Source organism: Mustelus asterias, chromosome 20 (assembly GCF_964213995.1).
Source record: "Mustelus asterias chromosome 20, sMusAst1.hap1.1, whole genome shotgun sequence".
NCBI classification, from domain to species: Eukaryota; Metazoa; Chordata; class Chondrichthyes; order Carcharhiniformes; family Triakidae; genus Mustelus; species Mustelus asterias.
In genome coordinates, this window is record NC_135820.1 from 41,421,296 (window position 1) to 41,565,474 (window position 144,179).

Below are 144,179 nucleotides of genomic sequence, written 5' to 3' on the forward strand. Positions count from 1 at the left end.
AAACTTTGAAGAAAATCAGGAACATATCTTGTGCAAGTGACTTGATATTGTTCTAACATTAGAAATATTTTGAACGGTTTGGTAAACGCAGTTGAATAAAAAATATATATATTAATTTAGTGCATTTTATTATTGTTTAATAGCAAAGACTTTTACAGGTCAAAAAATAAAAATCTCTTCAGCTGTACAGAATTGACCAATACATTGCAAAGACCCTGAGTTTTTAACTGTTAAGTTTTCTGTTAGCAAAACAAACTCCATTGAAGTGTGCATTGTTATTTTTGTCTCGGGCAGGTGGTTCAATAATTGACAGTTCTTCAATAACTAGAAAGATTAAAGCATAATTCTAAACCTTGATTTGTTGCATGAATGTAATTCAAAGAGAAATAATATTCTAAACTGTACCATTTTTCTATAGCAAAGTTTTTGCTGTAGATATATTGTTTAGTGCAACAGAAACAGTCGGGTGGAGATTTATTCTGGACAGTGTTGCATGGGGTACCTATTGTATGCCCCACCACATGTTCAGTTCTATTGGGTGGTATTTGATGGTCCTGGGAGGCAAGCTGGAAAGCAGAGAACCGTACAGCAAGCGATGAGAGTGGTGACTGTTGCCTTCCTGACTCCTCTTGATTAAGTCCGGAGTGGGAAGGGTTGAGGATGGGCTTCCCAGCCAGAAGCTAATTGAGGTGGTCACCCAAGACCCAGTAAAGGGTCTTAATCTAATGTTGCTGGTTGTAGAATCTAGCAGCAGGCAGGATACATGTCATGTGGGACAACTGCGAGGTAAACCTGCTTGGGCCTATGGGCACATAGGAGATACCTCTTTCGTGGGCATCCTGATCCCAACAGAGGGACCTGCCAGTGGATGGAGGGACTCTTGGGAAGCCTGCCCCTGATAGCGACCCCTCCAGGGCATCCTAAGTGCCCAGTGATCACGCTCCACCCACCGTGGCTCAGAGGCTCCAACAATGGTCCTTCTAGGAGGCCCCTCTGCAGTACTAGAAGTGGCCACTGCTCCCGATGGCACTGCCAGTAATGGAGAGTCACACTCTTGGGATCGGGACATCCATCTCACACCAGGGAAATTATCCGTGGTGCTGTCCTGAACCTCAGCAGCATCCAATGGATAATTTAAGCCAAATGGGGCTTCCAAAATGGGTTTCTCCCAGCTCCACCAGCTCCCCCCTCCCCCCCTATGCCCCCCCCCCCCCCCCCCCCCCCCAGCCATTGTATGGGCCCACTTCCAGGACTATTAAATTCTGCCTTTTGACTGCAATGAGACTGAATATTGGGCAGAGCGTACAACAGGCAGCCGATGTGATACGTTCCATTTTACACTACCAAGACAAATTTCAACACAAATTATATTTTACCGTGAATCTCTCCCCATTAATCTGGGAGGGAGAAAAAATCCCAGGAGTTTTTTCTGTGTTCAGAATCCCAAATTCCCCAGATAACTTTCTTCAAAGTTGGCTAGATTATCTGCCTCCATAGGGAGAAGTCCAAGCAGCATTAGCAGCCCTCGCTTAGTTTCTGGCCATAACAGAGCGCTTCTGAAGTTCCATATGGGAGAACACTAGAACAACCAAGCATTTCCAGAGCATTAGAGTTCCTTCTGGTTTTTTGTAACATCTATTGGGAAAGTGGCACTGGAGCCAATCATAATTTAAATCCTGACTTTAAAGTATATTAAGCATCAAGTGCTGCATGTTCTTATAGTTTTTCATTCACAGGCAGGGGCCATTGCCCAGTGAATAGGTCTGACAGAATAACTTGCCGCATTACTCAATTTCTTATCAGACGAGCCTTACGGCTGAAAAAGCTGTAATCCTTTGTGGCTCAGTGAATGTGTTGTAATCTTTCCATTCCCACAACATTCTTTTGGCCTTGCAGTGCCTTTTTGACTGATTGTAAAACGCTGACGTTAGCAAAGATGTAGACTGGGCTGTGCTCTCGAAGAATCAGTGTGCTCCTGAAAAGAAAAAGTATGTGATCTGATGCAACAGCTATATCAATAACAGATAAATAGACCGACATGATACTAGTTTTCTACATTGAAATATTTAGTGCTTTCTATCTGTGCTCTTTTGTAGAACTAAGACACAATGGGTTGGATTTTATTTAGCCCACTGGGCCGGTTTCAAGCAGGAGGGGCCAGTAAAATAGGTGAGGATCCACCTGCACACCCCCACCCTCCAGCTCACCCCCACAATATGGTGTTGGGCAGGTGCTGAAATTGGCAGCCTGCCCACTATATTCAAATAGGTAATCAAGGAAGGAATTAAGCTTGTTATCAAGCCAACTGACCCTGGTAATACACTGTCCATGCCATAAAGGTTTTGGCAAGAAGCAACTGCAAGTCCGATCTTTAAAAATTGTACACTTCAAAGGAACAGATGTGATGGGGGTTCAGTCTTTGAAGGCTGTTCTTTGTCAATCTGGGACTGCCCTCCTCAAGATTGGACCCTACTTTTTTGCTCACCGTACTCACATCCCACAGCCTTAAACCCAACCCTACCTCCTTGACCTGCCCAAAATCCCACATTTACTGGTTCCATGGATCCCTGGATTTTCTTTCATTTCTTCTTGCAGTCCCAGCAGTGGCCACCATCGCTCTCTTGGCACTGCCAGAATTGACGCTGTTGACCAACCAGTTCACCGGCAGGCTTCAAAGGCCAAGACGGCCTCCCCAGTGAGGGGTGTAAGCCCCACATTGCTCATTAAGTCAGCCCGCAGCAAGTTACGGCTGTGGGACAGTCCGGCGTGGAGTGGGACGGTCCGTCCTGGAGTGGGACAGTCCGACATGGAGCAGGTAGGCTGTACAATACCTTTACCTCCAAGATCAGAGAGGGATGTGGGGGAAGGGGGTGAACCATTTGCCAACCCACGCTCCCTTATAATATCCCCCCCCCCAATGCACTTTTTACAGTCCATTTGCCTTTTGTCCATTCCACTTGTCACAGCAAGTTCTACACCCTACATAGCAAAACCTGCACTATCAATGCTGCTCTGTGAAAACTGCTTCTAATTTTAGATAATAAATAAGTTTACACAACCTCTGGAATCCACCACTGTTTTTTTATAAGTACGCAGGATGACTCAAAAAAGTTATTTAACAAAAACCCTTTAGAGCTTTTAATAAAAACTACTACATTTGTTATGGGGAGAGCCACATTTTGAATTTATTTGGGAGCACAATGGACCTTGTTTCTTGGAATGGCGGCATGTTAAGTTCCCCTCTGCCATTCCTCACATTGTGGGAAGTCAATTTCAATTTTACTGCTACTTGGGCAGTAACCTGGCACAGCAGGTCACCTGTCCATTGTGAAACACACAAAAGTGGGTCAGGGTTTTCCTAGCCTTGGAGTGGATGTCTCCCAGATGGAGTTTCCCAACAGCAGGACCTGACTCAGATCCACTGAACAGAGGAAAGCAGACAATTTCAATCATTGAAGGTCAGATTAAGAGTGCTTTTCCTGGGCTGTCGGTGTTTTGACAGCAGTGGGGTAGCATTTCCCTCAGGTATGCGATGCCTCCAGCTTCATAGACATGGCCTTCTTGTGATCATCTTCGGGGGGTGAGGGAAGGATGGTGAGGGGGGGGATGGTGGAAAGCGGGACAGGCTTTCCACCATCCCCCCCCCGGGGGTGGCATTGGAACTGGAACTCCATCCCACAAAGTGGGGGATGCAGACAGGGAAAGCTCTGGAGGAGCTGAACTTCTGATGTTAAATTTTTCACTTATCTCTCTCAGGGCAGCTCAATATTGAGGTGTTCTCTCGATCCAGAACCGCCTGGCAGAACCCACCCCTCTCAGTGGGGCTGCTATGACTCCAGAGATCCCAATCCTCTGATTGAGCCAGGGGCATCTACATCCTGCCCACTGTTCTTAAAGGGATGAGAAGCTCGGAGGCAGTGAATGAGGGGTCACTTGCAGGGAATTTGTTGCACCAATGTCATTGCTGGCAAACATGCACTAAGGACACCCAATTGCACCTGATGTTGAGGTCCCAAAGCCCATACTCCTTAGGAATCGGAGTAAATAATTCAACATCATTGGCCTGTTCCTCTATTTAATGGGATCATGACTGCTCACAAATGAGACAAGGATTGGGAAGGTCGCACAACAACTTGTATTCAGCTTGCACCTTGGATGAAGAAAAAGCATCCTGAGGTGGTTCACAATAGTGTTATCAAACACAATTTGACACAGAGGCATATAAAAGGATATTATAATCGGTAACAAAAAGCTTAATCAAGAAACAATGTTTTGAGGAGAAACCTAAAGGCAGAAAGGAGTATGAGTGGGCAATTTGATTTGCCACAGATGATGAAATTAAAAATTACCTCCAGCGATTGTGTGATAAAATTTGACAGAACAGGGCAGAGAAGGAAAGAAAAATATTCAGAATAAATCAATCAATACCGTCCTTGTATAATCCAGCTGTCTGTTTAGGTGCAGCATCAGGTATTCAAAGTTCCAAAGATGTGTGGGTTAGGTGCATTGGCCATGCTAAATTGCCCCCGAGTGTCCTGGGATGCGTAGGTTAGAGGAATTAGCGGGGTAAATATGGGATTACGGGGCGGGTGGGATTGTTGTCGGTGCAGACTCGGTGGGCGAATGGCCTCCTTCTGCACTGTAGGGTCTCTATGATTTCTATGGATACACAGTACGTAAGAAGAGGCAAAGGAGAAAACTGAAGGAAAAGGGTAACTTATACATTACACGACTATTTTGGAACAATGATTTGATAACAATTGTAGACATACCTTAACGTATCTGGAAGGCAACTGGGATTTCACGATTAGGCACCAATATCCCAGAATGCAATGTTTCCACTGGATCTACATCAGTAGCCACTATTTTGTACCTTTGAACCAACTGCAGTAAAAGAAAAACCCTCCTGAGTTAGAAATAGCTGTGACTCTGGTTAATAGTTGCACTTGTACTTTGTTGGCACCAGCAATGATGATGCCCAGCGCACATGACTTACCCAGCAGAGGGCCAACTGCAACTGTAGCTCAGCCAGCCGCCGACCTATACACATCCTTTTCCCAACACCAAATGGCACGTATGCAAAGGGATTGATCGTATTCTTATCCTGCAGCCAGCGTTCAGGTTTAAATTGCATTCCCTCATCAAAATATTCTTCATTCCACCCCAATGCATGACTGTTTATCATTAAAATAGTCTATAGGGAAAAAAACAAGCAATTTCCCCTTATATTTGGTGTAAAAGTATAATTCTGAAAACATTTTTTAAACTCTGACTTAAGGTTCACATTTCCATGACATAAGTAATGAAATACTTTCACATTTTTATAAATAGTTAGCTCTTCCCCAGTAATATTGTTCGTGGACATATAGAAAGAAAGTTTGATGGTCTCTTTCTCTACTGATTGCCTGCCTCTTCACTTCTCACTATCTAATTCTTTCAGTTTATGTCTATCTGTCTGCTTTAGATACAGTTAGATAATAAACATGATTTTGGCTTTGAAAATATTATAAATAGAGACATGTGGCGAGTTCCCCCCTCCCTCTCATGGCATGTTTTCCGGCAGTGGACGTGGCTCACCATTGCAGCCAGCAGAACCTTCTGGTCCTGCCAATATCTACAGTGTTTTGTATCGCTCTCCCATCCCGCTATCGGGGAACCCGCCAGGTGGGCACAGGGATGGGGTGGGGGGGAGTTGGCCTTCAATGGGACCAGAAGATCCTGCTGGCAGGAAGGGTCTTAAATCCTGCCCATGATGCTAGTTTGATGATTTAACAGAAGCTACTGCTCAGTCACATGCTTCATCTCTCAAAACTTAACATAAATTATGGTCAAGTGACAACTTGGCTTACGTGGCACCACTCTTGGCTCAGAAATCATTGTGGCAAGTTTACTTGAACATATAATCTAGCGTGATCACTGAAATAAGAGCTATTCAGCCTGAGATGCCTGTACATTGGATGAGATAATAAAATTAGCATTCCTTTAGCTTGTTCCAGTTCAGGTGACTGTTAAAGGTCCTATATTGCTGTTCACAGAAGAGCAACAAGATCTTTGATGTCCTGACCAATATATGTACCTTAACCAGTGACACCAAAAACAAGTCAACTGGTAATTAGTTTTACTGTTGTTTGTGCAACACTGTATATCTGCTCTGTTATGCCTACATAACAATTGCAGGGTTTCCAGCTTAATTCATTGCCTGGTTGTTTTTGAGATGTAATAACATTCTGTCTTTTGTCATTTACAATAATATGGAAACTCCTCAAAACTGTGGGATTATGAACGAGTTAAAATGTCAGTGAGTTAACAGCAAAACAAGGCTATGTTTTGGTTTGTATCTGGGATGTTGCTTAATACTTACTCCCTTAGGTAGCAAATAGTCACCGAGAACAGTTTCTTCATCCAGGGTGCGACTTGTGAAAGGCACAGAAGGAGTAATCCTAAACAGGTAATTGACATTAGTTGTCATTTTACGTGAGGCATTTAGTTACAGTCGTATATTTAACAAGATTGTGATATTCTCAATAAAAAATCCTTGTTATTTGTAAAAACATGCACTAGATTAACTGGAATCAAGTAAGATTGCATAAGATAAAAAGACGTGTTAAGTCAAAGTATGATAAAGATATTACATACTTAATAGTTCTGAGAAAAAATGAATCTAAATGATCACAGCAGAACAAACAATAATGTCATAAAACATGTTGTACATTCTGCACTCTCTCCTTTTCTTCTCTATGTATGGTATGCTTTGTCTGTATAACGCGCAAGAAACAATACTTTTCACTGTATACTAATAGATGTGACAATAATAAATCAAATCAGTTATTTCAGTTCTGGTTTGGTAAAATAATGCTCTACAGAATAGAATCTGCCTACGCTTTACCAGATAAGATTACCAATTCATGTTTCATTCTTAAAATGATACCAAAGCTATAAGCTGAAAGTTGACCAATTTGACTGTAATTCAGTGGTGTAATTTATTGTTCTTGCTATAGCATGATAGGGTGCATTATAGAGTGTTTGCTTTCAGGATTCTGAACAAGTTCCCAAACTTGACCAAACTGCGTAAGAAAAGTATTGAATGCCTGCAAATCAAGGAAAGTGGCTGTGGTGTACACATCCTTCTAGTTGTGAACAGCTGCCTTCTTTTAACTGGTATTAGGTATATAGAAATATAGAAAATAGGAGCAGGAGTAGGTCACTTGGCTCATTGAGCCTGCTCTGCCATTCAATGTGATCATGGCTGATCCTTTATCTCAACACTATACTCCTGCTCTCTCCCACTAAGCCTTGACGCCTTTAGTGTCTAGAAATCTATTTCTTTCTTAAATACACTCAGCCTGCACAACGTTATGTGGTAGAGCATTCCACAGGTTCACCACCCTCTGAGTGGAAAAGATTTTCCTCATCTCAGTTCTAAATGATCTCCCCCATATCCTGAGACATGGCCCCTTGTTCTTGATGCCCCCACCCCTCCCCTTCCTCATACTCAGTCTGTCTCACCCTGTCAGAATTTTATGTGTTTCGATGAGATTCCCTTTCCTCCTTCTAAACACCAGTGAACACAGGCCTAGTCAACCCAATCTTTCCTCATACGACAATCAAATCTGATGTAAATAGATCAAACAAATAATGTGGGATTGGAAATTTCAACATGAAGAACAGAAATATAAATATAAATATAAAAATGCTGGAAAGGAAATTAACAGCAATCTGGTCAAACAAACCTCATAGATTCCTTCAGGCAAGCCTTCAGGTAGGGCATTTTCTTAATATCGTCTGCAGTTGGGGCCTGGTCTTTGGACAGCACATGATGTATTTCTTCATTCAGTTTGTCTTGTGCCTTGGGATTGCGTGAGAGATTAAAGATAGCCCAAAGCATACTGTTGGCAGTCTGTAATATAAAATAGCATAAAATGTTAAGAGATCTTTTGAAAAGCTTTCATTTGATGGCCTTTACTTAGTTAACAGTTACTCTCGACAGCATTAATAAGAACTTGCTTCTTCATCTCGAAAGCATGACTCATTTTATGTAACATATGTGTAATGACTAACAGAAGAAAAAGCTCCATGAACATCCCATCCCATAGGAGAGTCCAGCATGTGAATGCAAAAGACACAACTCATGCATCTCAATTTTCAGGGTCAATACAGTAGTTCCAAGTGGAAATTTTAAACAGAATGCCACTTATGTCAAAGACCTACCCAGTGCAATTTTTAAAAGAGCTTCGACTTAGGTGGTCAGCGGGATAAAACCTCATTAAAATAAGAGTTCTGAAATGTGTCTGTGTTTGTCTTTTTGTGGCGTGCGCTCTGTATCTCAACCTAGTGGAACTGAGCAATCAGAGACCGAATCAGAGACCGAACCAGAGACCGATTGTTAGAAGCTGCTCTGGAAACATTGAAGATAGGTCTTAAAGGGCTCCCTACGGGAAATGAATGTTCCTTCTCAAAAATCAACCTACCCACTGCTTCTCCCTCCATGCACCCTGCCCTTCCACAGATTTCCCATTTTGCTCCCTCCGAACCCCCACCCCAAACACAAGGTTCTGTCAGTTCAGCTGTTGGATTTCTCACCTCACAACCCTCCACCTTCCAAGTAGCAAATTATGGGGTGGCACGGTAGCACAGTGGTTAGCGTTGCTGCCTCACAGCGCCAGGGACCCAGGTTTGATTCCCGGCTTGGGTCACTGTCTGTGTGGAGTTTGCACATTCTCCCCGTGTCTGTGTGGGTTTCCTCCAGGTGCTCCGGCTTCCTCCCAAAGTCTAACAATGTGCGGGTTAGGTTGATTGGCCATGCTAAATTGCTCCTTAGTGTTGTCAGAGGGAGTAGTAGGGTAAATATGTGGGGTTACGGGGATCGGGCTTTGGTGAGATTGTTGTCGGTGCAGGCTCGATGGGCCGATTGGCCTCCTTCTGCATTGTAGATATTCTATTCCATCTATCAATGCTTATTTAGCACTGCCAGCTCAGTGATTTTAATTTCATGAGATCTGACGATGAAAATAGATCAGGCCTCCTGCCAGTGACATTGGGCAGGTGATTTCATGGACGCACCCACTGTTAGCCAAATTTCCACTTGGAACAATTGCCCCATCACCTTTGTCTATGCAGCCTTACCTTAGCATCAAACTACCAGCCTAGATCATGTATTCAAATCTCAGTGAAGAGCATGAAATCATTCTGACTCCAAGGTGAGAATGCTATCAGTGTGTCAAGTTGATTTTTAGTAGCTAAGTTTGTCACCAAGTGACTTCTCTATATTTAGCTCTGAGCTTTCTGATATTCTCCACAGCAGCAAGTAGATTTCAGTCAGGATATTACCGTTTCTACTCCTCCAATCTGAAGCTCAGTGATCGTAGCGTACAGCTCTTTTCTTGATAGTTCACTGCCATTGTAGATTTCAGAGAGAAAGTCATTGGCCGGACAGGCTGAGTGTCTATTTAATCTCCCATCAATGTGGCATTTTGCTAAAACAATGTACACAAGCAAAACTTAGATTATAATCAAGAATCCAGAATAGCTAAATACACAAATTCAGATCACTGTACCAAACTTCAGACGTTATAGTTGTTTCCAGTTAAAAGTTACTAGGAATAAATATTTATTGAGAGTCTCTCTTTCTCTTCAGGTACAATGCCCTAAGAGGGCATTGGTGACCATGGATTTTGATGCTAATCTTGTTTTAGAGACATGGCTCAACATTGTTGATATGTTGATCCAATTTGGAGGCTCTTTTAAAAAGTTTGTTCTTCGTGTACCTCAATCTCTTTTATCATTGAGCTTTCACATCAGCACCAGACTTTCTATATCATAAGTTCTCATAACGTGTCCAAGATGTCTCTTTCCCGAGACCTGTCCCAGGTTGTCCTTTGACACGCTGTTTACTCCACATCATACCTTTGTTCTGCCATTAACACATTCTGATCCCTCAATGTGCCACTAATGGCACCTTTCTTAGCCATGATCACCACTATTTACATTCCCTTTATCTTTTTGTCTATGACGTATTTATCGATCTCTCCCTTGCCTCCATCTATCGCTAGCACTCTATTCAGCCTCCACAGCTCCAGCCATCCCCTCCCCCCAGCCGCAACACTATAAATCTCATCCTATTTCCAGCTGTGTTCAGCTCTGATGAAGAGTCATCCAGACTCAAACATTAGCTCTGTTCTCCCTCCACAGATGCTGTCAGACCTGCTGAGATTTTTCAGCATTTTCTGTTTTATTTCTGATTCCAGCACCCACAGTAATTTGCTTTTATCTCTTTCTTGATCTTGGTCAGGAGAGTTCTTTCAATCTTACATTTTGCTGGTGCGTTGAGACCATCAAATGCTTTATATATTTATCATTAGGAAAATCTAAACTCTTTCCTTTTCAGTTCAGATATTTCCTTGGTAAGATCAATTTTTAAAATGGGCTTATTCTAGGGATTCTATGATTTATCTGCGATTGAATATCACTTCACAGAGATAAAAGATGATGCTGTAGTTTGATCATTTTCATGAGTTATGTTAAATACACAATTGCACACAATGTCATTGGTTAGTTTTCTCGGGAAAGCAGATTGACTATTTTGTTAAGCGTATTATTATTTTATAAGATAGATTTCAAGAATTCAAAATGTTGAGGAATCTTGGATTCAGACAATCTGAGCAGAATTTTACCATCCTGCCCATCAGGAATTGTAGCAGGACGTGGACCATGCAAAGGTCCATTGGCCTCGGGGCTTTGGGGACGAGCGCGGCCCGAAAATCCCACCCTCTGTGTGTGACCTACAACTATATATTTTCTATTCTTGTTTATTGCTTTTTTGCCTTCCTGATCTTGCTAACTGTTTAACATCTACTGGAGCTGAAAAACAAGACATACTTTGAACTGTTTCACTCAAGCAATTTTGTTCAATAAACAATTATCTTAACAAGTAATAAATGCTCTGAAAAAAGCAATTGTTTGATACAGCTGTGGGAGAGTCCAAAACTAGGGACCGTAAATTTAAGGTAGTCACCAATCAATCTAATAAGGAATTCAGGAAAAGCTTTTTTTAGGAGTGTGGTTAGAAGGTCAAATCTGATAAATTGTTGAATAGCTGTGGTGAATAAAATAGTTGCCTTTAAGGGGAAGCTTGATAACAAAAGGAGGGGTAAAAGGAAGCAAAGGATATATTAATGAACGGTTGGGTGAATTCAGAAGGCTCAGGTGGAACATTGGGGAGGCAGTGGTGTAGTGGTATTGTTGCTGGACTAGTAATCCAGAGACCCAGGCTAATACTCTGGGAACCTGGGTTCAAATCCCACCATGACAGATGTTGAAGTTTGAATTCAATAAAAATCTGGAATTAAAAGTCCAATGATGAACATTAAACTAATGTTGATTGTTGTCAAAACCCATTTGGTTCACTAATGTTCTTTAGGGAAGGAAATCTGTTGTCCTTACTGGGTCTGACCTACATGTGACTGCAGATCCACAACAATGCGGTTGACTCTTAAGTACCCTCAGGGATGTTCAATAAATGCTGGCCAGCCAGAGACACCCACATCCAGTGAATGAACTTTTTAAAAAGCCATATAGACTGATGGGTCAATCAGCCTATTTGTGTTCTGTAACTTCTATACAATTGTGTGTAGCTATGGTGATTGGATATTTTGGATATGTGGATTTCTTGATTTTAGTTGCCCCGTGGGGATAAAAGTTCTCCATGAACAAAGGTTAACACTATCCCCACAGATGAATTATATTCAACATCCCACTGCTGTGCCAACCTGGGCTGTTCACATTCACTACCTATTGACTGTATCATAACTAGGAGGCACAAAACAGAATGTATTTTCTACATTGTTTTCAAATTGTTCCTTTTGGAGCAGCCTTGAGGCAGAGTCTCCTGATGAAGGAGCAGTGCTCCGAAAGCTCGTGATTCCAAATAAACCTGTTGGACTTTAACCTGGTGTTGTGAGACTTCTTACTGTGCTCACCCCAGTCCAATGCCAGCATCTCCACATCATGTGAACCATAGGCCAGGTTATTATGGTGCTGCTGAAGTAAATGGTAATTTAGATGGCCCACCCACCTCCATCTGGCGGGTGGAGGCACGCCGTGGCATGGCAGTAAAATTCTGACCATAATGGAGGCTTCAGATTAGCCACAATTCACCAACTTCAATATCATAAGTTAAAAAATTCCAGGAACCGTGTGTCTGGATTCTCTCCTCAAGTAATGCATCATCAAGTCTGTGCCTTCTACATTTTGATTTCCCCATGAGGCTTTCACTTGTTAATAGCCCAGATCCTCTTCGTTCCTCAGAGGGTCATACCTTGTAGGTACTCCAGAAGATGTGCTGGGGAACCCTTTGGGAAGACCCCTACACAAGAACTACACGGGAATTACCCGAGAAGTTTCAGCTAGAACCATCTGAAATTCTGATTTAAAGTCGGAGATTTTGAATGGTTATGACTTATCAGAATAGTTACCCAAGAAAGGTTGGGAGGATTAAAACCAGTTCTAACTGGTACTGTGGTACTGATCAGCTGTCCAATCCAAATTGATCCCCCCCCCCCCCTCCGCTAACATACCCCTCCCCCCCACACAGACCCCCAATCCTCTTGGCCACAGCCTCTGACCACCTGACTACAACCCCATCACCCACAACTAACTCGCGGATAACTTCTGGTCATCTGACAAACTCCACCACACCTTGACTTCTCCCCCTCCCCTCACTGGATCCTCCCAAACCCGACAATGCTTCCCTATCCTCCGACTACTCTCCCTACCCTGACCACCTAACTACCCGCCCCAAACCCCAATCCCCGAACACAGCACAAACCCCTCTGACCACCCCACTCCAGTTTTTGCAGCTTTTTCTGTTTTTACTTCAGATTACCAGCATCTGTGGTATTTTGCTTTTATTTATACAAGGGATGTTGTGTATTCCAGTGCTTTGGTTGCAAAGACCACGCAATTACTAGTTTTCGCATTCGATAGATGTGAAGTTCGAGCCATTCTCGAGGGATTAGCTTTTTGGGTGCTATGTTAGCTTTCTTGAAGCTGTTGTCAGAATTTGTTAAGTTTTTTTAGTTTGACATGAGTGCTACTGGCTCTTAGCAGATTGGTTTCAGAAATTAAGGTTAAAAATAAGCTCACCCTATCATTTTTACAGAATTCGAGTAAAAGGAATATGGGCAAGGAAGATGAGAAGGCAAAACAAATGCTCTCTGATGGGTTAATCACTGTCACTATGCCCACAAGTCATGTTGAAAGTGCTTTATCTTTGCTAATCTACTTCAGCTATTTTCACTACTGAAATGGGAAAGTGGGTGTGTCAGTCAATAGTGCCTCGAATGAATAAGCTGTGTGCGCAACAGAGCTGCATTATCCCTGTCAGTTCAGTGACCTCAGCCAATGTCTCATGTTAACCTCAGACCGTTATAAACACTTGGCTCTAATGCCAATTCCAGGTCATTCAGTTTACGAGTACGAATCTGATCCTAATGCGTGCCATTCCAGTGAAATGCAACAGGTTCAGCATTCAATCACATGATCTAAAAAGTCACTTTAAATCCCTCTTTTTTTTAGACTGAATAAAACGAATACTTATTTCTCAAAATATGGTGAGGTAAAATAGTTATTAAATTGGACACTAATTGCTACTCTGATTCTTTAACAACATATCAATTCAAATGATATTGATTTTCAAAAGATCTTTGTAGCAGAGATCATGGCATAGAAAATTAAGAGGACTCCAGTCAGGGAAATAGTGAAGAGGGGCAGAAATTAAGTTGTGGATGTAAAATGACATTCCTGGTACTGGAAAATGTGACAAGGGGTGTTGCACAGAAATCTGTATTGGGCCATGTCTGTTTAGTACATATATATAAATATTCCGAACTTCGGAAATAGAGAAAGAAGATTGGAATTTACTGCATGCATCAAATTTGGGGTATAGAAAACTGTGACAATGACTATGAAATGTTGTAGTGGAGACAAAAAAGTCATCAAGAATACAAATAGGTGAGTTTGAATGTAGAGAAATGTAAGTAAAACATTTTGAAAGTAATAATTGGGAAAGGATGTACCATTTTAAAAGTTAAAATTTTAAATGATGTAGAGGAACAGGTGATCTTGGTTTGCATTGGTCATGGTCATTCGGATGAATAGCAGAAGTGGAAAAGGTCATTAAACAAAATGGCAACTGCAATCCATGTTTTGTATCCAGAGGTTTAACCTGGTGTTGTTAAACTTCTTACTGTGTTTACCCCAGTCCAACGCCGGCATCTCCACATCTTGTATCCAGAGGCACAGGGCTGGATTCGGAGCAGTATTAGACTTCCATCTATGCCGTGTTATAGGCAGATGACCATGTATTGTGGTCATATGGTCATTCCTTCACTGTTGCTGAGTTAAAATCCTGGAGTGCCTTTCTAACAGCACTCTGGGTATACCCACACCACATGCACCGCAGCGATTCAAGAAGGCGATTCACTAACACCTTCTCATGGGCAATTAGGAATGGACAACAAATCATGGCCTAGCCAGCAATGCCCACATCCCACAAACGTTGTGTTAGAAAATTCTCTGTTTTTTTTTTGTTTAAGCTTCTATGTTCTTTAGGAAGTACTCATATGTTAAATTACATACTATTGTTCAACTTTTGAAAACTGGGTTATATCCAAGCCTGTTTGATTAAATAGAGATGTCTCCCTGGTTGACGATAAGATCCTACATGTGAACTTGGCTTGGGTAATCTGAATTTCTCAGCAACTCCATTTCTATGGGTGTTTCCATTTCTGGTATCAACCAGTCTAACGGCTTTTCAGAGTGAGGTTGTTAGATAATGCCAGTTGTACTGAGTTTGGTATAGTCAGTTGCTACCGATTATCTTCATCAAGAACTGGACTGAAAATCTGAGAAGGTCCTTTTCGTTTTGGACCTTACATCGGTATAGGCGTTTGTATAGAGAACTGGGAACAACTGCTACAGAATAGTGATGTTATGGACTAATGAACCTCCAAAACAATGCAATCCTGTCCTTTGCATAACCAACTAAATCATGGCATGCAAGTGTGCAGCTTATGTTGGGTGGAGCTTTGAACAGTCCAATGAGAATGGAATAATGGATAAATAAAAAGTGGAACCTAGAACTGCTGCTCTCAAATAAGACTTCAACACTACAATGACTTCAGTTATTCATAGTGCAACAGATATTAAACCAACAGTCCTTCACATTCTAACAAATACTAAACCTCCAGTTCACAGAAAAATACTGCTTGGTAACCGGTTTGTTAAATGAGAGTCAGTGAGGAAACAAGGACTACTTTCTGTTCAAAATTTTTTTTGCAAGTATGCAAAACATGAACCCTTTCCTACCATGCTTAATAAAATCACCAACAATGCATTAGAGTTGACAGTGTCTCAAAATTCCAAATGTTGCCTGCAAGATGGTGCCCATGAGAAAGCAGAGTGATCCTCATCCAATCAATCTGTATTAAAACTTGAACAGAAATTCCAGAGGTGAAGGGTCATTATAATCCCCTCTTTTTAAAAGTACTGACATTTCAAATTCAATTAACCCAAAGAGTCAGGAATTCCTCCAAAAATGTACTGGAGTTGAAATTTTAGGCATTCATAGCTGTTCAACGATTTCACAATTGAAGAATAACATTTACTCCATGATCTCTAGGACTAAAACATTCATCTTCCAGAACCCTTTTGTGAATGTTATTTCTGTAATAGTTGTCATTACTAATAAACTCTTTAATCGGGCATGTACCTGTTTTGAATATATTGTCCCAAGCTTCTGTGTGGTCCTTCCATGTCTTTGTATTAAAGCTTTTATGGAGCCCAACTGGTGTCACCATCATCTTACCAAATGTATTCATCATCTGAGATATTCAGGAAGTAAAAAGAATGTCTGGTCATGTGCAGATTGTACACAGGGAAATAAATGCATCCTTTAAAAATGAAATTAGCTCCTCTTCATTGTGTTGTATTCAGTTCTTTCTGTTTTAAATCAGTTTTTCCTGCTTTTAAAATTAATTATTTATTTGAATCAAAAAATCGACAAGATATTTCCTCCGGTAAGAAAGGTGTGGGTGAAGAATTTATTCTGTCAGATGTATCAGGCCAACAGAGATTTGGTCTTTCAGTCAACAATCATTTTTTTTACATTCCACTTTTTCGTGGGATGCTCATTAATCTCTATTCCTGCACAGGGGGCTAGTTAGCTGGACGGCTGGTTTGTGATGCGGAGCAACATCAACAGCACGGGTTCAATTCCCGTACGGGCTGATATTGTTCATGAAGGCTCCGCTTTCTCAACCTTGCCCCTTGCCTGAGGTGGGGTGATGCTCAGGTTAAATCACCACCAGTCAGCTCTCTGCCTCAAAAGGGGGGAGGGCAGCATTATCTCTTATAATTCAGAATGAAACAGAGAACACTAGAAAATCAGCATCTATAAAGAGAAAAAAAGGAATAAATGTGGGCCTTTCGCTAGAATCTGTGTTTATTTAGATTTTCATCATTTTTATTTTTTTCCTTTTTTTAATCATTGTAATTGATAGCTAGCTATTACCCAAAAATAATTATACAGACTCCTGCAGAAAATTCCACTTGTTACTCGGCAAGGTATGAATTCAGTAATATGAATACTATATTGCACTGTGTAATTAGCGATCATTGGGCTAACATATGATCTGCACTAAATTCATTAGTCGCTGTTTACTTACAATTTTAATTGCCTGGATGAAGTTCAGAGATTCTTCAACTACATTTTGTTCCAGAAGGCCAAATCTTTTATCATACAACACCAAGCATATTGCTATAATTAGAAAGTTATTGATAAGTGCATAATCAATTGCCAAACATACATAACATATGAAATTGTATCTATGCGCTTTAATAAAGAACTAAAAGTAATTATTTGCAAATAAATATAAAATTAAATATATACAACTTATTACAGAACAATTAAGAATGTGGTATCAGATGATTGGAGGAAATTTTTTTAATGCTATATGCGTACTTGTTTTTTAAAATGCTTTTCCTTAGGTCTTTGGGGTGGAATTTTCTAATTCTATTTTCTAAATGGGGAAATGCTTAGGAAATCAGAAACACAAAGGGACTTGGGAGTCCTTGTTCAAGATTCTCTTAAGATTAACGAGCAGTTTCAGTCGGCAGTTAGGAAGGCAAATGCAATGTTAGCATTCACGTCGAGAGGGCTGGAATACAAGAGCAGGGATGTACCTCTGAGGTATATAAGGCTCTGGGTCAGACCCCATTTGGAGTATTGTGACCATTTTTGCACCCCGTATCTAAGGAAGGATGTGCTGGCCTTGGAAAGGGTCCAGAGGAGGTTCACAAGAATGATCCCTAGAATGTAAAGCTTGTCGTATGAGGAACAGTTGAGGACTCTGGGTCTGTACTCATTCCAGTTTAAAAGGATGAGGAGGGATCTAATTGAAACTTTCAGGATATTGCGAGGCCTGGTTAAAGTGGACCTGGCGAGGATGTTTCCACTAGTAGGAAAAGCTAGAACCAGAGAGCACAACCTCAGGCTAAAGGGACAATCCTTTGAAACAGAGATGAGGAGGAATTTCTTCAGCCAGAGAGTGGTCAATCTGTGGAACTCTGCCACAGAAGGCTGTGGAGGCCAGGTGTCTTTAAGACAGAGATAGATAGGTTTTTGATTAATAAAGGGATCAGGGGTTATGGGGAAAAGGCTGGAAGATGGGGATGAGAAAAATATCAGCCATGAATGGCAGAGCAGGCTCAATGGGCTGAGTGGCCTAATTCTGCTCCTATGTCTTATGGAATAAAAAGTAGAGGTTAAAATCTTCCCAGAGAATTTGGCAACGAGAGGGAGGGAAAGTTGGAAGGTGAGTCAATGATCTTTTTCTTATATTTGACTATTCATCTCTGGCAATTTTTATTAGCTTGTTCCAGAGTGGCATAGGTTGGGAAATCCTTTCTACTGGGGAATGAAATGGGGAACCTAAAGCTTGGTGGCGGGGAGGGAATTATTAACAAATAGAGGGGGGATATCCATATCAAACATTTCCTTCTTTGTAACACATCTTTATAAATATAGTCAATTCTTCACAAATGTGATATGTGTCCTTATGCAACTTTTCTTTATTATTTGGTCCTTATTGAATGGTTCGAATTGAAGAGTGCAAGTCATCAAATTTACTTTAACTCCTAGAAAAAAAACTTGAATTAGGCAACAGTTTAACCCCTTGCTGACATTTTTGAGATTGCATTCTGTGGGTTAATGATAGTCACATCAACATTAACATTTTGTATGCACTTCAATGGGAACGTCCTTGATGTTTTCATGTAATCTACTGGAAGACATCTTTCCAAAAAAGAGTTAGAATACTTAAATAATCTTGACCCAATGAATTTACTCCAATTTTTAAACTGGATTTTATTCTAAAACTGGTGAACCAAACTGCTAATGAGAATTTACAACACTAAACATTTATCTTCAATAGCCCCAAGTTTTGGCGTAAACGCTTTCACAAGAACCTACTTTCAAAGGACCATTTATTCAGTTCCTGGTATAAATCATTAATCTTTCCTGTCTCGTCACGGAGTTTCTCCATTCTGCTGATGAAATCTTCCAGAACCTGAGGAACATTTAGAACAACAGAGTAAGCACACATCCTCGATTGCACCGACTCCAATGGGGAGTACCAGGAATCTGGCAATCTGACATTTGCATTTCTGATTTTGTTTTCTGCACTTGTCTAATCGCGGCACCATATATCTCTCGCTGTTGCACGAACATAAGATAATCAGAACAGCTTTATTTACCTGTGGAGAACCAATACCGCCTTAATGCAGGCTCGGAGAACGAGTCTCTCCCTCCCCCGGGTGTATCAATATTTGTAAGGGATCTTCCGTGTAACCCATTTTTAAAACCCACTGTCTAAAAAGCTGCTGAACAGATTCACTTCACCCGCCTCCGCCCATCGGTTTGAGTTATTTCCTTCCCTGGTTGAAAGCTAATTTCTTCGCAATATTTAACCACCACTGCTGCGCCGCTATTTCGTTGGCAAAGTCCAGCTATGTTTGCGAAGCTTATCATGGGTGCTTTCCAACCTCGGCGAAGCACAGATCAGAGGCGTTGGGTTCGGCTGCACCGAAAGCAACCGCCCTTCTGTAAACAGTGTTCTGAGGAATGTCACGGATTGCACCGAGACCTGTTTACATTGGTTGAAAGGCTCGGCTTCGATTGCACGCTATATGGTACATTAATATTTCCTGTTCCAATATTTCAATCTGTGAAAAAATAAAATCGTGCTTTATTTTCAGCGTGCGTGCTTTCTGCACAGTCTTGCAGAACCCTGTGAGATGGACAGCTCTCTGATTCCTATATTACAAGGATTTGCATCGAAGCTCGCTAAAGTAAGCGCCGTAACAGGGAAAATTACAAATGTAACCCCTGCCACTATTATGACAAAGGTTTTCGTGGCACCTTTGCGCTGTTCCTTTCCCCAGAATGTCCCTTCCCCAGAATGTCCTTACCCCGTTGATTTTTCCATCCAGTTTCACCACTTCTGTCGAAATCATCAACTTTTTTTGAAATATGCTCCGTACCCTTTGCCAGTCTTTTCCTTCCCTGGTGTCAAGACAACGAAAAAAAGAAGAAACACTCAACTTTGATGCCATTGATTTGACCGCCCGCCACTGGGATTGATGGACACCGCTGTGTTAAACCTGGCAGACACTTTACTCATCGTTTTGGTCCGAAAACCTTTAACTCCCATAGAACTCTCTCTAATAGCGGCGAGTTATTTACACTGTTGGTGCTTGTGATCGCAGCCTGATGTTCAACATCTGTGAATATAGCAACTGACATTACTAAGGTTTTTTTAAAAATTAACTTCCCCTATGTGCTTACTGGGCATTATTGTTACTATCACGTTCTGCTCCCACAAGATGTGGCCAATGTTCTTGCAAGACAACCGCTGTCTTTATAACTGTCTGATAGAAGCTGGTATTCTAGCCCTAATCCTATACACATCCTGGGCAGAATTTTCCCATCCCGTCTGCCACAAGAATCCTGGGATTTTCTGGTCTTGGGGCTAGCGTGGCTGGTAACATTTGAAACAATTCCAAAGTCCTGCCATGTGTAATTTCTCAATGAAATGCACTCCATGGGAGGAATCGGACTATCATTCGGATGTGAATACTTCCACTGGTTATTGCTAACGGCACAGCTGACATGGGCTTTGCCTCTGGTACTCACAGTATGAGCAGTCCATACGCCTCGTCTCTGTAGTCCCGGTAAGCTTTCCACGGTTTAATCTCCAGACGCTGCGGGTAATTGCTCTCTTTGCGGTAAAGAGCTTCGAGCAGGCACGGAGCCCCGATGTGTACGGATTCAAATGTCCCCAATTTCATCTTAAAAATCTTCCCAAATTTCTTGTGAAATTCGACCTGTGAAAAAAGAACATACGCTTAAAAATAACGATTGGGTGGGTGGGGACACATCTGGATGACCACTTGGTGCCCAGAGTTTGGGTCCCCGTCATGCCTGTAGTTATATATAAAAAGAAAAATAGCTTCGGACAATTGAGCTAGGGATTTTGCTGCATTATTTTCTGAAATGGCAAATGACATAAATTTTTATTGCAAATCGAGCCATGGATGAAGCTAGACTTGTTTTGGTCCCAGCCCTGGATTTACCAGTGTTTTGTGCTGTTTTTGGAGCCCTCCTCTCCGGATGATCTCCAGCAGGCTGCCTAGCACGGGCCAGCTGGTGGGACCTGGGATGGAGCTGTGGCCACACGGAGCCATGGCTTTGGCTGCCACACTGCCAGCTGTCGAAAGCGGAATGCGGTGTCGCAACTTTCCCCCTTGTCTTAGAAACTGCAGGAGCCGGCTGCCGTTCTTGCTCTGCACCCGCATTTTATTTTTTGGGAAAAAATCTCAAGTGTGAACAACAGGAACAAATTCTCAGCCCCCTCGCTGTGTGTGTGTGTGTGGTGCTGGTTTCTTACCGAATATATATAGGATACAGAGGCTTGTGTTGATCCCAGCTCCTGGCCAATCAGAAAAGGTACCTGGTTGGTGTGGCTGACAAGCCCATGGTTTCGTTTATTCTGTCGCAAACACGTGGAGAGCTAGAGCAGATTCTGGGAATCAAGTACTTGACGAGCCGCTGCGATTTGGCCCGCACCCCAATCACAACACAACAACACTGCACATTGCAGCCTCAATTCATCCTGGGCCAATCCCGAATCGTTAGAGCAAGACTGAGAGCTGGAGTGAAAACCTGATTGAGGAACAACACATCTGCAAACAAAATTAGGATGAAAGAACAGACTTTTACAAATTGCTGCATTTTCTTTTTTTAAAATCTGGAGCCAATTTGAACATTTGGGGTACTGACAGATCTCACATCCAATCACTGATTTCTTTTCCACGAACCCTAAAATTTACACCCAAATGGTCCGCTCATATTGAGTAACATTCCTGAAAGGGACATTTCCCTCCATTTCTTTCCGCGCTCCCATTCGTTCTCAGGCTTCCTCCCCGCAGTTCCTCTGGCTGTGTCTTAATGAATCGTTTGCGCGGATGTCAGCATTCTGGAAATATTCAGGAGGGCGATCTGTAATCAGCCAGGGTGTAAATCCAGTTCAAACGCGTGCGTTTATTTTTCAATCGGATATCAAAATAGGATAATGTCGTCGTCCCCCCCCCCCCCCCCCCGGCACATCTCCGCCCTGTAGCCTCAGATGTGAAGCAGACATTGTGGGATGAACTCTGTAGCAGGACTTGACCAGGATCTAGGCTGGCATTGATGATAAATGAAAGAAAAGCCTCATCCAGCTGTTGAGCCGGACATAAAAGATCCCAGGACACATTTTCTAGAGGAGTGGTGATGTTGTGCCGGAGTTTGGGTTATTTTTCCTTTCAGCAGCACCTCCAGAACAGACGAACTGGTCACTTGCTGGTCCTGCTGTTGCCAGGAGGCTTGCTACTTGTTATTATTTGACTTTGGGGCGTATGATGTGTTTTGTGAACGAATTAACTTTCCTCATCAAAATGAGTCAGGTTTACACTTCCACGTTTGATTATCTTGTTCCTTTCCTTTCTCCTTGCTATTGTTTCGTCTGCTACTCCCCCACCCCCGCCCCACTCAATTCTTGGTCTTTCTCTCTTCATATTCGATTCTAATGTTGCGTTTAGCTTATCGTAACAACGAAAATGCAAGCATCCTTCCCTCCAAAAGCCATAATGTTGACCTGTCCAGCCAATGAGACTAAGTGAATCTTTCCCTTGGTGTGTGTGTATGGGCGGGGGAGGATGTAATATCTCAAGAAGCCCTACTGGAAAGGAATGGTATTCATTGTTAAACACAAAATAAAACCAGTACTCCGTGGCGAACATACACAAGTCCCAACTTTCTTTTAATTTAAACAATTCATCCAAATACATTACAATTTATCTAGATGCATTATAAATTACATTATAATTTCACAATGATGCAATATTAAAACAACAATGATATAATTACAATGTCAACACAACTATGCCTTCCTTGTATAGCAGGAAACAACCTCCCTTCCAATGAAAATGGAATCCATTGTAAGTTGTTATCTGTCATCTTTTGGGGTTACGCCTTCTAGGGTTTCATCTTCCGGGGTTACGCCTTCAGGGGTTACGTCATCTGGGGTTTCGCCTTCTAGGATACTTGAGTCCCAACTGGAACAACAGTTCTCACACAAGTCCCAACCGGGACAATAGTTCTGCAGACCTTTCCCGGTGGCTGCTGAGTTCCACCTGGGCAGGCCATTGCCTATTAGCAAGGGAACCCTTATTCAACAAGCTCCACAGGGAGATCAATTAAAGATCCCCCATGGAACTCATTGGGGTTATCACATGGGGGAAGACAGTAAAGGTTATCAAAAGTCCGTTTTTATTCTATTAGAATCAGATAACTAAGGGCCTCATTTTAATCTCACCATACATTTATCAATTGACATGCTCTGTAAGCGTGAGCACCATTTACCACGTAGACAAGACTTTCATCGCCAGCATATAGCAACTGCTGATACGATAGCTTCTTCTCATGCCTGTCTGATACTTTATTTTGTTTCTCAAAATAGTTTTATATATTTTAGTTTGGCATGGTCACACTTAGCCAGCAACTGTAAGAATGCTTGGACGATTGGAAATTAAGGTGCAGTACATTTTGTAAATTGTTGTAAATATATCCACACATTGAAAAGCTTTGCCTATAGCATGTAGCATCATGCATTGATTTTTAATATAGCTGATTAAATGTAGTCTTCCCTCAGAAGGTTGCACATTCAAACCCGACTCTCGGATTTGAGGACAAAAATCAAGGCTGACATTCCAGAGCAGTGCTGAAGAGGTGCTGCACTGTTGGGGGTGCCGTCTTTCAGATGAGACTTTAAACTGAGATCCCCCTCTGCCCTTTTAGATAAAAGATTCCCCAGCACTACTTTGAAGAAGCATTGGAGTTACCCTGGTATCGTGGCCAATATTTATCTCTCAATAACACTTCCTCACAAGAATTAGGAAACTTTGCTGATTTTATTCCCCCTCTCTAGTCCTATTGAGACCAACAATAGCCTTCCTGCAACTCAGTTAACTAAGCACAAACTGGAACAAATCTGGGACTTAGAACAAATAGTTCTGTGTCATAGTGGATAATATATATGGCCATATATCACCTTGAGAGCTCTTTTAGAGTATAAAACTAATGAGGAAGGTTATATTTCAGGATAAGTATGACAACATTGAGAGCTAAATTTGGATGTGAAGTGCTCATTTTTAAGTATTTGGGTGACAAGCAGGAGCACAAGGGGAAGAGAAGGATTAAGAAGGGGAGGAACAGGAAGTACAATAGGAAGTGGGGGAACAGGAAGAGGAGAAGAAGCTATAACAAAGACAGTTGCTTTCTATCCATGTTTTACATGATCATGTCATTCATGAACAATGCTGGTAACTCAGTCACGTCTCCCCATTTAGTAACAGTTCCACAACAACACAAAACTAAGCACAATCAGAAAACACACATTGCAATCCAATTTTGTAGATTCAATCATTACATAATGCATACAAAATTAAACTTATCACCCTGGCACATTCCCTCTTCTATGGCCTTTGCCTTTCTTAGTTCGCCTATGAGGCACTTATTCAGCGATTGCACGATGGCTGATGGAAGGCTGTTGAAGAATGACATTGAGCAGATCTGTGCCTAGAAGGCTGGATTCTAATGACATGATCTTGTCCTGGGCTGCAGCAGTCTTGGCTGGCTAACTGACAGGCATTAGCAAGGCCATTGATGGAGCTGGTAGGATGGGAGTGGAAATGCTGTCATTTTGAGAGAGGAAAGCAGGCTTGTGTTCCATGGAGTCACAGCCAATCTCCTGAGGTGGCGGCTAAGCAATCCTACTGACCAATTGGAGAAGAGGTTGATGGACTACTGTGTCATCCTGGATGCTGTCCTTTAGAACAATGGTATTCTGAGCCACAATTGCAAAGGTCTGAACTTCTGCTGCAGCACTCAGACTTTCGATGGGAATTTTATGTATGCAATGGAAGCTGTGACACTGGCCGTCAGACGGTGCACCACAATGGGTTCACAGCTGTGCTGATGGAAATGATCTCCAATTCCATTTGGAAAGAATGGGCACCAAACTAGGTATTAAGTTGGTGCTGGACCTCTCCATGCTCCTTGACATTGTACCAAGTCTTTCTGGCAGGCTTTCCAGTCTACCAAACACTTGTTTACATACACCCATCAGTCATTTTCTATAATCTGACTAACCAAAGCTGTCACTGCAGAGCAGAACAAGTGTATGACCTTGCCCTCTGATGAGCTGGCTCCTGTGCTATCCTTTCCCCCAGATCTGGCACCAATACACTGCTGCTGGTGTCTCACCACCTACAGATTCCTCCTCTGTCTAGGCCTCTAAAATACATGCAGTGTCAATCTCTGAGCTGGTGGCTCTGAGGGTAAGATCAAGTGATATTGTCCCTTCATCTTCATCATCTTCTCCCTCTTTCCCCTCTGGTAAAGGTTCCAGTTCTTAGATATCAGACATTAAAAGGGACAAAGTTTGGGTGGTTGTGAGAGGTGAGTAGAAAGTAAGAATGCATGCTTACACAATTTGTAGCTTGTGATGTGAAGATACTGAGGGATCAGGGAGAAGTGGAAGAAATGAGGATGATTCAGCATGTGGTTCACTCCATTGTTGATTCCTTCAGCTCCATCAGTGGCCACAGACTTATTAATGCCTCTTCCCATGATGACCAACACTGTCTCTCATAGAAATCATAGAAACCCTACAGTGCAAAAAGAGGCCATTCGGCCCATCGAGTCTGCACCGACCACAATCCCACCCAGGCCCTATCCCCATATCCCCACATATTTACCCGCAGAGGTTCATCCCAAACAAAAGAAAGGTTATCAGAGGGGGGATTAGGCAGCCATGGCTGACAAAGGAAGTCAGGGAATGCATCAAGGCAAAAGAGAGAGCCTATAATGTGGCAAAGAGTAGTGGGAAGTCAGAAGATTGGGAAGGCTATAAAAACAAACAGAGGATAACAAAGAGAGAAATAAGGAAGGAGAGGATCAAATATGAAGGTAGGCGAGCCAGTAACATTAGGAATGATAGTAAAAGTTTCTTTAAATACATTAAAAACAAACGGGAGGCAAAAGTAGACATTGGGCCGCTCCAAAATGACGCTGGTAATCTAGTGATGGGAGACAAGGAAATAGCTGAGGAACTTAATAAGTACTTTGCGTCAGTCTTCACAGTAGAAGACACAAGTAATATCCCAACAATTCAGGAAAGTCAGGGGGCAGAGTTGAATATGGTTGCCATCACAAAGGAGAAAGTGCTAGAGAAACTAAAAGGTCTGAAAATTGATAAATCTCCGGGCCCAGATGGGCTACATCCTAGAGTTCTAAAGGAGATAGCTGAAGAAATAGAGGAGGCGTTAGTTATGATCTTTCAAAAGTCACTGGAGTCAGGGAAAGTCCCAGAGGATTGGAAAATCGCTGTTGTAACCCCACTGTTCAAGAAGGGAACAAGAAAAAAGATGGAAAATTATAGGCCAATTAGCCTAACCTCAGTTGTTGGCAAAATTCTAGAATCCATCGTTAAGGATGAGATTTCTAAATTCTTGGAAGTGCAGGGTCGGATTAGGACAAGTCAGCATGGATTTAGTAAGGGGAGGTCGTGCCTGACAAACCTGTTAGAGTTCTTTGAAGAGATAACAAATAGGTTAGACCAAGGAGAGCCAATGGATGTTATCTATCTTGACTTCCAAAAGGCCTTTGACAAGGTGCCTCACGGGAGACTGCTGAGTAAAATAAGGGCCCATGGTATTCGAGGCAAGGTACTAACATGGATTGACGATTGGCTGTCAGACAGAAGGCAGAGAGTTGGGATAAAAGGTTCTTTCTCAGAATGGGAACCGGTGACAAGTGGTGTCCCGCAGGGTTCAGTGTTGGGGCCACAGCTGTTCTCTTTATATATTAACGATCTAGATGATGGGACTGGGGGCATTCTGGCCAAGTTTGCCGATGATACAAAGATAGGTGGAGGGGCAGGTAGTATTGAGGAGGTGGGGAGGCTGCAGAAAGATTTAGACAGTTTAGGAGAGTGGTCCAAGAAGTGGCTGATGAAATTCAACGTGGGCAAGTGCGAGGCCTTGCACTTTGGAAAAAAGAATAGAGGCATGGACTATTTTCTAAACGGTGACAAAATTCATAATGCTAAAGTGCAAAGGGACTTGGGAGTCCTAGTCCAGGATTCTCTAAAGGTAAACTTGCAGGTTGAGTCCGTAATTAAGAAAGCAAATGTAATGTTGTCATTTATCTCAAGAGGCTTGGAATACAAAAGCAGGGATGTACTTCTGAGGCTTTATAAAGCACTGGTTAGGCCCCATTTGGAGCACTGTGAGCAATTTTGGGCCCCACACCTCAGGAAGGACATACTGGCACTGGAGCGGGTCCAGCGGAGATTCACACGGATGATCCCGGGAATGGTAGGCCTGACATACGATGAACGTCTGAGGATCGTGGGATTGTATTCATTGGAGTTTAGGAGGTTGAGGGGAGATCTAATAGAAACTTACAAGATAATGAACGGCTTAGATAGGATGGACGTAGGGAAGTTGTTTCCATTAGCAGGGGAGACTAGGACGCGGGGGCACAGCCTTAGAATAAAAGGGAGTCACTTTAGAACAGAGATGAGGAGAAATTTCTTCAGCCAGAGAGTGGTAGGTCTGTGGAATTCATTGCCACAGAGGGCTGTGGAGGCCGAGACGTTAAGCGTCTTCAAGACAGAAATTGATAAATTCTTGATTTCTCGAGGAATTAAGGGCTATGGGGAGAGAGCGGGTAAATGGAGTTGAAATCAACCATGATTGAATGGTGGAGTGGACTCGATGGGCCGAATGGCCTTACTTCCGCTCCTATGTCTTATGGTCTTATGGTCTAATCCCTCTAACCTACGCATCCCGGGACACTAAGGTGCAATTTTAGCATGGCCAATTAACCTAACCCGCACATCTTTGGACTGTGGGAGGAAACCGGAACACCCGGAGGAAACCCACTCAGACACAGGAAGAATGTGCAAACTCCACACAGACAGTGACCCAAGCTGGGAATCGAACCCAGGTCCCTGGAGCTGTGAAGCAGCAGTGCTAACCACTGTGCTACCGTGCCGCCCCTCTCTCTGAGGGTTGAAACATGTCCTCCCTCTTCTTTCCTGCTGATTTCTGTTACACACCATTGTCTCCTGCAAGAAAGAAAGATCTATGTCAGTGAATGTCCTGAAACGTGGCTGGATAATGTAGCTGTCATTGTTGAATAACTGCCAGTGTATGCAGGCTGTGTCTTGTGGGTGTGAAGCAATAGCCCTAATTGTGCCAGATGAGGTATTGCATGGTGTGGAGTTGAAGGGTTGAATTTTGATTGTTCGGGATTGCCGGTAGATAACTGATGGGAGTATGATGAATTGGATTGATGTAGTAACTCCATTGGTAGCTTATGTCAATTGCCGAATGAACTCTATCATCTTGGCAGCTCATGCCAGATTGTTAAGCTTCTTCCTGTACTGTGTCCATGTTCTTGAAGCTACACTCTAGGCATTGAACTCCACCATTTTTCCCATTGCCTTCTGGCCCTATTTCTGGAGCTCGTACTCACCTGCAGAAACAGCATTTCTCTCCTCCCTATGTCTTTCAACAAAACCTCTAGTGCATTGTCAGAAATCGTGAGTGCACAGTATTTTGCATTTTCAGTCATTTTTCATAGTCTTGGTTCACTTATCGAAAGACCCGCAGCCCTTCTTGCAGCTACACTGCACCTGCCATTTAAGAGGTTCAGGCTGATTTTAAGTTGCACTAAACACTCACAAAATCAGGCCATCTGCTGATACATGCAGGCAATGAACAGTATGTAGAGCATTGACTGCACATTTAAAACAGCAGGTGATATAAGTTTAACATGCTGCACAATGAATAAACTGGGATTAATTGCCATTTGTAATCCTCACAATCATTTTTGGACATTATTCAATTTAACCCTCATTACATTTTATTTCCACTTAAACATGAAAATGTCTTGAGAAGGTGCTGATTTGTAAGGTCATTAATCGGGTGTATATGTTAGTTACTAAATGACAACAAAAATCCATATGACAGTTGTGTGCTTTGACCCTTTCCCTCTGGCAAGACAAAGTGGATTAACAGGTTTAGGAGACGTTCAGTCAGGTCAAAAATAGAGTCACTGAGTTCCTTCCAGTAAATTCTACTATCAGAAAATCTCTTTGCCAAGAGAGGTTTGTGAAATTCATGCCAGCGTCATTACCAAAGTCGTAATGAACCAGATTGCCCTCCGCAGCCTAGACTTACTTTATTTACTCACCAAATTCAATTATAAGAATCGGGATCTTTAGATTTGACCCACTAGCTGCCAGTGAATTATAAATTTCTGATACATAAAAAAATGTTTCTGGTGCATTGAGGATTATACCTAGTGGATTTGATTTTTACTTTATTTCCCTTTTCAGTGCTGTGTCAGAAGTATGAAAAACAATTAGGTTGAATTTTCAATTGCCCGTTGGGTGCGTTCGTATGCGGGCGGGATTGGAAAATTGAGCACTTGGGGTGGCATGATTTGTTTACTGACACCTCACTATTACAGCTAGACTTCAAAGGCAGAGTGGGAATGGGGAGCCGGCAACACACACCTCCAAATAATTGCTCATTGAGCATGTTGTGAGTATGGGGAGATGGTGATATAGTGGTAAAGGTCAAGGGGCTGGTCAAGCTGAGGGTCAAATCCTATCATGGCAACTGTTGGAATTTGAACTCAAATAAGAAATCTGGAATGTAAAGCTAATCTCAGTAATTGGTTACCATGAAATTATCATCAATTGTCATAAAAACCCATTTGGTTCACTACTCCCTTTAGGGGAGGAAATCTGTCCCCTTACCTGGTCTGGCCTACATGTGACTACAGATGTCTAGTAAGGGGAACACGGAGGATCTGACTCTGAGGTATCTTGGGCTTAGCTGTCAGGAACATAGAAGGAAGCCAGCAGTGCCGAGACTGCAGTGAAAAGTTGTATACAAGGGGAAAGTAAAATTCAGGTGCTCATGCAGTCTTGCAAAGTTATCATCGCTTGAGCTGAAAGGCTTGACTTTGTGAGGAGAGAATGTTTGGACTCTTGAAAAGAACATGAGACTGCTGCCATCCAAGCTCATCTCTAGCTATGCCTGCTTGGTTTGGCTCACCGGAGCTCTTCTTCTAGATAGAGGAAAGAGTACAACTCTCCTCTCTGCCACAGCCTCATTGAAGACCTCAAGAGGGGGATCAGAAAAATGTGGGCCTGCCCAGGGGCTGCCACTTGAACCACTGCAGGTCCTCTGCCCATTCTGCTCACTCATTTCCAAATCATCCATCCATTTATGGTTCCCACCTCCTGGCCAACCCCCCAAATTGGGCATCAAATTGGCCCAGGGCCAGTTAATGCATGGCTCTTGTAATAAGTCTTCGGAAGCAGAAGTCCCTTCACTAAAATCCATTTATTTACAACTCTAACAGCAGTACACAGAGTGCTAGTAGTTAGCAGTCTATCTCCGGGGGTGTCAGAGGAACTGATTGGTAAGGACTCCCTGATTGGCCCATCAATTGGATCTTTAATCAGGGAGTTCATCTTCCAATGGGCCAACCTCATTACAGCACTCAAAATTTGTGATGCTGATGCTGAGGCAATCCGGGGTCGTAACCCAGAAATCTTCCTGGTTTTGGGTTCCTGGGGGCATGGCACAGGAGTTAGCACTGCTGTCTCACAGTGCCAGGGACCTGGGTTCAATTCCTGGCTTGGGTCACTATCGGTGTGGAGTATGCACGTTCTCCTCGTGTGTGCGTATGTTTCCACCGGGTGCTCTGGGTTCCTTCCACAGTCCGAAAGACATGCTGGTTAGGTGCATTGGCTATGCTAAATTATCCTTCAGTGTACCAGAACAGGCGCCGGAGTGTGGCGACTGGGGGATTTTCACAGTAACTTCATTGCAGTGTTAATGTAACCCTACTTGTGACTAATAAATAAACTTTAACTTTAGCTGACCATGGAATGAAAATTCAGCTCTTGGGATTTGGCAACTGTTATGAGTCGTCCCTGGGTGAGTTTCCCCAGATTTGTAACCTGGTTGAGGTCTCTCAATTTGTTCCTGTCCAGATGGGATATCCCCAGATTGTTATGCCCCGAGGTGAGGAGGGATGAACTGGCTTCCTTTCTTTATTCAACTCCCTCTGCCTGTCGCTGAAAAGAGGATTCCACCCTTTGCTGATCTCTGTTCCCAGTCCCAATATTTATGTTGTAAAGGGAAGAAATTTAATGAAGCTTTCTTGAGTTAAAGATAGTGACTTTATTAACCATCAAAAACAAGAAAATGGTAAAACACATGTATATACATTTATACAGGTTAGAAGTGTGAATTGAGCTCAAAATTAAGTTAGTAAAGAAAAGCTATATGAAATTGTCCTTGACTTGTGAGGAGTAGATGATTGCACATTGCAGTGTTGTGATTCAAGATTCCAGGCACACTAACTTCAGCGCGTGAATAGTCAGTTTTGAGATTCCAGTGTTCTGCAGTTTGATGGAGAATCTTCCGTATTCTTTTCAGCTGTGATCTTTGCTGATTGAGCTTACTTCAGCAATCAGAGAGATAGAAATATACCTGCAACGAGCTTTTGCAGGGGTGCTGCAGCTGCTGGCTTTCTTTTTCAATGTTCTGACCCCCCAGCACTGACACACACACTCACACACACACACACGCACAAACTTAGGACAGCCTTTCAGCTGGCTTTTATCCCTGCCTTTACAGAATTCACAATCCACCTGCGACATTACACACAAGATATGTCTTGTTGAGGTGATATTCATTTCCCATTATCCCCCATTGTTTCCACCAGAGATGGCAATTAGTTTCTGGATGCTTTAGAAGTAATTTGTCTGGAAACAAGGTGCGGATCCATTGTCTCTCAGAGTACCACCCACCAACAAATCAGTTAGTAACTGACTTTATATCCTCAGCCGTCTTTGGTTTGTATGTCCATTATAAAAATCTGACAGATTGGGCGACACCGTAGCACAGTGGTTAGCACTGCTGCTTCACAGCTCCAAGGACCTGGGTTTGATTCCCGGCTTGAGTCACTGTCTGTGTGGAGTTTGCACATTTTCCTCGTGTCTGCGTGGGTTTCCTCCAGGTGCTCCGGTTTCAAAGAACAAAGAACAAAGAACAAAGAACAATACAGCACAGGAACAGGCCCTTCGGCCCTCCAAGCCCGCGCCGCTCCCCAGTCCAGGATTGAATCCTGAATCCAGGATCCCCACCCAATTTTCCAGCCTATCTACATACCAATATCCTATCCACCGAGCTGTCCCTCACAGCTACGATGCTTTGTTCATTACAACCTATTAACTTACCCCCACCCCCCCATTCCAGACCATGTGATCTCCAGGGAGAGGCGAAAACCCAGAGTGAAAAACCCCAGGGCCAATATGGGGAAAAAAAAATCTGGGAAATTCCTCTCCGACCCCCTGAGGCGATCGAAACGAGTCCAGGAGATCACAATGGCCCCGATCGGAAAATGCTTCCCAACCCTAGTCATTTCCACTTCCACGAACACCATATGAATCCCCTGCCCCCGAGACAGGTTCCCAACTATCCGCAGTATCACTCTGTACTGGCACCAGCAAGATGATCGTAGAATGAAGCCTTGAAACGAGAAACCAGGAACAATTAGCCCGCGCCGCTCCCTGGTCCAAACTAGATCACTCTTTTGTATCCCTCCATTCCCACTCCGTTCATATAGCTGTCTAGATAAGTCTTAAACGTTCCCAGTGTGTCCGCCTCCACCACCTTGCCCGGCAACACATTCCAGGCCCCCACGACCCTCTGTGTGAAATATGTCCTTCTGATATCTGTGTTAAACCTCCCCCCCTTCACCTTGAACCTATGACCCCTCGTGAACGTCACCACCGACCCGGGGAAAAGCTTCCCACCGTTCACCCTATCTATGCCTTTCATAATTTTATACACCTCTATTAAGTCTCCCCTCATCCTCCGTCTTTCCAAGGAGAACAACCCCAGTTTCCCCAATCTCTCCTCATAACCAAGCCCCTCCATACCAGGCAACATCCTGGTAAACCTCCTCTGTACTCTCTCCAAAGCCTCCACGTCCTTCTGGTAGTGTGGCGACCAGAACTGGACGCAGTATTCCAAATGCGGCCGAACCAACGTTCTATACATCTGCAACATCAGACCCCAACTTTTATACTCTATGCCCCGTCCTATAAAGGCAAGCATGCCATATGCCTTCTTCACCACCTTCTCCACCTGTGACGTCACCTTCAAAGATCTGTGGACTTGCACACCCAGGTCCCTCTGCGTCTCTACACCCTTTATGGTTCTTCCATTTATCGTGTAGCTCCTCCCTACATTATTCCCACAGTCCAAAGATGTGCAGGTTAGGTTGATTGGCCATGCTAAAATTGCCCCTTAGTGTCCTGGGATGCGTAGATTAGAGGGATTAGTGGGTAAAATATGTAGGGATATGGGGGTAGGGCCTGGGTGGGATTGTGGTCGGTGCAGACTCGATGGGTCGAATGGCCTCTTTCTGTACTGTAGGGTTTCTATGATTTCTATGATGATGATTTTATTTAAAGTTCAATATTTCCAGGCCTAATTCAAAGTTTTTCCTTCATTATTATGGCACAATGCATAAGATATATCTGATAAGAAAGATGATTCAATGGTGTCATTCAGTTTATGCAAGTAATCCCAGAAGGGAGTGCCCACAATAACATAAGAGTTACCAGGAAACTACAAGACACATATAACAAACACATAATTAGCCACAAAACTTTCCTTAGAGCAACTTATATTTAAATAATCCATTTTCATAATGGAATATTCGAAGGCACTTCATGGGAGAGGGTGTGGATACCAAGCAAGTGGATACCAAACAAATTAGAAGCTAAGAGAGCTGCTTATAAAAATGTGAATATGCAAAAATATATATTTTGTGCGGGGGTTTAAAAGTTAAGAGAGAGGTTGCAGAGGATCAGGACAATGTGAGAGTACTGGTATCCTTCACTGATGGTGAAATGAAGGAAGAGGGAGGATGTGAGCCTGTTTGAAAGAGTAGAGGAAGTACGCTAAGGTGGAGGGCTGGAGAATATTGCAGTATTAGACTAGAATGAGACCACAAAGGGATTTAAGAACCAGAAGAATGATCTTAAAGTTGATATAATACAACACATAAATTCAGTGGAGGCTAGTGGGAATGATGGTGTGGTGCAGACATTTGTGGTGGATAGGATGTACTCTTGAGATACTCAATGTCATACTGTTTAAACATGAAATTGTAGATGATGTGAGACCACCCTTGATCATTACATGCTATTGTCATCCATCAAACATTTCTTTCCTCTCCAAGTTCCTTAAATACTCTGTCACAATCCAGCTATTTTTCTTCATTCATTCATTGGATGTAGAGATTACTAGAAAGGTTTGTATTTATTAAATGTCCCTCATTTCCCATGAGCAGGTGGTGGGGAGCCATCTTTTTGTACCACTGCGGGCCAGTACTGTTAGCGAGGGAGTTCCAAAAATCTGTTTGAAAAACAATAAAGACTGGTGTGTGATTTGGATGGAAACTTGCAGGTTTTGGTGTTCCCATGTGGACTTGGTATATGTTTTTAAAGAAGCCTCATGAAGTTTCAATACTACAATCTGCCTTGTATATGTTACACACTGCAGCCATGCTGCACTGGCTGTAAAGGCAGTAAATGGTTAAGGTTTGGCAATGCGTAACATACAAGCATTAAGAAAAATGATTCATTGGCCTCATTCGGTTTATGAAAATAATTCCATGAATGCAAGGGTTACTAGGAAACTACAAGACTCATATAACAAACATATAATTACCCACAAAACTTACCCTACAGCAAGTTACACTTATATAATGCATTTTCATAATGGGATATCACAGGATCACAGAATTGTTACAGTGCAGAAGGAGGCCATTTGGCCCATTTTGTCTGCACTGGCTCTCCAAACGAATACCATAATTTAGTGTCATCCCCCTCCCTTTTCCCTGTACCCTACGCATTGCTTCTATTCAAGTAATCATCTTTAATGCCCTCTTGAATGCCTTGATGGAACCTATCTCCACCACATGCCCAGGCAGTGGATTTCAGACCCGCACCACTCGTGTGAAAATAAAGTTTTCACGTTACATTTGCTTCTTTTGCAAATCACTTTAAATCTGTACCCTTTCATTCTTGATCCTTTTATGAGTGGGAACAGTTTCACCCTGTCTACTCTGCCCAGCCCCCTCAGGATTTTGAACATCTCTATCGTATCTCCTTTCAGCCTTCTCTCCAAGGAGAACAGTCCCAATCTCTCCAATCGTTTCTCATAAGTGAAGTTTTTCATCCCTGGAACCATTCTTGTAAACCTCTTCTGCACTGTCTCCAATGAATTCACATCCTGCCTGTAGTGTGATGCCCAGAACTGTACACAATACTCCAGCTGAAATCTAACTAGCGTCTTGCATAAGTTCAGCATAACCACCATGCTCTTGCACTCTATGCCCCTATTTATAAAGACCTGAATATTATAATCTTTATTAACTGTTTTCTCCACCTGTCCTGCCACCTTCAATGATCTATGCACATAAACACCCAGGTCCCTTAAAGAACTTTACCCCTCATTTTATATTTTCTCTCCATGTTTTTCCAACCAAAGTGCATCATCTCACAATTCTCTGAATTGAACTTCATCTGCCACCTACCTGCCCACTCCACCAACTTGCCTATGTCCTTTTGAAATTCTACACTGCCTTTTTCATGGTGTACACTACTTCCAAGTTCTGTGACATCTGCAAACTTTGAAATTATTCAGGAACTGCAAGAGTCCCAATACCAATTATTGGGGAACACCAGTACAAACCTTTCTCCAGCTCAAAAATTATCCATTGACTGTTACTCTCTGCTTCGTATTTTTCAGCCAATTTTGTATCCGTGTTGCTACTGTCCCTTTTATTCCATGAGTTTTAACTTTTCTCACTAGTCTGTTGTGTGGTACTGTATTGAATGCCTTTTGAAAGTCCATGTACACCACATGAACAGCATTATACCTGCTCAAAAACCTCCAATAAGTTAGTTAAACATGATTTCCCCTTCTATAAGCAAACCACATTTTTCCACGTGATTACTAATTCGATCCTGAATAATTGTTTCTAGAAGCTTGTCCGCCACTGATGTTAAACTAACTGGTCTGTAATTACTGGGGCAATCCTTACAAAGTTTTTTGAACAAGGGTGTAATTTTTACAATTCTGCAGTCCTCTGGCATCTCCCCTGAGACTAGAGAAGACAGGAAGATTATGGCCAGCGCCCCTGCAATTTCCATTCTAACTTTATTCAATATGCTTGAATGCATCTCATTCAGTTCTGGTGCCTTGTCAACTTTCAGAACCGACAGTCTATTCAACGCTTTCTCCTTATCAATTTTGAACCCTTCTAGTGATAGAATTTCCTCACCTGTCACTATGGCCTGGTTAGCACCTATCTCCTTGGCAAAGTTGGATGCAAAGTATTCATTTAATATCTCAGCCGCGCTCCCTGCCTCAATGTGTAAATTCCTTTTTAGGTCCCTAATTGGCCTTACTCCTCCTTTTACCACCCTTTTACTATTTATGTGCTGATAGAAAACTATGGGATTCCCCTTTATGTTGTCTGCTTGTTTTTTCTCATAATCCCTCTTCACTTCTCTAATATGCTCTTTCACCTCCCATCTGAACTTTCTGTATTCTTCTTGGTTCTCAGTTGTATTTTTTACCTGACATCTGTCATAAGCACACTTTTTCTTTATCTTAATTTCTATCTCTTTCTTCATCCAGGAAACTCTGGATTTGTTTGCCCTGCCTTTCCATACCTTAACTGTGTCCGGACCATTTCATTTTTGAAGGTAGCCCAGTGTTCAGCTATAGTTTTACCCGCCAACCTTTCATGCTAGTCTAACTGGCCCAGTTCTATTCTTGCCCCATTGAAGTCAGCTCTCCCCCAGTTATTTGTTTTTTACTCTGAATTATCTATATTCCTTTTCTATCATCATCCTAAATCTCATGATATGATCACTGTCTCCTAAATGTTCCCCACTGATACTTCATCAAGTTGGCCCAACTCATTTCCAATAATCAGGTACCTTCTTGTTGGACTGGACACATACTTCTGTCAAAAACTTTCCTGAATACAAGCTAGGACTCTTTACACTACCACTGTCCCAGTCTACATTCAGGCAATTAAAGTCTCCCATTATAACTACTCTATAATTGCTCTGCAGATTTGTTCTTCTACATCTTTCTCAGTAGTTGGTGGTGTATAGACTAGTAAGAGTTTTAACAACACCAGGTTAAAGTCCAACAGGTTTATTTGGTAGCAAATACCATTAGCTTTCGGAGCGCTGCTCCTTCGTCAGATGGAGTGTGTATAGACGACACAGAGCAATGTAATTGCACCCTTTTTGTTCCTTGGCACTAGCTAAATTGATTCTGTCCTTGAACTCTCTGGGACATCCTCTTTCTCCAGCTCTGTAATACTGTCATTAAGCAATACCATTACCCTCCTCCTTTCCTTCCTTTCCTATCTATTCTGAACACTTTCTACCCTGGAATATTTAACACCCAGTCCTGCCCTTCCGTGAGTTAGGTCTCTGTTATCAGCAAAATATCATTTTTTCACAATGCAATCTGCGCCTGTAACTCCCCAATCTTATTTACTATTCTCGGTGCATTCACATACATACACAGTAACCCTTATTTAGACGTCATTACTTTTTCCCTTACTCTGACTTCACTTATTAACTTACGAGTGTTTTATGACACTCCCAGTATTTTATGCATCCTGGTATTCCTCTGTAATATTTGCTCTTGGTTCCGAAAATCCTGTTGAGTTTGTTCAAAGCCCTCTTTTTGGCACTAGCAAAATGCCTCATGAGGAACTTAGTCCCAGCTCTGTTTAGGTGGAAACTGTCCAGCCCATAGAGGTGCCAACCATTCCCCACCGAGCGATTCCCAGTGACCTAGGAATCTAAAGCCCTCCTTCCTACACCATCATTCTAGCAACACACTCATCTGCCTTATCCACCTATTCCTGTATTCACTTGCATGTGGCACTGGGAGTAATCCAGAGATTACTACATTTGAGGTCCTGCTTGCTATTTTCTACCTCGCTCCCTAAATTCTGATTGCAGGACTCCAGCCTCCTTCCTACCTGAATCATTGGTACCAGTGCAGACCATGACCTCTGGCTGTTCACCCTCCTGCAAAAGAATGTCCTGCAGCCACTCTGTAACATCCTTGTCCCTGGGCACCAGGGAGGCAACATGCCATCTTGGAGTCACATTTATGGCCACAGAAATGCCTGTCTGTTCCCCAAACTAATGGATCCCCCATTACTATAACTCTTCCCTTCTTCTTCCTTCCCTCCTGTACAGCCAAGTTGCTTGCAGTGCCACAAACTGAGCTCTGACTGCACTCCTTTGAGGAACCAGCTTCCGAAAATGAAAATTGATTTCTGAGCAGGATTCCAGGGGATTTCTGCACTAGGTACCTAGTTCTTTTGGACTCTCTGGTGGTCACCCATTCCCTCTCTGCTTCCAGGTCCTTAAGCTGCAGTGTGACCAACTCTCTGAATGTGTTATTAATCATAGAGTCATAGAGGTTTACAGCATGGAAACAGGCCCTTCGGCCCAACTTGTCCATGCCGCCCTTTTTTTCAACCACTAAGCTAGTCCCAATTGCCCACATTTGTCCCATATCCCTTTATGCCCATCCTATCCATGTAACTGTTTAAATGCTTTTTAAAAGACAAAATTGTACCCACCTCTATTACTACCTCTGGCAGCTTGTTCTAGACACTCACCGCCCTCTGTATGAAAAAATTGCCCCTCTGGACCCTTTTGTATCTCTCCGCTCTCACCTTAAACCTATGCCCTCTAGTTTTAGACTCCCTACCTTTGGGAAAAGATGTTGACTATCTAGCTGATCTATGCCCCTCATTATTTTATAGACCTCTATAAGATAACCCCTAAGCCTCCTATGCTTCAGGGAAAAGACTCCCAGTCAATCCAGCCTCTCCTTATAACTCAAACCATCAAGTCCCGGTAGTATCCTAGTAAATCTTTTCTGTACTCTTTCTAGTTTAATAATATCCTTTCTATAATAGGGTGACCAGAACTGTGCACAGTATACCAAATGTGGCTTTACCAATGTCTTGTACAACTTCAACAAGACGTCTCAACTCCTGTATTTAATGTTCTGACCAATAAAACCAAGCATGCCGAATGCCTTCTTCACCACTCTGTCCACCTGTGACTCCACTTTCGAGGAGCTATGAACCTTGAAGAGTATAGAGGGTGTCAGAGTAGAGTTAAAAGAGAAATCAGGAAGGCAAAAAGGGGACATAAGATTGCTTTGGCAGATAAGGCAAAGGAGAATCCAAAAAATTCTACAAATAGTGCAGACCATGACCTCTGGCTGTTCACCCTCCTGCAAATGCTGGACTAGATTCTTTTGAGAAATCTCTACCTGCAATAGGGTATCCCTGGATAATCACAGTTGCTAAATGTGACACGAAGATTACCAGGTGGATTAGAGGGATGCCATTTAGATCTCCTTAAGCTGCTTGTCCTCAGTTCTGCTGAGTAAAGACCTGCTTAAAATCAGAGTTGGCTTGTCATGTGACTTTCCTTCTCCAACTGACAGAAGGATCTAAAAGAAGACCTTGTCTGCGTATTCTAAAGGTGACTTGATCAGCTAAGGTCCAGAAGCAAACTCAGCCATTGCCCAAGTCTAAAAGCCCAACACCAGTAGGTGAACTTCTCAGGCGATTGCCACAGACGCCTTGATGGTGAGACAGGAAACATGAGTCCTTCACACACCCTGAAGTCACTGTCTTTGATGAGTTTTGCAGACAGCCTGATTCCACTCCATTGAATTGTAATTTGGACTATATTGTAATACAATTGGGGTTAGCTATCTTGGGCTGTGAATTCAAGCCTCTTCAGTTTATGTGTTTTTAAAAAGTCTGTTTTTCGAAGTTAAATTCAGGTTTTCAACAAGTGAATTAAAAATCATTATTTGACATAAAGCACATCTTCGTGACAAGGTATTTTCTGTAGTGCTATTATTAGGGAGTTTCAGCAATTGGCTCAGCTATCATGAAATAATTGTGATATATTTCTAAATCAGGACGCTGTATGACTTGGAGAACTTGCAAATGTTGCTCTTCCAATGAATCTGTTGTCCTAATGATGTGATGTGGACAACTCTGTTGTCCTAGCCAGGAGAGACTGCGGCTCTGGGAGGTGATGTCAATGAGGCCTTGGTGAGTTCTTGTATTGCATCTGATAGATAGTACAGCTTACAGTCACAGTGCGTGGGTGGTGGAGGAAATGATTGTTTAAGGTGGTGGATTGTGTGCCAATCAAACAGGATGCTTTGTCCTGCATCTTGTCATCTTTTTGAGGGTTATTGGAGTTGTACTTATCCAAGCAAGAGTAAAGTATTCCATCATTTTCCTGATTTGTGTCTGTAGATGTTGAAAAGCCTTTGGGAAATTAGAAGATCAGTAACTTGCCACAGAATGCTCAGCTCCTGACTTGCCGTTGCAGTCATGGCATTTACATGGCTGGTCCGGTTCAGATTCCGGTCAATAGTTATGGCATTGTTGGCAGCTTCAGTGATGGTAATGCCATTGAATGTCAAGGGGAGGCAGTTGTATTCTCTCTTGTTGGAAACGGTCATTGCTTGCCACTTGTATGCTATGTGTGTTACTTGTCAGCCAAAGTCTGAATATCATCTGGGTTTCGCTGCATGTGGGCATGGACTGCTTCATTTTCTGAGGAGTTACGAATGGAAGAGAACACTGTGCAATCAGCATTAAACGTATCAACCTCTGACCTTATATTGGGAGGAAGATCATTGATGAACCAGCTAAAGTTGGTTGTACATAGAGGACTGCCTCGAGGAGCTCCTACAGCAATGTCCTGGGGCTGAGATAATTGGCCTCCAACAACCACAACCATGTTCCTTTATGCTAGGTATGATTTTAGCTAGTGCAGGATTTTTCCCCTGATTATTATTGACTTTAATTTTGAAAGGGTTCCTTGATGTCATACTTGGTCAGATGTGGCCTTGATGTCAAGCACAGGCACTTCACCTCACCTTTGGAACTCAGCTTGCTTTTTCATGTTTGGATTATGGCTTTAATGAGTCTGGAGTTGAGTGGTTCTGGCTGAATCCAAACTCAGCACATTGAATAGGTTATTGGTGAGTCAGTGCTGTAGATAGCTTGCTGACAATACCTTCCAATGCTTTGCTGATGATTGAGAGGTCAGTACTTGGGCAGATTGTGTTTATCCTGCTTTTTATGGACAGGATTTGGCTGGAAATCCCATTTTCCTATTGTCACTTCTCCCAAAACTCCCCATTTGAATCCTTCCAAACTAATTTCTGCCTGCTCTAATGCATGGAGATTGTCCCAATCAAAGTTACCAACAGTGACAGTTAGCTTAGACATTATCCATATCTGAACTCTATGTGAATGATGATTGTTCAGTACTCCTTCACTATCTCTTTTCCATGGTCCAACATGGGGGAACTACTCTTGCCTGGTTTCATTGCTAGCTTTCCCAATGTAGCTCATAAATCTGCAGCAAAGAGCTGAATGGTTACGGCATTCTTCCTGAAGGGTTAATAATCACACAAGTTTAAAAATCACATAAGCTGTAAGCTGCTAAACTCAGTTGCACAGAGAAAATTAGGAGAAAACCAGAGGTCTCGATTAAAGCAGGCCCAGATAAGAGTCAAGGAACATAAAACTCCCTTACAAGGGAGGCCTCAGTCACACAGTATCCACACTAGACCTCCATTGAATGATATGCGGCTACAGCTTGATAGTGTCTGTTCTGACAAGGGACAATGGGACAGGGAATTGTTATACCACTGGTTAGAAATAGAGCTATCAGAATTGTGTCTGGAAGTTAATAGCTAAGTAGAATGAAATACGTGCTTGGTGATATTGCAGTTAGGTAGACATGCACAAGTTATAATTGGACAAATATACCCTTGTTATGCATGATGTAAGCCTAATCAATAGTTGTAAGTGGATATAATTTCTGCCCAAATGTACATCTTTGATTGGTATATGCTAATTTCTTGTAACTGGATCTTCACCATAACTGTTTATACAATTCTTGGATCAGGGCTCTCCCTGGTGTGCCACTAGTTGGAGCATTGGGGCCAGCCTTTACTATAGATCGTAATAAAGGCCTTGTCTGAAACGCCAAGAGTCTTTGTCTGGTTTTCTCGCGAGTAGGAATGAAGTACACTGTAGCCGAATAGCTGCATTTTTTTTCTCCTGGACACTTCCCATCTTTACACAGCCACATTTGGAGTACGCAAAGTTTCCTCCTCAGTCCTCATCTTTTCTTCTCCTACATTGCCTCTTAGCAGCATTATTTGTAGACATGAGTTAGATTTACATCCAGCTCTACTTCTTCACTGTCACTCAGTTCTTCCAGTTGGATATTGAGAAGAAAAGAACTATCCTTATTCAGCTCCACACAAAACCTCTCTGCTCTTTGCCCCAGTAGCATCTGCCTCCTCATTTCCTCTCAATTGAAGCAGACCTTTGTAACCTTGACCCTCTTGAACCCTGAAATTAAGTTCAAAGCCCATCGATCCTTCAGCAAGCAGACTTACTTTCACCATCAGAGCAGTGCTTGTATCTTCCCTTACCTCACTCAGCCTTCATCCATTTGTTCATTACCTTCAGACCTGAATTCTTTAAAATTGAATGGCTCCAAAACTCTACTGCCCACATCTTATTCTCCACTTGCCCCTTATTTCAGTGATTGCTGACCTCCATTGCTACCTGAACCTTGAAGTACCAAATCTAAGTCTTCATTCTCATTCCTAAGAGCATCCATGGCCTTCCTACCCCCACTCCCTAAATTTCCCTGCTACCAAATCCAGGGCAGAGCCTACCGCCACCTCAGTTCCATTTTCTTTGCAATTTTCTCCTCTCTTAATTCACTACTTCTCCTTTTGCCTTTAACAACCACTTCAATATTTACATGTTCACCCATTAATCCTTAATCTTGTTTTCTCGTACAGCGCCAGGCACCAGGTTTGATTCTGGCCTTCGGTGACTGTCTTTGTGGAGTTTGCACATTCTCCACGTGGATTTCGTCCGGGTGCTCCAGTTTCCTCCCACAGTCCAAAGATGTACAGGTTAGATGGATTAGCCATGGTAAATGCATGGGGTTACAGGGATGGGGGGAGGTGGGGTGCATGGGTAGAATGTTCTTTCGGAGAGTCGGTGCAGACTTGATGGGCCAAAGACCTCCTTCTGCACTTTAGGGTTTTATGGATTCTAACCTATTGCTCCCCACTGAAGTGCAGTGAAACATTTTTCCACTTTTTTTTGTAATTGTAGTTTACTTAGATTGAAAGGAGTTTCATTATTGTTCAAGGTGCAAAAAAAGAACTCTGCCATTCGGACTACTGTCCCACCAGCCTAAACAAATGAGGTAAAAAAAAAAATTATTTTCAACAACAACATTTTCACATACAATCCTGGTCAAAATCTGGGACTTGAAACTTAAATTTGACGATGGGTAGCCTCAATGTTCAGAGCAGTCTAGAACCATAGAATTCCTACAGTGCAGAAAGAGGTCATTTGGCCCATCAACTCCCAAAAGAGTATCAGGCCTTCCCCTCCACACTATCCCCATAATGCTGCACATTAACCATGGTTAATCCACCGAACCTGCACATCTTTGTGACAGTAAGGGGCAGTTTAGCATGGCCAATCCACCCAACGTGCACACCTTTGAACACTAAGGGCTAATTTAGCGTGGTCAATCCACCTAACCTGCTCATCTTTGGATTGTGGGAAGAAACCAGAACATCAGGTAGGAAACCCAAGCAAACATGGGGAGAATGTGCAAACGCTACACAGTCTGGAATGGAACCCGGGTCCCTGGCACTGTGAGGCAGCAGTGCTAACTCGCTGAGCCACCGTGCTAAAGTCTAGACTACTGAAAGTTTGAGAGGACACTTCTTCCCCCTTCACCCCAATATTTACAATTGTTGGTTGGGCAATTTTCAGGTAATAGTTGAGATTGCAACTGGAGGCATTGATGCCATTAAATGTATGAAATTGCACAATCGATGTGTTTTTACATTTTAAAAAAACTTTGGGATAGATTTAACGTAGAAAACCCAACAGCACAAACATTTGAAGGGGTGCAGTGCAATGAGTTAAAAGGGCATGAGGTGCACATAACCTCTCTTGGGGGTGAAGGATGTGCCATGTCTCGAGCCCTTCGCCTGCACTGGGATTCTCCAAGCCCAGGCGGAAGTGTTGCACAGTCGCTTCCGCCGCGCTGAAGTGCTGGCCCGGGCACACTAACAACCCCTTCATTTTGTTTGTTTGTCAATAATATTTTATTTGTGGGAGGGAGTGAGGGGAGGAAGTCGCCTCCCGGGCTCTGGTTCCTTCACTCTCCCTCCCTCGCTGGCTGCGCCATGAACGCCGGCGGACAGAGCGACGCCTTCGCCCCGGTGCCGTGTGAGTATTCCGCAGTCTACTTATGCAGGGGTCGGGGCGGCCGAGGGGACCTGGGCCCAGAGCTGCGCCGCTGCGTGGCTGGCCCTGGGCGGCCCCGGAACCTGGGTAACGAATACCCGGGAGCCTGGCCATCAGGAGATGGGCAGGGAGGGGAGGCTCAATACTCAGGTTCCGGGGCTTCCAGTGTATGTGATATACAAAGTCAGGGGCTCCCCAGGTTCATTCACCATACAGGAAGGTAAATTAGGGCTCCCCCCAAGTTTGGTACATTTAAAAGTGAAGCCCTAGAATTAATGGTAACCTTTTTCTTTTCAGCAACTCGCAAGTTGGTGCACCAGAAGCACTAAAAGAAATATGAGGCATTAAAATAAATTTCAGATTAAAAGATACACAGTTGGTATTACAATGATTTCAGGCGCCCTTCAGACCAATCCTGCAAACTTAAGACCACAACATTCCATGGCATAGGACCCCAATTTTCAGTGCTCATAGGAGCCATTTCAGTTCCAGAATGATGTCCCCCGCCATGTGCATGCACCTTTTGATGCACCATGTTGAGCAGGTCATTGGTGCAGACACTGGAACATGTGCCAAGAGTATGCAGATTGTGTCCTCTGTCAGCATGTAACACTGATTTAACTCTAGCCTGAAGTTGTGCCCCGCTTGCTTCAGCGAATGCCCTCTCTTAACCTCGCACGTCCAACCTTACCGGCACTTCCCCCTTTACCACAGCATTCAATCATTCCGATTCGGCGCGAAACAGACATGCTCTACAAATGTCCGATTCGGGCGCTCCAGCTAGGAAGGAGCTAAGTGCCGAGCATCCAACGGTTCTCTGCTTGAGATCGATTGGGGTGGGGAGGGGGGTGTGCTGCCACTCTGCCTATGTTCAGTGAGGAGGAAAGGGGGGGGGGGTCTGCTTCCACTCTGCCTGAGATCAGTGAGGGGGAAGGGGGGGGGGTCTGCTGCCACTCTGCCTGAGATCAGTGAGGAAGAAAGAATCCCCTGCCGCTCTGCCTGAGATCAGTGCGGGGGGAAGGGGGGGGTCTACTGCCACTCTGCTTAAGATCGGTCTGGGTGGTGCGGCTGTGAGGGGGGGCCAGTAATGTTGAGGTGGGGCAATGTCCGCGGGGGCCGGGGGAGGCATTATCTGGTCCAGGTGGGATGTGGCAGGGGAGCAGCATTCTATCATATTTTCTGCGTATGCGCAGTTGGAGGCGCCGATCAGAGCTGCAGGGTTTCAGGCGAGTTAAGCCCCGCCCACAGGCTTGTGCAGTGCGATTCGAAATCGTTGATATTTTTTCTGGCAGAGTGCGTATGGGGACGACTGAGAACGGGTCTAAAAGTCGGATCTGAAACACTCCTAGTTTCAAGTCCGCCCAGCACTTGGGGCCCTATTTTATCATTTTGATTCTAAGAATTTTTATAGATACGTGAAGAGAAAGAGGTTGGTGAAGACAAGTGTATGTCCCCTACAGACAGAAACAGGGGAATGTATAATAGGGGACAAAGAAATGACTGAGCAACTGAATACATACTTTGGTCCTGTCTCCACAAAAGTGGACACAAATCAGATACCAGAAATGTTGGAGAACGCAAGATTTAGTGAGAGGGAAGAACTGAGAGAGATCAATATTAGTAGAGAAATGGTGCTGGGAAAATTGATGGGATTGAAGGTGGATAAATCCCCAGGACCTGATAATCTACATCCCAGAGTACTTAAGGAAGTGGCTCTAGAAATAGTGGATGCATTGGTGGTCATCTTCCAGGATTCCATAGACTCTGGAACAGTCCTTGCAGATTGCAGTCACTCTAATATTCAAAAAGGGAGGTAGAGAGAAAACAGGGAATTATGGACCAGTAAGCCTAACATCAGTATTGGGGAAAATTCTCAAATCTATTATCAAAGACTTTATAGCAGAGCATTTAGAAAGCAGTGGCAGGATCAGACAGAGTCAGCATCGATTTATGAAGGGGAAATCATGCTTGACAAATCTGCTGGAATTCTTTGAAGATGTAACTAGTAGAGTTGACAAGAGGGAGCCAGTCGATGTGGTATATTTGGACTTTCAGAAAGTGTTTCACAAAGTCCTACGTAAGAGATTATCGTGCAAGACCAAAGCGCATGGGACTGGGGGAAGTGTATTGAGAAGGATAGAAAACTGGTTGGCAGAGAGGAAACAAAGAGTAGGAATTAATGGGTGCTTTTCAAATTGGCAGGCAGTAATTAGTGGGGTGCCAGAGGGATTGGTGCTGGGACCCCAGCTATTCACTATATATTAATGATTTGGATGAGGGAACAAAATGTAACATTTCAAATGTTGCAGGTGATACCAAGTTGGGTGGGAGGGTGAATTGTGACGAGGATGCAGAGATCCTTCAGTATGATCTAGATAGGTTGGGTGAGTGGGCAAATCAATGGCAGACACAGTATAATTTGGATAAATGTGAGGTTATTCACTTTGGAAGCAAAAACAAGAACGCAGATTACTACCTGAATGGCTGTAAGTTGGGAGCGGGGAGTGTGCAGCGAGACCTGGGTGTCCTTGTGCACAGTCGCTGAAGGTAAGCATGCTGGTGCAGCAGGCGGTAAAGAAGACAAATGGTATGTTGGCCTTCATTACGAGAGGTTTTGAGTACAGGAACAGGGACGTGTTGTTGCGATTATACAGGGCCTTGGTGAGGCCACACCTAGAATATTGTGTGCAGTTTTGGTCTCCTTTTCTGAGGAAGGACGTTCTTGCTTTCGAGGGAGTGCACCGAAGGTTTACCAAGCTGATTCCGGGGATGGCGGGACTGATGTATGAGGAAAGATTGACTAGGTTAGGATTGTTTTTGCTGGAGTTCAGACGAATGAGGGGGGGATCTCATAGGGACTTATAAAATTCTAACAGGACTAGATAGGGTGGATGCAGGGAGGATGTTCCCAATGGTGGAGGAGTCCAGAACCAGGGGTCACAGTCTAAGGATACCGGGTAGACCATTTAGGACAGCGGTGAGGAGACATTTCTTCACCCAATGAGTAGTGATCCTGTGGAATTCGTTACCACAGGAAATAGTTAATGCCAAAACATTGAATGTATTCAAGAGGCGGCTGGATATAGCACTTGGGGCGAATGGGATTAAAGATTATGGGGAGAAAGCAGGATTAGGCTATTGAGTTGGATGGTCAGCCATGATCATGATGAATGGCGGAGCGGGCTCGAAGGGCCAAATGGCCTCCAGCTCCTATCTTCTATGTTTCTATATGTTACGATTTGTCGTGGCCGTCAGTATCCTGCACAACTTTGCCACCATGAGGGCACAGCCTTGCCACTAGACATACAGCAAGTTGAAATGGAGGAAACAGAGGAGGTACAGTCTCTTGCCAGTTGAGCTGTCCCTGATCAGGTCATCCAACTGTGGTACCCTTGAATGCAATCCCAATTCCTCATGAAGCACCAATCACATACCTTCCCTCTCATCAGAATGTCCCTTTGGCTACAATGCCAAAATAAAAGTATCTCAAAGCAAACATTATACAAACCATTCAAAACTGGATTACTGCATTCCCTTGGTTCCTGTCTTTTTAGTTCCTTTGCCTGTCCTAGTGCTTCTACACAGCTATCCCAGTGGTTGCAGCCTGGCTGGAGGAATGCTGCAGACTTTCGGTGGTGGAGATTGTAGAAGGTTTTGCAGAATGACCTCTCAGAGAGCTGGTCCCCAGCTTTGGACTGCACCATCTTAGCATGGAAGGCAATGCTCTGGGCTAGCTGACTGGTTGGCTGATGAGTTGGAAATAGTGAGAGGATAAACACTTGTCATTGTGAGGGGGGGACAGCTGGTCTGTGCTCCTTGGAACTACTGCCACTCCCCCAAGGTGGTGTCTCAGCAAATCTAGTTATGTGTTGGAGGGCAGTTTGCTGGACTCCAATGCCCTTTGCCGTTAGAGATCAGTGCTCAGCCATCTGGACATTGATGACAGCAGAATGAACTTGGAGGACTCCAGTGTGAGCATTGACTGCAGTACTTGGATGTTGGGTGGGTTCTGCTTGTGTGATGGAAGTTGGGCAGCCATTCGAGATTGCAACGTTGCTGGGATCTGCGAGTGTTCCCATGGAGTTGACTATCACATTCACACTGGAAAGCTCTGCGCAAAACCCATGCACAAAGTTGGTTGACAGACCTTCCACGCTTGACAGTGATCACAAGCTCTCTGGATGGCCTGCCAATTCAACAAGTATTTCTGTGTACATACCCATCAGTCTTTTGCTGTACGCTGTTGCACCAAAGTCTTCATCTGAATCCTGTGCAGCAGAACTCCTGTGTGGCCTCCCCCTCTGGCAAGCTGGCACCTGTGCTACCCTTAGCCATTACACTGGCTGCAGGCTATGCCTGTCTGGTGTCTCTCAACATGCAGAACTCCCCAAAATTGTACACAAAGATAGAACCTGAGTTGGTCCTGCACATTTGAGAGTGAGCAATGGTGTTTCTTTATCATTGTGTTTTTTCAGCTATCTCTGTTTCACCACTGGTTGCCGAAATAGCAGTTTCATATAATCCCTACAGTGAGAAAGGAGGCCATTTGGCCCATCTTCGATAAATGAAAGAAAAAAGGCATTGGAGTGGAGGGGGTGGGGAATGAAAACCAAGAAGTGTATGCTTAAACCATTTGCAGCTTGTAAATCAGAAGAGATTGTAGGATGAGGAGGAACTGATATATGAGAAAGAGGATTCCGTAAGAGCATAACATCATTTTCAATGCTTTCATCCTCCGTTGGTCATGGACTTGGTCATGGCTGCTCCAATGCTAGCAATCACCATGTCCTCCATTGGGGTGAGGACATGCAACCCTGCCTGTCTTCCACTGGTTAAGTGCTATCTGCGGTTGTGTGCCTTCTTGTCCTGCAAGAAAAGGGAAGTGGGGATGATGCAATGTGCTTGGATGATGTACCAGTCATGGTTGAATAAGTGACATTGTGAAAACTGAGTAATGGGTGTGACTCTTGTAGAAGGATGTATGAAAATGAGGTGAAGCTATGTTATTGGTAAGTGAGTAATGGGGGTTTGGTGTATTGAGTAAAGTGTGAGGCCAGTGGTACTGTTAGTGAGATTGGCATTTGAAGATGCATTCTCTGACCTTGACCATTCATCTGAGGTCATGAAACTTCTTGCGTACTGCATTCCGGTGCACTGGGAAAGACTCCTGGCATTGACTGACCTTGCACTGCTGCCACTGCGTTCATAGTGTCTGTTTTATGGACCTCCTGATCCTTCTTGGCATAAAGTTCTTTTCTCCTCCTGTCCAGCTGCACCAATGCCTCCAATACTGCATTGGGGAGCCTTGGGCCTCTCCCTTTTCCTTGTTACGCCAAATCGCAAAGGCCTTGATCATAATTTTTCCAAACCTCCTTCGACTCAGGCAGTGTCAGAGGACTGGAGAATTACAAATGTTAGACCCTTGTTCAAAAAAGGGTGTAGACATAAGCCCAGCAACTACAGGCCAGTTTGTTTAACTTCATTGGTGGGGAAACTTCTGGAAGTAATAATTCGGGACAAAATTAATAGTCACATGAACAAATGCTGACATATTAAGGAAAGACAGCATGGATTTGTTACAATAACCCTCAACAAACTTAAAGTTTATAAAGTTTAAAGGTTATTTATTAGTCACAAGTAAGGCTTACTTTAGCGCTGCAATGAAGTTACAGTGAAATTGTGAGCAAAGTTCGAGTTCATGGAATAAAAGGAACAGTAGGAACATGGATACAAAATTGGCTGTATGACAGTAAAGAAAGAGTTGTGTTTAATGGATGTTACGTGGGCTGGAGAAAGCTTTGTAGTGAAGTTCCTTAGGGGTCAGTGTTGGGACCCTTGTTCTTTCTGTACTGACCTAGACCTTTGTGTACAGGGCACAGTCCAAAAATTGTGATTGCAACAAAACGTGCAAGCGTTGAGAGCTGTGAGGAGCATTGTGTAGAATTTCAAAAGGACATAGACAATTTGGTGTAATGGGTGGACAACTGGCAGATGACGGTTCAGTGTAGAGAAATGTGAAGTCATTCATTTTGATAGGATAATATAATGGTACAACTCTAAATAGGATTCGGGAACAGAAGAACCTGTGTGTATACCGTTTTTAATCAACCAATAATTAATAAAAATGAAAGGGGTCAGAAGCCCCTGGTTAAAATCTGTAATTAAAACAAAACATCAAAGGAAATGTAATTAATTAAACAAAAGTATTATTTCCAGGGGTGATGATGCACCACAGTCCCTGCAGCACCCATTGGTTGCAGAAGGCTGAAGGTGGACACCATGCGTTCTCCCTCCAGGGCCACCTAGCCACAAACATAGCTGTGGTAGAGGGGCAGACTGTCAGGTCTCGACCGCTCTCCGCCTGGACCTGTTGATGGCCACCTTGGACCTGGGTGTGAATGTGAATACGTCATTGAAGGTGGCAGGACAGGTTGAGAGAGTGGTTAATAAATCATACAGTACCCTAGGCTTTATTAGGACAAATATTATTCAGGACAAATTCAGGACATTTATTAGGATGTGGAAGCGCTGGAAAGAGTGCAGAGGAGATTTACCAGGATGCTGCCTGGTTTGGAGGGTAGGTCTTATGAGGAAAGGTTGAGGGAGCTGGGGCTGTTCTCTCTGGAGCGGAGGAGGCTGAGTGGAGACTTAGTAGAGGTTTATAAAATGATGAAGCGGATAGATAGAGTGAACGTTCAAAGACTATTTCCTCGGGTGGATGGAGCTATTACAAGGGGGCATAACTATAGGGTTCATGGTGGGAGATATAGGAAGGATATCAGAGGTAGGTTCTTTACACAGAGAGTGGTTGGGGTGTGGGATGGACTACCTGCAGTGATAGTGGAGTCAGACACTTTAGGAACATTTAAGCGGTTATTGGATAGGCACATGGAGCACACCAGGATGATGTTGAGTGGGATAGCTTGATCTTGGTTTCAGATAAAGCTCGGCACAACATCGTGGGCCGAAGGGCCTGTTCTGTGTTGTACTGTTCTATGTTCTATGTTATTTTTAAGGACACTGGGGAGAAGAGCAAGGTTATGTTGATAGTCAAAGTCATGAAGGGTCTGAACAGAATAGATAGGGAGAACTTGTTCCTACTTGTGAAACGATCAAGAATGAGAGAGCACAAGTTGTCAAAAGAAGTAAGAGTGACATGAAAAACTGTTCCACACAACAAGTGGTTAAGGTCTGGAATGCACTGCCTGATTGTGTGGTGGACACAGGTTCAATCAACACCTTCAAAAGTGAATTAGACTTAACTGAAAAGAGGGAATGTTTAGGCTTACGGGATGAAGATGGGGAGCAGGGCACTCGGTGAAATGCTCATTTGGAGAGCCAGTGGAGACCAGATGGGCCAAATGGCCTCCTCGTGTGCTACAACGGTTCTGTAACAGTCACTCTGCTCAGACTTTCTCCCACATATAATTCCAAAACTTGCTCCAGTTAAGAGGTTGGCTTTAATTAATGTCGTCTAGCTTGAACTTTGTGCTGGTCTGCATAATTTTGTGTCTCCTGCTCAGGTTGCAAGCATTCAACAGCGCATTTTGCGCTGACTGCCACTGTGTAAATGAACAGGCCACGCAAAAGCTTGCACACTACTTGCTTTGCAAGAAACAGAAACACACACGTTAGCCACACATTGCAACCCCTGCAGCCGTTTTCGGGCTGAACCATTTTCACAGCTAAAGAAACAGTATGTTGTCCATTTACTTTGGCATTGATGTGCCAACATTTCAGACAGGTTTCAGAGAAATTTCTTGGAAGTTTCATGAATTGTCATATGACAGTGTACTCATTCCATGAAACTGGGCTACCCAGTGGACAGACAAATGGGTAATTACAATGAGCTTGCAAGTGAACAAACCAATCTCCTGATTGCTCAGTGAGAATTTGTATTGTTGCGTGAGTTACTACACCAACTGGGAGGTCCAAGGTTCTAATCTTGAGTCATTTTGAGTATTTTGAGTCATCTGATAATTTGTGCATTAGAATTGGCTCCAGTGTTTAGATGGGAAACTTTAGTCTCATTTCCTCTCTTGCAAGAAAAAGCAGGAGACCCTTGCATTTATATAGCACCTCCATAACTTCAGGACATCCCATTGTACTTTACAATTAATGAAGACATTTTGTTGTGCAGTCACTGTTGTAATGTAGGAATTTGCAAACAGCAAACTCCCAATTAAATAAATGACCTGCTTCAATTGTTGGTTGAGGGGTGAATATTAGCTTGGACATTGGGAGTACTCCACTTCGAGTAGTACTGTGGAAGCTTCTGCATTCATCTGAGAGGGCAGAAGGGGCCTGGGTTTCATAAAGCATCTAAAAGATGGTACTTCTGACAGTGCGGCACTCCCTCGGTACCAAAATGAAATGTCAGTCTTGGTTACGCGATGAAGCCTCTGGCATTTGAACCTATGACCTCTTGATTCAGCAGCAATAGTGCTACCAGTGAGCTAAGGCTGAACACTATCCAATATCCTGTTGAAGCATATTTACAATGTTTCAGAAAACTACAGTAGTATCACCTCCCAAATGTTTATGGATTTACTGCTGAACTTTGTGTTGTATTAAACCCACGCAAATCAGTTTGTGGAAAATCTTAGTTCACCATGTACTTTAAACGGAGACAATGAGAGTCAGTTGTCTCATCGCAAGCCCATTAAGCCAGGGTAGCCTTCATCATTTTGAGAAGAGCAAATGTGCAATTCATGGGTGCACTCCTGAACATAAGATGTATGGACCGCTTATTGGAGTGAACTGCACTGCTGTACCTAAGAAAATATATAAAAAGCCCGCAGAAAAAAATCAATTATTATTAAAACAATATCACCATATTTTAAGTTTAACCTGAACTGCAATGCAATAGTTGAGATTAGTTTTCATTTCAGCTAATCCAGCAGATGCACTTTACATGGGATGTACCATTTAATTTTTTGACTGTATGAATATGCGGCTATGAAAGTTGTCCCATAAGACTATTATTCAAAAGCATCACTGGGGATTGTCCAATCTTTCATTAGTTGTAATTGTATCTGGCTTACTGAGCAGGTGGGCAGGAGAGGGCAATTAAAGCTGTGATTTTCTTATTTAATTCTCTATTTTTTGGTAAGCAGTGATATTAATTCCACTTTGGTCCTTGTAAAATAATCAATTAAAATGTGCCATGACTTAAGTTTTGCAATTATATCGTAATTATAGTTTTGGGTAAGTTCAGCAAAATATTTATATTGGCTACTTCTGTCCATATTTCATTTTGGGACTAGCCACCTCAGTTGTTACCTTCTTGCTGAAATACTCTTTTTTTTTGTTTTTGACATACAGCCACCACCAAAACAATGATTTATGTATGTAAAGAAAGAGGGTTATTATGAGTAATGGAAAATAGCTGCAACTGCTAATTTAACCATTTCCTGCATGCATTAAAGTCGTCTTGTCCAATGGAAAGCATTTTTAGTAGTTTAATAAATCTATAGCAATGAATTCACCAATATGCTCCATATATGCAAGTAATCGTAACCAAGACAGAGTAAATTCAATTCCGGTAAGTGCAATGTGTTGCACAATGGCAGTTAAAGGGGGAGACATACTTACTCATTTTGATCTGATTAGATTTATTATTGTCACATGTATTATTATACAATGAAAAGTATTGTTTCTTGCATGCTATACAGACAAAGCATACCATTCATGGAGTTAATAGGAGAGCAGGAAGGAGAGGGTGCAGAATATATAGTTAAAATCATAGCTAGGGTGTAGAGAGAGATTAACTTAATGTGAAGTAGGTCCATTCAAAAGCAGGGGAGAAGCTGTTCTTGAGTCGGTTGGTACGTGATAAGAGATTGAAATAGGACATTATCAGAGGGTTTGAAAGAGTTGGAGTACAGTTTTAAAAGCAAAGAACGAGAGTAAAAGATAGGATTATGCTGGGGACAGCTCGCAAGAAATCGCCTCGATCCAGCGCCATCTTGAATGACCCAGTAAATGGGGTCAGACTAATTGGGGAAAATGTCCCAGAAACAGAGGGTTCAAGCAGGTTGTAGAAGATAACTATGGCTGAAAGGGAGGGTGACGCCATGAAAGGATTTAATCAAGAGAATTTTAACAAAACCAGTGCAGCTTATTCTTAAGGATTAAATGAAAACAGAAAATGCTGGAAATGGCCAGCAGCATCCCTTTTGCAGAAAGGAACAGAATGAAGGTTTCAATCTGATGATCTTTAATCAGATGAAAGATCATTAACCTGAAATATTAACCCTGTTGATGATATCTGATTTGCTAAGTATTTTCTGTTTTATATTTCCAGTATCCGCAGTGTTTTGCATTTGTATTAATTTTAAGGCTGCTGTGTTGAAACTATGTAGCACCATGGTCAGGAAGAGTACTGTGTTCAGATCTGGCCATCAAGACACAAGAGAAAAAGCCATGGGCCTGGAGGTGGTACAGAAATGGGCCATTCAGCTGATTCTTAATGTCCACATACAGAATGGTGAGGAAGAGTTAGAAAATTGCAGACTCGGAAGGGTTTGTGGAGACACAATTCTGGATATCTCAAAGTCGTGAGTGAAACACAATTTCAAGATTCCTGCCCCCATTTCCATTGTGTGGGAATTTTATGGTCGCAGGATAAACAAGTCCAAACTGAGCAATCCTGGCTTTGCCTACTCCATTTTAGACCACCCAATATTTCTATAGAGTTGGGCCCGTTAGTTAGGAAACATGGCTCATGGTACCTCAGAGGTCTCATGAATCATGGGGGAAGCCTGTTGTGGAGTTGGAAACCTTTTAAGAGGCAATTTTAAAAGGTCTTGCTAGCTTTAACTGTCATAATTATTTGTAATTATTTGTAAGTTAATTATGTTTTTAATGCAGTGATTGATTATATGCCTTTGTCCTGAAAAGGCATATAAATTGATCAGCATTGTTTAAGTGTTACATGTACTTGAGTACTTCATCTGATGGATAAATAATCTTTTCCATTCAACATTGTATCATCTGGTTGTGATTCCATCTTCAGATTGATTTAGAGACTGTTGAACCTTTGATGCACTCTTCCAGTCCCCACTCTGGGCAGAACTCATGAGCCCAATAATAACATTGGGAAGCCTTTGAAAGGTTCATGAAACGGTCAAAATAAACAAACATCCATTCAAATTCCCCTGGGAAAAAAGTCTTAATCTTATTAAATGCTTATTAAACTGTAAAACTAAACAGGCATCAAAATCCACTTCCAAGAAACAAGAGGATCAGGAAATTACCCGATTTGCAATTCTGTCTCAAGGGTGAAAATCCAGGCTAAAGCTTGGAAAGGAGGCATGTGAGAGAGAATGTTTTAGAAGTAAAAAAATACTAAGTGAAATTGAGAAGGTGAACCTGAAGTTGTTTTAAGTTGACTGCAGGAAAATGGGGCATGGGTACAAACTGACAAAAAACAAATTTAGGATTCACAAAAATAAGCTATTAATATCTTGAATGGTTGATTGTATTGTATTGTGGAGTTAAATACTCTGGAATTGTTTAAGAGACACTTTGAAGGAACAACAAGAGGTTTAGGTGGAAGTTGAATGAGCGGGTCAGTTAACCACGCTCACTTGTACCAATTGCGCAGACGGTGTTGTGTTGTATGCAAGAACACGTAAAGCACTTGGGTTCTCATGCCTTTGTCTTCTTAAAATGCTCAGTAGCTTGATCAGTATTTAAAAGAGAAAAAGGTGGGTGAAAGTACTCTTAACAAATAAAACTCATGCCTTCAGCACTGATCATCCTTTAGTCATTCCTAAATTCACTGCTGCTATAATAACATGTGCACAGTCTTGTGCCCTCTTGCCTGAACCTTCATGTTGCATCAGACCTATATTCTGTACACTATTTGAGCTGTTAATTTTTTTTAAAGTTCTTATTCACTTTTGCTGGTTGTCTTTCTTGAGATGCATAAAGATGAAAAATTCACCTGAGGTCCCATATGCTGTGTTGGGATGGGTTTAAGTGTGTTAAAGATCCTGTGAAATGTTGTAAAGCAAAGCAGTAAATTTTCCCAATAATCTTTCCCTAAATTTCTCACTTATCACCAAAAAAAGTCATTTATTTTAGAGCTGTTTGTGGAACCTTTGGTAATAGTGTTATTTAAACCAAGTTTAAGAGAAGTAATTTTTAATGAAACACTTTACGATGCAGCACTTTTTCATGAAAAATACTGTAGAGCTCCAGAACCTTTTTCTTGTTTTCTTTGCATATCTGCACAACTGACCTATAAAGCCAGAATAAGAATGGCAGCCCACTAACTCTTTAAAAGCACACCAACATCCATCCCATGTTGCATGGAGACATCTCTAAGGAAGATTAATGGCTCCCTCTGCAGTTGGAATCGGTACTTGCACAATAATAATAGAACAGAACCAGTTGAAAACTCAAAATTAGTTTTAATACAAGTATATACATTGAATGTAGAATGGAATCCATATCTCATTGACTGTGATTGCAAAGTGACATTTATAACCTAATTAAAAATATATATTTTACAACTCCAAAGATGTGCAGGTTAGGTTGATTGGCCATGCTAAATTGACCCTTAGGCTGGGTTTTACCGCCTCGTCCACCCTGGAGTTGGGGCGGGCAAGGCTCATGGAACTGAAATCTCCATTGGCCTCGGGTGGGAATTTACGATCTCGCCCGAGCGAGGTCGTAAAATCCTGCCCTTAGTGTCGGGGGATTAGCTGGGTAAATATGTGGGATTGCGGGGATGGGGCCTGGGTGGAATTGTTGTCGATATAGGCTTAATGGGCCGAATGGCCACCTTCTGCATTGTAGGGGTTCTATGATTCTATGATCTCCTCTGGTAGCATGGTAACAATTAAAAGTGCTTATAGGAGGAAAAGAAATGTCTGGGCACTTTTGAATTTTTTTAAAAATGAAATTCTTCCCTCTGTTCCTGAAAGCAGTGACCTTTTTGGATACGGCTGCAATGTGGCTGCCAACCTTTCAGTACCTTGACCAAGTCACCATGTCTGTGCCTAAACATAAAGCATCAGCAGAGCATTTGATTGGACAGCTGAATGTTATCTTCTTTTTTCTCAAAGTCCACAATCCAGAAGGATTTGCTAGATAGTGATAATGATTGGGAATCCTAGTTAATTTTTCCCATCCCTAGATAAGGAGACCAGAGACATTAAGCTCATTTAGTTGAATCACGATGGACTTCGGTAGTGCCAACAAGAGGTTTTGTGTGCATACTTACTGTGAAACATTGGCCTGATTCTCCACCCTCGTCCATGGCTGAGGGTCTCTGGTCCAGTTGCTGCTGAACAGAGATTTGTCTGAGGGTCAGATTCTCCATTCTCGCTGGCAGTGGTAGTGAGGCATGCGAACCAGAGAATTCCAGCCAATGTCTTTTTTCAGTTTTATTGTTACACAACCTGCACAACAGATGACACACATTGGCGAAGAACCACAATGCAAAATAATCATTTGCATTTTGTGAGAATTATGGTGAGAGTGTTGCAACTCTTTTTATTTTCAAACATAGTTTTAGATGTACTGCTACATGGGTATCTAAATTGTGGTGTATGGAATTAAAAACCACTCTGAACCAGGACAATATGAGCCTTAAAGCCCAGACAGTTTCACCTCTCCCCCCCCCCCCCCCCCCCCCAGAATGTGGGGGTCACTTACAAGTTCAGCATTTGTTGCCCATCCCCAATTGGTCATTTGAGTGTGTAGCTAAGATTCAATCGCATTGCTGTGGGTCGGGAGTTACACACAGGCCAGACCAAATAAGGATGGCAGAATGATGTGGATTGATTCTGGGACATTGACTAAATTTAAGGAGGAGATAGGCAGATTTTTAATTAGTAATGGTTTGAAGGGTTATGGAGAATGGGCAGCAAAGTGGAGTTGAGGCAGAGATGAGATGAGGCATGAATGGCGGAACAGGCTCGAGGGGTTGAATTTGCCTACTCCTGCTCCTATTTCTTATCTTCTTATATTTCCTTCCCTAAAGCACAAACGTGAATCAGATGGTTTTTTATGACATTCAACAATGGTTTCATGATCACCATTACTGCTAATTCCAGATTTATTAATTGATTATAAATTCCACCAGCTGCCAATGTGGGGATTTGAACCCCTGTCCACAGAAGATTAGCTTGGGACTCTGGATTGTTAGTGCAGTAACATTGCCACTATGTCACCATCTTCCCCAAATTCTATTGTAGTGTCTGCATCATATTTAAATATGCAGTTCTTGAATTTTGGGGAGGTGGAGGTTTGGAAAGGCTGTGTATTTTCTAAAGTTTATGTCTCACTAATGGATAAATTGTAACTTAGAAAACATCCTGGACCTATTTGCGAGGTTTTCAAACAAGCTGACTTAGATCCATTCAAGAAGGTTATGAATGATGTTGAGAGTTGAAATTCTGTGTGTGCGATGTATTTGGAATTCAGCAAAAATTCTGAAATACTGAATTTCAGCAAAATACTGAAACACCCGAGCAATTAGTCCACAGGTAGAAAGGCATGAACAGCAGGCAAGCTTCTGAGGAGATTGATAACTGGCCAAAAGGTCGACAACAGTCACTGCACTCCAAAAAAGTAGTTAATTGGCTATAAAGCATTTCAGAATATCCTGAGGTTGTGAAAGGTGCTATATAAATGCAAGTTTAAAAAAAATTTCCAAGTTGTGGCCAGAAAGCAAATACATGAGTTTCTGTTTTATGAGTTGAGGGAGGAAGAATGTTTTTAAAAATGCTACATAGGGTAGAAATTTGTCTTGTGCAATAACATGCAAAGAAAGGACTGTATTGCTTGGGCCACCTGTTATTCAACCAACTTGAAGTGAGTGGAACTGAATATGGGTGCAGCCGATGCAATACCATCAGTTTTTCACTGATGTCCAACACAGTTTGCTCCATCACGTTCTCTGTCCTTCTCATTTCTCACCATTAAAACACTTTTTAGCGTATCTGCTATGTCACAAGCAGGGATGTACAACCAAAAAATACTGATTAACTGCAACTTTGCTCCTATGGACTCAACTCTGCAGCAAATTTTGTGTTGAACTCACAGCTCCATCTATGGGTTTTTGTTTGTTGCCATATCAGTAGAGTACCCAATTTTGATGCACAAGTACTTGTTCTAACACCCAGAAATAGCTGTTAGCGTTCCCCAGATATTTCCATCATGGCAGATAGAACATTCCGCGGATGATAAATTAGGAGTGTTTCAAAAATAAGGAACAAATAAAACACTCACAATTGGACCTAGAAGATGGACCAATATCTGGGAAATTGAATTTTACATGGACAAATGCAAGGTAACCAGACTCGGAAAGGGAAATAAGCTTTGGGAATATAAACTAAATAGTTTTATTCTACACGTTGTAATGAAGGATGAGAGGGATCTGGAGGTCTGTTGGGTGCTCATTGAAACCAAAAACACAGCTTTTTTTAAAAAAAGCAAACTATAATTTGGGATGTGATAGCCAGAGGAATAGAGTGTAAATCCCAGAATTAACAACAAGTTCACACAAGAAATGTCCTGTCCACACCTTGAGGACTACATATGCTTCTGATTGCCAGATACAAAAGCCTGAGATCACATGCCAACCAACTCCAGAACAGCTTCTTTCCTACTGCCATCGGACTTTTGAATGGACCCACCTTATATTAAGTTGATCTTTCTCTATACCCTAGCTATGACTGTAACACTACATTCTGCACCCTCCCCTCTCCTTCTCCCCTATGTACTCTATGAACAGTATGCTTTGTCTGTATAGTGCACAAGAAACAATACTTTTCACTGTATCCCAATACATGTGACAATAATAAATCAAATGAAATCAAAAGATATCCCATGTTAGAAGCAGTGCAGAATATGTATACTACTTACATATTGTCAACTGAGTGCTAGATGGTCAACAGATGCGTGTAGCAAGGCCTTGCCAAGGTCCATCCTGTGTTGGTTTTTTTGTTAGCGGAATATTCTGGATGGTTTGGAAGTAAAACCGGTTAGTTATTACCACAACGATTTGAACATTTATTCAGATGTATTGCAGGAAAAGCAAGCAAAGTGTTATCTAGCTTGGGGTGGTCTGAGCTGTGAGGAGAGATTGAATACTCAGGATTTGTTTACTGTGAAGAAGAGGGAACACAGGGAGATGTTATTTTATTGTACTCAAATTTTCATGATCCTTATAGGAATAAGTAAATTAAATCTGAAAACAAGACTTCTTGAGGTAAGGGGACACAGGCTTAGGGTGAAAAGAAAGTTGTACAGGAAACGTAGATTGAACTAATTTATACCAAGTCCGAATGAACACTCAAGCGGTGAATTTATGAAATGGACTGGCTTGGAGAGCATTAGTGGAAGCATTACAGGAAGAATTGGATAAATATTTGAAGAAGTGGGTGCTAAAGAAATAGTTGTTCTTGGCACCAGCCAGACGAATTGCTGTTTATTCTGGTCCTGTGTTTTCAATATTCCTGAGTAAATTGAGATATTTGTAAATTAAAGGATTATTGACTTAATTATTTGTGTGGTCTCAGGTTTCCGTGATACCTTTACAGGTGATTCCCAAAGAGATAAAACTAGGGCAATACATTCTCAGGGTTCAGAGGGTATATATGATTGGGAGGAGATTCAGGAGTTCAAGCTGTGTTCAGCATCTCTAGAGCATATACAAGGAGGGAAATGAGAAATGCTAAATGCTCTAATGAAACTGAAATCCAAGTGAAATATGCATACACCTAAGGGCTTGCTTATGAACAGATGGAATTAAAACTGTTGTTTTTTTATGTGGAATGTAACTCCTCTGTGGAAGAATTCCACCAGCATCTCTCAGAATGTTGGAGTTAGAGGATATACTGTTTTATAACAATAGAGTTGTTTTAAAAGTTATTAAGTGTTACAAGAAGCAAGTCTGATGCTCAAAGTAAGTACACATTATCCATACAATATTTTAATACGTTAACAGTTTTAATCCTAAGGATCTAATTTAACTGTCACAAATCGGTTTTCAATGTTTCCCCAGTTCAAAGTTGAGTAAATTTGTTTGGTTAAAATGTTGAAGCAGCTACAACTCTGATTTTCACTTCCACTTGTGCCACGCAAAAGGTTAATACACAAGAAGAGAGCGCATGAAGTTGAGAGTAATATATTAGCATGGATAGATAATTTGTTAACAGACAGGAAGCAAAGAGTACACATAAATGGGACATTTTCAAGTTGGCAGGCGAGAACCAGAGGAGTGCTGCAAGGATTAGTGCCGGGTCTCAGAAATTTACAATTTATATTGGTGTCTTAGATGACGAGACAGAGATTCATGTATCTGCATTTGACAAAACAAGCTCAGGTGCAAGCTGTGAGGACACACAGAATCTGCAAAGAAATACAGATAGGTTAATTGAATGGGTAACAAAGTGACAGAGACGATCATAATGTTGGAAAAATGTTGTAATCAATTATGAAGGAAGTAATAGCAGCAAATTTGGAAAATCAGAATCTAATCATACAGAGTCAGCATGGGTTCATGAAAGGGAAATCATATCTGACTAAATTAGTAGAATTTTTTGAGGAAGTCTCAACCAGAGGGGAACCAATAGATGTGTTGTGTTTAGACTTCCAGAAGGCATTCGACAAGGTATCTCACAAAAGGTTAAGTCATAAGATAAGAACCCTTGGCATTGGAGGTAGTATATTGGCATGGATAAAGAATTGGCTACTGGCAGGAAACAGCGAGTGGCGATATGGGTTCTTTTTCAGATTGGCGACCTGTAACCAGTTGGGTTCCACAGGGATCTGTACTGGGACCGCAACTGTTTACGATATATATTAATGACTTGGAGGAAGTGACTACTGTTGGCAAACTTGCAGGCAACATAAAAATAGGTGGAAAGGCAAGTTGCAAGAAGGATATAGCCTACAAAGGAATATTGATAGGTTAAGTAAATAGGCACAAAGTTGGTAAATGGAGAATAATGTGGGAAAATGTGAAGTTCATTTTGGAAGGGAGAACAAAAGAGTATTATTTAAATGGAGAAAAACTGCAGAAAGCTGCAACACAAAGGGACTTGGGGATACTTGTGCACAAAACACAGAAAGCTAGCACACAGGTGCAGCAGATAATCAGGAAGGATAATGGAATGTTAGCCCTTAATTAAAGGGGGTTGGAGTATACGAGTAGGTGAGTCTTGCTGCAAATATACAAGGTACAGACCACATCTGGAGTACTGTGAGCAGTTTTGGTTCCTTTATTTAAGGAAAGGTATTATTTCATTGGAGGCAGTTCAGCGAATGTTCACTAGGATGATCCCAGGAATGGACAGATTGTCTTTTGAGGAAAAGTTAAACAGGTTGGGACTTATTGGAACTTAGAGGAATGAGAGGTGATCTCATTGAAACGTATTGGATTCTTTAGGAGCTTAACAGGGTAAATGCTGAGATGCTTCTCCTCATGGGAGAGTCTGGGAACAGAGGGCATAGTCTCAGAATAAACCGGTGCCAATTTAAGACTGAGATGAGGAGGAATTTCTTTCTCTGAGGGTTTTGGAGCTCCTTGCCACAGGAAGTTGTGGGGACAGAGTCCTTAGGGGCGATTCTCCCAAAAAAATTCTAAGTGCCAATTTTGCGTAAAACCTGAAGTAGATCCCACTGATATTTTTCAGCGGGAGTTTCAAAGTAAATCTCCCACACTCTGCACTGCAGAGTGCACTGGGCAGGGCCTATTCCCGTTGGAGAGGCCGGCAGCATAGCGCTGAACAGGCCACTGCGCATGTGCTGATCTGTCAGTGCTGAGATCGGCGCATGCGCAGTGGCCCCGCACTGCTGGCCAGCTCGATTGCTGGCCAGCCCTGCGACCCCGCATTGTTGGCCGTGTGATCCCCCCCTTCCTCCATGGCCCGATCGCTGGCCTCCTGGAAATGTCCCCCCCCCAGCCCCAATATCTGGCCTCTCTCCCTCTGTCACTCAGCCAAATGCAGAGTGGCAGCAGGACCCCCCAGATTGCCCCCTTGGCACTGCCCCATGCCAGGGGGCAACTCCTCCTGACATCTAACCTCCTAGGGAGCCTTGATTGTTCTCCCTCCACTGCAGTGGGGTTGGGCCACCAGCTCTCCGCAAGTGGGGAGCTATAGTAAACCCTGCTGGAGTGAAATACTCCTGGAGGGGCAGGGAGAGGCTAGCGGGCCCAGAGTCTTCAATCCCGAGCTCCTCTAATGATATTAAAATGAGCCTTTGCATAAATTATTCAATTTCCGACGCAAAGCTGACAGCGCCGGAAATCTGACGTTGGGAGACATGCGGAGGTCATGGCTCCTCGCAAGGAGCCCACAAAACGGCCTCCATTAGAGTCTCCTAGCCTGCTGCACTACAAAAGCAGCATGATGGGAAAATTGCTCCCCTGCCTTGCGTATATTTAAGGCTGAGATAGATAGATTTTTAATCAGTAAGGTAATCAAGGATTAAGTGAAAAGCAGTAAAGTGGATGCGAGGAATGTCGGATCAGCCATGATCCTATTGAATTAATTACAAGGATAATACCAGAACTCTGACAATATATTCATCAGGAAAGGCTCAATGGAATGGGATTCTTAATTTTCCCCAGAAAAGCCAAGGCTAAGGGATGACCTGGTCAAGATCTTTAACATTGTGAAAGAGTCTGACTGTGCAGATAGAGGGGAAATGTTGCCCTCGGCTATACAGAGAATGAAGATTCTAGGGTTAATTCTTGGTGTGTACTGATGGAGCTGTGAAGCTCTGTATGTCCCTTTCTCAATTTCTCTACCTTTTACTATTCTTTTAAGGTCTCCTTTGAATCCAATTTTTTTGACCGAGCTTTTGGCGAGCCCTCCTGATATCACCTTCTTTGGCTCAGTGTCCATTTTATTTTTCATTACATCTCCTCGGGACACTTCTGCACATTAAAGGCACTATACATAAATTACTGTTAATCCAAGCTGGGAATATGAGCACCATAGTTCACCTTAGCATCCTTAGGCTAAAGATGATAAACGTCGTTTCTCTTTCCAATAATCCTGTTGGGAAGCATGATTGAGAACAGCATTGGTCTCGGCTATGTTGCGTTGAGTGATGAAATAGGCTGTAAACAGTCAATGTGGAGTGATAACACAAGAAGCACTGGCCCTTCAAAGAGTAAAGTGGGCTGAGGAGGTTGTCAGGCCTGATCATTAGATTGGTTCTATATTACATGCCCTATTGTGCACAGTACTAAATAATTTTCTAAGGGAATGTTCTGCACAGATACTCCCAGTCTTCAGGACTGCTCTTTCCCAGTTTTCTTTCCCCAGGTACAGAGGAAAGCAGCTTTTCTGAAAGAGGAGTCAAAGGCTGTTCTTTATTATGCTGCATTCTAATTTCTTCTTTCTTTGTAGTTTCTCCAGGGGCCACGGTGTTGGTAGAAGTAAGTGCAGATATCCACATCTGCGGTATCTGCAAACAACAGTACAACACTCTAGATACTTTTGTAGCCCACAAGCAAAATGGCTGCCACCTTGGGACAACTGCAGGCACCGGTTCCGTTCAGTTTGTGGCAGAGGCAACAACACCGGCTACCCAGGCTCAGACTGCGACAAGTATGATTACCACACAGACACAGACCATCTCAGGTACGGTACGGGATGGGAGGAGGGAGGTGGCAAATCTTTTTAGCGCGTTTATTTACAAGAAAAGTGATTGTTGCATGGTGATTGTTACTAAAACAATATTAGCAGTGCTTGCGTGGAGTGCAATCACTGCTGTGGGCTGAACTGTAATTACATAGCTGTGTGAATCGAATAAGGCAATTAGATAAACTAATAAAGATCAGCTTTCCATGTAAATTAAGGTAAGGGTGAAAGGTTAATACATATCTCGATTTTAAAAAATGCATAATCAACCTTTGTTCCTTGATCTGCCATGTTTGGGGATGAAAATTAACTTCTGAAAGGGAGGTTTTTGGAAAGGAAAAATACATTTTGACATCCAAGATTTTCCATGTAATATCTGGAATCACATCTAAGATATCTCAGCCTTGGAATAAGACTTCTAGTTTTATGGTTTTTTATTGGTGCATTCATTTTCTGATTATACATAAAGTATACAACAGTTAATATTTTGTTGCTTTAAATTACTGTGATTGCTGTGATTTATTTATTTAATCCGTTTTTTCGCGGGCTTTTTTCAAGGGTTTAAACTCTGAGGAAGTGGGAGTAGGCTGCAGGGGATTCTGGGAGATTGTGTTTTTTAGTATAAAAGTCACTCTATACAGCGGGCAGCGTCGGGAGCGGGCTGTGGAGTGAGTGGGAAGCTGACTGAAAGCTGTAAGGGCTTTGGCTCACAGGGCTTAGGCAGAAAGGGCGAGCAGTGGTGAGTTTAAATTCATTTTTGCTGTTTCTACCTGGTACTGGCAAGGTATCTAGAGGGGATGGGTGTGCAGGCAGTGTTCCTCTTGCACTATGTTTGAGGTGAGGGACGACGTCAGTGTCCCTGCTGATTACACCTGTGGGAAGTGCACCCATCTGCAGCTCCTCCAAAACCGTGTTAGGGAACTGGAGCTGGAGTTGGATGAACTTAGGATCATTAGGGACGCAGAGGTGGCCATAGACAGAAGCTTTAGGGATACAGTTTGATGCGCGACAATCAAGCACGTGGAACAAGGCTTCAGCTATTGAAGGCTTTTATTAGCAAACAATGGAACTAACTAACACGAGTACACCAGTTCAGACTGGAGGGGTCCCGCCGGAGCAGAGGGTCTTATACCTCTCCCCAGGAGGCGGGGCCCGACCGGGATGTGCCATAACAACATTTACCACAGGTAAACACCCTAACCCAACAACATTATACAACCCCCACAGTGGCAACACCCTAACCCAACAGTAACATAGAAACAACCCACAGTGGTAACCAACGATGGTTCACCACATTCACCCCTCCTTTAAAAACAAAGGCCGGCGGGGTGCGAAAACAGGTCACATATGTACAAAATTCACAAGTCCAGACGGTCTGGAGGACCGCACCGTCGCTGTGATCTCCTCAACACCGGTTGCGACACCGGAGCAGGTGCTTGCGGTGGCGTTCTCTCCAAAACAGCGTCCGGCTGTCCCCTCGAGGACTCCCGGGCCGGTTGACTCTGGTGAGGCGATGGTGCAGGGGATCCTGGAACCTTCTGTGGTGGCGCCGATCTCCGAGTCTCAGGCAAGCTGTACATGGGAGTATAACTGTTATGCACTGGTCCCGGTGCTGACCGCGCCACATCTGGGGAAGAAATAAGTGATAGGGGATTCGTGACAGGGGGTATGGGAGCGACAGGAGTTGCTACGTCCCCTGCGGGCGCCAGGTCTCGAATGGAGACTGTGTCCTCTCGCCCATCAGGATATGCCACATAGGCATACTGAGGGTTGGCGTGGAGGAGTTGGACTGGTTCGACCAAGGGGTCGGACCTGCGGGCCCTCACATGTCGCCGCAGAAGGACGGGTCCTGGGTACGTCAACCAGGCTGGTAAGGAGATCCCCGAGGACGACTTCCGAGGGAATGAGAACATCCTCTTGTGGGGAGTAGCATTGGTTGCCGTACACAGGAGGGAGCGAATGGAATGAAGCGCATTTGGAAGGACCTCCTGCCAACGGGAGACTGGAAGGCCCCTGGATTTCAGCGCCAGTAGGACAGCCTTCCAGACTGTAGCATTCTCCCTCTCCACCTGTCCGTTACCCCTAGGGTTGTAGCTCGTGGTTCTACTAGAGGCAATCCCGTATGAGAGCAGGAATTGCCTCAAGTCGTTACTCATGAACGACGAGCCCCTGTCGCTATGTATGTAGCAGGGGTACCCGAACAGGGTAAAAAGGTCACTGAATGCCTTAATCACAGTGGCAGTCGACGTGTCCGCACAGGGGACAACAAACGGGAACCGGGAGTATTCATCTATTATATTGAGAAAATAGACATTCCGGTCCGTTGAGGGAAGGGGGCCCTTAAAATCCACACTCAGCCTCTCGAAGGGGCGAGTGGCCTTGACCAATTGTGCCCGGTCCGGTCGATAAAAGTGCGGTTTGCATTCTGCACAAATCCGACAGCTTCTTGTCACTGACCTGACATCCTCCACCGAGTAGGGCAGGTTGCGGGCTTTTACGAAGTGGTAGAGTCGGGTGACTCCAGGATGGCACAGGTCATTGTGGAGGGCCTTCAAGCGGTCCTCCTGCATGATGGCGCATGTTCCGTGTGAGAGGGCATCCGAGGGCTCATTGAGCTTCCCTGGACGATACATAATATCGTAATTATAGGTGGAGAGCTCAATTCTCCACCGCAAGATCTTATCGTTCTTGATCTTGCCCCTCTGCGTGTTACTGAACATAAACGCCACGGATCGTTGATCCGTGATCAGAGTGAACCGCTTCCCCGCCAGGTAATGGCGCCAGTGTCTGACGGCCTCCACAATGGCCTGAGCCTCCTTCTCCACCGCTGAGTGCCGAATTTCGGGGCCTTGAAGGGTGCGGGAAAAAAACGCGACGGGCCTGCCTGCCTGGTTTAGTGTGGCGGCTAGGGCGAAATCAGATGCATCACTTTCCACCTGAAAAGGGATGGATTCATCCACCGCGTGCATCGTGGCTTTCGCAATGTCGCTTTTCAAAGCCTTGAAGGCCACTTGGGCCTCCGGCGTGAGTGGGAAGGTCGTGGACTTGATGAGCGGACGAGCTTTGTCCGCGTAGTTGGGGACCCACTGCGCATAATACGAAAAGAAACCGAGGCATCTCCTCAGTGCTTTTGTGCTAGCGGGCAAGGGAAGTTCAGTAAGGGGGCGCATACGGTCTGGATCAGGGCCGATGACCCCGTTTTCCACCACGTATCCAAGGATAGCTAACCTGCGCGTACGGAATACGCACTTCTCCCTGTTATAGGTCAGATTCAGGCGAGATGCAGTGCGCAGAAAGTGTTGGAGATTCGTGTCATGGTCCTGCTGGTCATGGCCGCAGATGGTGACGTTATCCAGGTACGGGAAGGTAGCCCGCAACCCGTTCTGGTCCACCATTCGGTCCATAGCACGCTGGAAGACCGAGACCCCATTGGTGACACCAAATGGAACCCTAAGAAACTGGTATAGACGACCATCCGCCTCAAAGCCGTGTATTGTCGGTCCTCTGGGCGGATGGGGAGTTGATGGTAGGCGGACTTAAGGTCTATGGTAGAGAACACCCGGTACTGCGCAATCTGATTGACCATATCAGAAATGCGCGGGAGAGGGTACGCATCCAGTTGCGTATAACGGTTAATGGTCTGACTGTAGTCGATGACCATCCGAGGTTTGTTCCCGCTTTTAACCACCACGACCTGCGCTCTCCACGGACTAGCACTGGCTTGTATGATCCCTTCCTTGAGGAGCCGCTGAACCTCAGATCTGATAAAGGTCCGGTCTTCAGCGCTGTAACGCCTACTCTTAGTAGCGATGGGCTTGCAGCCTGGTACCAGATTCTTAAATAAAGAAGGTGTGGTGATTTTTAGTGTGGAGAGATTGCATGCGGGGCGCTTTGGGCAATTTGGAGGCTGCGGCTGATTCCCTACTGCCAGTGAAGGGAGTGGCCCACCGTACTGTAGGATCACACTCTTCATGTGGACCATAAAGTTTAGTCCGAGGAGAATTGGCGCACAAAGGTGCGGTAACACAAGGAGCCTGTATCGCTCGTAAATTGTGCCCTGCACCTCTAGGGTTACCATACAACGTCCTTGGATCGGTACAGACCGGGACCGTGATGCCATGGAAATTGTCTGTTTGGCAGGTAGAACCCGGAGTCCACACCTTTTTGCAGTGTCAGGGTGAATAAAACTCTCGGTGCTCCCACTGTCAAACAGACAATACACAGTACGACCATTTACCTTGATGTTCATCATGGAATTATCAAGCCTGTGATGCTTTGTCTGGTCCAGAGAGATCGACGCCACCGTTGGCCCCTGGGCGTCACTGCATGCAGCCGAGGTTGATACTGAGGACCCCTGCTGGTCGCTCCTAGTCGTCGTTGACCATGATGGCCGCCCCCATGAATCGCACGTGGGTGAGGGCGCCAAACGTAGCGACTCCTGGTGGTCTTCCTCCTCCTCCGTCAGCCACGATGGCGCCGTCCTGGATTCGCACGTGGTCGGACCTCGTGGGTACTGCGACGCCGAAGGAGATTGTCTCCGCTCTGGAGGGTCACAGGCTGCACTGCCGTTTTTGGGCTTTGACCTGCAAACTTTAGCATAGTGCCCCTTTTTACCGCACTGACTGCAGATCACCATTTTAGCTGGACACTGTTGCCGTGAATGCTTGGCTCCGCCGCAAAAATAGCATCGCTGGCCGCCTGGAGCTGCCGCCGTCGTCGGATCGATATGGGAGCGCGAGCCCGTGGGGCGAGGAGGGATTTGTGCTTGCTCTTGCCACGTTGTCTCCACGTGGTCTTCGGGGTGGCCAAGCTTTTCGACGCTGCCTCCAGCATCTCAGCCATCTCCATCGCTTGGGTCAAGTTGAGGTTCCCTTTCTCTAATAGCTTAAGCCGGATGTACGAGGACCCTACCCCTGCTACGAACGCATCTCGGGTGAGGTCGTACATATATTGCTCAGCCGACACATCTTTGCAGTCGTGTAGCGAGGAGGTAACGAGCGTGGATCTCGTTGGGTGGTCTCGTGTATCGTTTCTTCAAGAGCTCGATGGCCCTCGGGTAAGTGGTGGCCGCACGAATCGCAAGATAAATCGTGTCGCTTACCCTCGCGTGGAGGACCTGGAGTTTGTCGTCGTCTGTAGTAACAGCTGCAGAGGCTGCCAGGTAGTCTTCGAAACACTTCCACCAGTGGTCGAAGGTGTTAGCGGCACCGACCGCACGTGGGTCCAGCGCCAGACGCTCTGGTTTTAATATTTGTTCCATACTCCCTTTTTACTGTTGAGAGTTTTATGTTTGCTAATAAAATTGATGCGCGACAATCAAGCACGTGGAACAAGGCTTCAGTTATTGAAGGCTTTTATTAGCAAACAATGGAACTAACTAACACGAGTACACCAGTTCAGACTGGAGGGGTCCCGCCGGAGCAGAGGGTCTTATACCTCTCCCCAGGAGGCGGGGCCCGACCGGGATGTGCCATAACAACATTTACCACAGGTAAACACCCTAACCCAACAACATTATACAACCCCCACAGTGGCAACACCCTAACCCAACAGTAACATAGAAACAACCCACAGTGGTAACCAACGATGGTTCACCACACAGTTACTCCGAGGAAAGAAAAAAGATGGGTGACGGTGAGAGGGGCTGGGAGGAAGCAGTCAGTGCAGGGATCCCCTGTGGTCGTTCCCCTTAGCAACAAGTATTCCGCTTTGGATACGGTTGAGGGGGACGACATACCAGTGGTGAGCCGCAGTGAGAGGATCTCCAGCACTGTGTCCATCTCTGTGGCTCGGGAGGGTAAGGGGGAGAGCGGGAGGGCAATAGTTATTGGGGACTCGTTAGTTAGAGGGATAGATAGGAGGTTCTGTGGCAGCAAAAGAGACTCGAGGATGGTATGTTGCCTACCGGATGCCAGGGTCCATGACGTCTCGAACCATGTCTTCCGGATTCTTAAGGGGGAGGGAAAACAGTCACAAGTCGTGGTACACATTGGTACCAACGACATAGGTAAGAGAAGGGACGGGGATTTAAAACAGGAATTTCGGGAGCTGGGCTGGAAGCTGAGAGCCAAGACAAAACATGTGGTCATCGCTTGTACATTACCGGTGCCACGTGATAGCGAGTTGAGGAACAGGGAGAGAGTGCAGTTAAACATGTGGTTGCAGGGATGGTGTAGGAGGGAGGGTTTCAGATACGTGGATAATTGGAACACATTCTGGGGAAGGTGGGACCTGTACAAACAGGACGGGGTGCACCTGAACCAGAGGGGCACCAATATCCTGGGAGGGAAATTTGCTACGGCTCTTCAGGGGGGTTTAAACTAATTTGTCAGGGGAGTGAGAAAAGCAATTGTAGTCCAGAAGTCAGTGTTGAGGGTGGTGAGGTATTGGGGAAGGTATCAAGATCAAGGGTGGGTACCAGTAGACAGGAAGGTGGGTTGAAGTGTGTCTACTTCAATGCAAGGAGCATCCGGAACAAAGTAGATGAACTTGGGGCGTGGATTGGTACTTGGGACTACGATGTTGTGGCCTTTACGGAGACGTGGGTAGAACAAGGACAGGAATGGTTGTTGGACGTTCTGGGGTATAGATGTTTCAGTAAGTGTAGGGAAGCTGGTAAAAGAGGTGGAGGAGTGGCATTGTTAATCAAGGATAGTCTAACGGCTGTGGAAAGGCACTTCGAGGGGGATCTGCACACTGAGGTAATATGGGCTGAAGTTAGAAATAGGAAAGGAGCGGTCACGTTGTTAGGAGTTTACTATAGGCCCCCAAATAGTAATAGAGATGTGGAGGAAGAAATTGCTAAGCAGATTATGGATATGTGTGGGGGTCACAGGGTAGTTGTCATGGGGGACTTTAACTTTCCAAATATTGATTGGAACCTTTGTAGGTCAAATAGTTCAGATGGGGCAGTTTTTGTGCAGTGTGTGCAGAAGGGTTTCCTGACACAATATGTGGATAGGCCGACAAGAGGTGAGGCCACATTGGATTTGGTACTGGGAAATGAACTGGGCCAAGTGTTAGATTTGGTTGTGGGAGAGCACTTTGGAGATAGTGACCACAATTTGGTGTCTTTTGTTATTGCAATGGAGAGGGATAGGGCCGTATGGCAGGGCAAGGTTTACAATTGGGGGAGAGGTAATTATGATGCGATTAGGCAAGAATTAGGGGGCATAAGATGGGAACAGAAACTGTCAGGGAAAGGCACTAATGAAAAGTGGAACTTTTTCAAGGAACAAATACTGGGTGTCCTTGATAGGTATGTCCCTGTCAGGCAGGGAGGAAATGGCCGAGTGAGGGAACCATGGTTCACGAAAGAAGTGGAATGTCTTGTGAAAAGGAAGAGGGAAGCTTATGTAGGGATGAGGAAACAAGGTTCAGATGGCTCGATTGAGGGTTACAAGTTAGCAAGGAATGAGCTGAAAAAGGGGCTTAGGAGAGCTAGGAGGGGACATGAGAAGTCCTTGGCGGGTCGGATCAAGGAAAACCCCAAGGCTTTTTACTCTTATGTGAGGAATAAAAGAATGACCAGGGTGAGGTTAGGGCCGGTCAAGGACAGTAGTGGGAACTTGTGTATGGAGTCAGTAGAGATAGGCGAGGTGATGAATGAATACTTTTCTTCAGTGTTCACCAAGGAGAGGGGCCATGTTTTTGAGGAAGAGAAGGTGTTACAGGCTAATAGGCTGGAGGAAATAGTTGTTCGGAGGGAGGATGTACTGGCAGTTTTGAATAAACTGAAGGTCGATAAGTCCCCTGGGCCTGATGAAATATATCCTAGGATTCTTTGTGAGGCAAGGGATGAGATTGCAGAGCCTTTGGCTTTGATCTTTGGGTCCTCACTGTCCATGGGGATGGTGCCAGAGGACTGGAGAGTGGCGAATGTTGTTTCTCTGTTTAAGAAAGGGAATAGAAATGACCCTGGTAATTATAGACCGGTTGGTCTTACTTCGGTGGTTGGTAAATTGATGGAAAAGGTCCTTAGGGATGGGATTTACGACCATTTAGAAAGATGCGGATTCATCTGGGATAGTCAGCACGGATTCGTGAAGGGCAAGTCGTGCCTCACAAATTTGATTGAATTTTTTGAGGAGGTAACTAAGTGTGTTGATGAAGGTAGGGCAGTTGATGTCATATACATGGATTTTAGTAAGGTGTTTGATAAAGTCCCCCTTGGTCGGCTTATGATGAAAGTAAGGAGGTGTGGGATAGAGGGAAAGTTGGCCGATTGGATAGGTAACTGGCTATCTGATCGAAGACAGAGAGTGGTGGTGGATGGAAAATTTTCAGACTGGAGGCAGGTTGCTAGCGGAGTGCCACAGGGATCAGTGCTTGGTCCTCTGCTCTTTGTGATTTTTATTAATGACTTAGAGGAGGGGGCTGAAGGGTGGATCAGTAAATTTGCTGATGACACCAAGATTGGTGGAGTAGTGGATGAGGTGGAGGGCTGTTGTAGGCTGCAAAGAGACATAGATAGGATGCAAAGCTGGGCTAAAAATTGGCAAATGGAGCTTAACCCTGTAGTGGGATCCCCTTTTTAACTCCACTGGGCTTATTTTAGGTTTGGTTCTCCGTTACCCAAACCCCACCAATGCCCGAGTGATTCTCTCTCTCGCCAATGGAACAACGGCCACCTTGCGTCTACTTCACTAGAGTAGCGCTCCCAAGAGAGAGAAAAGGAAACTGCTGCCTATCCACTACCTGGCAGCCTTTCTTGAGTGGGCGGTTTCGAAGCGCCCAGGGTACCCTCAGTTCTAGACTCCGGAATTATGGTAAGGGATATTTAATATTGTGACTTGGTCAGAGATCGTTGATGAGAAATTGAAAAGATCAAAACGGACTCCAATGGAAGTCAAAGATATATATATATATATATTTGTTAAAACATCAAGGTCAATCACCAAACACCAGGAAAACAACACACAATGCCTTATGCTCTATAAGACTATAGCTATGGAAGGAATACTAAAACGGGCACAACGGAATGCTTACTTTACACAAGTTTACCAGTGTCTTAAACTATGAAAGGTGCATGCAAAAGGCCCTCCCTTTCCCCAAAGCCTCATCCACTATGATGATCTCGGGAACTTCGCGAATTACCGGAGGGTACTCACAATCCTAGTTTAAATTGCTCAGTGGGTTTCGGGCTGCGTGCTGGAGATGAATGAGAGGCAGGCAGCAACAGGAGAAGAGAGAGAAGAGTGCTGCTATGCTGGTCCGAAGAGAAAAGAGAGAGATGGCCGGCCTGACCATCCTTTTATATTGTAAAACTTGATTTTTTTTCCTGCCAACTCCGCCCCCTTCCAACCGGCAGTTCCACAGACAAAGGCTTGCTAGTGTTATCTGTAGCTGCGATCTTACAGTCCATAGAGACCAGGTGATCCCATCCCAGGTGATAGGTCTCTTGCTGTCCTTTATTGTTCCATCGGAGATTGTTTAATTGTTTTCCCATTATGGAAATAGGCTTCTCCTTGCTCTGGGACAAGGCCATTATCACCTGTATTGAGTCCAGACCAGGTGTATTGTCTTGCTGCCGGCCTAGTCTGGTGATGTCGTGAGCTCATTTTTGTGCTGCTGATAACATAATCATAATTGCTGCTTGCAATTTTTGGACTCGGCCCCTTCTCTCTCTCTCTCTCTCTCTCTCTCACACACACACACACACACACACACACACACACACACTAAATGTGAGGTGATTCAGTTTGGTAGGACTAATTTAAATGTGGATTACAGGGTCAAAGGTAGGGTTCTGAAGACTGTGGAGGAACAGAGAGATCTTGGGGTCCATATCCACAGATCTCTAAAGGTTGCCAGTCAAGTGGATAGAGCTGTGAAGAAGGCCTAAAGTGTGTTAGCTTTTATTAACAGGGGGTTGGAGTTTAAGAGCCGTGGGGTTATGCTGCAACTGTACAGGACCTTGGTGAGACCACATTTGGAATATTGTGTGCAGTTCTGGTCACCTCACTATAAGAAGGATGTGGAAGCGCTGGAAAGAGTGCAGAGGAGATTTACCAGGATGCTGCCTGGTTTGGAGGGTAGGTCTTATGAGGAAAGGTTGAGGGAGCTAGGGCTGTTCTCTCTGGAGCGGAGGAGGCTGAGGGGAGGCTTAATAGAGGTTTATAAAATGATGAAGGGGATAGATAGAGTGAACGTTCAAAGACTATTTCCTCGGGTGGATGGAGCTATTACAAGGGGGCATATCTATAGGGTTCGTGGTGGGAGATATAGGAAGGATATCAGAGGTAGGTTCTTTACGCAGAGAGTGGTTGGGGTGTGGAATGGACTGCCTGCAGTGATAGTGGAGTCAGACACTTTAGGAACATTTAAGCGGTTATTGGATAGGCACATGGAGCACACCAGGATGATAGGGAGTGGGATAGCTTGATCTTGGTTTCAGATAAAGCTCGGCACAACATCGTGGGCTGAAGGGTCTGTTCTGTGCTGTACTGTTCTATGTTCTATGTACTGCTCTACAAAGTGGCAGGGAGGTGCAGCTTCAGTGTTGGTCAAGATGACAAAGCAGAGCTTCATGTTTTAGCAACAGTGATAGATTGAGTGCAACCTACAAGTATTTTGATGTGGCTCTGGTTACTTGGAATGAGCTGACAGGAAGAAGCTATGTGTTATACACCCCAAATCAATTGTGCAAGTTCCTGTTAAGCAACAGACGTAGAACAATAGATGTCTCGCTGTGAGTTTCAAAACAACTAATTTAAATAGTTTTGAGATCCTAAACTGCAAGATCAAGGAACAGCCTGAGACCACGTTATGACAGTAGACTTGCTGGAAGTAGTTTGCTATCCGCTGTATTTCACTTTTGTTTTCCTAATTGGGAGCGATTGACAATTGTCAAAGTAGTGATATGTTGTAGGTGAAAAAGCAAAGAAGGTTTCTCATATCTTAGTGATTGTATGCTTTGCATTATGTCGTAGATCTAGTGAAGAAAGTTAACACAGCTGCATTAATTGATCTTGACTAATACAGCGGCTGGGTACGAACATTGGCCTCAACACTCCTGGGTTGGTGAGACTGGAGATTTAGTCAGGATTCTCTTTCCAGATCAGATAGCTAAATGTTAATGAAGGCAGGATTGATACAGTAACTCACTGGGCAGAAACGAAGTGGAGAACAATTGATGGGAATAGGAGTGGATGTCTTTTTATCTACTTTCAGAACAAATGCAACATAAAGCTCTTTGTACTGTGCGCCCCCCACCGCCCCTTAACATACCTCTCTTCAAAGGTCACCTCATTCCACCAATGTGAATTTTTCTGTTTCCCTTACCAATTATTGTTGTGTGTTCTGAGGGTAGCATTCATCAAGAACCATTTGATCATTTTCTCACTGAGGGTTGCTTCTGATAGCTGTCTCTGTAGAAAACTGGTATCTGGTCACTACCGGTAGCATTAGGAGGACACAGGGTGTATTGGAAGGATTTGCGGCTGATAACCCGAGATCCTAACCACTCGCATGAAAAAAGTTTTTACTCATATCAATCATTACTTCTTTTGGTAATTACATTACATCTAGTTCTCAATCATTCCATCAATGGGAACAATTTCTCTCTATTTTTGTTCAGACCCCTCAATTTTGAACGCCATCATCAAATTCCCTCTCAATCTTCTCTACTCTAAGGAGAACAGCCCCAACTTCTCCAATCTATCCATTTATCTGAAGTTCCTCATCACTGGAACCATTCTTGTAAAACATTTCTGCACCGTCTCTAACGCCTTCACATGCTTTCTAAAGTGTAGCACCCAGAATTGAACACAGACTCAAGTTGAGGCTGAACCTGTGTTTAATGAAGGTTCATCATAACTTCCTTACTTTTATAAATAGAGGTACTCTGTGCCTCTGTTTATAAAGCCTGGGATCCCATTTTAATCACTTTCTCATCCTGCCCTGCCACCTTCAATGATTTATAGGGTCATAAAGTTATAGAGGTTTACAGCATGGAAACAGGCCCTTTGGCCCAACTTGTCCATGCTACCCTTTTTTTAACCACAAAGCTAGTCTCAATTGCCCGCGTTTGGCCCGTATCCCTCTATACTCATCTTATCCCTGTAACTGTCTATACGCTTTTTAAAAGACAAAATTGTACGCGTCTCTCCTACCACCTCTGGCAACTTGTTCCAGACACTCACCATCCTCTGTGTGGAAAAGCTACCCCTCTGGACCCTTTTATATATCTCCCCTCTCATCTCACACCTATGCTCTCTAGTTTCAGACTCCCCTACCTTTGGGAAAAGATGTGCACATATACCCTAGATATCTCAGTTGATGCACCACTATTAGAATTGTACACTTTAGATTATATCACCTCCCCTCAGTCTTCCTACAAATGTATCACTTCACACTTCTCTGCACTAAATTTCAACTGCCACCCGTCTGCCGATTCTACCAGCCTGTCTATATACTCTTGGAGTCTATCACTATCCTCCCCACAGTTCTCTATACTTCCAAGTTTGTGTCATCTGTAAGTCTAGCTTGTTAATATCAAGAAAAGCAGTGGTTCTAGTATCCACTGGGGAACCCCACTGCATAACTTCCTCCAGTCTGGGGGACAACCGTTCACCACTATCTGTTTCCTGTCACTCAGCCAGCTTCGTATCCAAGCTATCACAATCTGTTCTATTCCATGGGCTTCAACTTTGCTGATAAGCCTATTAGGTGGTATCTTGCTTTTTGGAAGTCTATGTACACCATAGCCACACTATTGCCCTCTCTGTTACATAAAGTAAGCTGTACCACAGTTCTGGGTGGCATATAATTTTAATAGTTACAGTACTGGATATTCAGCAAAGTATATTTTTAAAAATCAGACAATGTAACTTGCATTTACAGAGCACTTTCTGTTTTTATTAATATAACCTACATGTGTTCTTAGCATGAATGTATTATTTGGTAATGTTACTAACACGCACGGTATGTGCTTAGAAAATTATGACTGTTGCATGATTGCCGAGCTGTAGTCTCATTGAGAGGCAGAGGTTATGTCATCTCGGTGTAAACAGAACTTCAGTCCTTTTACAACTCATCATAGAAACCCTACAATGCAGAAGGAGGCCATTCGGCCCATCGAGTCTGCACCGACCACAATCCCACCCAGGCCCTACCCCCACATATTTTACCCACTAATCCCTCTAACCTACACATCCCAGGACTCTAAGGGGCAATTTTTTAACCTGGCCAATCAACCTAACCCGCACATCTTTGGACTGTGGGAGGAAACCGGAGCACCCGGAGGAAACCCACGCAGACACGACTGTCATTAGATCTTGGAAATCCAAGAATAGTCTTTTAGCTGCTTTCATTTTTTATATAAAAATGCACTGGGAATTGAGGGGGAATATTATCCCATATTTTGCCATTTTGCAATAAACATAGTGCCATGTTTGGCATCAATGGCCATAACAATTTGTGTAATTTATTAAAACAGATCCAAAATGGAAGATAATGATTGTGATGTAGTTTTTGCAGAAGATTAAGCTTGCATAAATTTCTCTGTTATGCATTAAACTGTGCATTTCTATCTGGCATTATTGCACAGTATATGTTAATGTGAAATAACATAAATGTTTTACCTAAATAATAGATGTTTGAGAGTATTTCTAAAACAGAGATCTAATCCAGAGAGTGAGTTGGTGTCATGGAGCAGGTGACAGTCCGCTGGATTAGATTACACCTTTGAAATCCCTTCTTGGTATCTATTAACATCTCATAACTGCTCTCATTTTATGTGGTGAGTTATTATGTCTTTATCAGTTTTTCTGACATTTAACCACGAAGCAAGTAGGAACATAAAGTTTAAAGTTTATTTATTATTTATTAGTGTCACAAGTAGGCTTACATTAACACTGCAATGAAGTTACTGTGAAAATCCACACTCCGGCGCCTGTTCAGGTACACTGAGGGAGAATTTAGCATGGCCAATGCACCTAACCAGCACGTCTTACAGACTATGGGAGGAAACCGGTGCACCAAGAGGAAACCCACGCAGACACGGGGAGAATGTGCAGACTTCACACAGACAGTGACCCAAGCTGGGAAACAAACCGGATCCCTGGCACTGTGAAGTAGCAGTGCTAGGCACTGTGCCATTAGTAGCAGAAATAGGCAAATTCAGCCCTTCGAGCTTGCTCCGCCATCCTGATCTCAAATCCAACTCCCCACCTGTTCCCCATATCCCCTTATCCTTTTTTAAAATTCGAAATATATCTATCTCCTTCTTGAAATCATTCAATGATTCAGACTCCAGTAGGTCTTGGTGGAATTTGTTTATAGTGCTCTTTCGGTTGTTTCAAATTCATTTTACAAGTTTAACTGTTGTCCCTTATGTGATTTGAAATCTAGTGAAGTAAAGACCTCATCTTCCTCAGTTAAGATTTCTCCCATGCTAACTGACTCAAGGTATAATTATTTGCGGCACGGTAGCACAGTGGTTAGCACTGCTGCTTCACAGCTCCAGGGACCTGGGTTCGAATTCCAGCTTGGGTCACTGTCTGTGTGGAGTTTGCACATTCTCCTCGTGGGTTTCCTCCAGGTGCTCCGGTTTCCTCCCACAGTCCAAAGATGTGCAGGTTAGGTTGATTGGCCAGGTTAAAAATTGCCCCTTAGAGTCCTGGGATGCGTAGGTTAGAGGGATTAGCGGGTAAATATGTGGGGGTAGGGCCTGGGTGGGATTGTGGTCGGTGCAGACTCGATGGGCCGAATGGCCTCCTTCTGCACTGTAGGGTTTCTATGATTTCTATGAAATAAAATGCTGCACATGTACCAAAACATTTATTTTAATATTATGTGTTGCTCGTTTGACATTGCATAACAAAGTATTCCTTCGAGAGGCAGTATTGTACCACATTGTGCAATTTGCCTATATAATGATCCTTCATGTAATCAGCCAATTTATTTTATTTGAAAATGATTCATTTATTTTTATGTGCTGGCAAATTGGCAAGCTGAAGTATGTAAGTATACACTTAAATTTAAAAAAACAGTTTTTGATTAAATTAACATTGTTAATGATACAGGTGCTATTACTAGGACAGTCCACATTACTAATACTGTGCAGGTCAAAATCATTTGCTGTGCATTCCTCCTCTCTCTCCCAAAGTGGAAATGGATTGATAAGCCCCCAGAGCTACAGCCAAACTAAAGACTCTTTTTTATGCTGTGGTGGTAAGCACCAGGTTTATAGAATTTGTCCAGCCAAATGTAAAACCTCTGGGAGTAGTTAAGACCAACACCTCAGAGGATTCACTAAAAATAGATCTTTTCAGTGGTCCGTATGAGTGAATCTAAGTGGTTGAACAATGGAGTTATATATTTGCAGCTCACACAGTATCACTTTCCACAGTAAGAATTCCCCTCAGTTACAACTATTCTTGGTAACTGGAGTAAAAAATGAAGCTTGGGGGAGGGGGTGAGAGGTGGTAGGGGAGCCCAGAGGGCTAGGGGTGTGCAAAGTTATGTCATAGGAGAAAAGTTCTCCACAAACCACTTTTATTGGCTCCAGCAGAATTGTTTCACCTTGTTAGAACATAAATTCACAAAATTCCTAATGGCACAACCCAAACTAGAACCCAAAATGATTGGGAGATTGATGGAGCCTGTTAAAAGTGTTATTGACTGCAGTGTCTGACTGTAACTTGTGTTATGCTGGGGGGATTCTGGGTGTAGTTACAGAGTCAGTAGCAATGATTTTTAAGATCTCTGCTAGTTACAGGAAGGACATGGTAGCTTTCTATCTATTGCTACCAGTTCCATATTGACTGTCAGTGAATTGCTGTTGATTATGAGGGAAATCTAAGTGATAGCTGTGTTACTATTAGTTCTCGGTGCAATTTCATGAGTTCTTATTAGTTACTGGTGGAATTAAAGTTCTTCCCATCTCTGGTTTCCCTGCTGTAAATCCCTAAGTTTCCTTTTTCCATCCTGCCTTTGGGTGACTTGTTGGTTCCTATTCTTGAAAAACAACAAAAGCCTATGTAGGGTGTTTTATTAGACCTTTAGTCTAATAAAACACCCTAAGGCACTACAACGGGAACGTTATAGAGCAAGCTATGACACCGTGCCACTTAAGGTGATAGTAGGACAGATGATCAAAAGGTTCTTCAAAGAGGTAGGTTTTAGGAAGTGTCTTAAAGGAGTATAGTGCAGTAGAGCAGTGGTGAGGTGAAGAGAGGGTATTCCAGAGTGGAGGTATGGGCAACTGAAGGCACCAGAGGTGGAACAATTAAAATCAGGGATGCAGAAGAGGCCAGAATTAGCTGAGCACAGATATCAAGAGGATTATGGGGCTGGAGAAGATTACAGGCATAGGAAGGGCGGAGGCCAAGGAAGGAATTGATAATGAGGATGAAAATTTTAAAACCAAATCACTGCTTGACCGGAAGCTGATGTAGGTCAGCAAGCATAGGGGTAAAGGGGGAATAGGATTCAATGCAAGTGAAGACAAGGGCAGCAGAGTTTTGTATAACTTAATGTTTACAGCGGGTAGCATGTGGAAGACCAGCCAGGAGCGCATTAGAATAATCGGGTCTAGATGAAATGATGGCACGAATGAGGGTTTCATCAACAGCTGAGCTTAGACGGGTGAAGTTGGGCGCTGCTATGGAGGTGGAAGCTATGGGGGTTTCCTAATGTTCAGCACGAGTGTTAGGAGGTGATGGCCTAATGGTATTGTCGCTAGATTATTAATCCAGAAACTCAGCTAATGTTCTGGGGACCCGGGTTAGAATCTCACCACGGCAGATGGTGGAATTTGAATTAATTAAAAATATCTGGAATTAAGAATCTACCAATGACTGTGAAACCATTGCCGATTGTTTTAAAAATCCATTTGGTTCACTAATGTCCTTTAGGGAAGGAAATCTGCCATCCTTACCTGGTCTGGTCTACATGTGACTCCAGAGCCACAGCAGTGTGGTTGACTCTCAACTGCCCTCCAAGGGCAACTAGGGATGGACAATAAATGCTGGCCATAAAAAACAAAATTTTGCCGGTTACTTGTTCCCTGGTACATTCTCTATGGCAACACCTCTACCAATCAGAATCCACTTATCAACCAATCAGCACTCTCCTCACGCAGCATACTTTGTTGTTCCCTTTATAATTGGTATTCTTGCAAATCTGACCTAATGAGTTCAAGACAAAATGTTTTGACAGCATGTTTTTATTTTTTTGACAGCAATACTCAAGCTCAGTACTAATAAACAAAGTAAGAGTTTTAACAACACCAGGTTAAAGTCTAACAGGTTTATTTGGTGGCAAATGCCCTTAGCTTTTGGAGCCCTGCTCCTTCGTCAGATGGAGTGGATATCTGCTCCCAAACAAGGCACACACAGACACAAAATCAATTTACAGAATACTGATTAGAATGCGAATCTTTACAGCTATAAAGATACAGACAATGCGAGTGGAGGGAGCATTAGGCACAGTTTAAAGAAATGTGTATTGTCTCCAGTCAGGACAGCCAGTGAGATTCTGCAAGTCCAGGAGGCAAGCTGTGGGGGTTACCGATAGTGTGACATGAACCCATAATCCCGGTTTAGGCCGTCCTCATGTGTGCGGAACTTGGCTATCAGTTTCTGCTCAGCAACTCTGCGCTGTCATGTGTCGTGAAGGCCGCCTTGGAGAACGCTTACCCGAAGATCAGAGACTGAATGCCCGTGACCGCTGAAGTGCTCCCCCACAGGAAGAGAACAGTCTTGCCTAGTGATTGTCAAGCGGTGTTCATTCATCCGTTGTCATAGCATCTGCATGGTTTCCCCAATGTACCATGCATCGGGACATCCTTTCCTGCAGCGTATCAGGTAGACAACGTTGGCCGAGTTGCAAGAGCAGGTACCATGTACCTGGTAGATGGTGTTCTCACGTGAGATGATGGCATCCGTGTCAATGATCCGGCACGTCCTGCAGAGGTTCCTGTGGCAGGGTTGTGTGGTGTCGTGGTCACTGTTCTCCTGAAGGCTGGGTAGTTTGCTGCGGACAATGGTCTGTTTGAGGTTGTGCGGTTGTTTGAAGGCAAGAAGTGGGGGTGTGGGGATGGCCTTAGTGGGATGTTCGTCTTCATCAATGACATGTTGAAGGCTCCGGAGGAGATGCCGTAGCTTCTCTGCTCCGGGGAAGTACTGGACGACGTGCCCCGTGTTTGTCTTCTGAGGAGGTCCGTGCAGTTTTTCGCTGTGGTGCGTTGGAACTGTCGATCGATGAGTCGAGCGCTATATCCTGTTCTGATGAGGGCATCTTTCAGCGTCTGGAGGTGTCTATTGCGATCCTCCTCATCCGAGCAGATCCTGTGTATACGGAGGGCTTGTCCGTAGGGAATGGCTTCTTTAACGTGTTTAGGGTCGAAGCTGGAGAAGTGGAGCATCGTGAGGTTATCCGTGGGCTTGCGGTACAGTGAGGTGCTGCGGTGACCGTCCTTAATGGAGATGCGTGTGTCCAAGAATGCAACTGATTCCGGAGAGTATCCATGGTGAGTCTGATGGTGGGATGGAACTTGTTGATGTCATCATATAGTTGTTTCAGTGATTGTTCACCATGAGTCCAAAGGAAGAAAATGTCATCGATGTATCTAGTGTGTAGCATCGGTTGAAGGGCCTGTGCAGTGAAGAAGTCTTGTTCGAACCTGTGCATGAAGATGTTGGCATAGTGAGGTGCGAATTTGGTCCCCATGGCTGTTCCGTGTGTCTGGATGAAGAACTGTTGTTGAAGGTGAAGACATTGCAGTCCAGGATGAAGCGGATGAGTTGTAAAATTGCATCTGGAAACTGGCAGTTGTTGGCGTTGAGTACTGAGGCCGTTGCAGCAATGCCATCGTCGTGGGGGATGCTGGTGTAGAGTGCCGCGACATCCATTGTGACGAGGAGTGCTCCTGTGTGTTGAGTTTCTGTAGGAAGTCCGTAGTCTTGCGACAAAAGCTGGGGGTTCTTTGTACAATGGGTTTCAGGATGCCCTCGACATAGCCGGAGAGGTTCTCGCACAGGGTCACATTGCCCGATACGATGGGACGGCTGGGTGTGTTTGCCTTGAGTATCTTCGGGAGGCCGTAGAGATCTCCAACGCAGGGAGTACGTGGGATGAGAGCACAAAGGGTGCTCTGAAGGTCCGGATCAAAGGTCTTGATCAGAGTGTTGAGTTGACGGGTGTGTTCTTTGGTCGGATCTGTGGGTAACTGTCTGTAGCGTTCCTTGTTGTTCAGTTGTCAGTACACTTCTTTGCAGTAATCCGTTCTGTTCTGTACTCAACGCCGACAACTGCCAGTTTCCAGATGCAATTTTACAACTCATCCACTTCATCCTGGACCACAATGTCTTCACCTTCAACAACCAGTTCTTCATCCAGACACACGGAACAGCCATGGGGACCAAATTCGCACCTCAATATGCCAACATCTTCGTGCACAGGTTCGAACAAGACTTCTTCACCGCACAGGACATTCAACCGATGCTATACACTAGATACATCGATGACATTTTCTTCCTTTGGAGTCATGGTGAACAATCACTGAAACAACTATATGATGACATCAACAAGTTCCATCCCACCATCAGACTCACCATGGATACTCTCCGGAATCGGTTGCATTCTTGGACACACGCATCTCCATTAAGGACGGTCACCTCAGCACCTCACTGTACCGCAAGCCCACGGATAACCTCATGATGCTCCACTTCTCCAGCTTCCACCCTAAACACGTTAACGAAGCCATCTCCTACGGACAAGCCCTCCGAATACACAGGATCTGCTCGGATGAGGAGGATCGCAACAGACACCTCCAGACGCTGAAAGATGCCCTCATCAGAACAGGATATGGCGCTCGACTCATCAATCGACAGTTCCAACACACCACAGCGAAAAACTGCACGGACCTCCTCAGAAGACAAACACGGGACACGGTGGGCAGAGTACCCTTCGTCGTCCAGTGCTTCCCTGGAGCAGAGAAGCTACGGCATCTCCTCCGGAGCCTTCAACATGTCATTGATGAAGACGAACATCTCGCCAAGGCCATCCCCACACCCCCACTTCTTGCCTTCAAACAACCGCACAACCTCAAACAGACCATTGTCCGCTGCAAACTACCCAGCCTTCAGGAGAACTTTGACCACGACACCACACAACCCTGCCACAGCAACCTCTGCAAGACATGCCGGATCATTGACACGGATGCCATCATCTCACGTGAGAACACCATCTACCAGGTACACGGTACCTACTCTTGCAACTCGGCCAACGTTGTCTACCTGATACGCTGCAGGAAAGGATGTCCCGAGGCATGGTACATTGGGGAAACCATGCAGACGCTACGACAATGGATGAATGAACACCGCTCGACAATCACCAGGCAAGACTGTTCTCTTCCTGTGGGGGAGCACTTCAGCGGTCATGTGCATTCAGTCTCTGATCTTCGGGTAAGCGTTCTCTAAGGCGGCCTTCACGACACACGACAGTGCAGAGTCGCTGAGCAGAAACTGATAGCCAAGTTCCGCACACATGAGGACGGCCTAAACCGGGATTATGGGTTCATGTCACACAATCGGTAACCTCCACAGCTTGCCTCCTGGACTTGCAGAATCTCACTGGCTGTCCTGTCTGGAGACAATACACATTTCTTTAATCTGTGCCTCATACTCCCTCCACTCACATTGTCTGTATCTTTAAGACTTGATTAGCTGTAAAGATTCGCATTCTAATCAGTATTCTGTAAATTGATTTTGTGTCTGTGTGTGCCTTGTTTGGGAGCAGATATCCACTCCATCTAACGAAGGAGCAGGGCTCCAAAAGCTAATGGCACTTGCTACCAAATAAACCTGTTGGACTTTAACCTGGTGTTGTTAAAACTCTTACTGTGTTTACCCCAGTCCAACGCCAGCATCTCCACATCATGACTAATAAGCAAAAACAGAAAAGCTGAACATACTCAGCAGGTCAGACCAGCATTTGTGGAGAGAAAAACAGAGTTAACTTTTGAAGTCTGTGATCTTCCATCAGACCTGAAATATTAGCTCTCTTTCTCTCAACAGATGCAGCTGCTGAACGTTTCCAGCTGTTTCTGTTTTTATTTTAGATTTCCATCGTCTGCAGTATTTTGCTTTAATACCATTTTCTACTTGCATGGCCTGGCAAAATTAGCCTTTTTAAATGTGTTGTGATCCCAGCTGATACTACTGGACCCAGAGCAGGACACTGGCTCAATTGATCATAAGTGTTATCTTGTTGTTTAAAGATGTGGATGAACAGGGTCGCAATACTGCTGATTAACCGAGTAATTTTTTTAAACAAGAAAAGATTACCTATAATACACTCCTTCTTCACTCCCACTATACCTTTGCAAGTATATACAGATTAATAAGGATTACATAAATTACAAAATATATCTTGTACTCTAATGTTCTCAGTAAGTACACAGACCATTTAAACCAACAGGTGAAATGTGGTTAGACACACCACACTCTGAAACCTAGTGACAGGTGCTACCCCATTCAACTTCTGTGGATTTCTCATCAAAGTCCCCCCTCCCCAGATGCTTGTGTCACTGTGAGCTTCACTGAAGTGTTTCCAAGCTCCACTCTCAAAAAAAACCTGCCCTGGACTCTTCTCCCAAAAAACACTTTCTCTTGGATGCTTTCACCAAAGATCCACTTCCAGGATTTCAGTCTCTTCTTTTCAATATTCCTCTATATATGTCAACAGAACACTACTGCTTCACCGGCTGTCTTAAGATGTCACCAAACTTTGAATTACCTTGCATGTCTGGCTTACCTCCTAGTTAGCTTTAAATCTGTTTGTTGGAGCTGTTTCTTTAACTCGGAGCATTTTCTCTGCTTTTTACTTTAACTTCACCTAACAGGACCTTATTCAACTTCTTGTTCCTCGTTCTTTAACTTTACTGTCTTCCTGAGACATACTTTAGTCCCAACTCCCTGGTTTCTGGACTTTCTTTTATTCTTTTGGGAAGTCTGCTCCCTGCAGCTCCCATGTCCTGTTCAGTTCTCCTGGCTAAAATTAACTCAAAAGTTTTTTTCTGCCCCAGGGTGGCCCCTGGTTGCTAAGCAACAGTCTAGTTTTCCTTTAATCCCTGTTTTGTTTCACATCATAATCCCTTATGGCCATACGGGCATCTGAACCAAACCCTTTCAAGTGCAGAAACAGAATTAAAACTTATTAAAGCGATGTCTTATTTCTAATACCTACAATAATAGATTAAAATTACCCCTGTTTCCTGACAGTTGCAATCAATAATGTTAGTTGTAAACTTCTTATTTTTACTTGCTAGCTGGCATCATTTTCTATTTGCAATGCACTGTAATTTCTGTTGCTGTATACATCACTTTTCATTCACATTTTGCAGCAGTCCTGTTTGCTGTTGCAAAGGCAGTGATGCACAATCCTTGACAACCCATGCAAGGAATTCTGTGCATTCTCACTTAATAAAGGGTTTTTGTTTATGGCAGGCAGGCCCAGTACTGTATCTAGTCCTGGCCTATGGTCAGCTACATCCTGTTCCAACATTGTTACCTCTACTTGTCCTTCCTCTGTTGAACTGTGTGTCTCTCTCTTCCTCTCTAAATGATTACAGTGTTTTGTCTCTGATGTTGATTGTGTTGGGCATTGTGTGCATTGAATTGTGCAGTGCTAGGTTTGTGGGGCTTAAAGCTGCCATCTCAATTTTGGAGAGACTTCTAAAAGAAGAATGATGGAAGTACACTTCTGTCTAGCTGAATATTGTCAGTTTAGGATTGTTACCAATATTTTCCCAGTTTCGGTGACATCAACTGCTCTCGAGTGCCTTCCTTTTGCAGGAGTTATCTTGCACGGCCATTTATCTATTTTAAGGCTCTATAATCAAGAGATGTGACAATAGCGTTGTCTTGTGATCTGGACCTGTGGCTTTTGTGCATATACGAGCACTTGGTGAGATGAGAGTTGATATGAATTGTTAAGCTGATTTATTTCCTATTGTAATGCAACACTTGTAATTAGACCTATTTCCATTAATGCAAGTACAGTTTTTGCATGATGTAAAATGGTGAAGATACCATACTACCCTGTGTCAGTGGGTCATCTTGCTTGCCTTGAAATATCATTTTCTAAATTTCTTTCCACTGTATTCCATTCTTCTTGCAACCTTTTGTTGCCTGCACATCACTCTTTCCACTAAAGCCATCCTTGGATTTGATGGTGTTTTTGTGTCTCTATGGGGGGGGGGGGGGATTCTGACCACTTTAATGTGGATGATGGGGATCGTTTTTAGGTCAGAAACCCAGATGCATGAGTAGCAGGCTTTTTTTTCCAGAAGGCATCCAATAAGGATACTGTCTCCTGGATTGCCCTTTCCCACCTCAAATGGTCTGGGAAAATATTTCCGGCTGGATGCAGAAAGAAATCAAAAACTTTCCAATACAATGAACCTGAGGCATTTATTGATTACCCATCGTAACAAACTGCCTATTATTTGACAATCTATGAGAAAACACATGAGAGTTCTCTCAATAGCACTTTGACTTACTGCCTTAATCACAACCCTTTAATTTTCAGAAATATATCATGTCTGACAACATATTTTATAATCTGCGAGGTTGGATCGAGGGGTGGGGGAAGGAAGCCAGTTGTGGGGAGGGAAGCTGGTTTGCTTAGTGGACAGGGGGGAGCGCTGCTGCTCCTCTTGGTCATTAGTACTGATAGGACAAACTTGCCTGCAGTCATTCTTTTGGGTACGGACAGCAACCAGTTTGTTGATTAGTTAATCTATTTTGGGTGGTAATGGTTGAATGTTTGGCTAAGATATCAGGAGAAATTTCCTGCCTTCTTCATTCCTTTATATCCAGCTGAAAAGGTCGATGTGACTTTGTACAGGAAATCATTGGCCTGGACTTGCATTGTACAATTCAATGGCACACTGCATTGGAACATCAATACAAGTGCTGCTATAGCATTTTGTTTAATGTTTGTTGGTTGTATTATATCAAAAAAGTAAAAACCTTTCCCTGATGGCATGGTAGGTAAAGACACTGCTAATGAGAAGACAAGGAAAAATGAGTGGGAGGGGGCCATATGGCACATCGAGTTACTTCACCACTCAGTGAGATCATGGCTAAAATTCAATATCCACATTTACACTCTCTCCCCTTATCTTTAGGACCCAAATATCTTGAATTTATAGATTCCCTCAGCATCCAGAGTCCTTGGGGTTAGAGAATTCCAGAAATTTGCCACACTCTGAGCAAGGGCTTGGGAGATGAGTGGGAAGCAACCTATGACATGAGAGAAGCTTTGAGTTACAGGTTTGCGGAGGTAAGCCACAAGCTGGGGAGGCAGTGTGACCAGGAGGACCGAGGAGCAGAAGAGGCCGCACCAAAATGGTGCCGGTCAGGTCACACAACCCTGCGCCATACCCAGGGCAAAACAGCATTAAAACAAAACTCCTGATGCTAAACGCAAATACCAACACGATAACTGACTGACAAAAGGAAACAACTTAAAACAGGGTGACTTAAAGCAAGAGCTCACTGTATTAGACACTCATATGGGGAGGCAATGGCGTCGAGGTATTGTCATGGGAGTAGTAATCAAGATATCCAGGGTAATGCGCTGGGGATCCAGGTTTGAATCCCGCTACAGCATCTGGTGAAATTTGAACTCCATGTCGATTGTCGTTAAAAACCCATCTGGCTCAATAATTTATTGCAGAGCCACAACAGTGTGGTTGACTCTTAAATACCTCGTGAAATGGCATAGCAGTGAAATAGCGCTCAGTGCGAGGGCAATTAGAGATGGGCAATAAATGCTGGTCTCGCCGGCAAAGCCCACACTCCATGAATATAAAGAAAATCTATTCTCACATTTGAAGAATGGCCCCTGGTGAGTTATCTGGGACTGTGATCTTGTCAGAATTATTGCCTTCAGGAGAAAACGTTTGTGACATTGTCACGTGGATATAAACATTAACTACGTCTTGCATTTCTGTGGCAGCCCCTGTTCAGTGAGATAGCTCAGAGCACATGACAGGCTGGAGGTAAATGAGTGGAGATGAAGTTGAAAAAGGTCTGGTTCACTGGAAGCATGCTCATGACAAAGAGTATTAAGAATGCTTTTTGAGCCAAGGATTGAGTTGGCTGGCAGAACAGAAACCAGAGCAGAGAGTTATCGTGCTGGAGGAGTGACTGGATAATGGAAGGGACAATGATGTTTAATGAACAAGTTCCCTCCCATGATTTTGCCAAAAGAAGTGACTATGCTTTGGGTCTCGGGTTTCGCTTTGATTGCTGACTAAATTATTTACTAGTTGCTGTACGTAGCTAATCCTGGAATTGACGTTTGTTTTTATTGTCAATGATCCCGAACAAGACAGTTTCTTCTTTTTTGCTGGTAAATTTATTGCTTGGTTCCTGGTTTTAATGTTTACAAAAACAGTTGACATTAATCACAAGTTAGCATTGTCTCCAACAATTTGTTTGGAAATGGGTTTTAGTGCTAAGATGTTGTTTTCCATTAAGCTGACGGAATATACAATTGACACTTGGGACCCTTGGGTTGCATGTCATGCATACAAGATAAACAGGATGGTCAAGGTTGATTAGCTTGAGAAGATCAGTAATGAAAGTCTGAACATCCTCGGGTGTCCAGGAAATTTTTCCTGAATCTTAAATCTATGTGTCAGCTACTTAATTTGGAGCATGTCGCCAAATTTCTATTAAATACAAGTCCAGAGGATTTGTTGTTATACTTTTCATTTTCAGCAACACAACAAAATGATAACATTTGTCAGCTGCCAGAATGTCACAGAGATTCAAAATTGACATGAGCACATGCATATGTCATTCCACAGAAAATAATGAATTTACCTCCCAACTGTCTTCATCCATCATGAGTGAATTGATCATTCGCTTAGGATAATCCTTCATTTGACTAACTTGAACCTTTTGTCATAACTTTATTTCCGCTCCCCACCCCCCAAAAAAATTTAGAAAATATTTTGAAAGCTACTGTACAGTCTATCCATTCTATATTTCAAGCTATGTATTTTTCCACACTCTAGCCAATTTTATCCATATTTCTCAATTTATCAAAATGAAATGACGTGGTAATGAAATAAATGCAGTGTAAATGATTTTACACTTTAAAGCCTGATACAACATGACAGCGAAACACTTCTTATGAAAAGGGTGGACCACTGATTTATTTTCACATTTGGCCTCAGTATCCCTAGGCCAGTGAGGTTGCTATCCAGCAAACCAGTGTTAATCATATCTGAAGATAGGATCAGGATCAATTGTGAGGTTCAGTGTGGCTGTTAAATTTCGAGACTCACAACCTAGGCCTCTAATAAATAACCTTCTAGGTGAGAGCTTCTGGCAACTATAGATTGATTACTCAATGTGAATTATCACTGAGTGAGGGTTAAAATTGAGAGTGATGGCGTGTGTGTATATATTTTACACACACACACACGACGCACACACATACACGTATAAAAGCAATGGAACAGACTAAATGTCATGGGCTTAGTGTATTTTGAGGATTTAGATAATTTGCACAAATGATTGATTTGAGTCTCGTAAGTATCCAAAATACTCTTAACACACTTTCAGCCATCTGCGATCGTAATTTTGTCTTGAAGCATGCATAAAATAAATGCATCTGCTTTTGCTTCTCCAGAAGGTTTAGTAGGTTTACCGCACTACCCCACATGGAACTCAGCGATTTTAACCTCTGAGATCTCTGCTGAGTTACCTGAGTTTGGGTGATCTCAGGGCAACACTTGGGATACTTTAAGTTTGTGCTTGAATAAAAGAGGGGGGAAATCAGTTCAGCTTCCATCGCCAGATTGTTATCCGGTGATCATTGCTGGGAAATGTGTACATTCCTGCTCTTCCGAGTGAGGAGAGGATGGTGATTAGGTATGATCACCCATTAAGGCTGAATAGCTTGTTGACGCTCGCTGTCTAGGCTGATGCATGAATAATGTGCATCCATGTGAGGTTATCATCTGTGAAACCATAGCTGAGCATGTTTCATTGCCTTCAGAAAGGGAGAGAGAATTGAAAGAAGAGCAGGGAGATGGGGAAGGAACATCACTTGATGACGCAAGTATTTTTAGGTAATCTTATCCAGGTCTATTACATGAACAATTAATTGTACCATGGTACGTATTTGATGTCAGGACTTAATGTTTGGTTAGAGGAAAATGTAGAGAATCCTTGATGAGCCTGACATTTGTTGCTTCAATAGCAAACCACAAAATGTGCCTCTTGTCATTCAGATTGATTTGATTTGGGAGAATCTCTGTAAATGGAGTCAGGTATTTGATATTTGCCATTTGATAGCTTTCTATCTAACAATGCATTTTGCTCCATCACCATGTTAATCAACGAAAATAGATCTGAGGTTTGGAAATGGCTCTGTGGTATGAAACATTATTCGAATCAGAGTTCAGTTGCATTCTGATAAGATTGCTTTTGTTTTGCAGAATATATAATTGAGCTTGAGAGAACTGATCTCGACAGAGATATGAATTTTGTCAGCCGAATTTAGAGGCTGCTTCATCTGGTAGCAACAAGACCGCACCAGGAGTCTAGACATAGACACTTGCTAAATTTACACTGAACGATGTGTTTTATCGGTTTAGTATTGCTACAAACAAGGAATCAGTTGCAATCTATGGTGCACACCATGTGTAGAGAAAGTGTAGTTTCTTTCATTCGTATATAAACAGTATAATATTCAATGCAGATCATTGAAAGATGCTGCACAATAGTGTGAAATATAAATACCACAATATATAATGGATGGTGAAGAAATAGCTAGCAATGGATCTGGGTATGATGCTAGGTTTGACGTTTAATAAAATGAGTAATGTGGTCCCAGCAATTAGCATCTAGTTTTTTTTAGTTTATTAGTGTCACAAGTAGGCTTACATTAACACTGCAATGAAGTTACTGTGAAAATCCCCAGTCCGCCACCTCCGGCACCTGTTCGGGTATACCTGAGGGAGAATTTAGCATGGCCAATGCACCTAACCTGCAGGTCTTTCAGACTGTAACTTCACAGTAACTTTGTACCCAGATCCATTGTTAGTTGTTTATTCACCATCCATACGGGAGTGCACTCATCCTGCACGGACCAGCTGGCGGGAGTATTCACAGACATCTTCAACCTCTCTTTACACCAGTCTGAGGTCCCTATCTGCTTCAAGAAGACAACCATCATCCTGGTACCAAAGAAAAGCCTGGCAGTGTACCTTAATGGCTATCGCCCGGTGGCTCTGACATCCATCATTATGAAGTGCTTCAAAAGGTTAGTCGTGGCACGAATCAATTCCAGCCTCCCAGATTGCCTGGATCCCTACAGTTCGCCTACAGCCACAACAGGTCCATAGCGGATGCCATCTCCCTCGCCCTGCACTCAACCCTGGAACACCTAGACAACCAAACCACATATGTCAGACTCCTATTTATCGACTACAGCTCAGCCTTCAACATCACTATTCCTACAAAACTCATCTCCTCTCTCTGCGACTGGATCCTGAACTTCTTAATCCACAGACTGCAATCAGTAAGCATATGCAACAATACCTCCACCACAATCATCCTCAACACCTGTGCCCCACAAGGCTGTGTCCTTGGCCCCTTACTATACGCCTTATACAGACTATCTTTGTAATCTCTTCAGCTCTTCACAAACTCTGTATTTCCATTTCCTCACCATCATCACTGGCAAACAAACCTTCAACTGTCCAAGTGTCACTTAGGAATTCCTCTTAAAGCCCTCCATTGTCTAAACCATTCTCTTAAGAACCTGCAAAAGAACAACATCTGTGAACATCCTATCCTCTCCTTCGACTGGATGTACTTTTTTTTTGTGCCCCTGTGAGTCGTAATGGGATGCTTTCTCCATTGAAAGCATTAAAAAAGGCAAATTCATGCTGTAATTTATTCTGAATAAGCGGGTCACAGACATGTAAGAATGCAGTTTCTTTTCTCAGTTTGTGTTGACTTAGTCAATCCCAGGACATTACAATTGGCATTATGTAGCCCTTGGTTTTGTCGGGAAATAGTTTCAAGGTTCGAGATACATGGTACTATTGAGTAACCATGCTAGAACAGGTTGTGGTGGATGTCAAAACCGACTCATTTGTGATGCTGTTATGAAACATATTGTCGAGACTCATAAATGAATGAATAATAGATGTTTGGTTGAGGTGTTTAGCCAGTGTGCATGAACTGTATCCTAGCAAGGACTCAAGCAAGGTGAGAAGGGAGGGGCAAGAATTTGTGAGGAAAGCAGAAAGAAAAGATGTTTTGACTTCATCTTCAACAATTTTCCTTTCCTTTATATTCTTCAGCAAATATAGCCCTCAACAAGCAGTCCCTTAGCAACCAGACTACTAACAGTAAAGAGGTAGCTTGACGTTAAAGCAGTCCCACAAAACCAAATTACGAGCCAAATTGGCTGCCGTATTTTCCTTACATTTGCAACCATGACAACCAATACAAAAGGATTTTTTAAAGCTCCTTTGAGATCGTCATGCTTCATAATATGTAACTGAATCAGGTCATTTTCACCCACAGTAAGTTTTTCTCACTTTCTGAATGTTTTTCTGACTCTAATTTAGAAAGTTCTAACACTCATTGCTTTGAGAGGAATTGCTATCTCTTAGACCTGATATTAAACCAAGGTTTCATTTACCGGCTAAGGTAAATATAAGAGATCGTATATCACTATTCAAAGAAGAGCAGGGAATTTTTATTATTCAGTTGTGGTAAGGTCATCATTTACTGCCTATCCCAATTGCTCTTGAATGTGGTAGTGTGCTATTGCCTTCTCGAATTGCTGCAGTTACTGAGATGAAGGTGCTCCTGTTGAGTAGAGAATTTCAGTATTTTGCCCCAGTTGTGATGAACGAAGGATCGCGTATTTTCAGGTCTGGATTGTGTGTGACTTTGAGGTGGTGATGCTCCCATGCACCTTGTACCTGTTAATTCTCAGATACTTTCAACCAGTTTACTTACTCCAAGGTTTTACCCCGGTGCCCTTATTTGCAAGGTGGACAAAGGACAAACACAAGTAAAGATTCAACAAGTTTATTAATAATAACACTATTAACCCTTAAATTACCCACATAAAACAAGAGGATACCCCAGATTCAAGTATACTACCCGTAAAGGTGGTTTGGTTAAACTGCAGGCCCGATTCTCTGAGTCCCTCTGGTCTGTCGTCACGAAGGTGAGTCTCGATGGCCGCTTCTTCCTTCCTTCCTTCTCTGGTCAGTTTTCCGAATGGTCACGGCTGCCTCTCCTGTCGAGTCTTCGCTCCTGTGTGCCTCTGAATGTGTCCCTTTATCCCCAGCCTGCTTGCCTTTCCAGAAACTTCTCTGGCTTCTGGCCAATTAGGTCCCAGGAGGGGGTTCCAATACCCAGTGGGTTTCTTGATGTCTGCCTGACAGGACACCAGGGTCCGCCCCCCAGGTGTCCATCTCCATGTTGTTGAACTTGTTATCAGGTAAGCTTTCTACAGGATCTCTTGGTGACAGAAAGTCTGGCCCGATCTGGGCTTCTAACAATAGACCGATGCATTTCAATGAGGTGCCATGATCTCCTGCTAAGTCTCAAGTAGAGTGTAACGACCTTTGATGGGTGGTTGATGGGTCAAGCCCAGACACATTTGTGTATTGTACAATTGGCCTGCCTGAGGTGTGACTGTGTTTGATTTCAAAATGCCCAATTCTTTAATTTAGGATATCCAATTTTATCAGCCTTAAAACTAGGCCCTGTTTATATCACCACAACCTGCTGCCCTTGTTTTAATAGATAATTGAAGTTGCCACTGTAGGATGTGTTATCAAATAAGCCTTCACGAGTTGTTGCAGTGCATCTTGTAGATAATTCCTAATTTGTAAGTTTGTATGATGCATACTGCAGCCCTAATTGCTAATGGTGGAAAGGGTGAAAGCTTAAGATGGTGGGTAGGGTGCCAATCACTCGGGCTTCTTCCCTGAATGGTGTCAAGCTTCTTGAGGTATTGTTAGAGCTGCACTCCTCCAGGCAAGTTGGGACCATTCCATTGCACTTTTGACTTGTGTTTTGTAGGTGGTAGACACGCTTTGGGTGTCAGGAGGTGAGTCATCAGCCCCGGTCTGCTCTTGTGGCCATAGTATTTATGTGGTTGGTCCAGTTAAGTTCCTGGTAATCGATGACCCACAGGATGTTGATGGAGGTGATTTGACTTTCTTAATGCCATTGAATGTCAAGAGGATGTGGTTAAAGTTTAAGAGAAAGTGAAGAATTATGTTTTTCTTGTGTACTGGCCCATATCCCTCCCTCTACTAACACCACAAAATAAATTAGCTGTTTGTTTGCTATTTGTGTAATGTTGAGGTGTACAGATTGCTTTGTATTTGTTAACATAATGGCCTAGAATTTGCTGTACTAGTAACAGTAAGTATGTTAGCATTTGCCATTATTCCTGGGCAAAAGTGACGACAGCTTCTTCTACATCAACACATGCGCAGTCAAACACAGAAATCTGAAAGTTGCTGTTGCATTTCTGCAATCTTCACTGATGGAATCTGCACAGAAGTCATTGTCATGGCACAAACAGTGGCAAATTACCTGCTATTTTTACTTGGGGCCGAAAAAAGTGGGGCTTCAATCAGCAGTAATTGATTTTTTAAATTGTGGATGAAATGGTAATTACAGCTGAAGAACTGCTGTAATCCTGAGAAAACTAATTTGATAGGTGTGGAGCCTCATTCCATCAGAAGAAAATTAATGTGGAATACTTTTTGAAAAAAATAGTTTCGCTGTTTTGATCTTTTAGAATCATAGAATTCCTACAGTGCAGAAGGAGGCCATTTGGCCCTTTAAGTCTGCACCAACTCTTCAAAAGAGCAGCTTACCGAGGCTTACCCCTCCTCTGCCCTGTCCCTGTAACACATGCACATTTGTCATGGCTAATCCACCAAACCTACACATTTTTGGACACTAAGGGACAATTTAGCATGGCCAATCCACCTAACCTGTACATCTTTGGACTATGGGAGGAAATCAGATCACCCAGACGAATCTCACACAGACACTGGGAGAACGTGCAAATTCCACACAGTCACCCAAGGTTGGAATCGAACCTGGGTCTCTGGCACTGAGAGACAGCAATGCTCACCACTGTGTCACCCAAATGCAAATCTTCTAATCCCATGTGCACGTCTCAATCTCTCTTTTGCTTTTTGTGTGATGATTTAAATGTAATTTACTTTTCCTGTTTCTTATTTCCTGCTCTGCTGTCTGCATGTGTCAGTGAGGATTGTTCATGAAGCTGACACCAAAAGAGCAGAAATTTTGGCTGAGAAACTCGCTAAAAGTATTTTGTAAACTGCACAGGAGGTGAACAGCAAAACAATTCCTTTGTGTCTCGCAGTAAAATCCAGGCCATTAATAGTGACTGACCTTCAGAATTAATCCATTGGTTGTAAAATGCTTTGAGGCATTCTAATGACATGTAAATAAATATATTTGTAATTCCGATTATGCAGAAAATTTGATGGGAAAGTATATGTGTTCAGTTTGACTTGATAATTCAGTCAAAATGAACCTAGACTTGTACTGTACTGCAGGGCAACTACTGAAAGATGTAAGCAGTTTGTCTAGCTCTGAGGCGCTTGCTCTTACTCTGCAGTACACCATCACCTGCTTCTGGTCTGTGTGTCATTCAATGTACCCTCTTTAGCCTATCTTATTCCAGTCAAATGGATTCACAACTGCTGCGACTTGCCGTGGGAGGAAGTTGTGACACAAAGTGTTGTGAGATGCTGGGTTCTGGGATTCCATTAGAACCTACAAGCTGGTCCTTGGGGGTTTCCCGATAAAACAGGAGCTGAACTGACATTGGATGCAAGACGCTCCCTCAAACAGAGTGTGCATAGCTAAACACAGAATCACGGGTGCATGCATGCATCTTACCGCTCTCCAAGCCCAGCAGTCTACCTTGCCTAACTTACCCACTCATGTAGTACGTTTTAATATTTGCATGCGAGTGGGTAAGTAAGGCAAGGTAGACTGCTGGGCTTGGAGAGCAGTAAGATGCACGCATGCACCCGTGATTCTCCACACACACAATTACTGATCTTTGTTAGTCTATCAGGAGGAGTTACTTGCCAATGGAAGCTAAGGTTTTCTCAATAAGGAGGGAGAGGAAAGGTCAGAGGAAAAATCAGCCAGCGCTTCTCTTGGGTTTCACCTCTTACAAGTCTGGGAGCAGCAATGCCCAAGAGGACGTATGACAAAAGGGACAGAATGTCCAGAGAAGGCAGATTCATGTTTTGTCCTGATATCTTGAATGTTAGCATTCACTCAATTTGTAAAATGAAGCCCTATTTTTATAAACAGAGCTGTTAAAGAAATGGACAACAGATTAATGTACAACAGATTAATATTCCTTCTATTTGCACAGTTTCCAACCGGTTGTCCGAATTTGGTTTTGAACAAGGATATCAAATGTATCTACCCAGTACGAGCAGTGCAGGTCAAGTTTCTAATCCATCCCTGGGACCTACCAGACCCACTCCAAAAAAATCAAAATCCAATTCATCATCTCAGAAGAAACTAACTTGCTGCTATCCAGGTATGTATGGAACCCTTTAACTGGTTAATCATCTTCAGGAGTTCTAGTACTCAGAACTAGACTTTCAGCTTATAGAATTCCAGTTCTGATGATTATATGTGGACTGAATAATAGGGATTAACTGATTTAAATGCTGGCTGTGTGGCTAAATGAGGACAGCCTAAACCGGGATGTTGGATTTATGTCACATTATCAGTAACCCCCACAACTTTCCCCCTGGTCTTGCAGAATCTCACTAGCTGTTCTGTCTGGAGACAATACACATCTCTTTAACCTGTGTTGAATGCTCCCTCCACCCACATTGTCTGTACCTTTAAGACCTGGCTGGTTGTAGAGATTCGCATTCTAATCAGTATTCTGTAACTTGACTTCTGTGTCTGTGCACTGTTTGAGAGCACATTTCCACTCCATCTGACGAAGGAGCAGTGCTCCGAAAGCTTATGGTATTTGCTACCAAATAAACCTGTTGGACTTTAACCTGGTGTTGTGAGACTTCTTACTGTGTGTGGCTAAAACCATTGCCTCTGTGACAATAATGTCAGAGACTAGGAATCCTGCAGTGTGTAACTCACCTCCTGACTAACCAAAGCCTATCCACCATCCACAAGGCACAAATCAGGAGTGCGACAGAACACTCTCCACTTTGTCTGGATCAGTGCAGCTCCAACAACAGTCAAGAAGCATGACACCATCTAGGACAAAACAGCCGGCTTGATTAGTATCCCATCCACAAACAGTCACTCCCTCCACCATGGATGCACGGTGACAGCAGCATGTACCACCTACAAGAAGCACTGTAGGAACTCACCAAGCTTCCTTAGACAACACCTTTCCAAACCTACAACCACTACCATCCAGAGCAGCAAATGCACTGGGACACACCACCTGGAGGTTCCTCTCCAAATCACTCACCATCCTGACTTGGAAATATATCGCTGTTCCTTCACTGTCACTGGATCAAAATCCTGGAACTCCCTCTCTAACATAACTGTGGATGTACCTACACTACATGGCCTGCTGTGGTTCAAGAAGGTAGCTCACCAACACCTTCTTGAGGGCAATTAGGGTTGGGTGAGACCCATATCCCATGAATTAATTTAAAACATTAAGAAGTCTCTACCGATCACAATGCAATTTTGCCTCTTGTTCAACACGATTAAGAAATAGAAGCTGTACAGTGGCAGATGATGGAAAGTAATTCTGCACAAATATACTTTATGTATACATTAATGAATGAGTTGCGGATGGAATGTGTCTTATTAAGTTTATTTTTTGTATCTACAGTTCTACACTAATTACTTTTTTAAACTTTTAATTCTTATTTAAAATTGATATATGAACATATAAAGATATCATAGTAAACAAGCACTGTATAAAATATCGTTGATCTTGGCCATCTTTACAAGGTAATGCAGGTTTCATTTGGGTTCTTAAACTTTGACTGTCCCTCTGCTTGAGGTACCTTGGGAACATGCACAAAAACTGGAGTAGGCTACTTGACCTCTCCAGCCTGCCCTGCCATTCAAGCTGATCTTCTACCTCAACTCCACCTTGCTATGCTATCGTCATATTCCTGAATTAGTACCCAAAAATCTATCGGCCCTTATTGTCTTGAATATATTTAATGATTGACCACCCGCAGCTCTCTGGGCTAGAGAATTCCAAAGATTCACAAATCTTGAGTGAAGAGATTTCTCCTTATCTCAGCTCTGATTGTTTATTCTGAGATTGTGACCACACCCCTCCCCCTCTGTTCTACTCTCTGCATCCAAGGGAACATTTTCTCGGTATCTGTCAAACCCTTATAGGATTTTATGCTTCAATTGGATCACCACTCATTTTTCTAAATAGCAGGAAATACATGCCTAGCCTGCTAAATCTCAGAGGACGATACCTCATCCCAGAAACCAGCCTGATGAACCTTTGTTGCACTCCTTCTAGGACAAGTATATCCTTCCTTAGGCAAGGAGTCCAAGCTGCACCCAGTACTCCACGGGTAGAATTTCGAGGATGATAAGCAATATGGTGCTCATCATCCCGTGGGTTGGTGTCTAATGCACAGCCGCTGACTCTCTAACTCCCACTACCATTTAATGCTCATTTGAGCATTGATTGGGCAGTGGGCTGGCCTTGGAAAGACACCCCACCCCGTGAGAGCTTTCGGCCAATCTGAGTGGCTGGCAGCTCTTCAACCTGGCCAGGCACAGTGCGGCTGAGGCCAAAAGTGATGCTGCAGCACTGTGTCTGGATCTGCGTCCTGGGAACTTGGAAGAGGCAAGTCCTGGGTGTCTGGGGGTGGGAGGGTAGGGGACTCCCAGGAGGTTCAGGGGGGTGGTGATCATGGCATCAGGGAATAGGTCAGGGTGTTGTGGTGGGGGGGTGGTGGACATAGAGCTCCAATAGCCAGGGGGGGAGGGCACCCCAACTCTGAGGAGAGGAAGGCCCCATCCCCACTTTCCGCCCGAAATTAAGAAAGGTGGAAATGTCTGTTTCCCACCCTCCCCCAACCTGCCAGTCTAAAAATGGAGGCTGGCTGCAATAAGGTCCTAAAGTGGCCACTTACTAGGTGAATGAGCGGGTTTCCCACCCAAGGCCCTGCCCAGCCAAGCATGAAATTGTGTCTGGGTTTGGGTGCGTGGGTTCTTGGGGGAATCCCATCCATTCAATCTCCCCCCCCCCTCCCACTCCCTTCAGAACCTGCCTTGGGGAGAGCATAAAATTCTGCACCAGGTGTGGCCACATCAAGCCCTGCATAATTATAGTAAAACACCTTCACTTTTATACACAAATCTCTTTGTATGAAAAGCTGACATATCTAACTTCCAAATTACTTCCTGCACCTGCATGTTAATTTTCTGTGATTCATGAGCAAGGAGGCCCAGGTTCTTCTGAATGCAAACATTTCCCAGCTTTTCACCATACAAAAAATGTTCTGCTTTTTATTTACCAAAGTGGATAACTTCACACTTCACCACATCATGTTCCATCTGCCCTGTTCTTGCCTCACTCTATTTAATATAGCTCTGAGTTTCTCTCTGCACCCGTCCCCTCCCCCCACCCCCCCAACCTTACATCCTCACCTTACTTTGTGCATGGAATTGGATGCAATGGAACCGAACCTTTAACCCATTCATGTCCCTGTAGAGGCAGAGTGGGTAGTTTGTTATGAGGGGCCTCGGACCTTGTGCAAGATTCAAAACTCTCTTCATAGCACACTGTGTCTTTCCAACTTCTCAACTTGGATACCTAGTAAAATGATTAAGAAGTTGAAGCTGTACAGTAGTAGCTGATGGAAAATATGCTTTCCAGGCAGTTGCTTGTCTGGACTCGCTTTTGTTGAGATTAGTTCATGTTCCACATTGTGCTAAATATATTAATTTGTAAACATCATTGTTCATGCAGCAGTTGGATTATTCTGACAACATTAATAACTACCACTTAGTCAAAATTGTTTTATCCTAACTGGATTTTTAAAAATCTGGTCCTGAAATTGTAACTGTAGCTTGGACACTTTTCCAGTGAAACAGCCGGACGCTGGCTGAAGCCGGGATCTAATCCATTATTGCCAGACTTTCCGTCTTTATAAATGACTCAGTGAAATTTCAATAGAGGTAAAGAAGACAACGCTTTCCCTGTTCCTTACCAGCATCAAGGGATAAGGGTAGAATTTGAAGGCTAAATCTTGACCACATGTGCCTTCAGTGAAAGTCTCGTCAACTGAGAACTGGAGTGTGTTCTACTAAGGACCTTTCACTGGACCCAAGAATATTTCAAAGCGAGATTACCATAAAGCAGAAGTTTGCTTGTTCGTCGAAGAGAAAAAGAAAGTAGATTACTTTTCATTGAGCTCTTCCCCGTCTTGCTTCTGCCTTTGAAGAGTCATGGCACCAATCAGAGTTTCCCTCGCAATGAATTGGGATAGGTACTATTGATGTATGCATACAAGTGTAGATCACTTGCTCCAGTATACTGAGCAAGAGTCAGCTGCTGAATCCTCAGGAGAGCCTGAGAGGATTGTTCCAGGTAATGTGGAGAAGTTGTATACCCTACAAAAATCCAATATAATGTATTTTCTTTGCCACTAGGTTGTGCATTTAAAACATCCCATGGAAATAAAGATTTAGATCGACATTTAAGAACTCACACAGGTAAGACCTATTTGTAGTAGCACTACTACCTACATTTTGTGAATTTCTCTCCAAGCCAAATCCAACTGGTAAGGAGTCAAAACCCATGGTTTTATTATCAACCTTTAATTTGAGTCTGCGTATGAAGGAAAAATTTGGAATACATTTCAAAGTTCACTGTTGACTCTGCCAATACTTGCCTTTCCAAATAAAAATTAGAAACCCTGTCCTACAACACCTGCATTTTCGTACACTTTGTGGCCCCTCCCTGTCCTTCCAGCAGATGTTAGAGTCATAGAAACCCTACAGTGCAGGAGGAGGCCATTCAGCCCATAGAGTCTGCACCGACAACAATCCCCCCCCCCCAGGCCTTATCCCCACAACCCCACACATTTACTCCGTTGATCCCTCTAACCTACACATCTGGGACACTAAGAGGCAATTTAGCATGGCCAATCAACCTAACCTGCACATTTTTGGAGTGTGGGAGAAAACCGAAGCACCCGGAGGAAACCCACCCAGACACAGGGAACTCCAAACAGACGGTGACCCAAGCCGGGAATTGAACCCAGGTCCCTGGAGCTGTGAAGCAGCAGTGCTAACCACTGTGCCACCGTGCTGCACTGTATTAACTCCAGTTGGTTGAGAAACCATCTCATAAGCTCTGCCAACCCTTGCTGACCAATGCTAGACCTTGGACAATGATTGTTGGTGGGCTGTTCAGCTACTGGGGGCTACCTGAGCCCAGTTCTGCCCTGTCCTCACTTAGCACCTACCTATTTTCATTATGCAGAAGTTGTCAGTGAATTGCAGTCATGATTGAGAACTCATGCTGACTGTCATATCCCTAGGTCAGGAACACTGAAGTCAATTGAAGGACTCTTACCTACTCATCAAATAGAATCAGCTAACTAAATACTATCTAGAAATCAAACTGGGGACCCTCAACCTTAAATGACCCAGAAACCTGATGCCTTTTCCATCTCTGAATGACTGGAGTCAACATTCCTGGTTTTAGCTAAAAAGCTTTTTCTAACACTGGGGATGTGTTTTTTTAAATGGCATTATATACTTTACTCCATTATACCATTTTTTGTTGGTCATCTGAGAGTGGGAATAGGTTACCACATGTGAGGTGGTTTTGCAATGGAATGCATACCTAATTTTCATTGTGGAATTTTGCCGCAGCTGTCCCCACATTATCCAGGAAAGTCCTCTCCCTTCAAGCATCTGTGTACTGTCCCCCCCCAGGGAAGCAGGTGAATTCGCAGTAAAAAGGGGGAAATTTAAATATGTTCAGTTTGTACTTGCTTCAGCTCTACTCAGCCCTAACTATCCCATGCATGGGTAGAGGGAGTGGATGATCCATGGCATTTTTCTTTTGCCTATTTCTCATTTTCAAAATGTCACTAAACTGTTCCTTCAAGCTTATTGTAGCTTATTCTCGTAATGCTCAAAGTGACTGCTATTGCATTTTTACCACGCGTATTTTCTGAATCTGAAATCAGGTTGCTGCAGCCAAGGTGAAAATATTCTTGAGGAATATTCTACCTTTTTCAACCAGTGCCCTCAAGCTCCTGTTGTGCATTGATTGTCTCAAACTGTGCCCTAACTAAGGCTGATCAGTTAATTAGTGGTCATAAATATCACTTCTGACTTGATTCCGATAGTTAACTGAATGTTTACCTCACCATCAAGTAAAATGACTGCTGCAATTCAAGTAGCGCACATTTATAGAGGAAAATGCAAGGTTGGGAAAGACCAGTAGTGCAGTCCAGCGGCTCAGGCCCAAATAGTCCATCAACACAGGCTCAAAAGTTTTTTTCCAGGATGTTTTTGTGTTTAAACTGTGCTCTTTTGCAGGTGAAAAACCCTTCAAATGTGACATTTGCAACAAGAGGTTCAGTCGTCTGGATAAGCTAAAGATGCACAATCGTTCACATACTGGAGAGAAGCCACATAAATGCCAGCACTGTAACTATGCAGCAGCAGACAGCAGCAGCCTGAAGAAGCACCTCCGGATCCATTCTGATGAGCGCCCGTTTAAGTGTCAGATATGCCCTTATGCTAGCCACAGCTCGAGCCAGCTCATTATTCATCTCCGTTCTCACACTGGTAAGACTGCTTACTTGAGGTGCAATCCAGATTGAAACGACATGCGTAAAGAGATTGTTATGAATTGAAAGAAGATACAGTAAAGCAGCTTGTTATAGTAACTCAATGATTCAAGCCTGCACATTGAACCTTGACACATCCTAACACTCCGGGACATTAATCAAATGCATACAATGAGTTTTGTTATTTCCTGTCTCGTTTTTAGGGAAGGCACCCAACCTGAGAGAGAATAATGCTCTAATAACCTAGCTGAGTTAAGTTATTGGTTTCACTTGGACACAGGTGGGACTGAAAGGTTAGACCTGAAGTAACACCCTCAGCCTGATTCATCAAAAAGCATCGACTTCAAATGGTTCAGAGCCATGGGACGGAATTTTCCTGTCCCGCCTGCCACAGGAATCGTAGCAGGCGGGACACAGACCATGCAAAAGTCCGTTTACCTCAGGCAGGATTTTCCGACGGTGGGGCGAGAGTGGCTGGTAAAATCCTGCCCTTGGTCACAAACCCATTTAATATGATGGACCTGATGCAGTATCCTGACATTTTGCTGACATTTAGCGTAGGCCACATTCAGCAAAATAAAAATAAAGATAAAGCACATTGTTACTCATACTGGAATGACTGCTTAGTCAAGGTGCAAGCCAGATTGAAATACATGCATAAAGAGGTTGTTATGAGTTGAAATAATACAGTAAAGCAGCTAAATTTACATGTAGATTTTATTTGCTTCCACGGTAGACACCCCTTAACTTGAACCATTGCATTAATATTTGGAGAGATTGACTGGGCTGAGGCTATTTTGAGGCTCTCCTCTTTTCTGCATCTTAAGATCGCCAGCTCTGAGAAGTCTCCTTTGCGTGCTGAAAAACTCAAGCTTCTTCAGTCTTTTCTCACACTCCGGACAATGGAGATCCACCTCTTTCCATGGCAACCAGAACTGGATGCAGTATTCAAAGTGCAGTTTGACTAGAGCACTTTCAGGGTTTAACTTTAACTCAAACAGAAAATGCTGGAAAATCTCAGCAGGTCTGACTCTACCTGTGGAGGGAGAACAGAGCTAACATTTTGAGTCTGGATGACTCATTTAAATTCGACCTTTTATATTAATTACTCTATACACTCCTTTCCTGATCTGTTACTACAGAAATATACAAACTATAAACCACAAAAAGACGTTACAAACTATAAATGATAGAAGTAGTAAATACTTATCTGACCTTACCTACTAAGCAATCAGCTCTCTCCCTTATAGCCTCTGCTGCTGCAGCAGGGCAAGACCACTCTCTGAAGATTTCAGGAGTTGGAAAGCAAAGAAAAAATGCAACGTGTTCCCCTCCGCACCAAATTCCCACTGCACTCCAAATTCCCGATACCCACACTTTCTCTGGCTGTGTCTCACTCATAATGTGTAAATACTCTTCCACTGCTCGTGTGAAAAGCTCACTTGATTGCTGCTCTGCATTGGTTGATCCTGTTTACCATTGGGTTTACAAAGGTGCGAGGTTAATCGTCAACTGTTTCAACAACATTTGCAGTAAATTATATGGCACCTTTTTTTTTGTCCCCTTTATTGTATGGTGCATTTCATTTGCCTGCTTTCAATTTTATGCATCATTGTTGGATTCACCCACATATCTTTGTCCAGCTCATTCTGGAAGTTCTGAGCTTCCTCTTCTGGGTAGCACTGTTTCTCCCAGTTTGGTAGTTTCTGTACATCTAACCATTTTCTACTGACTTTCTGATTCAAGTTGGTTTGTACAAATTACTAACCACAGTTATTGCAGTAATGAGTCTTGAGACAAATGGCCTTGATTTTACCGGCACACCCACCCTGAAATCGGTTGGGGCGAGGCTCGCAGAATGGCATTCTCATTGGCCTTGGGCGCAATCTTATGAGCCTCGGGCTGGCGTGCCGGTAAAATTCTAGCCAAATGACTCTTTACTTTCCACACTTTGACATAACTCCTTCAAGACATTTCCTCAGCTTCAACTAGGGTGTCCTCCGAATACTTCAATTTGCCCACAATTCAACTTGCCAGCACACCTGTCAGAAACAAGTAGGATCATTGAAATTCAGCACAAATGGGGTTTGATGATCATGTTCCATTATCATTTCAGTGACATCAACCAAGGAGCTCACTGATTGTTCAAACCACCCGCTACTCAGCAGGACACAGCCTGAACTAGTATTATGGAACCAATAGAAAATCATTTATTTGGCATTTTCTGGGCAGCAAGATGAGCAGAGTTCCTCTCTCTGCATGTCACTGCTAATATTTCTCCTTTCAATAATGCCCTTTTACTTCCTTTCTCAAATTTTTTCTTTTCCTCCTTTTCATGGGACTGCATTCTTACTTTCTGTATTTTCTCCAGTTCTTGCAATTCCTGATTTAAAATCCTCATTCTTGGGTTCAAATTCCTCTGAGGGCTCACCCCTCCCCACCTCTGTAACCTCCTCCAGCCCTACAACAACCTTTTGCCTTCTTCTGATTCTGATCTGCTACGCATCCCTGATTTCCATCGTCCCAGCATTGGTAGCCTTGCCTTCAGTTGTCTAGGTCCCAAGTTCTGGAATTCTGTCCCTAAAACTCCTCTCTTCTCGATGCCCCCACTTCTCCTTTAAGACATTCCTTGAAACCTGCATCTTTGACTAAGTTTTAACTAAAGGCATGCCTGATTCATAACTTTAAATGTGGACTCCATTCTTTTTTTATATTCATTCGTAGATTGTGGGCTTCACTGGTTGGGCCAGCATTTATTTCCCATTCCAAATTGCCCTTGAGAAGGTGGTGGTGAGCTGCCTTCTTGAACCACTTCAGTCCATATGGTGTAGGTAGACCCACAGTGCTAACAGGGAGGGAGTTCCAGGATTTTGGCCCAGCAACAGTGAAGAAACAGTGATGCATTTGCTAGTCAGGGCAGTGAGTAACTTGAAGGGGAACCTCCAGGTGGTGGTGTTCCCTGCCCTTGTCCTTCTAGATGATAGTGGCCGTGGATTTTGAAGGTGCTGTCGTAGGATCCTCAGTGAGTTCCTGCAATGCATCTTGTAGATGGTACACGCAGCCACTACTGTGTGTCGGTGGTGGAGGGAGCGAATGTTTGTGGATGGGATGCCAATCAAGTGGGCTGCTTTGTCCTGGATGATGTCAAGTGTTGTTGGATCTGCAACTATCCAGCAAGTGGAGAGTATTCCATCACACCTGACTTGTGCCTTGTAGACAGTGGACAGGCAATGGGGAGTCAGGAGATGAGTTACTCACCGCAAGATTCCTAGCTTCTGACCTACTCTTATAGCCACAGTATTTATATGGCTAATGCAGTTCAGTTTCTGATCTATGCTAACCCCCAGGATGCCCCCAGGGCAGCACGGTAGCGCAGTGGTTAGCACTGCTGCTTCCCAGCTCCAGGGTCCCGGGTTCAATTCCCGGCTCGGGTCACTGTCTGTGTGGAGTTTGCACATTCTCCTCGTGTCTGCATGGGTTTCCTCCGGGTGATCCGGTTTCCTTCCACAGTCCAAAGATGTGTGGGTTAGGTTGATTGGCCAGGTTAAAAATTGCCCCTTAGAATCCTAAGATGCATAGGTTAGAGGGATTAGCGGGTAAATATATGGGGGTAGGTCCTGGGTGGGGTTGTGGTCGGTGCAGACTCGATGGGCCGAATGGCCTCCTTCTGCACTGTAGGGTTTCTATGATTTCTATGATGATGCCATTCTCATTCCTTGCAGTGTTAATTTCACAATCTTTGATCCATTTGGTTAAGGAGGTGCACCATCGGTTGCCCTGTTCATTGGGTCTCAGATGCCCTTTTACCTTACTGTCCTATCATTAGCGTGCATTTTCAGTGACTTAGTGAGACTAGGTGGGCTGAGCTGAACGCAGCAGGAGAAAGTCCAAAATGGCAGTTGCGTTAGATGCCTTTCTGCTGCAGAATCTTCCTTATTATCCTTTTGCTGAGTTATCCTATAAGTCTGTAAAGTTTAAATTTAAATAAACACAGCTTAAGGTCAGTCAAAGTTTGTGGGTTTATTGAGGGAAGTTTATAGGTTGGAAGGTGCTTTGAAATTTCTGGCTTCAGTTGTTTTAAAAGTGGAATGTACCATGTTTTACAATATTGTTTTAATACTTTTGAAGTGTGGTGCACGAAAGACAGTATTCATATCTGTACAATAAATTTGATAATGGCAGTCCCATAAAGAGGTGAATTATAAATCGTGTCAAATAAAAACTGGAGTGAAGCCAGTATGCTGTGACTGAGTAGCTAAGCAAGCTTGTCATAGAATTCCTACAGTGCAGAAGGAGGCCATTCGGCCCATTGAGTCTGCACCGAACACAATCCTACCCAGGTCCTATTCCCGTAACCCAACATATTTACCCTGCTAATCCCCTGATACTTGGGCCAATCAACCGAACCTTTGGACTGTGGGAGAAAACTAGAGGACCCGGAGGAAACCCACACAGACACGGGAAGAATGTGCAAACTCCACACAGACAGTGGCCTGAGGCCTGGCGCTGTGAGGCAGTGATGTTAACCACTGCGCCACCGTGCCGCCCTTTGTCCTTGGAACTTTGCTCAGGACAGACTTCAGACATCCCAAATTTAATTCGGGACTTGTACCAAGTCAGCAACCAGAGCAATGAAAGGAGTAGTGTTAGCCCAGGGATGCCTGACCATCAGTCAGGGTTCCAGTTCCTGATTTCTCTCGAGGGACAAGTGCAGGAAGTGTACACTTTTGAGAGACTAAGGGTGGAAACGGGCTTGGCCGTGACATCTCACAGTCACATGGTCTGCCAGCACTTGTGTTAAAGCTCATACGTGAATTAATAGTTGCTTGACTGAAGGACTTGAGGGCATGCTGCAAATAATGCTGTGTTACAGCATAGTGTCAGTACCTCTAGGAGGTGAAGTCAAAGAAAGAATGGAAAAACATAAGAAGCTCCTGGGGGTTACATTTTCCCAGTACATTAGTGTTCACACCTGAGAATCTAGGGGTTTGAAATGTTTCTGATTTGCCATTAATTGAGTGGATGTTAACTTTTGCCCATGGGTAGAATTGAGTAATGAGTTCTATAACACACTTTACCAAGCAAACCGTTCTTTGCTTGTTAAAGAGCAATTAACAAGGAACGTGCAAATTCATGCAGGCTTCATTTTGTTTCCGTATAATTTCTCGCATTGAAAACTGTTTAATTTGAGGTGATGGCAAAATGCCAGTGGTGAGCATTAGGGTGGTTTTGCACAAAGGAGAAGTTTTTTAATAGAATTGGCAACAAGAGCATCACAAAGTCTGTCAGTGCTCAAAATGTACGAGGAGCCACAGGGGCATTGACAGGATGAGATCATGACCTGATATGCTCAAGGACCAAGGTCCTTCCAATTACATGATGTAGCACAACTTGCGTTGATTTCCCTACCTGGACCTGACCAAGGAACAAAATATAAAGTAGCTAGGCTGTGTCAGACATGTATTAGTGCTTAGGTGTAACTAGAGGAAAATGTCAGTGAATGCAAAAGTAGCTGTAATGCTGCACTTCAAGGCAGAACTTCGGATCATGCAGAGCATAAATCGAGGAATTTTCAGTTTGCCAATGCATCACAGAATGCACAGAATCCCTTCCTTGTACATCAGATTCAGTTGTAACATGCCACACGAGTTAAAGACCAAATTTGATCTGTTGTGTTGCATTCTCCACAGACAAGATGCCTTGTGTGGAGACGCAGGCAGTAACCTTGCCTTTTATCAACAGAAGTTGTCATTTCTTCCTAATGTATGGATGGATTCTGGGAGATTTGGGCTTTCTGCTCCATAATATGACTGATCGGATTTTTGCTGAACCACCATATTCTGCAAGAATGTTTGGAAGGAATAAAATATAAACATTCCCAGTGTTTTGACCATTATGGTTGTGCCTTGCAAAATGAGCTGGAGAGAACTAGTTAAAAATGTTACACAGTGCTGTCATTAAAAGTCAGGCACATACTTGATACAAACAAGCTGCAGCTAGGTTCCCCACTATTTGTGCCTACATGAAGTCCCTGCACCATGCCAGGCAGTGACCTTATCAGATTTTTTCCTTTTCTCGAGAGCCATGTATTGGCTTTCCTCTGCTTTGTTTTGACTAGACAATTAAATATTGTTTTCCAATTATTATGCACTGAGTAAATTGGTTCTTATATTAAAGTTTGCAGCAATATTTGTTCATGCTCAGCATATGCTTGTATCACTATAAAAGTCCATTTGTGAACTACGTTTATTGCAGTGCATCCTTGTGTTTTGTGAGCTAATGATTAGTGTCAATTTCAATGCATTACTCCACGTCATGACCAATTGATAGTATGTATGAAGCATTCCTGTGACATGTCCTGACAGTGTTGCCAGCATGGACTGGGCATATTCCAGGAGACAGTGGCAGAAGCAACGCCTTCTCCTAGAGCCCATCCTTACATTAGGATGAAGTGACAACTTCTGTTGATAAAAGGCAAGGATACTGCCTGTGTCTCCACACCAGCTGGCAAATGACAGGTAGTAACTTGAGCTACATACACATCACCGTGTTTCTTACTCCCACTACAACTGGAGGCCTAGTCCAAAGTTGGGGCCTTGATCATTCTGCGCAGAACTGTTGTTGCAGGATCTCTGAAACTCATCTTTCATGCATGCCTGGGCATATTTCCATGCTGGCCTGCTTTATTTCCTGGACTGTGAATCTGATACCTTAATGTAAGTTTGAGAAATGTTGCAGCTGTGCACATTGCCCATGTATCTGTTCCGTAGTTGTCATTGTTACTGCTCGTTATTACTGCAGGTAAGTCTTTGGCATTCTGAAGTTCAGGCAACCTCTGTTAACCAGTATTGCTTGATAAATCTAAGATCAGGTGGATACAAGTTCAATACAGGCCAGCCCATGTCACCTGGTGCAAATAAGGCCGGTTCCCTCATTTCATCCATGACCACAACCATGCTGCATGGCCACACAGCAAAGGCCCATCTGTTCTTCGTCCATCACGTCTGCCTTTCTTTCTCTAACATCAGTGATTCATACTATGTTGTTTTATCAAACACTCTAATACCTACCAAATTGTCTGTGTGTCTGAACTGCCTCGAATTCGAGCGGTTATGGGTGTCAGAATGCTGAGATGAGAGTTCCTCCTCCTTGGTTTATTGCATTCCAGTTTAAAAAGAAATGACAATGGAATGAGTAAATGGACATTGTTATCCGTTGTTACAATAACAGCACTGATGGTTTAGAAATGTGAAAATATTAAGTTAAAGTTTATTTATTAGTCACAAGTAGGCTTACATTCACACTGTAATGAAGTTACTGTGAAAATCCCCTAGTTACAGTTAGATCAAAGGGGGAAAGAAGCTGAGTAGCACGTTGAAGCTTTTCACAATCAGCATTTTGCTCAATGCTACTTTGCTATCCTCCTGACTGGAACTTTGCCCAGGACATGCACCCCATTTTTAAATGTGCCACAAGTGAGCTGTTTAGAACTAGGACAACAACCAGCTGCAGTTGTAGGTTATTCTCCCTTCACCACCCCCCTCTCCCAATCGTTTCCCCTTCTCTTTGCAAGAGCATCTTACCCAAGCAGCCTTTCTTTATGTCTGACCATGGACAAGTTGTTTTATTGTAGTGGGAATCCCAGTCGGGCACAATTCTGTTCTCGGCATCCATGTACGTACACATTCCAGCAGACATCACTCCATAGTGGGCACCATAGCTAATTCTGCCTCTGCACAGACTAGGGAATGGAGGGCCAGCTGCAGCGCCCTCATTGCTGCTCAGCCGAGCTCTGCTCCCGACCCTGCCTTCAATCTGTAACTCCTGACCTTTTGACTCAGTATCATACGGGGCAGGGCATTTACCAGTATGGCATTGGAGTGCCTTAATTGTAAATAATTCTGCACTGGTAAACAAAGAACTCTGTTAGGATGTCAGTTGTACTGTGATCACTCGCTGGCAATTCTGAAAAGCCACACGGGAGGCAAATAATTATACGGCAGATATGAGGTTGCGCTGTGACAAAGCAGCAGACTCTGTTTGTGCAAACAGCCATTTCACAGGAGTAACATGCTGAAGGCACTATGAGTGAAATGCCAGGGCATATGCCTCCAGTTGTTACTTATACAGTGTAAAATATTTTAGACAGACTGTTTATGTGCAAAGCCACAGCTGGAGTTTGTCAGCGCTGAAGAATGTTTATGCTGCCACTGTACCCTAACGAGGACCCATGTGTCCAAATTTCAAGCACACTTGTAAATTATATTGCAGGTATAATAATGAGGCAATTAGTTTAGTCACGCATCACAATCATTAAAGAATCCATTAACTGACTAAATAAATGCAAATAGTATCAGCTGTTCCTATTGTGCAAATTGTGTTCTCTCAGGATTAGCAGGGCTTCATCTGACAACATTAAAGATGCACAGGATTTCTGTAATAATAAAAATGATAGGAAAATATATCCTGAGAAACAATAGATGAAGTATTTAATACAAAACAATGAGCAAAAGCTACAAAAAAGAATCTGCCATTCCAGAAGCTAACTATTCTGTGTCTCATTTTAAACAGAAATATGAATGCACTCTATTTGCAGCAAAAGGCCTTTGTAACTTGTGACAACAGAGATTTGCTGATATGTAAATTTATTTTTAAAAGCCGGAAAGCTGAATTTTTTGCAGCTATTGTTCTATGAGATTGTTATCTCTTTCAAATCTATTCATTTGCATCAAAATTGTGTTGCTTTTAGCTAGCCTTTCCTGTTCTCGCTGCTGTGTGCTCTCATGTTTCTCATCTTTTGATTTTTATTTTGTACAGTTTCTTTGTTTATGTACTGAGATATTCCACCTTGCTGTTCCCCTAACCGAAAAGCCTACACAAACTGCCATCCCTGTCTGTTCCGTTCTCGGTGCCAATCCAACCATTTTTTCTGGTCTTTAGATACAATGTTCACTGTGCACAGAGTCTTCCTGCTGTGGGCATTTGGACTCTTGTATGATTTGATGTCGTGAGGGCTGCTAACATTTGCGATATAACATGCATGAAACAAAAAGAAAGGGAATAATACATTCCTTGGTTTTGAAAGATATTGGGTGGGATTTTCTGGTCACGCTCGCCCCAAAACCGGAAAATTCCACCTGAGGTCAATGGACCTTTGCATGGTCTGCCCCCCCTCGTTATTGGCCCAGAATAATCAATTGAATTAGTCACATCCTATCTCTTAATGGTGATAAAAATTGACCTATTGAAATAAGTAAATCTTTTCTTTGTCAATTAGTTCCGAACAGAGCCTAAAATTGAGAAGAATAATTCAAAGTAAAATATCTCTCACAGACTGCCACAATCCCTCTATGATGAAACTATTTATCCTGCAAGTGCTGAATAATGAAAGCAACAAATCTGAACGTCTTCAGAATGGCGTAGAGTTAACTGTAATAAAAATAGATTGCATTTATATAGCACCTTTAACATGATCCACAGGGCATTCAAAATAACATCTGACACCTCACCACATAAGATGATATTAGAGCAGATGACTAAACATTTGGTCAAAGAGGTAAGTTCGAAGGAGTATCGGTAAAGGGGCGAAGAAGTTTACGGAGAGAATTCCAAAGCGTAAGGCCATGCCAGCTAAACATGTAGTTACCAGCATGGAGCGATTAAAATTTGGGATGGTCAAGAGGCCAGGATTAGAGGAGGGCAGAAATTTCTAGAGGGTTTTGGGACTGGTAGCGATTAGAAAGATTGGGACGTGTAAGACCATGGCAGAATTTGAAAGCAAGGATGAGAATTTCAGTTGTAAAATGCACCATTTTTAATCTTGTATTTACAACTTTGCTTTCCTCAGGTGATGCTCCTTTCCAATGTCAGTTGTGTAATGCCAAATTTAAAATCAACTCGGACCTAAAGAGACACATGCGCATCCACTCTGGTGAAAAGCCCTACCAATGTGGCTTCTGTAATTACCGCTGTGCTATGAAGGGCAACCTCCGATCTCACATCCGCGTAAAGCACAGCATGGAGAACACTTTCAAGTGTCCACAGTGCGATTTCCAATGTGGGAACAAGTCTACACTGCGGCAGCACACAAGGACCCATCAACCAGATAAGCCAATAAAATGCTTGCAGTGCAGCTACTCCTGTGCTAGTAAAGGATCTTTGAAGGTGCATGAAAGAATTCATTGTGAAGATAGACCTTTCAGGTGCAAATTTTGCGCCTTTGATTCAAAGCAACGTAGCAACCTTCTTATGCACCTAAAAAAACATCATATAGGTAAGGATAAGGTGAGTGCAGGGAAGAAAGATGTTGATGGACAAAAGCAAGGCAGTTCGCGGTTAGTGGTCAAACTGGATGCCAAAAAGCCTTTTAGATGTGATTTGTGCGACGCAAGTTTTGTCAGAGAAGATTCACTGCGCAGCCATAAGAATCAACACCGTGATTTGTCCCACAGTAGTGATAACAATGCACTGGCAGTTTTACAGCTGCAGATTCATCATGAGGACCAAACCAATGTTCCTTCGATGTCTAATCACCTTCAACCAAGGTCAGTCACATCCTTTAGCAAAGGAGAGGTGAAGATTATAGTTAACCACCAGCTGAATCCAGCTGACAGCATTGTTCAAGAAGCCGTGAATGAACATCACACAATAAGAGATACTGTGGTGTCTGATTCAGGACACCAGAACCAGGATGGTGTGACCTCTAGTAACCAATTGCAACTTTTGCAGCAGGTCAGTTTGATTGCTCCAGCCCAGCAAACAATATCGCAGAATGAAACTGAAACAAGCTCATCTTTAGAGCAGGAGGCCACTTTACTTAGTCCTATCGATCCGAGTGCTACTGACAGTCTCCATCAGGCACTGATGCAAACCACGGCTGTTGCTAGCCAAGCATCTTCAAACAGCCAGTCATTCATCACTGCTTCTACAATCAACTGCTCAGATCTAGATGGCTTAAATGCCCTTATTCAGGAAGAAAGCAGGGAAGTCACTGTAGTTAGTGATGCTAGCCAGACTGTTGCAACCTCTTCCTCATCCTCCGCATCACCCATCTTCTCTTCCCCATCTCCTCAGTTGCAGGGACCTAAACAGACTTATCCTATTGTTCCAGCTGAGGCTCCATCCAGTGTCACCTGCTCAGTATTACAGATTCCATCTCATAATTCTTCACCTACTGAATTCCCGTCACAGCCCGAGGAAACAAACAGCCTTTTGGTATCCAGCATTGGCATCAGCACTTCTGGAGTGATTATACAGAGTCTTCCAATGGTTGTTTCATCAACGCAGCAGCAGCCAACTGATGACCCGCTTTCTGAGCGGGCTTTCTACTCTGATTCCAGTGCTGCCACAACCTTAGTGCTACAGGATACATCTCAGCTTTCTGACAGACAGACAATGCATCTTACCTCTAGTGGAGACGGCACACAATCCTCCTGTTCTGTAACTGAAACTCAAGGGTGGGCAATGTGAACTCAATATGTTATCGATCTGGGTTCTGAATTGGATTCTGAATTGGATTCTGTTTGACTAAAATGCAGTGATGAAGCAGAATCTAATGTTTGTTGACTTCTGTAGACAGGTATTGTACTCTTATTTGGGCATGACTGTCTTGCACAGTAGATCATTAAGATGAAATCCTTGAAGAACAAATTATTTCATTAATAGTCATCTGTGATTTTGAACGAGCTTCACAGCTTTGATGATAGTTAACACAGATCAGATTCCAGTCTGAACCTTAATTAATGTTTGCAAAGATTAACCATTCTGTGCGTGGGTGCTTCATTATCTTAAGTACATTATGACAAGAGTGCATTGCAAACTAAGAGGATAAGCAAAATTATTAGTGAATCACATCCTGAACTATGAAGTCTCTCTTGGTTTTCCAATGATTGAATAGCTCATTATTGAAACAAAACATTCTTATCGGGGAAGGAGAAAGATAGAGTGAGGGCCCACAGAGTTGTGATTTCAGTTTGTATGGAGTCATCTGGCCATAACTGAATCAGCAACTTTACTTCCAATCCAGCTTGCTTTCTTCTGCAGGTAAAGATGTCTGTGTGGCTATCACTGCAGTGACTTTAACCATTCTACGAACACAAAAAGTTAGCCTGCAGATTCGGCGCATAATTAAGAAGGCAAATGGCATGCTAGCCTTTATTGCAAGGGGACTGGAGTACAAGAACAAGGAAGCCTTGCTGCAACAGTTTTGGTCTCCATATCCACGGAAGAATATCCTTGCCTTGGAGATGGCATGGTGAATGTTTACTAGATTAATCCTTGGGATATGAGAGTTACCCATAAGACCATAAGACAAAGGAGCAGAATTAGGCCACTCGGCTCATTGGGTCTTCTCCGCCATTCATTCATGGCTGATATTTTTCTCATCCCCATTCTCTTGCCTGTTCCCCAGAACCCCTGATCTCCTCATTAATCAAGAACCTATCTATCTCTGTCTTAAAGACACTCAATGACGTGGCCTCCACAGCCTTCTGCGGCAAAGAGTTCCACAGATTCACCACTCTCTGGCTGAAGAAATTCCTCCTCATCTCTGTTTTAAAGGATCGTCCCTTTAGCCTGAGGTTGTGCCCTCTGGTTCTAGTTTTTCCTACTAATGGAAACATCCTCTCCACGTCCACTCTATCCAGGCCTCTCAGCATCCTGTAAGTTTCAATAAGATCCCCCCTCATCCTTCTAAATTCCAATGAGTACAGACCCAAAGTGCTCAACCGTTCCTCGTACGACAAGCTCTTCATTCCAGGGATCATTCTTGTGAACCTCCTCTGGACCCTTTCCAAGGCCAGTACATCCTTCCTTAGATACGGGGCCCAAAACTGTTCACAATACTCCAAATGGGGTCTGACCAGAGCCTTATACAGCCTCAGAAATACATCCCTGCTCTTGTATTCTAGCCCTCTTGACATGAATGCTAGCATTGTATTTGCCTTCCTAACTGCCGACTGAACCTGTACGTTAACCTTAAGAGAATCTTGAACAAGGACTCCCAAGTCCCTTTGTGCTTCTAATTTCCTAAGCATTTTCCCATTTAGAAAATAGTCTATGCCTCCATTCCTCCTTCCAAAGTGCATAACCTCACACTTTTCCACATTGTATTCCATCTGCCACTTCTTTGCCCACTCTCCTAACCTGTCCAAGTCCTTCTGCAGCCCCCCTGCTTCCTCAATACCACCTGTCCCTCTACATATCTTTGTATCATCTGCAAACTTAGCAACAGTGCCTTCAGTTCCTTCTTCCAAATCGTTAATGCATATTGTGAAAAGCTGTCCCAGCACCGACCGCTGAGGCACACCACTAGTCACCGGCTGCCATCCTGAAAAAGACCCCTTTATCCCTACTCTCTGCCAGTCAGCCAATCCTCTATTCATGCCAGGATCTTACCATTAACACCATGGGCTCTTAACTTATTTAAGTCTCCTATGCGGCACCTTGTCAAAGGCCTTTTGGAAATCTAAATAAATCACGTCCACTGGTTCTCCTTTATCTAACTTCCTTGTTACCTCCTCAAAGATCTCTAACAAATTTGTCAGACATGACCTCCCCTTGACAAACTTGTGCTGATGCAGTCCTATTTTATCATGCACTTCCAAGTATTCCGCAATCTCATTTTTAATAATGGACTCTAAAATCTTGCCAATGACTGAAGTCAGGCTAACTGGCCTATAATTTCCCGTCTGCTGCCTCTCTCCTTCTTAAACAGCGGTGTTGCATTAGCTACTTTCCAGTCCTCTGGGACCCTCCCTGCCTCCAGTGATTACTGAAACATCACCACCAATGCCTCCACAATTTCCTCAGCTATTTCTTTTAGAACCCTGGGGTGTATTCCATCCGGTCCAGGTGACTTATCCACCTTCTGACCTTTCAGTTTCCCCAGAACCTTCTCCTTAGTGATGGCCACTCCATTCACCTGGAGCTCTGGCATCCCACTGGTGTCTTCCACCATGAAGACTGATGCAAAGTAACTATTCAGTTCCTCTGCCATTTCTTTGTTTCCTATTATTACTTCTTCAGCCTCATTTTCCAGTGGTTCAATGTATATTTTTGCCTCTCTCTTACCTTTTATATATTGAAAAAAATCTCTTCCTATCTTCTTTTATATTACAGCTAGCTGACACTCATATTTAATCTTCTCACTCCTTCTTGCTTTTTCAGTTGTCCTCTGCTTGCTTTTAAAGGCTTCCCAATCCTCTGGCTTCCCACTAATCCTCGCCACTTTGTATGCTTTTTCTTTTGCTTTTATGCTGTCCTTGACTTCCTTTGTCAGCCATGGATGCCTCGTCCTCCCCTTAGCATGTTTCCTCCTCCTTGAGATGAATTTCTGTTGTTCTCAAAAACTCCTGCCATTGCTGTTCCACTGTCTTCCCTGCTAGGCTCCCTTTCCAATCAACTCTGGCCAGCTTCTCCCTCATGTCTTTGTAGTTACCTTTATTTAATTGTCATACCGTTACATCTGATTCCAGCTTCTCCCTCTCAAACTGCAGAGTAAATTCTATCATATTGTGTTCACTGCTCCCTAAGGGTTCCTTCACCTTAAGTTCCCTAATCAAGTCTGCCTCATTATGCATTACCAAATCCAGAATTGCCTGTTCCCTCGTAGGCTCTGTCATAAGCTGTTCCAAAAAACATTTCTTAGACATTCCACAAATTCCTTTTCTTGGGATTCGCTACCTATCTGATTTTCCCAGTCCACCTGCATATTGCAGTCCCCCATGATTATTGTAATATTGCCTTTTTTATCTGCCTTTTCTATCTCCTGATTTATTTTCTGCCCCACATCATGACTACTGCTAGGGGGCCTGTACACAACTCCCATCAGGGTCTTTTTACCTTTGCGATTCCTCAACTTTGCCCACAGAGATTCTATGCCTTCTGATCCTATATCACTTCTTGCTATCGATTTAACTTAATTCTTAACTAATAATGCAACCCTTGCCCCCTTTGCCCATCTGCCTGTCCTATTGATAGGACACACATCCTTGAATAATTAGATCTCAGCCCTGCTCGCCTTGCAGCCATGTCTCTGTGATGCCCACAACATCGTACTGGCCAATTTCAATGTGCACAACAAGCTCATTTACCTTGTTCCGTATACTGCACCCATTTAGGTACAACACCCTCAGTTCTGCATTGACCACCTCCCATCTCATACTTGTCACCTTTTTGCTCTGCCTGAGTTTAACTCCTGCCACCTTTTATACTCTCTGCTATATTACGCGGACTTGAAACTTTACTAACCTCACCTGAGCCCTCAGCTCCTTTAACTAGTTGAAAGTCCTCAACATCAACCTGCGCTTCTTCCTCTCTAACTTTGATTTTCTAATTCTCCATACAACTGAACCCTCCCCCCCACTATTTAGTTTAAAGCCCTATCTACCCTATGATGAGAGGCTGAATAAATTGGATCTATGTTCTAGAACATAGAACAGTACAGCACAGAACAGGCCCTTCGGCCCACGATGTTGTGCCGAGCTTTATCTGAAACCAAGATCAAGCTATCCCACTCCCTATCTTCCTGGTGTGCTCCATGTGCCTATCCAATAACCGCTTAAATGTTCCTAAAGTGTCTGACTCCACTATCACTGCAGGCAGTCCATTCCATACCCCAACCACTTCTGAGTAAAGAACCTACCTCGGACATCCTTCCTATATCTCCCACCATGAACTCTATAGTTATGAATATATGTTATAGTTATATGTTCTCTGGAAGTTTAGAAGAATGAGAGATTGTCCCATTGAAACACTTAGGACTGAGAAGAGAGTTTCTTCACTCAGGGTTGTGAACCTTTGGAATTGTTCACCCAGAGGCTTCTAGATGCTCTGTTGTTGAGTACATTCAGGACTGAGATGGACAGATTTTAATCTCTCAGGGAATCCAGAGATATGAGGAACTGATAGGAAAGTGGAGTTGAGGTGGAAGGTCAGTCATGATCGCACTGAGTGGCGAAGCAGGCTTGAGGTCCAAATGGTCTACTCCTGCTCCTATTTCTTATGTTCTAATGAACTTACAGTCATAGACTGATGATGTTTACAGTCTAGGCTCACAGATGCAGAATGGTCATGTAGGCAAAATACTGTAGAATGGTCTTCATCCAGCAAGAATTAGTTGCATCAGAAGGGGAGAGAAATGTGAAGAAGAATAACAGTAGTCTTTGTCAGGCCTTGTCCAACATTTAACTAGCTGAAACAAAGCAAGCAAACTACACTGCCCAGAGGGAAGCAGCATTAAAGTATGACAGGGAAAGGTTGTAAACTTTCCTCTTAATTATGTGTTTTCATCTTCAATGGAATCCAAGAATGCAGTTGCTCACAATCATCCTCAAGTGGATTTAATTCCAAACTGTAGTTATCTAAATCAGTAAATTACAGCAACCAAATATTTGACTGTCGTTTAGACAAGAGATCACATATTGAATTGACGAATAAACTGGTTTCATAAAATCAGTCAGCATAACCAACTAACATTGTAATTTAATTGAGGAACATCTTGTATAGTTTTAAGATGGTATTTTGCATAATTTCTATGAACAAGTCAGCAAAATGCCACAGACAATAAAAGTTAAGCGGTAAAAAATAAAATCTTGTGGGTCTTGCCTTATCACTTAAGCATCCTTCCAAAATTAAGGAGTTCACCAAAGTCATTATGAAGTGTTTGATCAAATACCAGTGAAGAGGGAAAGGAATCAACCCCCAGTGACTAGCTAGGATTGATCACTAAAGGTATATCATATTCATAACTTTAAACATGGACTGTTTTCTATAGAATTTTCTGGAACTGCCCTTTTTGAAAATGAACATTAAAAAGCTGCTAAGAATTGGCTGACTTTAAAATATTTTACATAGACTCAGAAGTATCTCATGCATCCATAAAATTCCAAATTGAATGATCATGAGTGGCGTGCCGCCATGCCAAAATGAAAATCAACTGTGGAATTCACACACCTCATTATTTGTGGGCTTGCCCAAAACTCTGAATCAATAGATGCCCAAGCCTATTGTTTCTAAGCTCGATACGTAACAGAAAGGGCTGCAAAAACCAGTTAAATGATAAGTAGGTGTGAATGGCCACCACCCATCCCCCACTATGTAGCCATGGCTTCGAGCTTCAAAGCGTTCTGTGTGGATAATAGAAATATTGATCAAGAAAGGAGTGGTGGCCCCTGGGATAGTGGTACATCTCCACTTTAATATGTGGGGGCTGCAAGCACCAGGGAGAAACTACTCAGTCTGCAAAAAAACAGCAGCAGGCAAGGCAGCAACATTTATGTCTTAAAACTAAAGATGGCATCATCATAAGGTACACCAGGAGAGAAGACTTCATAATCTTCTCCCTTTCCTGAGAGAAGGAGGAGGAGTGGGAGCTGAGTTTTGCAGGCATGTGGGATTTCCAATGGTGCATGATGCCATCGGCTGCCCACATGCGGCTCTGCAGTCCCAACATATTAAAATGGAGATGTACTGCAACCCCAAATGCCACCACTCCATGAAAGTGCAGGTGATATGCAACAATGTACAGATAATAAACCTGGTGCATGTCCTGCTTCAGTCAGTCCTCTCAACCAGCATGACAAATCAGGTCTGGCTGCTTGGTGGTGGGGGCTACCACTCTACACCTGGCTTTTGACTCCCCTCCGCCACATGGCCATGCCTGGTCAAAACCTCTACAATAAAAGTCATGTTGCAACAGGACGTGTGTCCAATCCCATGCAACTAGCATGGGATTGGATTCACATATGGTCCCAATGTCTGCTTCCTGAATCCCGTGCGAAAATTAATCCCCACAACAGTGCTCAGTTTTCCTGAGGGTAAGAAGTGGCAGGAATGAAATGAGCCTTGGCTTATATTAATGAGCACCATCTGGTGAATTCTGTTGACAAATTGACAGATCAGCATTGGACGAAACTGGGATTGGAATCAGCTGCCATAGTCAAGCTTCACCTGCCATTGACAGACTGGTTGGTACGTGATCTCAGACTTTTGTATCTTTTTCCCGACGGAAGAAGATGGAAGATAGTATGTCCAGGTATGTGGGGTCCTTGGTTATGCTGGCTGTTTTTCCGAGGCAGCAGGGAGTGTGGTCAGAGTCAATGGATGGGCGCCTGTACCAACCAAATCAAAAACAGCTTCTTCCTGCTGCCATCAGACTTTTAAATGGACCTACCTTGCATTAAGTTGATCTATCTCTACACCCTAGCTATGACCGTAACACTACATTCTTCACTCTCTCCTTCTCTATGAATGGTATGCTTTGTCAGTATAGCGTGCAAGGAACAATACTTTTCATTGTATACTGATGCATGGGGCGGCACGGTGGCACAGTGGTTAGCACTGTTGCTTCACAGCTCCAGGGACCTGGGTTCGATTCCCGGTTTGGGTCACTGTCTGTGTGGAGTTTGCACATTCTCCTCGTGTCTGCGTGGGTTTCCTCCGGGTGCTCCGGTTTCCTCCCACAGTCCAAAGATGTGCGGGTTAGGTCGATTGGCCATTCTAAAATTGCCCCTTAGTGTCCTGAGATGTGTAGGTTAGAGGGATTAACGGGTAAAATTTGTAGGGATATGGGGGTAGGGCCTGGGTGGGATTGTGGTGGGTGTAGACTCGATGGGCCGAATGGCCTCCTTCTGCACTGTAGGGTTTCTATGATTTCTATGATGTGACAATAATGATAAATCAAATCAAACTGGTCTCACAAATGAAGAGAGGTTCACAGGTTCTGTGGAACTATACACCAGCTTCAGTCACTGCCTTAAGAGGAGGAGCATAGCAAAAAGAAACATTCAGGACAAAGATGAACCTCACATCAACACACAGCGAGAATCATAGGCTAGTACAGCGGAGACTGAGGTCGTGCACCCCATAAGCTCCTTCCAAAAGCAATCCTGTTAGTCTGGACTTCCCTATATCCCAGCAACTTTTTCTTTCCTTCAAGTATTCATCCAATATTCTTTTGAAGGCCTATCGTCACTCATTGCATAAAACCTGGGGACAATTCTCCCATCCCGATGTGCTACGTTTTTAACATGTCGGGCTGGGACAATTGCGCGTGCGCTAATTCGCGGGATTCACGCATGCATTCCAGACACGCGCATCTCCGAGTGCCGGATATCCAGCCCGGTCAGGACCATGCTGGAAACCGGCGGGACCAGCAGGTAAGTAATCTTAAACTTATTTTAATGTAATTTAAATGTCATTATTGGGCCCGGGACTAGAGTCTCCAGGTCCGACAGCATCTCCCACCCCGCCAGTACAATTTCACTCCGCCGGGGTTCAGACTAACTCCCCTCTTTCGGGGAACTAGTGGCCTGACCCTGCTCGAGTGAAGGGGGGAGCAAGCTGGGCACCCCAGAAGACTCTCAGCAGGGGGGTGGTGCCCCCTGGCATCCTGGCAGTGCCAGTCTGAACCCCCCTGGCTCGGCCCACCGGGCATGGGGCAGTGCCAAGGGAGCGGGGCCTGCTGGGGGCAGGGCCTAGGGGTGGGGCTTAGAGGCGATCGTGGGGGTGGGGGATCCCGCTGCGACTCTGCCGTTGGGATCGGTCGGGCTGGAGAGGAGTGGTCTATAGGAGGGAGTCTGCCTTCCTTGCGGGGTTCTGACAGGGTGGAAAGGGTCTGCCTCTCATGGGGGGTTCTGCAGGGGAGTGGGATTGTCACTGCTGTGGGGGGGGGGGTGGAGATCGGGGCCGGCCTGCGAATGAATGGGGGGCCGTTATCGGGCCATGGGGGGAGGTGGAGGGGCAGCAGTATGAGGGTCGCAGGCTAGCCAGCGATTGAGCTGGCCTGCAGGCTGACAGTTCAGGGTCACTGCGCATGCGCAGAGGTCCGGAACTGTCAGACTCTGGCATGAATAAGTCCTGCCCCCTCCAAGCTTTTAATGATATTCACGATTGTGACCTCTGCATTGCACGGAGTGTGGGAGATTCTAGTGTGAACTCCCACTGAAAAAACAATCGTGATTTGCATTAACCTTCCCGCAAATTCAGCACTTAGAATTTTTTTGGGAGAATCTTCCCCCCATATTTCCTCTTGTTGCTTCTGCCAATTAATTCGACCACTTTGACATGCTCTATTTCACAAAAAGAACAATTCTAACCTCCTTTACTTGCATTTCATAAGTGATAACAGGAACCATTTTTGCTGCTCAGCTCTGTGAATATCAGAATAGGTGTTGCCTCACTGCTCTTTATAGCAGCAATATAACCTCATTTAATTTGTACTCTTATCCGTCTGCTAGTTTTCACTGCAACCAAACACTGGGCTGATGATATAGATTTATCTGCAGCAGCTCTGTCTTGATCAGTGCACTTTGGGGAAATGCATTTAATGCACACCGTCTCTAGGTTTCTTGCTCCAGCTGGCTGGATGGCCTAGTTGGTACTAACAGCATGGGGTTGGATCCCTGATTTGGCTGAGCTGGATCTGGGACCTGTCTCCTTGCCCATGGTGTAGATTGTGATGCTGTGGGTTGAACCTGCATCTGGGCAGGGTTTGTTTTATTAATTTGTGGGACCTGGGCATCACTGGCTGGCCAGCATTTATTGCCCATCTCTAGTTGCCCGAGGGCAGTTGAGAGTCAACCACATTGCTGTGGCCCTGGAGTCACATGTAGGCCAGACCAGGTAAGGATGGCAGATTTCCTTCGTGAACCAGATGGGTTTTTTCCGACAATCACAATGGTTTCATGGTCATCAGTAGATTCTTAACTCCAGTATATATATTTTATTGAATTCAAATTCCAACATCTGTCGTGGTGGGATTTGAACCCGGGTCCTCAGAACATTAGCTGAGTTTCTGGATTAATTGTCGAGCGATAATACCACTAGGCATCGCCTCCCTTAGAGTGCAGAATCCAGGGATCATAGAATTCCTACAGCGCAGAAAAAGGCCGTTCAGCCCATCAAGTCTGCACCCACTCTCTGATAGACTGTCTTACACAGGCCCTCACCTCCCTTCCCCTCCCCCCCCCCCCCCCTCCCCCCCGCCCCACTTCACCCTACTCCCGTGACAATCAGGGTACATTATCATCAAAAGGTTAACAAGATCTTACGTATGGTAGACCTTGTCACTGTTACAGTGATGTGTATTTATTATTGCAAAGGATATGTCATTTATGATACTGCTCAAGTGAAGGACCTGTAGGCTACTTTTGTAAACCTCACCAAGGTCTCCGATACAGTCAAGAAGGACAGATTTTGGAGAATATTATTGAGATTCCACACCATTCTCCATTGACTGTACAAAGCACAGAAAGATTAGGTCAATGAAAATCTTTCAGACAGTTTCCCATCTCCAATGGTGTTAAGTGAGTATGTGTTCTGGCACCGGCCCTTTCCTCTATTTTGTTCAGCATGATGCTTCAAGAGGCAAAGACAGTTGACAGAACAGTTGGATGTCGAGTAAACAGATGGCAGTCTCTTCAACCTTCGACAGCTGCTGGCGAATTTCAAAAGTTATCGTGGAACTTCTGTTTGCTGATAACTTTCCCTCGTGGCACACATGGAGCAGGCAATGCTGTTTTTGTAACCTCTCTCTTTAAGGCAGCAAGTGTCTTTGGCCTTAATATTAACCTAAACACAGACGTGCCATAACAGCTACAACCAACTACAAGCAAATTATAATCTGCTGCGGATCAGCACTGACAGCAGCTATCTCAATGCAGTAGAACAGTTTACCTATCCACGATGTATGATATCAAATGATGCCATTGTCAATAAGGATATGGACAATTGACTGTCCAAGTTGAAGAGCTCCCCGGTCACCCATTGAAAAGGTAGTGGTGGTGGGGGGAGAGGGGGGGTGATGGGGGAGGGGGGGTTGGGCTGGTGTTTCGACACATCTTTACCGAAACTAAGGAAGGGAACAGTTGGCATCACCATCCTCTTGTATGGGTTCTGTGCAGGAAACCATGTGACTGCTGGAGCGCTTCCATCAACACCATCTCTGATTCATCATGGACATCAGACGCCAGCATTACATCACAAACAATAAAGACTTCAACAGAGCCAAAATACCCACCAGGGCAAGGCAAGCGTCATGCCAAAAGTGGTGCTTTATGGTTATCTATATTTTGGTAAGTGAGACTGAGGTGCACCTTTGCAAATGCTTCAAAGACTGCTCTCTCTGACTGACTAACCACTAATTACGGGGCAGAAGGCTTCTGATGGTGACAGCTGGCAACCAACAATAGGGAAGCAATCAGAAGCAAGGCTGCTAAAGAAAGGGGCAGGAGTCTGCTAATACCAGGGCCTCTCCAAACCAGGAGTCCCTGTGCTCCAACTGCTTGAGAGACTGCAGATCAAGAATTGGCCTCTTTAGTCACCCATGGTCATGCTAACTACCATAGAGGATAAGTCTTCCATTATCATCACCTGTGAAGAAGCTGCCATCATCATCAGACAAAGGAGGCAGATCGTATCCCACAATATTCTTCATTATCTGATAGATGGTAGTAAACACTAACAAATGCAGATATTTTCATGTATTCTGAATAAGCTCTGTACGGTGCTGCTATCTAGTTGCAGCTTTGTTATTTTCATGCTTTATCAAGCATTTATTAGGGAAGCTTTGGTACTGAACTGAGGTATTATTTCCAGATTCTAGTGTGTATGCCAGTTTGTAGATGTCTTTTTTTGGGTAGAAATAACTAGTTACAATCCAATCTAACATCTTATTCATTCTGAATAAAGAAGACTTCCATTTGAATTTTGATTGTTTTAAAATATGAGGCATGAAGTTAAATTGCTGAGATACCGCACTTTAAATCCTCCCTAGACTTTCCAGAATAAAACTTTACGAACACAGGCAGGCAGCCATGTGCAGTTCCAGTAAGTCAGTTTTATGGGTCATTTAACTGACTCATAGATTTTGAAATCTATGCAACTCTGACTGACAGACATAACTGCAAGTTAAAAGCTTTTGTCAGGTTAGCGTAACCTGCACAATTTTAACTATTCAGAGATAACTGTAACATTTGTTCTACCAGTATTAATAAATAATGATTGTTACCCTGGTATATGAAAAGATTTTATCAGCAAAAAATTTTTTACAATATAATGTTGTCATTCCCTTGTGGTAACATTGAACTATCAAAGTTTACAGCACAGAAAGACGCCATGCAGCCCATCGCGTCTGTGCTGGCTCATTACTAGAGCAATTTGAAGCTAATGCCATGACTTCCGTGGTCTCTCCAGAGAGCTCTGTATCTCTACTTCAAATAACATGGAACCATTGATTCTTACTGCACAAAAGTGGCACGTCTGCCCATTGTATGTGTGCTGGCTGATTGAAAGTGAACTATGAATCCAGATTTCCTTTCAAAGGCACAATGCTTTCTGCCCCTCTTTACAGAGAGAATTGTTGATCTCTGAAAGAAGTTGCCAGTACACGTCAGGGAGTGTGAACTCACTCCGCACGTTCAGAAGAGAGCTGGTTGAGTGGAAGGCATCTTAAATTATTAGCAGCAGGTGGATGAACTGGGATTAATGACATCGGTGACCATGATCTCCTGAGTAAGAAATCTCACGACACCAGGTTAAAGTGCAACAGGTTTATTTGGAATCACGAGCTTTCCGAGTGCTACTCCTTCATTGCTCCAAAAGCTTGTGATTCCAAATAAACCTGTTGGACATGAACCTGGTGTTGTGAGACCTCTTACTGTGCCCACCCCAGTCCAACGCCGACATCTCCACCTCATGACGACCTCCTCAAGCTTGATTGATTGTCATCAGGGAACAAACAAAAATGTCTCAAAAGTTTGATCTTAATAAACTGGCCTATTTTCTTTCCTCCTTTTTTTGTCTCTTCCATCAGAATGTGTGACTGGGGTTGGGGAGGGTGGGGGTTGGTGGTTGTGGGGTGCTGGTGTGGCTAGGTTGATGGACCAGTTCATTATCTCTCTGTCATCTTTGCGTGTTTCCATTTCAGTGAATCCTTGTGGCAAAACATTCATGCTCCAACAATTTTCTTGCACAGAAAAAGAAATCCTCTTGTCTCTTCATTCTCAGTCATAATTTGAGGTTGATGACCACTCTTCACTGACTCCCAGTATAATTCATGGAGTCATAGAATCCCTAAGTGCAGAAGGAGGCCATTCGGCCCATCGAGCCTGCACTGATAACAGTCCCGCCCAGGCCCTGTCCCCATAACCCCATGTATTTATCCTGCTAATCTCCCTGACACTAATGGACAATTTAGCATGGCCAATCCACATACCCCACATATCTTTGGAGTGTGGGAGGGAGGAAACTGGAAAACCCGGAGGAAACCCACACAGACACCGGGAGAATGTGCAAACTCCACACAGAGACAGTGGTCTGAGATCGGAATTGAACCCAAGTCCCTGCCACTGTGAGTCAGCAGTGCTAGCCACTACGCCATTGTGGTTAATTGCTGAATTTGGTTCTTTGAGGACATTTTTGACTATTATAGCTCTCTATGAACTTAATATCCTTTCTGTAAGGTGGCAGTCAAAACTACACACTTCATTTTCATTTTGGCCAAATCTTTGTTTCGCATAATCATATTGTTTCTTTTGTTGTCATACTTTGGAGATTATATTTCATAAGTCATTGCATTGTAAAAATGCTGCCTGGTTGCTTAAGATGTCCAATGTTGAGAGCTGGAAGGTTTGATGTCTGTCTGGAGATAGTGATCAAGGTGCTGATCTTGGCTGAAGTTGTGATATGGGTACAACTGTGGGTTAGGAGGCTGATGGCTGGCCAGCCTGATATGTAGTAGCTCCAGTTGGAAATCAGGAAGATGGATGTTGAATATGGACTTGATCAGATTTGGTTATAGATCAATAAATCAAATAGGATTTGGCGATGGCCTAATGGTATTATCGCTAGACTATGATTCCAGAAACTCAGCTAATGTTCTGGGGACCCGGGTTCAAATCCCACCACGGCAGATGGTGGAATCTGAATTCAATAAAAATAAATTATGAAATTAAGAATCTACTGATGACCCTGAAACGTCTGTCAATTGTCGGAAAAGCTCATCTGGTTCACTGATGTCCTTTAGGGAAAGAAATCTGCCGTCCTTACCCGGTCTGGCCTACATGTGACTCCAGAATCACAGCAATGTGGTTGACTCTCAACTGCCCTCTAAGGGCAACTAGGGATGGGTGATAAATGCTGGCCAGCAAGCGACGCCCATGTTCCATGTACGAATTTTTAAAAAATGTCTTTCGCTGTTGGTAAGTTTGTTGACACTGTAAGTCTCATATTTGAGTGGCGGCAACTTAGATGTGTTATCATATACACAGTTGGAACTATATCCATAAGGGTTAATGCCTGCCGGACTGAAAAGCAGAGCAAACTGGGAAGGAGAAATTTACCTGTGCATTTTCTAGTTGCACTCCCTCTTCAGAAAGATCATGATTCTATTTCACCCTGTGTGGCTTGTTAAAATTAATGAAAAGGAATATCGGGCAATTTCTTTAGCTGATGTGATTCTATGACTCTATGTCTGCTCTGCAGCGATCAATTTTATGCTTGGTGCTACCTTGAAAATTTTGCCCAATATGTGTATTTTAAAAGACTTAGCATGGCTATCAGCAGTTTACAAAATTAGCTGAAGCAATCCACCAGATGAGACTCAAATAATTCTATGAAGCCCAGTTCTAAGATTGCACAGGGTTGCTTTTTTTTTACTGCTGGTGGAAGTCGCTGCCAATTTGCCTTTCCAGCTGCTTTAGTGGTGCTGACCCTACAAAATATATAATTGGATTATTTGAAGAAAAGATAATAATTTTATGCGCTGTCAGAAATTTTGCAGACATGAAAATAGTGCTGTTTGTCCACCTGCCACAGCCAGTGAAATCTGCAGCAACTCCTCACCTAAATAACCAAAGCTAAATATTCTCCAAACACTTTTTTGAATCTTTTGTTACTGGAGATACCTTCCGAAATATCTTTGCTGCAAAATAAATTTTAGGAAGATAAAATTCCTTTATCTGCAACTTTGTTTCATTGTCAAGGGCAGAATGTATGTGTTGTTTTCGCATACTGTAATTTATGGGATTAACATAGAGGGGTGTGTATTCCAATTACATAATTCAGCAGCAAACTTTTGTGAGTTTAAAATACCATGTGTCGCTTGGTAGTGAACCTACCTCTGGGCTAGAAGCTTCCTGTTCACATCCCACTTCAGGACTCAATGGCTACAGAAGATGCAGTTATAACTTAGTCAAAGAGGTTCATTACCAGCCGGTAAACCCTTCCAGTACACCTGATGCAGAAGGCAATGTCAAATCACTGCACTACTTTGCCAAACATACCAATCCAATGAGTCCCTGGTCACCAATGCCCTCTTGGGGCATGGAACTAAAGGACGATTTATTTTTCACACTTGCCCCAAATTAACGCAACATCACACGTTCGGTCTCATGCATGCACACACACGTACAGATTGGATACAGATAAAGATAGTGCACTTTTATAGCTTGTTTCAGTCTTGGATTTATAGTTTCCAGTCTCCCATATGTCAGGCTTGAGGGTTCTTTAATGGATTTGATTATTTAAATTTGAAATGAGGGTCTTATAAAGCAATAGGTTCACAAAACGTTATGAGGTTTCTTGTGGTCGAATATCTAGGAAATTGGTTCTCATTAACTTTGAAACTGGAACAGGTTAAATATTTTGATTGCTTGGTGACTTGCAGAGTCTGGTTCTCAGATTGGCGAATGACTGATGGATCTGTTGGGTCCTGTGGTGATAAGAATGCAATCTCTGAGTCAACATGACAGCTGGGTTAACACTTCTGAGGCCCAGTCAATCTGGTTTGGAGGCCATTATGATATAATGGCCATTGAATTTTGTTTTTCCCTTTTATCCAGTATGGAACATGGAGATAGACTGTCTGGGAACCCCATAGTTTTTATATGTTGGTCCATCATCCTTAAACAAATGGATGTGCATCATAGAGTCATCATAGAGGTTTACAGCAGGGAAACAGACCCTTCGGCCCAACTTGTCCATGCCGCCCCTTTTTTAACCCCTAAGCTTGTCCCAATTGCCTGCGTTTAGCCCATATTCCTCTATACCCATCTTACCCATGGAACTGTCCAAACGCTTTTTAAAAGACAGAATTGTACCCCGCCTCTATTACTACCTCTGGCAGCTTGCTCCAGACACTCACCACCCTCTATGTGAAATAATTGCCCCTTTTGTATCTCTCCCCTCTCACCTTAAACTTATGCCCTCTAGTTTTAGACTCCCCTACCTTTGGGAAAAGATATTGACTATCTAGCTGAACTATGCTCCTCAGTATTTTATAGACCTCTATAAGATCACCCTTTAGCCTTGTACGCTCCAGAGAAAAAAGTCCCAGTCTATCCAGCCTTCCTTATAACTCAAACCATCAAGTCCCGGTAGCATCCTAGTAAATCTTTTCTGCACTCTTTCTAGCTTAATAATATCCTTTCTATAATAGGGTGACCAGAACTGTACACAGTATTCCAAATGTGGCCTTACCAATGTCTTGTACAACTTCAATAAGACGTCCCAACTTCTGTATTCAATGTTCTGACCAATGAAACCAAGCATGCCAAATGCCTTCTTCACCACTCTGTCCACCTGTGACTCCACTTTCAAGGAGCTATGAATCTGTACCCCTAGATCTCTTTGTTCTATAACTCTCCCCAATGCCCTACCATTAACTGATTAAGTCCTCCCCTGGTTCAATCTACTCAAATGCATCACCTTGCATTTATCTAAATTAACCTCCATCTGCCATTTGTCAGCCCACTGGCCCAATTGATCAAGTTCCCATTGCAATCCTGGATAACCTTCTTCACTGTCCACTATGCCACCGATCTTGGTGTCATCTCCAAACTTACTAACCATGCCTCCTAAATTCTCATCCAAATCATTAATATAAATGACAAATAACAATGAACCCAGCATCAATGCCTGAGGCACACCGCTGGTCACAGGCCTCCAGTTTGAAAAACAACCCTCTACAACCACCTTCTGTCTTCTGTCATCAAGCCAATTTTGTATCCATTTGGCTACCTCACCCTGGATCCCGTGAGATTTAACCTTATGCAACAACTACCATGTGGTATCTTGTCAAAGGCCTTGCTAAAGTCCATGTAGACAACATCAACTGCACTGCCCTCATCTACCTTCTTGGTTACTCCTTCAAAAAACTCAATCAAATTTGTGAGACATGATTTTCCACTCACAAAGCCATGCTGACTGTCCCTAAACAGTCCTTGCATCTCTAGATGCCTGTAGATCCTGTCACTCAAAATACCTTCTAACAACTTATCCACTACAGATGTGAGGTTCACCAGCTGTAGTTTCCAGGCTTTTTCCTGCAGCCCTTCATAAACAAAGGCACAACATTTACCACCCTCCAATCTTCAGGCACCTCACCTGTGACTATCGATGATTCAAACATCTCTGCTAGGGGACCAGCAATTTCCTCCCTAGCCTCTCACAATGTCCTAGGGATTTATCTACCTTGATGTGCTTTAAGACTTCCAGCACCTCCTTCTCTGTTATATGTACACTCCTCAAGACATCGCTATTTATTTCCCCAAGTTCCCTAATATCCATGAATACTGATGAGAAATATTTATTTAGGATCTCACCCATCTCTTGTGGATCCACACATAGATGACCGGTTGATCATTAAGAGGCCCTATTCTCTCCCTAGTTACTCTTTTGCCCTTTATGTATTTGTAGAAGCTCTTTGGATTCTCCTTTGCCTTATCTGCCGAAACAATCTCGTGTCCCCTTTTTGCCTTCCTGATATCTCTCTTAATTCTACTCCTACACTCTCTATACTCTTCAAGGGATCCACTTGATCCCAGCTGTCTATGCATGTCATGTGCCTCCTTCTTCTTCTTGACCAGGGCCTCAATATCCCAAGTCATCCTGGATTCCCTACTTCTACCAGTCTTGCCCTTCACTCTGAGGGAATGTGCTTACCCTGAACCCTGGTTAATACTTTTGAAAGCCTCCCACTTACCAGACATCCCTTTGCCTTCCCACAGACTCATCCAATTAACTGTTGAAAGTTCCTGCCTGATACCATCAAAATTGGCCTTGCCCCAATTTAGAATTTTAACTTTTGGACCAGACCTATCATTCTCCATAGCTATCTTAAAACTAATGGAATTATGGTCACTGGTCCCAAAGTGATTCCTCACTAACAGTTCTGTCACCTGCCCTTCCTTATTTCTCAAGAGGAGGTTAAGTTTTGCTCTCTCTCTAGTTGAGCAATCTACATACAGAATGAGAAATTCCTCCTGAATGCACTCAATAAATTTCTCTCCATTCAAGCCCCCTAGTACTATGGCTGTCCCAGTCAACGTTGGGAAAGTTAAAATCCCCTACTATTACCACCCTATTTTTTTTTGGAGCTACCTGTAATCTGCTTTTTGGGTACCTATAGTACAACCCTATCAAAGTGATTTCCCCCTTCTTATTTCTCAGTTCTACCCATATAGACTCCACAAATTGTGGTGTCGTGGTCACTGTTTTCCTGAAGGCTGGGTAGTTTGCTGTGGACAATTGTCTGTTTGAGGTTGTGCGGTTGTTTGAAGGCAAGAAGTGGGGTGTAGGGATGGCCTTGGTGAGATGTTTGTCTTCAGAAGACGAACATCTCGCCAAGGCCATCCCCACGCCCCCACTTCTTGCCTTCAAACAACCGCACAACCTCAAACAGACCATTGTCCGCAGCAAACTACCCAGCCTTCAGGAGAACAATGACCACGACACCACACAATCCTGCCACAGCAACCTCTGCAAGACGTGCCGGATCATCAACACGGATGCCATCATCTCACGTGAGAACACCATCCACCAGGTACACGGTACATACACTTGCAACTCGGCCAACGTTGTCTACCTGATATGCTGCAGGAAAGGATGTCCCGAGGCATGGTACATTGGGGAGACCATGCCGACACTACGACAATGGATGAATGAACACCACTCGACAATCACCAGGCAAGAGTGTTCTCTTCCTGTTGGGGAACACTTCAGCAGTCATGGGCATTCGGCCTCTGATCTTCAGGTAAGCGTTCTCCAAGGCGGCCTTTACGATACACGACAGCGCAGAGTCGCTGAGCAGAGACTGATAGCCAAGTTCCGCACACATGAGGACGGCCTCAATCGGGGATCTTGGGTTCATGTCACACTATCAGTAGCCCCCACGACTTGCCTGAGCTTGCAAAATCTCACTAACTGTCCTGGCTGGAGACAATACACATCTCTTTAACCTGTGCTTAACCCTCTCTCCACTCACATTGTCTGCACCTTTAAGACTTGATTACCTGTAAAGACTCACATTCCAACCATTATTTTGTAAATTGAGTTTGTGTCTTTATATGCCCTGTTTGTGAACAGAAATCCCACTCACCTGATGAAGGAGCAGCGTTCCAAAAGCTAGTGGCTTTTGCTACCAAATAAACCTGTTGGACTTTAACCTGGTGTTGTGATACTTCTTAGATGTAGTAAGACCAGAGTCCACTGGGTGGCGCCAATGGGTAGCTTCAAACTTCAGGTGGTGCAAAGCAGCTGAGAATTTCTACTGAAAGTGATGGAACGCTCTTTCAACTTACAGAATAGGAAATAATAACTCACAACCTTGCATTCATTGTAAGATAATTAATTTGTCTAGTGTGATGTGATTATATTTTGACTCCTGTAACTGGTTTAAGATGTTGATCTTTGTTTTTGATGCATGGAAACAGATGGTCACTGTTGTATTAATTTGTCATGATTAGATGACTGAGTTGCAGACAGAAAATCCCTGATTTCTGCTGAATTATCCTGATGTTTCTCCAGCAGAAAGCAGGGAAAGCTCAACCTTGATTACCCTGGCAAATTATAAAGTAAAGTTTATTTATTAATCACAAGTAGGTTTACATTATCACTGCAATGAAGTTACTGTGAAAATCCCCTAGTCGCCACACTCTGGTACCTGTTCGGGCACACTGAGGGAGAATTTAGCATGGCCAATGCACCTAACCAGCACGTCTTTCAGACTGTGGAAGGGAACCCACGCAGACACGGGGAGAACATGCAGACTCCACACAGACAGTGACCCAAACCAGGAATCGAACCTGGGTCCCTGGCACTGTGAGGCAGCAGTGCTAACCACTGTTCCACCATGCCATCCATATAGAGCAACTTTGGTGAGGTTGGGTCCTGAAATCTTGCCAAATAGTAGTTCGTCATAGGTGGGTCCAAGCTTTGAGTGTAGGTCATGTTTTTCTTCCTTGGAGAGAGGGGTCTCACAGAAGAACTTAATCCAATTATTCCACCTGACCTATACGTCGAGCACTTTCCATAAATGGGTCACTGGGTAATGATCGGGGTCTGCTGCATCAGCTAAACTTTCCTGGCTCACCTTTCCTCATTCCCCCAGGAATGTCAAAGCCAGTTATGGAATCTCTTTTAACGCAGATATTGAAACAGGCTAACTCAACATGGGGCAGGAATGTAGTCCACTCTGCTCATTATAGCATTGCATTTACTAACTAAGCCATTTAGGGTACATACCATACTAATATTCATTAAAGATTCAACAAAACTGAAACGGTGTGAGTGTATTAAAAAAAGTTGTGCATCAGTAAATATTAGGCCTAACATTTTCAAACTCTTCCAGGAACATTTCTGAACAGAAAGTGCTAACAAATGATTCAAACTCAATCCATAATCATCTGAACATATGAAATAGGAGTAGACCGTAGGCCACTCGGCCCCTCAAGCTGCTCTGCTATTCAATAAGATCATGGCTGACCTGAATGTGTTTCTCGTTCCACATTCCTATCTACCCCTGATAACCTTAGATTCTTGTTAGGCAATCTACCTCCGCCTTTAAAACATTCAGTGAGTCCACCTCCACCACCTTCTGAGGCAGAGAGTTCCAAAGTGACACAACCCTCTGAGAGAAAAAAAATTCTCCTCATCTCTCTCCTAAAAGGGTGACACCTAATTTTAAAACACTGTGCCCAAGTTCTGGAATGCACCCACAATCCACCTTGTCAAGACCATTCAAGATCTTATATACTTAAATCAAGTCACCCCTCCCTCTTCTAAACTCCAGTGGAAACAAGCCCAGCCTGGCAAACCTATCCTCATAAGACAATCTGTCCGTTCCAGTTATCAGTCTGGTAAACCTCTTCTGAACCGCCTCCCATGCATTTATGTCCTTTCTTAAATAAGGAGATCAAAACTGCACACAGTATTCGAGATGTGGTTTCACCAATGTCCTGTATAACTGAAGCATAACATCCTTGTTCAATTCCTTGCACGTGTACACCTAGATTTCTCAGCACCTCAGAATTCTGCTGTCATTCTTCATTGAAATAATACTCATTTTTTAAATTCTTCCTGCCAAAGTGAACAACTTCACATTTTCCCACATTACACACCATCTGCCAGAGTTTTGCCCACTCACTCAACCTGTCTATATCCATCTGCAAACCTCTTATATCTCCTTCACAACATGCTTTCCTACCTATCTTTGTGCCATCTGCTCACCTAAGTCATTGATATAAATTGTAAAAAGCTGAGGCCCCAGCACAGACCCCATTCGGGACTCCACTCATCACATCCTGTCAATCAGAACAATACTAATTTATGGGCACTCCGTTTTCTGCCAGCCAGCTAATCTTCTACCCATGTTAACATGTTACCCCCAGACCATGTGCTTTTATTTACTGCAATAATCTTTGATGTGGCACCTTATCAAATGCCTTCTGGAAATTCAAATACAGTATGTCAACCGGGTTCCTTTTATGCATAGCACATGTGACTCATTCAGAAAACCTCATAAATTGGTTAAAAATGATTTCCCTTTCACAAAACTATGCTGAGTCTTCCTGATTACCTTGAGTTTTCCTAATTGCCCAGGTTTAACCTCCTTCATGATTGATTTTACACCTTCTCCATGACGGGAGTCAAGCCAGCTGGCTTTCTGCCTTCCTCCCTGCATTCTTGAATAGACGGGCTGTATTTGCTACTTTCCAGTTCTGTTGGAACCTTTCCAGAACCTAGTGAATTTTGGACAATTAGCACCAACACATCTACTGCCTCGTTAGCCACCTCTGTTAAGACCCGAGGATGAAATCCATCAGGACCCAGAGATTTGTCAGCCCACAGCGCCGTCAGTTTGCTCAGTACAGCTTCCCAGTGATTGTCATTTCACCAAGTTCCCCTCTCCCCGCTAGCTCCTGATTTACAGCTATCACTGGAATGTTTTTTGTATCATCTATAGGGGAGGTATTTGTCCATTTCATCTGCCATTTCCAGGATGTTGCCTGGAATGGAGGGCATTAGCTATAAGGAGAGGTTGGAGAAACTTGGTTTGTTCTCACTGGAATGATGGAAGTTGAAGGGCAATCTGATAGAGTTCTAGAAGATGATGAGGGGCATGGACAGAGTGGATAGTCAGAAGATTTTTCCGGGGTTTGAAGAGTCAATTACTAGAGGGCATAGGTTTAAGATGCGAGGGGCAAAGTTTAAAGGAGTTGTACGAGGCAAGTTTTTTACACAGAGGGTGGTGGGTGCCTGGAACTCGCTGCTGGTGGGGGGGGGGGGTGGTAATGGAAGCAGATACGATAGTGACTTTTAAGGGGCGTCTTGACAAATACATGAATAGGATGGGAATAGAGGGATATGGTCCCTGGTATAGTAGGGGATTTTGGTATCTGTTTTTTTCCAATTCTAGCCATCTTCCTCTCATACTCTAATTTTTTTCTCCTGATTAATCTTATAGTCATTCTCTGCCATTCTTTATATTCTGACCAAACATCTGACTTGCCACTCATCTCAGCAATTTTATGCTTTTTCCTTCAATTTGATGCTTTCCCTGCCTTTTTTAGGTAGCAATGGATGTTGGGTCCTCCCTTCAGAATTTTTCTGTGTAGTAGGAATATACTTATTGTGAGTATTCTGAAATAGCTCCTCAAATGTCTGAAATCAGGCCTAGTGGCATCCTATGAGCTGCCCCACATTCGGCAGCACTCAAAATGGCAGATCTGCGAAGATGAGGAAAATATCTCTAACATTTTAGTTTGAAAATGGTCAAATGCAGCCATGTTCACAAAGGCAGTTCACTTCAAAATGGGAGTAACTCTAGTGCTCTGGAGATTGTGGTGGAGTGTGATACTGTAACAAACAGAAACAAACTGTTTGCTCATTTGCTATATCACTCTGGTCCACTCCTCAATTACCTCAATTCCCTCTCGAATGCATCAGATGCCCTTTTTTACCTCCTCTCTCCTCATTGTCCAAGAAGCAAACACTCGTCCCAGGTGAAACAGATATTTAAGTTTAAGTTTATTTGTTTGTCACAAGTAGGTTTACATTAACACTGCAATGAAGTTACTGTGAAAATCCCCTAGTCGCTACACTCTGGTGCCTGTTCGGGTACACTGAGGGAGAATTTAGCATAGCCAATGCACCTAACCAGCACGTCTTTCGGACTGTGGGAGGAAACCAGAGCACCCGTAGGAAACCCACGCAGACACGAGGAGAATGTGCAGACTCTGCACAGACAGTGTGACCCAAGCCGGGAATTGAACCCAGGTCCCTGACGCTGTGGGGGCAGCAATGCTAGCCACTGTGCTGCCCATTCTGTGTCAATTCTTTCAATTTAGTAAGGTGTATGCGCTCCTCACAATGTTGCCTGCTCCACATTGGAGAGACCAAACGCATACTTGGTGACTGCTTTGTTGAACTCCGCTGTTCAGTCCGCAAGTATGACCCCAAACTTCCAGTTTCTTGTCATTTTAATTCTCCACCTTGCTCCCATTCTGACCTCTCTGTCTTCTGCCTCTTTCAGTAAAACTCGACGTAAGCTCAAGGAACAATACCTCCTCTTTTGATTCAGCACCTTACAGTCATCTGGACTCAACATTGAGTTCAACAATTTCAGACAGACCTTAATCTTTGCCTTCATTTTGTTACCTTTTTCTTGGCTGGCTTTGGTTTTGCTCTCCAGTTGTATTTTATGTTTGCTTTTGGATGGCAGCTGTTCATTATTCAACCACTCAGACCTCTCTCCTGGACCCATCTTTAGTTTCTTTTCCTGTCCCATTACCACAAGAAGCATTTTGATGAGTGTTTGAAACACCATAGCATACAACTGCTGGAACATGGGATTAGAATTGATAGGTGTTTGATGGCCGGTGCAGATATGATGGGCCGAAGAGCCTCTTTCAGTGCTGCCAAACTCTACGACCCTATGACATTCCCTTTGGCCCTGCAACATCAACTCTTTTGTCATTTAATTCCTCCTGCCTTCCAGCCTGTCACAGACCTACCCTTTCGTTATTTTTCCCACAGTCCCTGGTCCCCTTGCTTCAATGATGTGGAGATGCCGGCATTGGACTGGGGTAAACACAGTAAGAAGTCTAACAACGCCAGGTTAAAGTCCAACAGGTTTATTTGGTAACAAAAGCCACGAGCTTTCGGAACTGGTGTTGTTAGACTTCTTACTGTGTTTACCCCTTGCTTCAAGCCAGGTTTTACATTTCTAATTGTTCCCTATCAGGAGGCAAGGTCATCAACCTGAAATGTTATTTTCCACAGATGTTGCCAGACCTGCTGAGAATTTCCAGCATTTTTTTGTGCGTTTGTTGTCTTTTTAAAGGCCGATAATAATGCTGTTCAAACTGCAAGCCAGTCGCTGTACCTGAGCCCCGGTCATTCTGCCCCTTAAATGCAAGGCCAGTGAATGCTGCCTATTTAAATTTCTTAATCACTTCTCTTATTTATTTAAATCTATTTTTTAGCAGCTGGGTAAGAGCGGCAGACCACCAGCAGCCAGAGTCGGGACTGGACCAGGGCAATTCAAAGCCCCGGGTTCGAGTCCAGACCTCTCCCCAACTCCCCTCCTGTTTGGGAGGCACGATAGCACAGTGGTTAGCGCTGCTGCCTCACAATGCCAGGGACCCAGGTTCAGTTCCCGGCTTGAGTCACTGTCTGTGTGGAGTCTGCATATTCTCCCCGTTTTCTCCGGGTGCTCCGGTTTCCTCCCTCAGTCTGAAAAACATGCTGGTTATGTGCATTGGCCATGCTAAATTCTCCTCAATGTACCCAAACAGGCGCCGGAGTGGGGTGATTTGGGGATTTTCACAGTAACCTCATTGCAGTGTTAATGAAGCCTATTTGTGACAATAATAAAATAAACTTTAAACTTAAGTTTAGGGTTTGTAGGTTTGGGACTTTTGATTTGATTTGACTTATTATTGTCACATGTATTAGTATACAGTGAAAAGTATTGTTTCTTGCATGCTAAACAGATGGAGGAATCATAAATCACAACTCAAAAATCTGTTAAGACCAGGGACTTAAGATATATTCACATCAATGGGAATGTTAATTTAAATTTTATATATGGTCACTGAGGCTGCATAATATGCACTTATGCAATTTGCAAAGACACAAAGATTTGGCCTAAATTATCCAAATTCTCTCAATGTCATGACAGCAGCATGATGAGAACCCTCAACATCTCAACAATCATTTACCGACAGCCTCCACTGTCAAAAGAGTGTCTCAGGGCATGGCAAAGAAATTTGATTTGATTTATTATTGTCACATGTACTGGTACACAGTGAAAAGTATTGTTTCTTGCACTCTATACAGACAAAACATACCATTCATAGAGTACATGGAGGAGAAGGAAAGGAGAGGATGCAGAATGTGGTGTTGCAGTTACAGATGGGGTGAAGAGAAAGATCAGCTTAATATATGATAGAACCATTCAAAAGTCTGACAGCAGCAGGGAGGAAGTGGTTCTTGAGTCAGCTGGTACGTGTTTTCAAACTCTTGTATCTTTTGCCCGACGGAAGAAGGTGGAAGGGAGTATGTCCGGGGTGTGCGGGGTCACTTCCACGTCAGGAGTCATTGAAGTCCGGAGGATCGACAAATCTGTAAGAGACTTAAAAAGAGCATTATTAGAAAAGTTAGAAGAGTTAGAGTTCAGTTTTAAGATCTCAGAATGGGAATAAAAGATGGAATTAGAGGGTATGCTGGGGACAGCTCGCAAGGATTCACCTTGCTCCGGAGCCATCTCTGTATGATCTGTATGAAGTGGAGGTGGAACTAAAGGTTGGGTAGATTGATGAGTAGGTTTAGTGCAGGTAGGGTGCGGGTGAAAGAGAAATTTGAATTGATGTACCATTGGCAAAGACGGTACATAATTGACCAATAACGCATGTTGTTGGGATGGTCGCACTGTCCATAGATTAGAGCAGAGAAATCTAATCCTACTTTCGGGAATTGTATTTGAATATTAGATTTGGCTGTCACTGCTCATTGTCAGGGATCACATATGAAGAAAGGCCACTTGTGCAAAGGTATCATATGTCAGAGATTTAGGACAAAGACGGGGAGAAACTGTTTTGGGGAAGGTTGTGAAATTGTAGAATGTGCGATTGGAATCAGTGATTGAAGAAGTTCTTGCCTATGGTGTTTTTCAGATATGCTTGCACTGTAACCTCACTGGAAGTGTGGGAGGCACCTTGGCCGCGATTCTCCCATCGCGACTCGCAACTTTTCTGTCAGGTCGCGCTGGGAGACACACGTCTCCGGCCTTGAACAGGGATTTGCGCATGCGCCGGGAACGCGTGCACATCTCCCAGAGCCGGCGAACAGTCGCCGGTCAGACCACGCTGGAAACGGGCAGGAAGGCAGGTATATGATTTAAATCTTTTTTTAATATGTTTGAAATATATTTATTAGTTAATGATTGGGACTTTTCAGGTCCCGATTGAATCTCCCACCCTGCCAGGAATACTTCATTCCAGCGGGGTTCAGAGTAGCTCCCCATGTTCAGGGAACTAGCAGGAGACCCCGCCGGAATGAAGCGCGGGCCATCGGGGCACCCCAAGGAGTCGGGCAGTGGGGGGGGGGGGGGGTGGTGCCCCCTGGGCATGGGCACACTGGCAGTGCCAGCCTGTGCCCCCTGGCACTGTCAAACGGGCATCGGACAGTGCCAAGGGGGTGGGGCCTATTGTGGTTAAGGCCTAGGGGAGATCGGTGGGGGTGGGGGGTACCGCTGCCACTCTGCCTGGTGATTGGTCTGGGCTGGAGGAAGGGCAGTGATTGGGGTGGGCTGGGGGTGTGGTCTGAGGGAGGCCTGCCTCCCGGGAATGGGGGGGGGGGGTTGGGGGGTGGTTTGATCCGGGGGGGGGGGGGGGGTGGGGGGTGGTTTGATCCGGGGGGGGGTGGGGGGTGGGGGGTGGTTTGATCCGGGGGGGGTGGGGGGGCGGAGGTCTGTCGGGATGAGGGAGGTGGGGGAATCGCTACTGCTGGGGGAGTGGTGGGTTCTGCATCGGGGCACTCCGGGACAGGGGGTCAGGGCTGGCCCAGAATTGTTGTGGGGGCTGCGATCGGGCCGTTCGGGGGGGGCTGGAGGGGCAGCACCACAGGTGTCCTGGGCTAGCCAGCGATCGGGCAGGCCAGCAAACAGGGAGTCTGACAGATCAGGGCCACTGCGCATGCGCAAAGTTCCAGAGCTGTCAAACTCTGCTGCGAATAAGCCCTGCTCCCCTGGGTTTTTAATGATATTCACGACTGGGATCTCTGCAGTGCTCAGAGTGCGGAGATTCGAGTGAGAAGCTGAACTGACAGAACAGTCGGGATTTAGAACAGTTCTCCCACCAATTCAGCACTTTTATTTCCATGTACACAGACCATTCACCAGCAAAGTTATAGCAGCTGAGCTTCCCAGGCCATATGACTCTGGAATAAAGGGATAAGGGGACTGGATGGTCACATGGGATTTGGACTACTACTTATGAGGAACATAAACACCAACATAGACTGGCTGAACTGAACCGGGTGTATCTGTGTTGAAACCTCGGTGTAATTCTATGGAAACGACTAGAGGATTATCACTATCTGTGAAAGTGTATCCAAGTGAGAGAATCAGAAGCTTCAGGAGAGGAGAGAAAATAGCGAGGGGATGAAACAAACAAAGCAGGAACACAATGACTACAGTATTTCACTTTTTAAAAAAACTTTCTGCAATAAATTTTATTTTAATGTTTTAAGAGTTGAGCTTTCTGCCACTGTAAAATTATGTATGTGTTTTTTTCAAATAGGAAACTGGAACACAGTGTTCATAGTAATAGAATGAATATAAATATTTATTGACCTCAAGGCATTGTAGAAATGTTGGTTGTGATGCACTGCAAAGATAAGGCTGTGGCTAGAATATAAAGACATATAAAGAATATATATATATATATATAGAGAGAGAGAGAGAGGTAGCGTGCATGTTAACATCAGTCAAAGAAGATTACCTTCCTAGATAATCACAGCTGTTAAAAGGATCTTGCTGTAGAATTACTGCCTGATCACTTTGTTTGCTTTTTCAGTCATGACATTTCCTCACAAACTCCCTGAAAAAAATGTAAAGCCAGATAGTCACTTCCTTTTTTGTAACACGGTAATTTGGTCAGCGATTGTAAATTTCAGAGTCAGCAAACTACCTTCT

At 43.6% G+C, this 144,179-nt stretch overlaps 3 protein-coding genes across 9 annotated transcripts in view; 1 reads left to right on the forward strand and 2 right to left on the reverse strand.

Moving 5' to 3' along the window:
- Positions 1-1,207: 1,207 nt before the first annotated feature.
- cyp24a1 (cytochrome P450, family 24, subfamily A, polypeptide 1) lies at positions 1,208-106,496 on the reverse strand. Of its 4 annotated transcripts, none has more exons than XM_078236436.1 (13): positions 106,473-106,496; positions 57,462-57,639; positions 20,249-20,439; positions 19,525-19,618; positions 18,527-18,623; positions 16,722-16,813; positions 15,767-15,878; positions 9,328-9,473; positions 7,731-7,897; positions 6,362-6,440; positions 4,997-5,194; positions 4,773-4,884; positions 1,208-1,975 (listed from the first exon to the last, which is right to left on the reverse strand). In XM_078236436.1, exons 2-12 carry the CDS (start codon positions 57,558-57,560, stop codon positions 4,774-4,776), a joined length of 1,386 nt encoding a protein of 461 aa, XP_078092562.1. In that variant the 5' UTR covers positions 57,561-57,639; positions 106,473-106,496; the 3' UTR covers positions 1,208-1,975; position 4,773. The 4 variants fall into 4 exon arrangements, with proteins under 4 accessions (XP_078092562.1, XP_078092561.1, XP_078092563.1 ...); XM_078236435.1 differs by lacking the exon at positions 106,473-106,496 and adding an exon at positions 105,925-106,104; XM_078236437.1 differs by lacking the exons at positions 57,462-57,639; positions 106,473-106,496 and adding an exon at positions 105,925-106,101.
- Positions 44,085-117,236, forward strand: zfp64 (zinc finger protein 64 homolog (mouse)). Of its 2 annotated transcripts, XM_078236432.1 has the most exons (6): positions 44,085-44,209; positions 64,609-64,842; positions 98,290-98,460; positions 102,546-102,608; positions 104,451-104,702; positions 114,552-117,236. In XM_078236432.1, exons 1-6 carry the CDS (start codon positions 44,167-44,169, stop codon positions 116,171-116,173), a joined length of 2,385 nt encoding a protein of 794 aa, XP_078092558.1. In that variant the 5' UTR covers positions 44,085-44,166; the 3' UTR covers positions 116,174-117,236. The 2 variants fall into 2 exon arrangements, with proteins under 2 accessions (XP_078092558.1, XP_078092559.1); XM_078236433.1 differs by lacking the exons at positions 44,085-44,209; positions 64,609-64,842 and adding an exon at positions 98,080-98,177.
- Positions 117,237-141,257: 24,021 nt separating this feature from the next.
- Positions 141,258-144,179, reverse strand: part of LOC144508481 (uncharacterized) — a 324,608-nt gene continuing 321,686 nt past the window's right edge. For all 3 annotated transcript variants that reach the window (XM_078236441.1, XM_078236438.1, XM_078236439.1), the window contains exon 4: positions 141,258-141,617. In XM_078236441.1, the coding sequence (XP_078092567.1) occupies positions 141,574-141,617 (44 nt within the window). In that variant the 3' untranslated portion in view covers positions 141,258-141,573. The remainder of the gene's footprint in view (positions 141,618-144,179) is intronic.

What these genes read in the sequence shown, in the direction of transcription:
- cyp24a1 (XM_078236434.1), bottom strand. Translation starts at nt 20,910, where the DNA reads ATGCGGGTGCAGAGCAAGAACGGCAGCCGGCTCCTGCAGTTTCTAAGA. An exon ending in TCATCCAGGCAATTAAAATT is followed by an intron (nt 15,879 to 16,721) that starts GTAAGTAAACAG and finishes TGAATATCTCAG; the next exon opens with ATGATGAATACATTTGGTAA. An exon ending in TGCAGTTGGCCCTCTGCTGG is followed by an intron (nt 4,885 to 4,996) that starts GTAAGTCATGTG and finishes CTTTTACTGCAG; the next exon opens with TTGGTTCAAAGGTACAAAAT.
- zfp64 (XM_078236432.1), top strand. Translation starts at nt 44,167, where the DNA reads ATGAACGCCGGCGGACAGAGCGACGCCTTCGCCCCGGTGCCGT. An exon ending in CGCCTTCGCCCCGGTGCCGT is followed by an intron (nt 44,210 to 64,608) that starts GTGAGTATTCCG and finishes CTTTCTTTGTAG; the next exon opens with TTTCTCCAGGGGCCACGGTG. An exon ending in TCATCTCCGTTCTCACACTG is followed by an intron (nt 104,703 to 114,551) that starts GTAAGACTGCTT and finishes TGCTTTCCTCAG; the next exon opens with GTGATGCTCCTTTCCAATGT.